Genomic DNA, 121,896 nt, shown 5'->3' on the forward strand with positions numbered 1-121,896 from the left:
AGAAGCTGGAAGAACTGCAGCACTGCCTCAGCCAAGCGGCAACAGGCTGTGCTGAAGCTAATCTGTGTAGGTGACAAACCGCACAATGCAGAAGAGTTGTGGACAGCGCTGAAAGAGCAGTCAGATGTTTGGATGACACCACTGAACCTACAGCCAGGCATGGTCGTGTGTGACAATGGCTGTAACCTGGTGGCGGCTCTGAGGCAAGGTGAGCTCACACACATACCTTGCTTGGCCCATGTGCTTAACCTCTTGGTTCAACGTTTTCTGAAAAGCTACCCGGAGCTGCCGGATCTGCTAGTGAAAGTACGCTGTCTGACCATTTTAGAAAGTCAGCTACAGCTTCAGCCGCCCTTGCCGTGCTTCAGCAGCGTTTTCAGATTCCATCTCACCGACTATTGTGTGATGTCCCCATCCCCACGCGCTGGAACTCTACGCTGCATATGTTGGAAAGGATTTGTGAGCAGAAGAGGGCCGTTGGTGACTACCAACATCAACAAGGCCGTCGAATTTCAGGTCAGACTCCACACATAAAACCTCAGGAGTGGACATGGATGTCAGACATATGTAACATCCTCCAAAACTTTGAGGACTGCACTAAGATGGCGAGTGCCGATGATGCCATAATTAGCATCACTATCCCGCTTCTCAGCATTCTGAAAAACTCCCTGCTCACAATCAAAGAGGATGCATTGCAGGCGGAGCACGAGGACATGGAGCAAGGAAACATACAGGGGGATTACACTCAGCCCAGCCTCATGTCTTCTCAACGTGGATTGGTAGGCAATGAGAAGGAGGAAGAACAGGAGCTACTTTCATGTGCTATAGATGGTATTACAAAGACATCTGTATTAGCTTCTGTTCAGCGGGGATGACCTGAGAACAGGGAGGAGGAGGGCAGCATCGTCAGTCTTCCTGTTGATGAGGACACGGAAGTCTTGCCTGTTAGCAGTCTGGCAAGCATGGCTGACTTTATGTTGTGCTGCATTTCATGTGACCCTCGGATTATCAAAATTTTGGGTGACACTCATTACTGGTTGGTGACACTTCTAGACCCACGCTACAAGGAGAACTTTCAATCTCTTCTGCCTGAGACAGAGAGGTGTACTAAAATTTTGCAGTACCACAGGGCCCTTGTAGCGGAATTACTTAGAAAATTCCCATGTGAGAACGCTGGCAGCAGACGTCAGAGATGTTGTACAACCAAGGACTCCAAGCGAGAGACAGAAGTACAATCCAGCTCAGGCAGGAGAACAATGGCCAAGTTCTGGGACAGTTTTCTCAGACACTCCCATCGTGGCGGCACAGAGGCAAGGGGTGCTGTCACAAGAAGTGTAATGTTTGGGAAGATGGTGAGGGAGTACCTTGCAGATCGTACAAACATCCTCCGTGATTCCTATGTGCCTTTGAATTATTGGGTATCCAAGCTGGACACGTGGCATGAACTGGCTCTCTACGCCTTGGAGGTCCTGGCCTGCCCTGCTGCTAGCGTTCTGTCAGAGAGGGTTTTTAGTGCCGCTGGTGGAATTATAACAGAAAAGCGCATCAGCCTGTCAACTGAAAATGCTGACAGGCTGACTCATAAAAATGAACAAGGCCTGGATTGGGAAAGACTTCTGTACACCACCAAGTGAAAACAGCGAAACATAACCTCAAATACATTATTTTTTGGGGAGGCGTATTCTTATGCACCTCTTCACAACCCCACGTGGGTATACGCTTACAGATTTGGTCTGTTTGTTCTTATCCTCCTCATCCAGAACCAATATATCACCAGGGTGAACATGGTCTGTACGGTGCATTTTGGCCAAGGATGCTGTGATGGCACTCTTATTTTTTTCAAAAAAGGACAACACATTGCGGAACTGGGCATGACATTACATTGGGCCTACTTCTTAACTCGGTCTCCTGCAAACTGTCCTGTACCTGCCAGTAGATCACCAGGGTGAACGTGCTCTGTACTGTTATAGGCCAGTGAATTTTGGGCAAAGGGGCTGTGATGGCACTATTTTTTTAAGTCCAAAAAGGACAACGCATTGGGGAATTGGGCATGACATTACATTGGGCCTACTTCTTAAATCGGTCGCCTGCAATCTGTCCTGTATCTGCCAGTAGATCACCAGGGTGAACGTGCTCTGTACGGTGCATTTTGGCCAAGGGGGCTGTGATGGCACTCTTATTTTTTTTTAAAAGTTACCCACATTGGGGAATTGGGCATGACATTCCATTGGGCCGACTTCTTAACTCGGTCTCCTGCAATCTAAAAGGTTCCTGCCACTAGATCACCTGGGTAAACGTGCTCAGTACTGTTATAGGCCGTTGATATTTGGGCTAGGGGCATGCGATGGCACTAGTGTACTTTTAAAAAACGTATCCCCATTGGGGAATTGTTTGGCAGATCATGCACTGCATTACAAGTCTCAGAGACACACACCACTACATTGGCCCTAATTCTTAACTCTGTCTCCTGCAATGTCTCTTCCTTATCTCCGACGACATGACCCGGGTGAACATGATTTGTATTGTTATAGGCCTGTAAAGTTTGGGCATGGGTGGCTGTGATGGCATTAGTATATTTTTAAAAAAGGTACCCCCCCATTGGTGAAACCACATCCTTGATGGCAAACACTTCACATTTGTGTACCTTAAAGAGCTCACTGGAAAAGCTCCTTTTTGTGTTGCCTGGTTGCGCAAATTGGACACAATACACTTCATATAAATTTGATAATGCAATGATGTTAGTTTGGCTCAGTAGTTTATTACAAATATTTCTTTGTCCACTATATTAGTTTCTCTCCTTGAGAGCCATATCTTTGTCTGCCTCAAATGTACAAATGGCGAATATACAAATGGCGATTTGTAAACAAGATTGAAATACTGTACACCGAATGCATTCAGACAATCACATAGCTGCATGTCTTGTAAAACATTTACAGATGTGACAGACAATGCTCATAGTGACACAATCTTGGTAAATATTTGTTTTCTCACTTCAGAAACAGTTCGAAGCCTCTATATAATATGTTTGCTGTTTGTCATTGTAAGGGTATGTGCACACGTCAGGATTTCTTGCAGAAATTTCCTGAAGAAAACCGGAAATTTTCTGCAAGAAATCCGCATTTTTTTTCCCCGGTTTTTTCGCATTTTGCAAGCGAAATTAGCTTGCAGAATGCTAAAGTTTTCCAAGCGATCTGTAGCATCGCTTGGAAAACTGACAGGTTGGTCACACTTGTCAAACATAGAGTTTGACAAGTGTGACCAACTTTTTACTATAGATGCTGCCTATGCAGCATCTACAGTAAAAGACAGAATGTTTAAAAATAATTAAAAAAAATAAAAAAAAATGGTTATACTCACCTGCAGACAGTGGATCTCCTCACTGGCGTCCGTTCCTATAGATGCTGTGTGTGTGCAGGACCTTCCATGACGTCACGGTCACGTGAGCGGTCACATGACCGGTCTCGCGACTAATCACAAGACCGTGACGTCATCGCAGGTCCTTCACCGCACACCAGCTATAGGAACCAAAGCGGCAGCATGCACCGGAGAGGCGGGAAGACTCCGGAGGCCATCGAAGGTGAGTATATGACTATTTTTTATTTTAATTCTTTTTTTTTTTTACCAATTATATGGTGCCCAGTCCGTGGAGGAGAGTCTCCTCTCCTCCACCCTGGGTACCAACCGCACATAATCTGCTTACTTCCCGCATGGTGTGCACAGCCCCGTGCGGGAAGTAAGCAGATCAATGCACTCCTAGGTGTGCGGAATCCCCGCAATTCCGCATTTTTAATGAACATGTTGCTTTTTTTTCCGCGATGCGTTTTGCGGAAAAAATGCAACATTTGCACAAAAAATGCGGAATACATTGTAAATAATAGGAGGCATATGTTAGCGTTTTTTTCTCGTTTTTATAGCGAAAAAAACGCAAAAAATACTGAACGTGTGCACATGGCCTAAAACATTAAGGTTTACTGAAACTCTGCCTGTGGTGGTTTGATCTAAATCCTTGTGGCGTTTATTTTCTAGTGGTTTATGGCTCCTTGTCTGATGACTCCACGATGTCCGTTTCATCCAACCTTGAAAGCTGGCCACTTGAATGTCTGGGTGAAACTAGAGTTACTACATAGTGTAAATCACTATATAAGACCAGAGAAACATGACTAAGACAGATGCCAAAACTGGGGTACCTGTACATGTACAGTGTGCTGATACCAGAATTGGGGACGCCCATGCAGTGTAGATAATCTCCCAGGGGTTCTCTGTCTTGGTGTTGCTTCTCGGATATTCCAGACGGATGATATTTAAAAGCCTCTTGGTGATGATCTAAGTAGACTGTATGAAGTTAATCTTCATATATACGTAATCAGTATATTTATGTAATCCTTACATATATAATCATTAACTTTTGTATGTTATTGGTAACATATACAAAAATGTACGCACTCACACTATTCAATCTTAATATTCCTTGAATTTTGTAGTTTGCAATGAAATTGCTTTGTATTGCAAGGATTAGACTTTTTTAAAGCCGTATCTGAACCTTAGTGTTAAAAACATGGCAAACACAATTGCCAAATTCTCCTGTAAATAATTCTGCAAAGAATTATACCAATTATACAATTATACCAAAAAATCATACCATAAAAAATACGAGTGGATTTTCATGGGCACATCCAGTATGTGGGTTCCAAGGCCTAATGGGGTGCATATGACTATGCAGCAGGGCTGGCCTTGCCGCCAATGTGTAAAACAAAGGAGTACAGAGTACAAAATGCATATTGTGAAGTGGATTTTCATGGGCCCATCCACTATGTGGGTTCAAAGGCTTACTGGGGTGCATATGAATTGGTAGCAGGGCAGGCCTTGAATTCAATGCAACACTTTTTCAGGAGTCCCCCCTGGACATCTTATGACAGGGGTACTGTGGTGCGTCATAATTCTTGGCAGCCCATCCACTCACAGCATAGGCTACAACAGCTTCGGAGACCCGCTGTTTAATAATGGCCCTTTAAGAAGATTAATGCGCCTGATGCACCAGTAAAAATAGGCTCTGTGACTTTAAGAGTCCCTCCTTTGTAAATGAAACAAGATGGGTCTGCTCATGTGTCACACACATGGCCAGCTAGGGGTGTTAAATGTTACAATGACATTTCCCAGTGAATGCATTTGTAGTGGTTGAAAGCAATGTTAAAGTTGAAAAACGCTTCCAAAACGCTGCGTCTGAACTAAGCCTAAGAGGGAGAGGAAATTTTCGGTCTGGGGTTAAATATTTGGCCTTACAGGCCAGTGATTAACCTACAAAGGATGTACCTTGACATATTTCCCAGCAAAACCCGTTTTGGTTTCGTTTTAATTAGTTTTTTGTGGCACCAGGGAAAATGGCATGAATCTCAGAAAAAAATGATTAAGGCTGTGAACTAGGAGTCAGGAATTCTTCCAGGGGCGATCCCCATGATGTTCCTGTGTCTTTTGAGCAGTGTTTCCATCATTTTCAGACATTTTTAGACCTTAAAAGGACCCCCGGGGGGGATCACAGTAAAAATACTCGGGTCTCCCATAGACTTATATTGGGTTCGCTGTTCTGGCCGAGTACCCGAGTATACCAATTTGCTCGACCCGAGCAACGAGCACCCGAGCATTTTAGTGCTCGCCCATCACTATTCAGAAATTAATATTTTGTGTAATAACCATAATTTTGAATCACAGCTTTCATGCGCCTTGGCATGCTTTACAGCAGTGTTTCACACTGCTTCTGGCACAAAAATGTAAGCAGTTCTTTGATGGCTTGTGACTATCCATCATCCTCTCGATTACATTCCAGAGGCTTCCAATGGGGTTCAGGTCTGGAGAATGGGCTGCCCATGGCAGGGTTTTGATGTGGTGGTTTCTTAATTTTGGCCAGAGCTGTATATATTACCCCAATTGCCACTGCACAAAAGCAATCAGGAAGAGCTGAGTCGATGCTCAAGAATTAGCGCTTCTAATAGATGCTCCATTTCTCGTGCGGCTGAGGACTAGTCATATTAGTGTTGGTAGGGGCCAATATCCATGGACCTTCACAGCTTTTTAATATCAGTCCTTAGCTGTCTGTTTTGCCGTAGCTGGTTATTAAAAATGGAGGGGGCCCCAATTAATTTTTTGGGTGAGTCCACCCATTTTTTAATAACCAGCAAAGAAAAAGCAGACAGCTGTTCACTGATTAATAAGCTGAAAAGGTAAATGTTTATTGGGCCCTTCCCAGCCTAATGAGACCACCTCGCAGCCAATATGGTCTCGAACTTTTGCGCGGTAAAATGGGGGTAGTAAGTGGTAAAGATGAAAAATAGAACAAAAAGGGGGTAAGCAGGACAATAGCCCTGAAAACAAATGTGGATAGTAAGATCACTTAAAATAACAGAGAATAAAAAGTAATAATAATAATCTTGAAAAAAGAGGCATAGGTCCAAATGTAGGAGGAGGTGTAGTAGGTGGATGAGCTTGAGGCGAATGTGGCGATGAAGGTGGAAGAGGCAGGGGATGAGGTATCCAACAGTTTTTTTTTTTTTTTTTTTTTTGGGGGGGGGGGGGTTCTTAATTTTTTTTTTTTAGGGACAGCATTTAAAAGAACATAGTATAAAATAAAAAAGAACAATGTAGATACAGTAGTCGGATGTCCTAGTGGAGGAGGAGGAGGAGGTGGTGTAGGTGGACTAGCAGTAGGTGGACATTGCAGTGTAGGTGGAAGAGGCAGGCTTGATGGTATCCAACATTATTTTTGTGGATTTTATTTCTCTTCCTTTTTGGTAAGATAAAACAAATGGCAAATAAAATATAACAATCTCTGGGTGCAGATGGTACATTTGTCTGGTCAGCCAAAGGTACAGAAAAGTCCTGTCCTAGTTTCTTTTAATGAATGCGAGAGTGCCCACGTTGGCTTTGGACAGGTGGATGCGCCTATGTGTGATTATATCCCCTGCTGTGATAAACACACGTTCCAACATTACACTTGCCACGGGGCATGCCAGCACTTCCAAGTCAAAAAGTACAAGCCTAGGCCATGTATCCAGTTTGGAAGCCAAGAAGTTAAATGGGCAGACCCATCACTTTGTACATGCAGACATAGACATGTACTGTTCCACCATGTTGTTATAACGCTGGCACCTGGTTGTATAGACCGTATCAGATGGTGATGCAGGATGCTGTGGCATGCTGATTAATTTTTTTAACATTTTAGCCATGCTAACCCTCCCTTCCGAGGTGGTGCCCCAGCTGCGTTGGTGACTTCCTCCTCCTCTGCCTTGTGTTTCTTCTGTCAGGTGGAAATGCCGTCAGTAGTGCCCCTACCAGCATGTGCTTGTATTCACACATTTTGCCATCCCACTCCAGTGACGGAAGTAATAGTGGTACTTTGTCTTCGCAGCAGGGATCCAGCAGGGTGGCCACCCAGTAATCAGTAGGGGTATGATCTGGGCAACTCTGCGGTCGTTGCGCAGGCACAGCAGACTGTAAAGGCTCATTGGCTCATCCCGCCCTCTCTTTGTTGGAGTCCCTCAAGGCTCTGTCCTGGGGCCCCTACTTTTTTCCACCTATACCCTTGGCCTAGGACAACTCAAAGTCCCATGGCTTCCAGTATCACCTGTATGCTGATGACACTCAGATCTACCTCTCTGGCCCAGATGTCACCTCTCTCCTGTCCAGAATCCTAAAGTGTCTATCAGACATATCCTCCTTCTTCACCTGTCGCTTCCTAAATCTCAATGTAGACAATACCAAAATCATCTTTCCTCCATCTCGCATATCCCCCCTACCTGATCTATCTATTATGGTAAGCGGCATCACGCTCTCTCCCACACCTGAAATCCGCTGCCTCACGGTACCTCTCGACTCTGCCCTGTCCATCAAACCGCACATCCAAACTATTGCCACCTCCAACTCAAACATATTGCCAGAATCTGTCCCTTCCTCTGCCCTCAATCTACTAAAACGCTTGTGCATGCCCTCATCATCTCTCGCCTCGACTACTGCAACATCCTCCTCTGTGGCCTCCCCGCTAACTCTCTTACACCACTCCAGTCTGTCAACTCTGCTGCCCGGCTAATCCACCTCTCTCCTCCCCTCTGCAAATCCCTCCACTGGCTCCCAATTCCCCAACGAATCCAGTTCAAACTACTAACACTGATCTACAAAGCCATCCACAACCTGTCCCCTCCCTATATCTCTGAACTAATCTCCCAATATCTTCCCTCACGTAATCTTCGATCCTCCCAAGACCTCCTTCTCTCCTCCACACTTATTCGCTCCTCAACCAACCACCTCCAAGATTTCTCCCCAAGATCCCCCATCCTCTCAAATTCCACGCCTCATCACATCCGATTATCCACCACCCTTGGATCTTTCAGACGGAACCTGAAAACCCATTTCTTAAGGAAAGCCTTCAGCCTGCAATAACCATTCTGCCACCTCACCACCACCAGAGCTGCTGCACCCCCGAACTTTTGTCTCTTCCCCATTATCCCATAGAATGTAAATCCGCAAGGAAATGAAATTTCAACTCATAGCTGTCAAACAAGTTTATTACAAGTCAGATAGTTAGAAATAAAAAAAGAGAAATATATAAGTATGCATACATACAAATCAATAATAAAGAGTTTTAGAAATCAAAGCAATGAATTAAACATCAAAGACAGATTAATGACAAAAAAGAAAAACACATTTTGTACTAAAGTCCCCTGTGCTTTAGCTGCAAAAATTGCATTGTGGTGCTTAAAGGCAACCTGTCACCCCCAAAATCGAGGGTGAGCCAAGCCCACCAGCATCAGGGGCTTATCTACAGCATTCTGTAATGCTGTAGAAAAGCCCCAGATGTATCCTAAAAAATGAGAAAAAGGTTATATTATACTCACCCAGGGACAGTCCCGGTCCTGTCCGATGGGCATCGCGGTCCGGCGCCTCCTATCTTCATCAGATGACGTCCTCTTCGTGTCTTCACGCTGCGGCACAAAGTACCGCAGTGTGCAGGCCCCAGGCCTCTCTGACCTTTCCCGGCGCCTGAGCACCGCAGCGTCAAGACAAGAAGAGGAAGTCATCCTATCAAGATGGGAGGCCCAGGACCGGACCGCCCGCGTGAGTATAATCTAAAGGCCCCGTCTCACATAGCGATTTACCAACGATCACGACCAGCGATACGACCTGGCCGTGATCGTTGGTAAGTCGCTGTGTGGTCGCTGGGGAGCTGTCACACAGACCGCTCTCCAGCGACCAACGATCAGGGGAACGACTTCGGCATCGTTGAAACTGTCTTCAACGATGCCGAAGTCCCCCTGCAGCACCCGGGTAACCAGGGTAAACATCGGGTTACTAAGCGCAGGGCCGCGCTTAGTAACCCGATGTTCACCCTGGTTACCAGCGTAAATGTAAAAAAAAAAAAACAAACAGTACATACTCGCCATCTGATGTCCGTCAGGTCCCTTGCCGTCTGCTTCCTGCTCTGACTGAGCAGCCGTACAGCGAGAGCGCAGCGGTGACGTCACTGCTGTGCTGCGCTCTCGCTGTACGGCCGGATCTCAGTCAGAGCAGGAAGCAGACGGCAAGGGACCTGACGGACATCAGATGGCGAGTATGTACTGTTTGTTTTTTTTTTTACATTTACGCTGGTAACCAGGGTGAACATCGGGTTACTAAGCGCGGCCCTGCGCTTAGTAACCCGATGTTTACCCTGGTTACCAGTGAAGACATCGCTGGATCGGTGTCACACACACCGATTCAGCGATGTCAGCGGGACCTCAGCGACCAAAAAAAGGTCCAGGCCATTCCGACATGACCAGCGATCTCACAGCAGGGGCCTGATCGCTGGTACGTGTCACACGTAGCGAGATCGCTACTGAGGTCGCTGTTGCGTCACAAAACTTGTGACTCAGCAGCGATCTCGCTAGCGATCTCGCTATGTGAGACGGGGGCTTAACCTCTTTTTCTCATCTTTTAGATTACATTGGAGGCTTATCTACAGCATTACAGAATGCTGTAGATAAGCCCCTGATGCTGGAGGGCTTAGGCCATGTGCACACGTTAAGTATTTTTCGCGTTTTTTCGCTATAAAAACGTGATAAAAACGCGAAAAAAACACTTACATATGCCTCCTATTATTTTAAGTGTATTCCGCATTTTTTGTGCAAATGTAGCCTTTTTTTCCGCGAAAAAAATCGCATCGCGGAAAAAAAAGCAACATGTTCATTAAAATGCGGAATTGCAGGGGATTCCGCACACCTAGGGGTCCATTGATCTGCTTACTTCCCGCACGGGGCTGTGCCCACGATGCGGGAAGTAAGCAGATTATGTGCGGTTGGTACCCAGGGTGGAGGAGAGGAGACTCTCCTCCACGCACTGGGCACCATATAATTGGTCAAAAAATAAGAATTAAAATAAAAAATAGTGATATACTCACCCTCGATGTCTTCTCGCCTCCACTGCATGCTGTCGCTTCGGTTCCTGTAGCTGGTGTGCGGTGAAAGACCTGCCGATGACGTCACTGTCCTGTGATTGGTCGTGAGCGGTCATGTGACCGCTCACGTGACCGTGACGTCACGGAAGGACCTGCGCGCACACACCAGCTATAGGAAGAGGAACGGACGCCGCTGAGGAGATGTCTGGGTGAGTATAAGCATTTTTTTATTATTTTTACACATTCTTTTACTATAGATGCTGCAAAAGCAGCATCTATAGTAAAAAGTTGGTCACACTTGTCAAAAGCTATGTTTGACAAGTGTGACCAACCTGTCAGTCACTTTTCCAAGCGATGCTACAGATCGCTTGGAAAACTTTAGCATTCTGCAAGCTAATTACGCTTGCAGAATGCTAAAAAAAAACGCGAAAAAAAACGGAAAAAAACCGCAAAAAAAAAATGCGGATTTCTTGCAGAAAATTTCCGGTTTTCTTCAGGAAATTTCTGCAAGAAATCCTGAACGTGTGCACATACCCTTAGGGTACCGTCACACAGTACCATTTTAATCGCTACGACGGCACGATCCGTGACGTCGCAGCGATCGTATGATTATCGCTCCAGCGTCGTAGACTGCGGTCACACGTTGCAATCACGGCTCTGGAGCGATGCCGAAGTCCCCGGTAACCAGGGTAAACATCGGGTAACTAAGCGCAGGGCCGCGCTTAGTAACCCGATGTTTACCCTGGTTACCAGCGTAAACGTAAAAAAAACAAACAGTACATACTTACATTCCGGTGTCTGTCCCCGGCGTTCTGCTTCTCTCCACTGTGTAAGCGCCATAGCCGGAAAGCACAGCGGTGACGTCAGACGTCACCGCTGTGCTCGCTTTCCGGCTGGCAGACGCTCACACAGTGCAGAGAAGCTGAGACGCCGGGGACAGACACCGGAATGTAAGTATGTACTGTTTGTTTTTTTTACGTTTACGCTGGTAACCACGGTAAACATCGGGTTACTAAGCGCGGCCCTGCGCTTAGTTACCCGATGTTTACAAGCGAACACATCGCTGGATCGCTGTCACACACAACGATCCAGCGATGTCAGCGGGTGATCAAGCGACGAAAGAAAGTTCCATACGATCTGCTACGACGTACGATTCTCAGCAGGATCCCTGATCGCTGCTGCGTGTCAGACACTGCGATATCGTAACGATATCGCTAGAACGTCACGAATCGTACCGTCGTAGCGATCAAAGTGTGACTGTGTGACGGTACCCTTAGCTCACCATTGATTTTGGGGGAGACAGGGGGAGAGCGGGGAGAGCAAATCGAGAAAAAAGGATTTTTTTTCTAGTAATTATACTCATCTATCTGACATTATCAGACGCCCACAGTGTCATCCCTTTGGGTCCTCACATGGATTGTGGGGGCACCGCCATTCCACTTGGTGAAAAGAAGTCCAGAGATGAAATAACATCTGCAGGGAGGTCACTGCTCTGGGGGGGGCACAGGATGGGGAAAAGTCACAATACCTAGAATAAAACAGAAAAAAAAATCATGCAGAAAACTGGATACAAGTAGTGGCTGACACGAGTGGCCACCGGGCTAATACTGACCAGCACAGCGTGCGAGGGGAGAATAAAGCCAGGGATCTGGAGACACTGTTGTAAAGCTGTTTCGCTCCCAGAGGTCATAGGTCAGTCATCAACCTGACAGCATGTGTCCCCAATAATATTAATGAGAAAACGTTTTATGTATTAAAAACAAAACAAAACCGGACCGACTCCTCACCATCAGGCAGAGATTCTCATGCTAAGTAATATCAATCCCTCAGATCTCCATCATTCATCCCCTCCCCTGTTCGCCCCCACACACGTAGCACTATACTTCCCTGCACCCCCCACCGCAAGTGACATCACACACACTGACCTGCACAGCACGTGACATCAGCCCCCCACACCACACAGACCCATGCGAGTAACATCAGCCCCATTCTGCAGGTAGACCCCCCTGCACGCAGATCCCCCATGCAGGCAACATGACCCCCTTCCCAACAGAGACTCCAGCACACAGCCTCTCTTCCCCAGAGACCTGCAGCCCCCCTTCCCAACAGACACCCAGCACCGCTAGCAAGGAACATGACCCCCTTCCCACTGAGACCCCCAGCATGCAGTCACCTTTCCCCAGGCAGGCCCCTCCAGCACACAGTCCCATGCAAACAACATCTCCTTCTCCCCAGGCAGCCCCATGCAAGCAACATCGCCCCATTCTCCCCAGGCAGCCCCATGCAAGCAACATCGCCCCATTCTCCCCAGGCAGCCCCATGCAAGCAACATCGCCCCATTCTCCCCAGGCAGCCCCATGCAAGCAACATCGCCCCATTCTCCCCAGGCAGCCCCATGCAAGCAACATCACCCCATTCTCCCCAGGCAGCCCCATGCAAGCAACATCACCCCATTCTCCCCAGGCAGACTCCCACTTACCTGATCTGTGACTTTGGAGAATGACCCCAAAATACCCCAAATCTTGCACAAAATCCTCAAAATCCCGCCATGACATCCACAGCCTCCTCCTGTCTGCTCTGCTCTATGGAGGAAGCGGCAGATCCTGCACAAAACACTCCAAAACCAAATCCTGCAAGAAATCCCGCCATGATATCAACAGCTTCCTCGTGTCTGCTCTGTCTGTTCTATGGAGGAAGAGGCGCCGCCCCTTCCGGTCACATGGGCATGACGTCAGCAGAGGTCCTTTAGCCGACTTGGATTTAGCCTCTACCTTCCCGTCACGTGACAGAACCAGCTGGGTGAGTTTAGAACCTCATGCGAGTCTGGTAGCGGAGTGTGTGGAGGCGGGAGAGGGTTAAACGAGTCGTGTGAGTGCGTCACGTCACCGGCCGCGTCTTGCGGACACGGTGTGCTCAGGTCACTGCTTGTGTCTGTGACTGTGTCACAAACACACCGTGCTCTGTAAAAGCGGCGCGCTTCTCAATGCATGTTATCTGCCAATCAGAATCCAGCTTTCATTTCAGTGCTGGTTACAGAATGACAGCAGCGATGTGATTGGTTACGTCTGCCTGCTACTGTGTTAGTTCTTACACTTGAGGCAAGTTGTGCCCAACTCCCAGGAGTCAAAGGGGCAATTACTGCATGAAGAGCCACGGTCACAGCCGGGGGGAGGGGGTTTATACATGTATATCTATATCTGGGGGGAGGGGTATATGTATAGCTATATCTGGGGGGAGGGGTATATATATGTATATCTATATCTGGGGGAGGGGTATATGTATATATATGGGGGAGGGGTGTATATATGTATATCTATATCTGGGGGGAGGGGTATATGTATCTGGGGGGAGGGGGTGTATACATGTATATCTATATCTGGGGGAGGGGGTGTATACATGTATATCTATATCTGGGGGGAGGGGTATATGTATATATATCTGGGGGGAGGGGGTACATACATGTATATCTATATCTGGGGGGAGGGGTATATATATATATCTGGGGGGAGGGGGTTTATACATATATATATATATATCTGGGGGAGGGGTATATGTATGTGTGTATATATATATATATATATATATATATATATATATATATATATATATATATATATATATATATCTGGGGGAGGGGGTATATACATGTATAGCTATATCTGGGGGAGGGTGTAAAATATATATATATAATCAGTCTCCATTTCTGTACATTGGGGCACGCTATTTAACACTTTAGGGTGCTCTCCTTTATGTGGGCAGTGAAGGGTTGTACTCCTCTAAGCACAGCCCTATTGCAACAATATAAAAGTGTCAGAAAACGTTCTCACCGTCTGTGTAGTGTGAAATAGTCATCACTAATGGGACCTATAGGGGGCGCTGTAATGTTTTCTATTCTTTTGCTTCAGATAAGGAATGGCCTTTTTTAAATCCATGCACCCAAGGAACCGCTACAAGGACAAACCTCCGGACTTTGCGTACTTGGCCTCCAAGTATCCGGAATTTAAGCAGCATGTCAATGTCAATCTGTCAGGAAAAGTTGGGTGAGTGTATTCATTGCTATGTCTGTCTGTTATACACGGTAACATTGCCCTCGTCAGTGATTGTGGCTGTAGAGGGGATGGAAGAGTCAATGATCCCATAATAGTGAAATGCAGGCACTGAACCCGCCGTATCCCTTTAAAGTCCGTGGTTCATACATTTTAAGAAAACCTGTTGGATTTCAACCCACCCGCAGCACAACCACGACCTGATTGTATTCTTCCTGCCCTTAGTTGCCCCAGGCCCTGAGTCATTTTGCCCACTTATCTTCAGGGACATCAAGACAAACATGGGGTGGACAGCTAGACCTGGCTCTGCAGCGTTTCCATCCCCCTTACGGGATAGACCTAAGACTCTGTCACCCCCAAACGTCAAATTCAGCTATTTAAACATTTATATAGTGGACTTAGCCCCTATATTAATCATACCAGTAACATATATTTTAGTGGTGCACCATATCTAGCACTGTCCCTGAGTTTGATAGGCAGCGCACGTCTGTGTTGCACATGGGTGTTCTTTCCTTTTTTTTTCATGTATAGACACTGCTGGAAGAGAAGTGTCAGGTAGTAGGGGTTGTACATTGTCACTGATCCTGTACCTGTGTTACCAGATTGTACAATACAATATATTGTAGGGAGCTATTATAGCTGGGGCACGAGCAGTCTCTCCGCCTTTGATTACTGGCTTTGAAAATAGGAATCAGAAGGATTGTCCCCCACTGACCAGCAGTTATCCCCGCCATACACTGTATAGACTGTTTGCAGCTCAGCACTGATTAATTTCAATAGGAGCTAAGCTGCAGCACCCGAGCGGCCACTGTTCTGGCTCCGGACACTGTTGACATCCTTTCAGTGTTGATGACAGCTGATCGGTCGGGCTGCCGGGTGTCTTACCCATGCTGATCTGATATTCATGACCTATTATAAGGATAGTTCATCAGCATCACAGTTTAAAGGGACTCTGTCTGCACAGAATGACTGATCAGACCAAGTAAGGGCGCTCACTTCACCCTTGGCGTGGCCAAACTTTTAGGGTACGCGCACATGTTGCGGATTCGCAGCAGTTTTCCATCCGGTGTACAGTCGGCACATACCCTAAGGGCTTTTTTTTTTTTCCTGCGAGGTGAGCTGATGTTTTTATTGATATCATTTTGGAGTACATACACTGTTTTGATCGCTTTTTAACCCCTTTACCCCCAAGGGTGGTTTGCACGTTAATGACCGGGCTAATTTTTACAATTCTGACCACTGTCCCTTTATGAGGTTATAACTCTGGAACGCTTCAACGGATCCTGATGATTCAGACATTTTCTCGTGACATATTGTACTTCATGATAGTGGTAAAAAAATGTTGGATATTACCTGCGTTTATTTGTGAAAAAAACGGAAATTTGGCGAAAATTTAGCAATTTTCCAACTTTTAATTTTTATGCCCTTAAATTACAGAAATATATCACACAAAATACTTAATAAGTAACATTTCCCACATGTCTACTTTACATCAGCACAATTTTGGAACCAGTTATAAGGGTTAAAAGTTGACCAGCAATTTCTCATTTTTTCTACACCATTTTTTTCAGGGACCACATCACATTTGAATTCACTTTGAGGGGTCTATATGATAGAAAATACCCAAGTGTGACACCATTCTAAAAACTGCACCCCTCAAGGTGCTCAAAACCACATTCAAGAAGTTTATTAACCCTTCAAGTGTTTCACAGGAATTTTTGGAATGTTTAACAAAAAATGAACATTTAACTTTCCTTCACAAAAAATTTACTTCAGCTCCAATTTGTTTTATTTTCCCAAGGTTAACAGGAGAAATTGGACCCCAAAAGTTGTTGTGCAATTTGTCCTGAGTACGCTGATACCCCATATGTGGGGGTAAACCACTGTTTGGGCGCATGGCAGAGCTCAGAAGGGAAAGAGCGCCATTTGACTTTTCAATGCAAAATTGACTGGAATTGCGATGGGACGCCATGTCGCGTTTGGAGAGCCCCTGATGTGCCTAAACATTGAAACCCCCACAAGTGACACAATTTTTGAAAGTAGACCCCCTAAGGAACTTATCTAGATGTGTGGAGAGAACTTTAACCCACCAAGTGCTTGACAGAAGTTTATAATGTAGAGCCTTAAAAATAAAAAATCATATTTTTTCACAAAAATTATCTTTTTGCCCCCAAAGTTTTATTTTCCCAAGGGTAACAGAAGAAATTGGACCCCAAAAGTTGTTGTGCAATTAGTCCTGAGTACGCTGATACCTCATATGTGGGGGTAAACCACTGTTTGGACGCATGGCAGAGCTCGGAAGGGAAGGAGCACCGTTTGACTTTTCAATGCAAAATTGGCTGGAATTGAGATCGGACGCCATGTCGCGTTTGGAGAGCCCCTGATGTGCCTAAACAGTGGAAACCCCTCAATTCTAAGTGAAACCCTAATCCAAACACACCCCTAACCCTAATCCCAACGGTAACCCTAACCACACCTCTAACCCAGACACACCCCTAATCCTAATCCCAACCCTAACCACACCCCTAACTCCAACACACCCCTAACCCTAATCCCAACCATAACTCTAACCACACCCCTAACCCTAATCCCAACCGTAAATGTAATCCAAACCCTATCCCTAACTTTAGCCCCATCCCTAATTTTAGCCCTAACCCTAATTGGAAAATGGAAATAAATACATTTATTTTATTTTATTATTTTTCCCTAACTAAGGGGGTGATGAAGGGGGGTTTGATTTACTTTTATAGCGGGTTTTTAACGGATTTTTATGATTGGCAGCCGTCACACACTAAAAGAAGCTTTTTATTGCAAAATTGTTTTTGCGTCTCCACATTTTGAGAGCTATAATTTTTCCATATTTTGGTCCACAGATTCATGTGAGGTCTTGTTTTTTGCGGGACGAGTTGACATTTTTATTGGTACCATTTTCGGGCAAGTGACATTTTTTGATCGCTTTTTATTCCGATTTTTGTGAGGCAGAATGACCAAAAACCAGCTATTCATAAATTTCTTTTGGGGGAGGGCGTTTATACCGTTCCACATTTGGTAAAATGGATAAAGTAGTTTTATTCTTCGGGTCAGTACGATTACAGCGATACCTCATTTATATCATTTTTTTATATTTTGGTGCTTTTATACGATAAAAACTATTTTATATAAAAAATAATTATTTTTGCATCGCTTTATTCTGAGGACTATAACTTTTTTTATTTTTTCGCTGATGACGCTGTATTCCGGCTCATTTTTTGCGGGACAAGATGACATTTTCAGCAGTGCCATTTTTTTTATATCCCTCTTTTTGATCGCGTGTTATTCCACATTTTGTTCGACGGTATGATAATAAAGCGTTGTTTTTTGCCTTTTTTTTTTTTACGGTGATCACTGCAGGGGTTAAGTAGTGGGACAGTTTTATAGGTCGGGTTGTTACGGACGCGGCGATACTAAATATGTGTACTTTTATTTTTTTTTATTTCGATAAAGAAATACATTTATTGGAACAATTTTTTTTTCTTCTTTATTTAGGATTTTTTTTTTTTTATATACATGTAAATATATATATTTTTTTTACTTGTTTACTTTGTCCCAGAGGGGGACATGACTATATAGTGTCAGATCGCTGATCTGACACTTTGCAGTGCACTGTGTCAGATCAGCTATCTGACAGGCCCTGCAGGAGGCTTGCAGGCGCCTGCTCCGAGCAGTCGCTTGCAAACCACCTCCCTGGAGAAGCCCTGCGGCCATTTTGGATCCGGGGCCTGCAGGGAGGAGGAGGTAGGAGACCCTCGGAGCAACGCAATCACATCGCATTGCTCCGAGGGTCTCAGGGAAGCACGCAGGGAGCCCCTTCCCTGCGCGATGCTTCCCTATGCCGCCGAAACGCTGCGATCATCTTTGATCGCAGTGTTCCAGGGGTTATTGTGCCAGGAGCGGTCTGGGACCGCTCCTGGCACATAATGCCGGATGTCAGCTGTGATAGTCATTTTACACCCAGCCCCGATCGACCGCGCTCATGGGGCTGATCGGTGATGACGTACTATCCCGTCGGTCATACGAGCCCATACCACCTCGAGGGGATAGTACGTCATATGTCAGAAAGGGGTTAGGCTATGTGCACACGCTGTGGATTTTGCTGCGGATACAGGCGGATTTGACGCTGCGGATCTGCAGCAGTTTTCCATGCGTTTACAGTACCATGTAAACCTATGGAAAACAAAATCCGCAGTGCACATGCTGCGAAAAAAAAACTTGCGGAAACGCTGCGTTGTTTGTTCCACAACATGTCAATTTTTTGTGCGGATTTCGCAGCGGTTTACACCTGCTCCATAATAGGAATCCGCAGGTGTAAAACTGCAGGTGGAATCCGCACAAAAACCACGGTAATTCCGCAGTAAATCCGCAGTGCGGTTTACCTGCGGATTTACAAAAACAGGTGCAGAAAAATCCGCAGAGATCCCACCTACGAGTGCACATAACCTTAATGTATTCTGTAGGGAGATGCAGCAAACAAAAAAAAGCAATTTTGGCTTTATTTTATGCATGCAAGTTACCGTATATACTCGAGTATAAGCCGAGATTTTCAGCCCAAATTTTTGGGCTGAAAGTGCCCCCTCGGCTTATACTCGAGTCACGGTCGGCGGGTGAGGGGGAGAGGGCGCTGAGGCATACTTACCTGCTTCTGCTCCTGGCGCTCCCCCTGCCCGTCCCACGGTCTTCGGTGCCGCAGCTCTTCCCCTGTTCAGCGGTCACATGGGACCGCTCATTAGAGAAATGAATAGGCTGCTCCACCTCCCATAGGGGCGGAGCCGCATAATTCATTTCTCTAATCAGCGGTGCCGGTGACCGCTGACAGAGGAAGATCTGCGGCACCGAAGACCAGCTGTCCGGGGGAAGGAGCGGGACGCCGGGAGCAGGTAAGTATTACATATTTACCTTCCCTCGTTCCACACGCCGGGCGCCGCTCAGTCTTCGCGTCCTCTTGTTCTGACTGTTCAGGTCAGAGGGCGCGATGACGCATATAGTGTGCGCGCCGCCCTCTGCCTGATCAGTCAGTGCAGAGAGACGCCGGGACGGGACGCTGGGGAGCTGCAAGCAAGAGAGGTGAGTATGTGTTTTGTTTTTTTTATTGCAGCAGCAGCAGCAATGGCACAGCTTTATGTGGAGCATCTATGGGGCAAATGTGCAGAGCACTATATATAAGGCACAGCTTTATGTGGAGCATCTATGGGGCAACGGTGCAGAGCACTTTATATAAGGCACAGCTTTATGTGGAGCATCTATGGGGCCATAATCAAAGGTCAAAGGTGCAGAGCATTATTTATGGCACAGCTATCTATGGGGCCATAATCAAAGGTCAAAGGTGCAGAGCATTATATATGGCACAGCTATCTATGGGGCCATAATCAAAGGTGCAGAGCATTATATATGGCACAGCTATCTATGGGGCCATAATCAAAGGTGCAGAGCATTATATATGGCACAGCTATCTATGGGCCCATAATCAAAGGTGCAGAGCATTATATATGGCACAGCTATCTATGGACCCATAATCAAAGGTGCAGAGCATTATATATAGCACAGCTATCTATGGGGCCATAATCAAAGGTGCAGAGCATTGTATATGGTACAGCTTTCTATGGAGCATCTATGGGGCCATAATGAACGGTGCAGAGCATTATATGTGGCACAGCTTTATGTCGAGCATCTATGGGGCCATAATGAACGGTGCAGAGCATTATATGTGGCACAGCTTTATGTCGAGCATCTATGGGGCCATAATGAACAGTATGGAGCATCTATTTTTAATTTTGAAATTCACCGGTAGCTGCTGCATTTTCCACCCTAGGCTTATACTCAAGTCAATAAGTTTTCCCAGTTTTTTGTGGCAAAATTAGGGGGGTCGGCTTATACTCGAGTATATACGGTACTTTAAAATTTAAAATTTACATTTTAAATAGACTTTTGTAGACACAGTGATACTAAATGCTTATTTCTTTATTTTTAACATGTTAAAAGAAGGGTTATATGAATTTTATTTATTTTTTAGTTATATTTTGGGTTTTTTTTTGTTTTTTTGGGGTTTTTTTTTCAGGTGACTTGAATCTGCTATGGCTGGTTTCACACTTGCGTTTTGATCTGCAGCGTTTTAAAAAAAAACGCATGTGAAAAAACGCATGTAAACGCGGCAAAACGCCGCGTTTTTTAGACGCATGCGTTTTTGCATGCAGAAAAAAAACGCGACGTTTACATGCGTTTTTTCCTGCGTTTGCGTTTTTTAAACGCATGCTGAGAAGTGTGTGACAGCTGCCAATCATCAAAAAATAGCTAGGGTTAGGCCGGGGACACACTTAACGTATAAAAAAAGGTCCGTTTTTCACGGCCGAGAATCGCACAAATGTTTCAAAAACAGTGATCCGTGTGCAGTGCGAGGATGCGATTTCCTCGCATCAAATGATCCGTGTGACATCCGTATGCCGAGATTTTCTCGCAAGCTTGCAAAACCAACATCTAATGGATTTATGTGCTCAAATGTTCGGGAAAACATATATACAGTATATATATATATATATATATATATATGTCATTGAGACACATATATATATATTCTGTATTTAGATTTCATTCAGCGCGATATCTGTGAAAAGCCGGTAATTCAATTGCCGGCTTCTCATTTCTCCTTCACAAACCCGACAGGATATGAGACATGGTTTACATACAGTAAACCATCTCATATCCCCTTTTTTTTTGCATATTCCACACTACTAATGTTAGTAGTGTGTATGTGCAAAATTTGGCCGCTGTAGCTGCTAAAATAAAGGGTTAAATGGCGGAAAAAATTGGCGTGGGCTCCCGCGCAATTTTCTCCGCCAGAATGGTAAAGCCAGTGACTGAGGGCAGATATTAATAGCCAGGAGAGGGTCCATGGTTATTGCCCCCCCCGTGGCTAAAAACATCTGCCCCCAGCCACCCCAGAAAAGGCACATCTGGAAGATGCGCCTATTCTGGCACTTGGCCACTCTCTTCCCACTCCCTGTAGCGGTGGGATATGGGGTAATGAAGGGTTAATGCCACCTTGCTATTGGAAGGTGACATTAAGCCAGATTAATAATGGAGAGGCGTCAATTATGTCACCTATCCATTATTAATCCAATTGTTTGAAAGGGTTAAAAAACACACACACACGATTTAAAAGTATTTTAATGAAATAAACACAGCGGTTGTTTTAATAATTTATTGCTCTCTCAATCCATTTTCAGACCCTCGCTTGGCAAAACAATAAATACACAAGATACATACCCTCAGCTGAACAGTCACGTCCCACGAGGTAATCCATCTGGAGGGGTTAACTAATATTACAGGCACGAGCTGCGATAATCCACTCGCTCGTACCTGTAATCCCCCGGGTGCTGAAAGGAAAGCAGTGATCTATACTTACATTGAGTCGCGGTGATGCGCCCCTGCTGGATGTTCTCATGAACTGCAGCCTGGGAACTTTTTCCCACGCTCCAGGTCATATGAGGACATCCACCAGGGGGCGCATCACCGCGACTGAATGTAAGTATAGATCACTGCTTTCCTTTCAGCACCCGGGGGATTACAGGCACGAGCGAGTGGTTTATCGCAGCTCGTGCCTGTAATATTAGTTAACCCCTTCAGATGGATTACCTCGTTGGACGTGATCTGACATCAGAAGGTATGTATCTTGTGCGTTTATTGTTTTGCCAAGCGAGGGCCTGCAAATGGATTGAGAGAGCAATAAATTATTACAACAAACGCTGTGTTTATTTCATTAAAATACTTTTAAATCATGTGTGGTTTTTTTTTTTAACCCTTTCAAACAATTGGATTAATAATGGATAGGTGTCATAATTGACGCCTCTCCATTATTAATCTGGCTTAATGTCACCTTCCAATAGCAAGGTGGCATTAACCCTTCATTACCCCATATCCAACCGCTACAGGGAGTGGGAAGAGAGTGGCCAAGTGCCAGAATAGGCGCATCTTCCAGATGTGCCTTTTCTGGGGTGGCTGGGGGCAGATGTTTTTAGCCACGGGGGGGCCAATAACCATGGACCCTCTCCTGGCTATTAATATCTGCCCTCAGTCACTGGCTTTACCACTCTGGCGGAGAAAATTGCGCGGGAGCCCACGCCAATTTTTTCCGCCATTTAACCCTTTATTTTAGCAGCTACAGCGGCCAAATTTTGCACATACACACTACAAACATTAGTAGTGTGGAATATGCAAAAAAAAGGGGGATATGAGATGGTTTACTGTATGTAAACCATGTCTCATATCCTGTCGGGTTTGTGAAGGAGAAATGCAAAGCCGGCAATTGAATTACCCGCTTTTCTATAGAACACTGGTGCGTATTTCTCGCAATGCACACGCATGGTCTGTGTGTAATCCGATTTTATTCTCGCACCCATAGACTTGCATTGGCGAGTCTCGGCCGAGATACGCTGACAATCGCAGCCTGCTGCGAGTTCCCTCGGATCCGAAATACGGTGGAGAAAATATCGGATGATGGGAGCTGAACCATAGATTAACATTGGGCCGAGTGCTATGCGATTTTTTTATCGCATAGCACTCGTCCGTATTACGGTCTAGTGTGACCCCGGCCTTAGGGTTAGGATCCCTAGTAACCCTAGGGATCCTAACCCTAACCCTAGGGATCCTAACCCTAACCCTAGGGATCCTAACCCTAACCCTAGGGATCCTAACCCTAACCCTAAGGGTTAGGATCGTAACCCTAACCCTAAGGGTTAGGGTTAGGATCTCTAGGGTTAGGGTTAGGATCCCTAGGGTTACTAGGGATCCTAACCTTAGGGTTAGGGTTAGGGTTAGGATCCCTAGTAACCCTAGGGTTAGGATTAGGGTTTTCTTGTTTTTTCTTGTGTTTAGGGTTAGGGTTTTCTTGTTTTTTCTTGTTTTTTCTTGTGTTTTTCTATAAAAACGCATGCGTTTTTAACGCAAGCAAACGCATGTGCTTAAAAACGCATGCGTTTACATAGACAGCAATGCATTTCTTTGCCGCGAATAAACGCATGCGTTTTTTTTGCGGCAAAAAAACGCCGCTAGAAATTACTACAGGTTGCATTTCTGCAAATGAACGCACGCTAAAAAACGCATGCGTTTTTTAATGTTAAGTATAGAAAAAAAAACGCATGCGTTTTTTAGCGCTAAAACGCTGCAGATCAAAACTCAAGTGTGAAACCAGCCTAATATATTGCAGTGTATGGTCTTTATAGACCTAACATGGCAGCCATAGGGACCTACTGCCATGACAACCCATCAACACTCCATTATCACATTAGGGGGAGTGAAGGGGAACAGAGCTGGTGCTTGAGTGACGGACAGTGACATTTAAATGGTTAAAGAGTATCGCTAAAAAGTAGCAATTAGAGGGATCTCCATTTGCTGCTTTGACAGGCAGTGTCACAGGGATACCGCAACAGAGAGGAGCCAGAAGATTGCGGCATCTGGTTTCACGAACTCCTGCACTGGTTAGAGGTTCCTCACCATCTTATTAAACAGTTCAGGTTTCTTCTTTACTGGCAGTGCAAGGGTTAATCTGTTTAGTTGAAGCTCCTGGAGCTTTCCAGCCTTGATGATCTCAGCTGTTCAGTGTCGGCCCCTCCACTCTTCTATATATGCTCGTCTCTGGCATTTAGGGATTGCCAGTGTTAGTTCTTACTGCATGGTTTGGAGTTGGATGTGTAGTTTGTGGTTGGAGTTGATGTTTTGCGTTAGTTTAGGAGATTGTTGCTTGGAGATTTGTCTGCGTGCACATCCTCTCCTATTTGGTTTCACCTTTCTAAACCTCCCCTGTGTTCCACTCTGTTTGGTGTGTGTATTTAGTACTATTGTTGTTTTCATTTATCCCTGTCCGTCTTGCCTTGTTTGTCTGGTTAGTATTAGGCCGGGGTCACACATGCGTGTTTTACGTACGTAAGAGCGCAAAAACTACGTACGTAAAACTCGCATTACATACGGCACAATGCTTCTCAATGGGGCTGCTCCTATTAGCCGTATATTACGGTTCAGTATTATACGGCTTTCTACGGCCGTACAAAATCGCAGCATGCTGCGTTTGTCAGCGTATTGCGCAAAAAAATCGCTAATGAAAGTCTATGGGGGCGAGAAAAATACGGATTCCACACGGACCTGCAGTGTGACTTGCGAGAAATACTCAGCGCTGTTAGTGAAAAGTCGGTAATTCAATTGCCGGCTTTTCATTTCTCCTGCACAAACCCGACAGGATATGAGACATGGTTTACATACAGTAAACCATCTCATATCCCCTTTTTTTTGCATATTCCACACTACTAATGTTAGTAGTGTGTATGTGCAAAATTTCAGCGCTGTAGCTGCTGAAATAAAGGGTTAAATGGCGGAAAAAATTGGCGTGGCCTCCCGCGCAATTTTCTCCGCCAGAATGGTAAAGCCAGTGACTGAGGGCAGATATTAATAGCCAGGAGAGGGTCCATGGTTATTGGCCCCCCCTGGCTACAAACATCTGCCCCCAGCCACCTCAGAAAAGGCACATCTGGAAGATGCGCCTATTCTGGCACTTGGCCACTCTCTTCCCACTCCCTGTAGCGGTGGGATATGGGGTAATGAAGGGTTAATGCCACCTTGCTATTGTAAGGTGACATTAAGCCAGATTAATAATGGAGAGGCGTCAATTATGACACCTATCCATTATTAATCCAATTGTTGGAAAGGGTTAAAAAACACACACACACACATGATTTAAAAGTAGTTTAATGAAATAAACACAGCGGTTGTTGTAATAATTTATTGCTCTCTCAATCCATCAGGAACACCCTCGCTTGGAAAAATAATAAACGCACAAGATACATACCTTCTGGTGAACCGTCTCGTCCCACGAAGTAATCCATCTGAAGGGGTTAACTAATATTACAGGCAGGAGCCCTGCTAAATGCAGCGGTGCTCGTGCTTGTAATCCCTGGCGAATGAATGAAATGTAGGTCATTGACCTACATTTCCTTCAGTCGCGGTGATGCGCCCGCCGGTGGATGTCCTCATATGACCTGGAGCGTGGGAAAAAGTTCCCAGGCTGCAGTTCATGAGAACATCCAGCAGGGGCGCATCACCGCAACTCAATGTAAGTATAGATCACTGCTTTCCTTTCAGCACCCGGGGATTACAGGCACGAGCGAGTGGTTTATCGCAGCTCGTGCCTGTAATATTAGTTAACCCCTTCAGATGGATTACTTCGTGGGACGAGACGGTTCACCAGAAGGTATGTATCTTGTGCGTTTATTATTTTTCCAAGCGAGGGTGTTCCTGATGGAGTGAGAGAACAATAAATTATTACAACAACCGCTGTGTTTATTTCATTAAACTACTTTTAAATCATGTGTGTGTGTGTGTGTGTTTTTTAACCCTTTCCAACAATTGGATTAATAATGGATAGGTGTCATAATTGACGCCTCTCCATTATTAATCTGGCTTAATGTCACCTTACAATAGCAAGGTGGCATTAACCCTTCATTACCCCATATCCCACCGCTACAGGGAGTGGGAAGAGAGTGGCCAAGTGCCAGAATAGGGGCATCTTCCTGATGTGCCTTTTCTGGGGTGGCTGGGGGCAGATGTTTTTACCCACGGGGGGGCCAATAACCATGGACCCTCTCCTGGCTATTAATATCTGCCCTCAGTCACTGGCTTTACCACTCTGGGGGAGAAAATTGCGCGGGAGCCCACGCCAATTTTTTCCGCCATTTAACCCTTTATTTCAGCAGCTACAGCGCTGAAATTTTGCACATACACACTACTAACATTAGTAGTGTGGAATATGCAAAAAAAAAGGGGATATGAGATGGTTTACTGTACGTAAACCATGTCTCATATCCTGTCGGGTTTGTGAGGGAGAAATGAAAAGCCGGCAATTGAATTACCGGCTGTTCACAGATATCGCGCTGAATGAAATCTAAATACAGAATATATATATATGTGTCTCAATGACATATATATATATATACTGTATATATGTTTTCCCGAACATTTGAGCACATAAATCCATTAGATGTCGGTTTTGCAAGCCTGCGCGAAAATCTCGCAGTACGGATGCCATACGGATTACATACGGAGGATGCCATGCGCAAAATACGCTGACACACCCTGACTACGGATCACTATTTTGGGAACATTTCTCCGTATTACGGACGTAGTACGGACGTATAATACGTGGCGTATTGTCTTACGCCAAGTGTGACTCCAGCCTTATCCTATACACTTCGGTTTCTCACCTCCCTGGATAGGGGAAGGGAACACATAAGTAAGGGTTGATAATAGAAGCATAGCAAGGCTTGTGACCCTGGCATCTCCACCTTCAGGAGTTATGCAGGGGACAGGGACAGATAGGGCACCCCTAGTTCTAGGGACCTGGTTAGCACCTACAGTCCCAAGGCACTGCGTGACAGACAGATGCCAACTGTGTATCACACAAGACATCTACAATGTGTGGTACGGGCTCATCTCCATAGCCAGCTTTATACACCGGTACCTGACATGTGACAAACTATGTTACATGTCTGGGAAGGAGCTAACTCATACAGATAATGCTCTCTCCTATACTTTTTTTTTTTTAGGCTTTGTACACACGTGCAGGATTTTTGCGCCAAGGCTTTCAATGCAAATTCCTTTAGATTCTGAAGAAAATTTTTTATGCTGTGGATTTACCCAAATTCATCAAGGGGGCCAAATTCACTGTGGAAATCTGCAACCTAATTAACTAGCTGTGTATTTGACAATTGCTTTTATTATCCTAATTGTATGTTTTAACCCCTTTTTTTTAAGCCCACAGTACTTTTTTCTTTGACTTATGCTGTCTATTTTTGTTTTTCTAGCTTGAACTTCAAAGACCCTGAAGCTGTCCGTGCGTTGACCTGTACGCTGCTGAAGGAAGATTTTGGCTTGACCATAGACATACCCTTAGAGAGGCTCATCCCCACTGTGCCACTAAGGCTAAACTATATTCACTGGGTGGAAGATCTGATCAACTTCCATGGTTCTGACAAAACAACAGCCCGACACGGGATTGACATAGGTAACATGGTGCTTAGATTCAAACTGGGATAACATTGTGTTTAACCTCTTAATGACCAGGCTACATTTTTGAAATCTGACCATTGTCACTTTATCTAGCAATAACTCTGGAATCTAGCCTAATGATTTGGAGATTGTTTTATCGTGACACATTATACTTTATGATAATAGTAAACTTAGATTGATATGTTTTGTGTTTATTTATAAAAAATATCAGCAGTTTGACAAATTTTAAAAAAATTAGCAATTTTGAAACTTTGAATGATTATCCCTTTAATCCAGATAGTCATACCACACAAAAACAATAGTCAATAACATTTTCCTCATGTCCGCTTTACATCAGCACCATTTGTAAAATGTTTTATTGTGTTAACATTTAAAAAGGTTTAAAAATGTACCAGTAATTCTTCATTTTTTTTTCGAGGGAATTTACAAAACTTTTTTTTTTTTTTAGCGACCAATTCAGTTTTGATGTGACTTTGGGGATCTTATATATTGGAATCCACCAAAAGTGATATCATTTTTATAACCACGCTCCTCAACGTATTCAAAATTGCTTTCGGGTACTTTATTAATCCTTCAAGTTCTTTTCAGGAATTAATACAAAGCAACAGGAATGAAAAAAGAATATTTTTACCACCTAAATGTTTCTAGCTTCTGAACAGGCCATTGTAGCTGGAAGACTTTAAGGTTATTTGGCCATGAATTGTCATCGCAAACCTCAGCACCACACGATCAAGATCTCTAGGTGCCGAACAGCAGTATTTAAGAGGTTAAACAACCATGGTTGATGCAGAAAGTTGTCTGTTATAGTGTACAGTTGATAATTGCTGGATTGTCACCTGTTGGCGCATGCTATTCTCTTATGTCGCAGGTCAGTTTTAAGTCGTATCGGTGATCATTAACGGGTTAAAATACTGGTCACCTCCAGAAAAAACACTTTATCTGCAGTTATAGTGGTAATGTGAAGGTTTATAGTGTTTAATGTAAGTCTTGTTGGCTAACTGAAGCAGCGGCTGCAGTGTGAATAAAACTTCATTTTCTCCCTGTAACCGCTGCTCCAGTAAGCCTGCCAGAAATTATTTAAACGCTGTTTACCTGCAGATTAACACTATATTTGCAGGTAAATAGCATTTTTTTTAGAGGTGATGAGTTTGATTCATTTGTTAACGAATAGGTCATTCTTTATTAGATCAGCATTGCTTGGGGATTTTCAAGTGTTGCAGTAATATTTGGGGTTTGCTCACCAATTCCCAGTATTTCAGGAAACGTCTGTTGTTGTTGTGCTCATTTGGCCTGTGTACCGCATCTCTCATTCATGTCCCTTCCTGCTGTGCTGTCTACACTTGCTGATGCTTCTTCTTGCTCACCATCTGCTGCATGAAGAGGAAACGGCAGATCTCTGTTGCTTTTGTGGGGTCGACAGTTGTTGCTGGAACTCTTCTAATTGATGATTAGCTGCACCCATGTGTTTGCTGGATCAGAGTATGCCCGCATGCAAATATTTGGATTGTTTTTATACATTAAGCTTTAATGTGCATTGATAGTTGTCAGATTTTCTTGTCTTGTTACCAGACCTGCTGTTTTGTGACATTGCTTTAAAACCACCCCACCCCTCCTAAAAAAAAAAAAAGTGATCTTTTTTTTTTCCAGTTTGTAAAGGCACCTCAGTGTGTATATACAAAGTTGCAATCTAGGATTGAAAATGGTCTACCCCAATGATATTATGTACTAGTATAGGTCATCAGTATCCGATAATAAGGTGTCCAACACTGATTTTAGCCGCTGAGTATAACCATTGAATGGTGCTGGACAGTGCGGCGCCAGCCACTATGTAGTGGCCATTGTCAAGAACTGCAGCTCAGCTCCATTGGATAGCAGCCAAGCTGCTGTTTCAGCCCCGCACACTGTTTACTGAAACTAATAGATGGGGGTGCGGATGTCAGAACCCACACCTATGTGATATTGATCTATGCGAAGGATAGACAGGGCAACCCCTTTAATAGTTGCTTCATTCAGGTGCAGTCTATTCATTCCTTTTCTGTGGGAATAGTTGAATTACAGGTGCCCTTTACTTCGACCCTGTTTATGCCAGCTAAAGGAGCAGAAATATGATGGCTAAGATAACTTGCTGTATCTTACCAATAAATGAAATGGATGTTAAATGGAATCTGTCAGAATTTTTTTCTTCTTTGCAATCTGAGAGCAGCATAATGTAGGGCCAGAGAGCTTGACTCCAGTGATGTCACTGGTCTGCTTTCTGCAGTTTTGATAAACCTATTGGTTCGTGAAATTCTTTAAGTCCAGCGGACTAAACAAATTGCTCCAAGCAAGCAGATGGAATGGGGAGAGGAAGGCCCTAACAGTAGGGATGGGGCACCTCCTGAACTCCAACCTGTGCCTGTCCCTAAACTCCCCTAAGGCCCTAAGTGGGTCCTACCCCCTCCCACCGGCATCTGATGCCTAAACCCTGTCTGTCTCCTCACTATTCCCTGGCTAGTGCCCTGGCTGGCAAGGACGCTAGCCTCAACAACAACAACAAAAAAGCAGAGAGGAAAAAGGAAAATGGAACTTAACACTGTCCCCACTGAGAAGCACCACACAGCTGAGGGTAGGCACCAGGACCACGAACTTCACGAACGCAGCAGAAGCACCACTGTAACCAGAGAGCTCTTAACTCCAGGCTGGGTCATCATAGAATACTCTCTCACCAGCAGTCAGCTGATGGGTCATGTGACTTTTTAAAGGATGGTGGAAGTGGTCACCACCCACATCAGCTGACTAGCAATCAAAGCAGCTGCCAGCAAGGAAACTGACATTTAACCCTTGCTGACCTCAAGGGAAAAAATCTACATTTAAATTATAGCGGAGCCAAAATGAATTGTGACAAAGTCCCTGTTTTCTCAGCTCTAAATGTATCAGTATTATGAATGCTGAGCTCTGCGTAACCCCGCCTACACCCCTGATTGGCAGCTTCCTGTGTACATTGTCAGCCAGCCACCAATCAGTGGTGGGGGCGGGGTTACAGAGATTAGCTGGACTGTCTGGCACATGAAACCTAGTCCTGCAGTGATAGGTTGGAGCAGAAATTGCAATGTAAGGCCGGGTTCACACTAGCGTTTGTGTACGCAGCATAGGGCTGCATACTTCTTACCTTCAGATCCGCATACATCCGCATCCGTCCTGCGTACCTAGCTTTTAACATCGTGTACGCAGGGACGTGCGTGGTCATGCTTTGTTTGCGGAGGTGTCCCCATGCAGCGTTTTGATGTGCCCGCCGAACGTGTAACCCAAATCTAGAAATATTGATAACAATATATATTTTTTCTCTATAGTATTTGATGCCTAATTTTAACCTACGGTATTTGTATTTTTTAGAACTTTATTTTTTATTTCAGCCTTACTAAGGGAAGAAAAAACACGAATTGGAAAATTGAGGTCTCAACTGCAAATAATAATGATCCCTTAAATACGGCTTAGTTTTACATGCCGCTCATGCAGACTACAAAATGAATTGTGCAATGAACAGGAATATAGGATTTCAGAGGACAGTCTAACTGGTAACTCATTATTTATAAATGCACTTAAATGGGACCTGACTTAATATTCACTGGTCCTTCAATTATCATTCTAAAGGTTCTGCTTAATTTAACACATTTTTCAAGTGGCAACAGGTAGGCATTGTCATAAAATAGGCACTGTCCTATTTACCTCTCCGGTGCTTCTGACGATCTTTGTTTATTTGATTGACTTTAGTATTGACATGTCACCTACTTTTGACTGCTGCAGCCAATCACAGGCCTCAGCAGTGTACAGCGCGAAACCATTGAGGCAAACGACTGGTTGCAGCAGACATATAGGTAGGCTGCTCATTAGCACTACAGCCATGTAAACAATGACCAGTGAGCAATTTAATCATTTAGTGCAGGATCTTTTGCTGTTTTATCAAAATAACTGTCACTGGTTTATCGCGACGGAGAGGCGCCGGAAAACTGCAGTGTATGATTTCTCCTACTCCTTCACGGATAGAAGCACTTCAGCTTCTTATTTAACGGTATCAATTTCTATAGGCAGTGCAGGGGTTAATCTTCTCTGAGATCTCCTGGAATGAAGGCTCTCAGCTGTGTGCACTGTTAGCAGCTCCCATCTCCTACATAAACTGTGCCCTGGCTAGCACTCATTGTCAGAGGTAGCTTTTGCTGCATGGCTGCGGGTTGTTGCTGGTAGTTATTGGAGAAGGCGTGTGGTGGATTCATCTGTGACTGTTGCTTGGTTTTGAGTGTATGATAATTCCCTTTCTTCTCCTACTTTACCTCATCCTCCTCTTCCCGGTACATACCTCTGTGATATGTGTGTATGTTTGGTATTTTTCATTACCCCTGTTCGTATTACCTTTTTAGTCTGTTGGTATATTACGGTACACTACTTCTCCCCTCTTCCCTGGGCAGAAGAAGGATACAGACCGAGGGCGGATTCAGGAGCTAAGGCAAGGTGCGTGGCCGCGGCATCTTCACCGTAAGAAGTAACTCAGGGAACAGGGCAAGCTAGAGCACCCCCTAGCGTTAGGGCCAGGGATAGAGCTTCTGCCCCTGGAACACCTGACAAGAGTCGTGACAATACCCTTTGCTAATGATTTTTAATCTTGGAAAACCCCTTTAATGGAAATCACTCCGTAAAGACAAACATATGACACCAGGAGAAACGCTTTTAAATAGCTATATATGTGTGTATATAATAGTATACTGCTCAAAAAATAAAGGGAACACTTAAACAACACGATGTAACTTGAAGTCAGTCACACTTCTGTGAAATCAACCTGTCCAGTTATGAAACACTGATTGTGAATCAATTTCTCCTGCTGTTGTGCAAATGGAACAGACAACAGGTAGAAATGAAAGGCAATTACCAAGATATCCCTTATAAAGGAGTGGTTTTGCAAGGGGTTACCACAGACCTTTTCTCTGTTCTTATCCTTTTTGACTGGTTTGGTCACTTTTGCAATTTGTCATAGCCCTCACCCCTAGAGGTACTGTTCAGTATCATGTGGCGGTGTCTACAACCCACAGAAGTTTCTCAGGTAGTGCAGCTTATCCAAGATGGCACATCAGTGCGAGCTGTCGCTAGAAGGGCAGCTGTGTCTGTTAGAACAGTGTTAAGAGTATGGAGGAGATACCTGGAGACAGGCCAGTACATCAGGAAAGTGGAGGGGGCCATAGGAGGGCAACAACCTAGCAGCAGGACCTCTTCCTTTGTGCAAGGAGGTGCAGTGCCAGAGCCTTGCAAAATTACCTCTAGCAGTTGATTAACATCCATGTGTATGCTCATACTGTCAGAAACAGACTCCATGAGGGTGGTATGAGGGCCTGACATTCACAAGTGGGTGTTGAGGTTACAGCCCAATACCTTGCAGTGCGATTGGCATTTGCCAGATGACACCAAGATTGGCAGATTCGACAATGGCACCCTATGGTCTTCACAAATGAGAGCAGGTTCACACTGAGCACATGTGACAGAGTCAGGAGATGCCGTGGCTGTGGGTCAGTAATAGTATGGGGAGGCATTTCTTTGGAGGACCTCACAGCCCTCCATGTCCTAGCCAGAGGTACCCTGATTGCCATTAGGTACTGGGATGAGGTCCTCAGACCGATAGTGTGACCATATGCAGGTGCAGTGGGCCCTGGGTTCCCTGACAATGCTAGGCCATATAAGGCTGAAGTGTGTCAGCAGTTCCTGCGTGGTGAAGGTATTGATGCTGTGCACTGGCCCGCCCATTCCCCAGACACGAATCCAATTTAGCACATCTGTTACATCATGTTTCATCCACCAACGCCACAATACACCACAGACTGTCCAGGGGTTGACTGATGCTGTAATTCAGGTCTGGGAGGAGATCCCTCTGGAGAACATCTGACACCTCATCAGGAGCATGCCCAGGCGTTGTAGGGAGGCCATACAGGCACGTGGAGGCCTCACACACTACTGAGCATCATTTCCTTGTCTTGAAGCATTTCCACTGAAGTTGGATCAGCCTGTAATTTGATTTTCCACTTTGATTTTGAGCACCATTCCAACTCCAGACCTCCCATGGGATGTTAATTTTGATTTACATTGATCATTTTTAGGTTTTATTGTTCTCAACACATTCCACTATGTAATGAATAAAGATTTACAACTGGAATATTTAATTCAGTGATATCTAGGATGTGGTATTTTAGTGTTCCCTTTATTTTTTCAGCAGTATACATGCACATATAGCTATTAAAGTGAACCTGTCACCCCGTTTTTTCCGTATGAGATAAAAATACTGTTAAATAGGGCCTGAGCTGTGCATTACAATAGTGTATTTTGTGGACCCCGATTCCCCACCTATGCTGCCGAAATACGTTACCAAAGTAGTCGTTTTCGCCTGTCAATCAGGCTGGTCTGTTCAGATGGGCGTGGTGTCTTCCCCCAGATCTTGCTTAGTTTTCCGTTGGTGGCGTAGTGGTTTGCGCATGCCCAAGTCCAGAATCCACTGCACAGGGGAGGGAAAAGAGCGCGATCTGCGCTATTCCCCTGGTGATCGGTGGGGGCGGCCATCTTCCTGTGGCCGCGCGTGCGCAGATTGAGCGCTCTGCTGCCCGGGGCTTCAGGAAAATGGCTGCGGGATGCCGCGCGTGCGCAGATGGAGATCGCGGCGGCCATTTTCCTGAAGCCGAGATGCGAACTCTGCTATTGAGGCTATTGAAGCATGGCAAAAGTAAAAAAAAAAAAAAAAGAAAAAAAAATGTGAAAAAAATATAAAAGTTTGAATCACCCCCCTTTCGCCCCAATCAAAATAAATAAAAAAAATAATCAAACCTACACATATTTGGTATCGCTGCGTTCAGAATCGCCCGATCTATCAATAAAAAAAAAAGAAGCATTAACCTGATCGCTAAACGGCGTAGCGAGAAAAAAATTAGAAACACCAGAATTATGTTTTTTTGGTTGCCGCGACATTGCATTAAAATGCAATAACGGGCAATCAAAAGAACGTATCTGCACCGTAATGGTATCATTAAAAACGCCAGCTCAGCACGCAAAATATAAGCCCTCAACCGACCCCAGATCATGAAAAATGGAGACGCTACGAGTATCGGAAAATGGCGCAATTTTATTTTTTTTTTTTTAGAAAAGTTTGAAAATGTTTGTCACCACTTAGATAAAAAATAACCTAGTCATGTTAGGTGTCTATGAATTCGTAGTGACCTGGAGAATCATATTGGCAGGTCAGTTTTAGCATTTAGTGAATCTACCAAAAAAGCCAAACAAAAAACAAGTGTGGGACTGCACTTTTTTTGCAATTTCACCGCACTTGGAATTTTTTTTCCCGTTTTCTAGTACACGACATGGTAAAACCAATGATGTCGTTCAAAAGTACAACTCATCCCGCAAAAAATAAGCTCTCACATGGCCAAATTGACGGAAAAATAAAAAAGTTATGGCGCTGGGAAGGAGGGGAGCGAATAACGAACACGGAAAAACGGAAAATCCCAAGGTCATGAAGGGGTTAAACATCGTTTGTCCTTGTATCATATGTTTGGTCTTTACTGAGCGATTTCCATTAAAGGGGTTTTTCCAAGATTAAAAAACGTTAGCAATAGGTATTTTGATATAACGGCAAAATATCCTACACTGAACCATTAAATTGCTCACTGGCCGTCATTGTTTGCATGTCTGCATTCCTAATGAGCTGTCTACATATACGTCTGCAGCCAATCGTTTGCCTCAGTAGTCTCATGCTGTACACTACTGAGGCCTGTGATTGGCTGCAGCAGTAGACTAGGTGACATATCATTATATGTGTGTGTATATATATAATATATATACGGTGAGCCTGTCTGAAATAACCCCCAAGCATTGCAATGAGTAGTCTCTGGGGGGTGGAATAGAGAATCTTGTCAGGATGGGTGATGGTGTTCTCATTAGTTTTTGAGGCTGCATCCTGTAGGCAATGTGCTGTGCCTTGTGTTCGCTGCTTCCACTGATCCAGCATTATTCTGGAGCATATGGACCGAGAGGAGCACGTAGAGCTGTGTGTTCATTACCATAATCCTGCCGCCTTCCCTGCTGTACAGAGGGTTAGATGTCGCATTTGGCTTCCAAACCTCCTAAATCACAGTTCACTGCATGTGCCGAGGCAATGAAATCAGCCATGGAAGGGGCAGCCTTCCCCTTTAGCACAAGCAGCCATGTGTGACAATCATCCAGGTTGTGCGTGCCTGGTGTATGTGACTCCCATGTCTCATCCCACTTGTCAGGACTGCTGTGTCACCACATCCACTGTGTCTGTGCATAAATTAACGAATCCCTGTCCACAAAAGGAGCTGACTGCACAATTAACAATTCTGATACCATTGATCTTTTTTTTTGAGATGAGAAGTTCTTCAGACAAGGTCATTGTGAGAATATACCCACTTTATTTTTTGTACAGTTAGGCTATGTGCACACGTTGCGGATTAGGCTTAGGAATTTCTGGTGCGGATTCTGTCTCTCCTGGCAGAAAACGCACCTGCGGATTTGTCGCAGTTTTTGTGCGGTTCCGCAGCGTTTTTTGCTGCGGTTTTCTTGCGGATTTGCTGCGGTTTTTACCCCTGCGGTTTTCTGTAATGGAGTGGGTACAAAAACGCTGCGGATTCACAAAAAAGCAGTGACATGCTACTTCTTTTAATCCGCAGCGTTTCCGCAAAGTGTGCACATTATTTTATTTTTCTCATTGATTTACATTGCACTGTAAATCAATTGCGGATCTGCAGTGTTTCTGCACCTCAAAAAACGCTGCGGATCCGCAGCAAATCCGCAACGTGTGCACATAGCCTAACAAAAAAATCAGCTTTTCCTGTTTTTTTTTTTTTTTTAAACGGCTTTCCATTATTTTTGTAATGAATATGAATAATATATACAATATTCATTACAAAAAAGGTAGAAAATGTATTAATTTTTTTTGATACTGTGCAAAATGTTTTTTTTTGTTTTCTTTTTTACGTTTTATTCACTTTTCTTTCACTTTTTTTGTAGTCTATCTTCTCAGTAATGGGCAAAAAATAGCTTTCTCAAAATAATTTTCCCTTTTGAGGTCTGTGCAAAGAGATTATCTGCTGAGTTTTTGGAAAAATGTTTTTGAGGAGTTTTGCGATTTGGAGGAGGATTTTGAGAGTTTGCTCTCAGTTTCTGCTCTATAAACTCAACGTGCACACATGTATCATGTGTATCATGACATTCATGTAAAGGCCCCGTCTCACATAGCGAGATCGCTAGCGAGATCGCTGCTGAGTCACAAGTTTTGTGACGCAACAGCGACCTCCATAGCGATCTCGCTATGTGTGACACGTACCAGCGATCAGGCCCCTGCTGCGAGATCGCTGGTCGTGTCGGAATGGCCTGGACCTTTTTTTGGTCGTTGAGGCCCCGCTGACATCGCTGAATCGGTGTGTGTGACACCGATCCAGCGATGTCTTCACTGGTAACCAGGGTAAACATCGGGTTACTAAGCGCAGGGCCGCGCTTAGTAACCCGATGTTTACCCTGGTTACCAGCGTAAATGTAAAAAAAAACAAACAGTACATCCTCACATTCCGGTGTCCAGGTCCCTTGCCGTCTGCTTCCTGCTCTCACTGACTGCCGGCCGTACAGTGAGAAGTGAGAGCACAGCAGTGACGTCACCGCTGCGCTCTCGCTGTACGGCGGCTCAGTCAGAGCAGGAAGCAGACGGCAAGGGACCTGGACACCGAAAGGCGAGTATGTACTGTTTGTTTTTTTGGTAACCAGGGTAAACATCGGGTTACTAAGCGCGGCCCTGCGCTTAGTAACCCGATGTTTACCCTGGTTACCCGGGTGCTGCAGGGGGACTTCGGCATCGTTGAAGACAGTTTCAACGATGCCGAAGTCGTTCCCCTGATCGTTGGTCGCTGGAGAGAGCTGTCTGTGTGACAGCTCCCCAGCGACCACACAGCGACTTACCAACGATCACGGCCAGGTCGTATCGCTGGTCGTGATCGTTGGTAAATCGCTTAGTGAGACGGGGCCTTTACTACCAAGATCAATTCACTGTGTCTATTCTTGTTCACAGTACCTATCTTATATGCCAGTGATAGAGATAGTAGTGAAGAAGGACATTATATCCCAGTGTGGAGATAAGGAAAAGCATCCAAGTCATGAGGGAGGGCAGAGCACACAGGCTGTTCTGTGCTTACTGTAGATAGGGAGATAAGTATATACTGAATAGTCAGAAAAGGGGTTGTGGAGTCTTGTATCCTGTGTATGAGTGTGAAGAAGAAGAATAGAAGAGGAGGGGGAATCACAACCTAAAACATCAGAGTCTGTCAGTACATGGCAAAAGAGAGCCCTCACGAACTGTAGAAGTGGAAATTACTCCAGAAGTGACGTTGCGCTAATACATTCTCTGTAGTGGAGACTGTGGCACCTTGGACGCACTTCCTGGATGTATTACTGGGTAGGAAAAAGACCACAAATATAAAAGTAGGAACAGTTTGAAAATTTAATGTCAGGGGTCCTGAGGATGAATGGTGACGGCAGCGTGACACTTTGTGCAACTCAGCTACTAACCTACCGTATATACTCGAGTACAAGCCGACCCGAGTATAAGCCGACCCCCCTAATTTTGCAACAAAAAACTGGGAAAACTCATTGACTCGAGTATAAGCCTAGGGTGGAAATGCAGCAGCTACCGGTAAATTTAAAAAATAAAATATATACCAATAGGAGTAAAATTAATTGAGACATCAGTAGGTTAAGTGTTTTTGAATATCCATATTGAATCAGGAGCCCTATATAATGCTCCATACAGTTCTTTATATCCCCATAGATGCCCCATATAATGCTCCATGCAGTTCGGGCCCCATAGATGCCCCATATAATGCTCCATGCAGTTATGGCTCCATAGATGCCCCATATAATGCTCCATGCAGTTATGGCCCCATAGATGCCCCATATAATGCTCCATGCAGTTATGGCCCCATAGATGCCCCATATAATGCTCCATGCAGTTATGGCCCCATAGATGCTCCAAGCTTGTTGTTATTTATTTTTAGAGCACCATTGATTCCATTGTGCTGTACATGAGAAGGGGTTACGTACAAAATACAAATATAAAATGCAGTGAACTAACAATGACAGACAGGTACAGAGGGGAGAGGCCCCTTCCCTAGCGGGCTTACAGTCTACCAAGGTTAACGCTATGTCTGATCCCAAACCATCACAGCTCATTACCCCAAGAACACCATCACTACAGTAAAACATGGTGGTTGCAGCTGTCGGGATGTTTTTCAGCAGCAGGGATAGGAAAAATGATATGAGTCAAGGGGAGGATAGATGGTGCAAAATACAGATATATTCTTCAGCAAAACCTGTTTGTCTGTCAGTAATTTGAGACTGGGGCGGAGGTTCACCTTCCATCAAAACAATGACCCAAAGCGTACTGCTAAAGCAGCACTTAAGTGGTTTAAGCTGAAACGTGTAAATGTTTTGGAATGGCCTAGTCAATGTCCAAACCTTAACCAATTGAGAATCTATGTTCACCAGAGTAAACCATTAGTGATGAGCGAGTGTACTCGTTGCTCGGGTGGTCTCCGAGTATTTGTAACTGCTCTGAGATTTAGTTTTTGTTGACGCATCTGTATGATTTACGGCTGCTAGGCAGGCGGAATACCTGTGAGGAATGCCTGGTTGCTAGGGAATTCCCACATGTATTCAAGCTGTTTACAGCTGTAAATCATTCAGCTATGGCAAGGAAAACTAAATCTCCGAGCAGTCACAAATACTCGGAGGACACCCAAGCGTGCTCGGGAAAACCTGAGCAACGAGTACACTCATTAATCACTAGAAACCATCTAACTTGAAGGAACTGGAGCAGTTTTGCCTTGAGGAATGAGCAAAAATCCCAGTGGAAAGCTCATAGATATTTATCCAAAACTACTTGCAGCTGTAAATGCCAAAAATGGAGGCTCTACAAAGTACTGACTTTAATGGGGTGAATAGTTATGCACGCTGAAGTTTTCTGTTATTTTGTCCTATTTGTTGTTTGTTTCACAAAAAAACAAATGTTCACAGTTGTAGGTATGTTCTTCACACGAACTGATGGAAACCCTGAAAACAAGAGTGAAATTCCAAATTTTGTGGTAGCAAAGTACAAAAAATTCCAAGGGCAGTGACTACTTTTTCAAGCCATGGTATACCGTATATACTCGAGTATAAGCCAAGATTTTCAGCCCACTTTTTTTGGGCTGAAATTGCCCCTCTCGGCTTATACTCGAGTCATACCCAGGGGTCGGCAGGGGGGGGGGGAGCGGGGGCTGTCTAAAAATACTCACCTAGTCCAGGCGCGGTCCCTGCAGGTCCCTGTCTTCACCGGCGCCGGCAGCAGCTTCAGCTTCTTACTGTACTCAGCGGTCACATGGTCCCACTCATTACAGTAAATGAATATTCGGCTCCACCTCCCATAGGGGTGGAGCTGCATAGTCATTACTGTAATCAGCGGGACCATGTGACCGCTGAGTACAGGATGAAGCGCTGCGGCGTCGGGGAAGCGGGATCTACACAGCGGCAGGACCAGGTGAGTATACGGGGAGGGGAGCGCAGCGCTGCGCGATAGTCACCTGCTCCTCGTTCCGGGCGCCAATCTGTCTCCAGCAGTGACGCTGAGGTCAGAGGGCGCGGTGACGTGGTCAGTGCACGCCCTCTGCTGAACGTCAGTGCTGGAGACAGATCGGCGCCCGGAACGAGGAGCAGGTGACTATTGAAAGTGCCGGGGGCCTAGGCGACGGAGAGGTGAGTATGTGATTTTTTTTTTTATCGCAGCAAATGGGGCAAGTGTCTGTATGGAGCATCTATGGGGCCATAACGTTCCTGCAGCACTATATGGGGCCATAACATTCCTGGAGCACTATATGGGGCCATAACATTCCTGGAGCACTATATGGGGCCATAACATTCCTGGAGCACTATATGGGGCCATAACATTCCTGCAGCACTATATGGGGCCATAACATTCCTGGAGCACTATATGGGGCCATAACATTCCTGCAGCACTATATGGGGCCATAACATTCCTGCGGCACTATATGGGGGCCATAACATTCCTGCAGCACTATATGGGGCCATAACATTCCTGTGGCACTATATGGGGGCCATAACATTCCTGCAGCACTATATGGGGCCATAACGTTCCTGCAGCACTATATGGGGGCCATAACATTCCTGCAGCACTATATGGGGCCATAACATTCCTGAAGCACTATATGGGGGCCATAACATTCCTGCAGCACTATATGGGGCCATAACATTCCTGCAGCACTATATGGGGGCCATAACATTCCTGCAGCACTATATGGGGCTATAACATTCCTGCAGCACTATATGGGGGCCTGTTATGATCCTTAGTGGTTGAGGATCACAAAATACTCCAGCTAAGTAACAAAACATAGGACAAGCTTTAGGGAGGTGGTAAACTGGACTGACCGCAAATCTGAACCTATCCAACACACTAGAGGTAGCCGGTGAACGTTACTAAAATCCTAGACGTCTCGAGCCAGCCTGAGGAACTAACTACCCCTAGAGAGAAAGAAAGACCTCACTTGCCTCCAGAGAAATAATCCCCAAAGATATAGAAGCCCCCAACAAATAATAACTGTGAGGTAAGAGGAAGGCACATACACAGGGGTGAAAGCAGATTCAGCAAATGAGGCCCACTAATACTAGATAGCAGAAAATAGAAAAGGGGTCTGTGCGGTCAGTAAAAAACCCTTACAAAATATCCACACTGAGATTTCAAGAACCCCCGCACCAACTAACGGTGTGGGGGGAGAAACTCAGTCCCCTAGAGCAACCAGCAAGCGAGGAAATCACATTTTAGCAAGCTGGACAAGAAACATGATGAATGCTGATAATCAAAAAATAAACAAACAAAAACTTAGCTTGTCTTGGAGAGACTGGGAGCAAGGTAGTCACAAGGAATCAGAAGAGCACTGAATACATTGAGAACAGGCAAGGAACTGAGTATCCAGGTGAGCTAAATAGGAAACCAACCAAGGATAACGAACCAGCTGATGCTGCCAACCTGCAGAAAGACAACACTACACAGTACCGCTTGTGACCACTAGAGGGAGCCCAAAAATAGAGTTCACAACAGGGGCCATAACATTCCTGCAGCACTATATGGGGGCCATAACATTCCTGCAGCACTATATGGGGGCCATAACATTCCTGCAGCACTATATGGGGGCCATAACGTTCCTGCAGCACTATATGGGGCCATAACATTCCTGCAGCACTATATGGGGGCCATAACGTTCCTGCAGCACTATATGGGGCCATAACATTCCTGCAGCACTATATGGGGCCATAACATTCCTGCGGCACTATATGGGGGCCATAACATTCCTGCAGCACTGTATGGGGCCATAACATTCCTGCGGCACTATATGGGGGCCATAACATTCCTGCGGCACTATATGGGGGCCATAACATTCCTGCGGCACTATATGGGGCCATAACATTCCTGCAGCACTATATGGGGGCCATAACATTCCTGCAGCACTATATGGGGGCCATAACATTCCTGCAGCACTATATGGGGCCATAACATTCCTGCAGCACTATATGGGGGCCATAACATTCCTGCAGCACTATATGGGGGCCATAACATTCCTGCAGCACTATATGGGGGCCATAACGTTCCTGCAGCACTATATGGGGCCATAACGTTCCTGCAGCACTATATGGGGGCCATAACGTTCCTGCAGCACTATATGGGGCCATAACGTTCCTGCAGCACTATATGGGGCCATAACATTCCTGCAGCACTATATGGGGCCATAACATTCCTGCGGCACTATATGGGGGCCATAACATTCCTGCGGCACTATATGGGGCCATAACATTCCTGCGGCACTATATGGGGCCATAATGTTTCTGCAGCACTATATGGGGCCATAACGTTTCTGCAGCACTATATGGGGCCATAATGTTTGTGCAGCACTATATGGGGCAAGTGTCTGTATGGGGCCATAAATAACGTTTGTAGGGCACTACGGCATATGGGGCAAGTGTCTGTATGGAGCATCTTATAGGGCCATAACGTTTGTGCAGCACTATATAGGGGCATAATGTTTGTGCAGCACTATATGGGGCAAGTGTCTGTATGGGGCCATAAATAACGTTTGTAGGGCACTACGGCATATGGGGCAAGTGTCTGTATGGAGCATCTTATAGGGCCATAACGTTTGTGCAGCACTATAAGGGGCAAATATCTTTATAGAGCATCTTATGGGGCCATAATCAGCATTTGTGCAGCATTATATTGCGCAAATGTGTCTATGGAGCATCTTATGGGGCCTTTATTAACCTTTATGCAGCACTATATGGGGCATATTTTAATATGGAACATCTTATGGGGCCATAATGAACAGTATGGAGCATTATATGGGGCTCCTGATTCAATATGGATATTCAAAGACACTTAACCTACTGATGTCTCAATTAATTTTACTTTTATTGGTATCTATTATTACTTTTGACATTTACCGGTAGCTGCTGCATTTTCCCCCCTAGGCTTATACTCGAGACAATAAGTTTTCCCAGTTTTTTGTGGCAAAATTAGGGGGGTCGGCTTATACTCGGGTCGGCTTATACCCGAGTATATACGGTACTTGCATTTATGTGGTGCTATTTTATGAATTAGTTTCCTATGTTATTGGGTATATGTAACTATTACTATGACTAATAAAGAACCCCTTTTACACCACAGTAGTATCTTAATGAGATTTATTGCGCAGTAGATGAGCTCCATGTTACCACTTCTATAAGAATATCTGAAACCACAGAAAGTCTTAATAATTTGGCTCCGGCAGTGCACTCCTATGAATCAGAGATGTAGTTATGTATCCTTTTGTGTGGTTCATACTTTTACATCTAAAATGTTTGTTCCTGCTTATTAACTTAGGTCAATTTATTCCTCTTTCCTAGGAATTTGATGTGTTAGAGTCCCCGTGGTACTTTTTATTTTTCTTTCATGGCCGAGGTCTCCACATAATCCATCTGGCATCGGATTCCTCCCTTCTCCTGCTTGTCTACCTCATTTGGCTCCCTGCCCGCTGCGTCCCACAGCTATTCCTTGCAGGGTAGAAATTAAACTGAATGTCAGTGTGTGATGACTTGATGGGGGAACCACAGCTTACAGACGGCTGCTCCCCCACCCCTCCGCCCTCTCCTCTCTAGACCACATCACACATGTAACCCGGGCGGCACATATTTCCCCTTATTCACCATCATGCGTTAGGAAAAAAATGTGGTTAATATTTCATAACAGTATTTTACGCTTGAGGGATGTGTAAGGGTATGTTTCCACGTTCAGGAAATGCTGCGTGTTTGACGCTGCGCAGAGCCGCAGCGTCAAACACGCAGCGTCCAGATGTTACAGCATAGTGGAGGGGATTTTATCAAATCCCGTCTCCACAATGCGTGGTAACACGCACCCGGCGGCCCTGCGATTCCGGACATGCTGCGCGTCTTTTAAGATCGCAGCATGTCCGTGTACCTTGAGGCGCCGCTGCGCCGCCACAAGGTAAAACACAGGGCCCTATGTGTGGGGTGTGATGATTCCAGATGTGTGCAATGAACACATCCGGAATCATCACGTCACAGAAGGGGTCGGAGCGGGTTTGCCGCTCCGTCCAAACCGCCGGCCATCCTGAAGGTGGACATATACCCTTATAGTATTGCTATGTGTAGATTTGTTACATTGTCGTTCTGTGCAGCACTGTCGTTACCTGCAACATCATGCAATCTATTCCAAGTGCGATGTTACTAGACTATAAAGTTGCACATGCATGTGCTAAACCAAGGCATAAGTCCTAGTGCAATCGAAAAGTAGAGCAGTTACCGTCCAATCCCATTTATATTCTAGATCCTTTTTTTATGCGGACCCTATACCAAAAGAGGACAGCAAAATAATTGCTGTCTTAAAGAATTTCTATAAAAGTCTCCCACTGTGAAGTGGTCGGGTTTGTAGAAATACTGCACCGTTTAACAGCACAATAGCCATAACTATGGTGCTAGTTCAAAGAAATGAACTACCTCTATGGGAAACCTCATTTCAGTCGTTGATGTTTAACTCTGATTTTACATATCAATTGTATCATCTGTATTTTGGAATCAGTGTGGAATATACAACCTGGCAGTTAAAGAGATTTTTGGGTGCTGAAACGCTTTAATATCTTATACTTGTACACTTTCTTTCGATTTCCCCATAAATTTTTAAGCCGTCTACGTTTAAGGAATGGAGGCATTCATTGTTCATTTGACCTAGGGGTAAATTCAACAAACAAGTCTTCATAAAAATCTTGTGACCTCTGGTAATGTTATGCCAGCTCCACCAATAATACTTAGCACGAAGGCACATATCTAATCGCGACCTGATAAATTCATCATAATTTACGCCTCAAAAATGGCGCAAATATCAGAAGTGTTATCCAGTTATGGACTCTAGACCATGACTGGATGGAGTACGGTACATTTCTGATGGAAGCTGAAAGTTACACCAAATTTGCCTATATTTGAGAACAGGCCTATGCACCACAAGGAGAACTCCATGCAAACTTGACTTGGTCTTCCACCCAGCCAAAGAAACCAGAAGAGAAAAAAAAGTTGGTGTTGGGCACCACTATTACAATAGATCAGGAGTGCTACAATATGTCTTTTACTATACAAAAGAAAAAGATTCACATAAAAATAAACCTGTGCATACCTGCAAAAATAATGAAAATATATATATATACAACAAATTTATTTAATATAAAAATACAAAACGGGACATACAGAAATGAAACTCTCTTTGTAGCTAAAAGAGGTAACTCATTTCAATTGCACGTAAAATAAAACTAACACCTCAAAGGCCAAATTAATAAAGGTAAAAAAATAGCACAATAGGGAAACAGTAACAAAAACTAAAATAAAAAAATGAATGCATAAATATTACATTTTGGCACAATGGAAATCAAAAACCAACAATGACTATCCAAATACCATAAATAATAGTCATAAACTGATATTGTCAAGAGGGAAGAAGGAAAGGCAGGGAAAGAAAGCCCATGTGTTACTCTACTTCCAGGAACCTCAGGATTATGCAATTTCCTACTTTATTAACTTGGCATTTAAGGTGTTTTAGTTGAGAGTCTCGCCCTGTATTTTATAGGTAACTCCCTTTAAAGTGAACCAGTCCGCTGATATATACCGCCCAATCCACAGGCAGCATGTATCAGATACTGGGTGTAGAATCTTAAGCAGGTATGTCTGACTCTGAAACGCTGCAGGGTTTCAGAGAAAGACATACTTTACAAACCGCCGGTGACTGAGACTGTGCTGTAGACTCGTTGGACAGGCCAATGGCAGCTTTCCCCCACCGCCCTGCATTGACAGGTCTCTGCCTATACGCGCACGTAGAGGAAACCTAAAGAATTGGACAAAGAGTGCACAATAGTGGTAATCATCTAAGGAGGGAGAGTCGGTTATTGCTTGGTAGCGCTCACCTTGTGGAGTTGTGACAGTCACAACTCCTACAAGGACATGAAGAAACAGATGCCGATAGACCTGTGGCTGGCGGAAGAGATTCTCCAGGAGATATTGGATCCAAATAGATAAAACACATTTAAATGACTGCACTGCTGAACAAAGGAAATTTTCAACAGTAGAAGTTTAAACTTTTTATTTATTCACAACCTGTTTCCATGCCAAACCGGTGTCTTTTTCAAGTGTCAAAAAACAAATATGTAGAACACAATAAGAAGTTTACCCTATTGTGTGCGGTTTCGTCAACATGCGCGTATAGGAAGAGACCTGTTAATCCAGTGCAGCGGGTGGGGAGAAGCCGCCAGGGCCCACCTGTCTGACTAGTCTACAGCGCGGCTTGGTCTTGGCGGCTCTTAAAGTATGTTTTTCTCTGACACGCCACAACCTTTCAGAGTTAAACCTACCAGGCTGAGATAATACAGTCACTGCCTGATACATGTTGCATGTGTGCATTTATCAGCTGTCAGGTTCATATGAGGGGGTTTTGATGTGTGTTTTGCTAGTGCTTATAAAGAAGATTTTTCACCAAAGAAACAGTTTACAGTTTCATGCTTATGATTGGTTGGTATCATACAGGGAGAAAAACTACATTCCCCCTTTGAAAACTGTCTAACACCCTCTAGTACTTTTTAACCTTTTTTTCTATTTTTTTTTAAACTCCCTAGGTGGCTAATACTTTGATTGCTAATATCTCCACAACGGAGAGGCAAAATTAACAAAAAAGTTATAGTCCGCTTTGCACCCATATCAACATGAACAATTTTTCTTTATCCTATCTCTGAGTTGCGCAAAAATGTTGTGACTTTTCAAAGCAATTTACTCCAGAATATTGGGGAAATTAGTTTGATGAATCAGGGCCGTATTTTTGAGGAAAAAAGGATGTGGCTATAAGTTGTAAAATGTGTCATATTTATTACCAACATCTGCCTTTTCGGCAAATCATATTGGTGTATGTATGCTCAAGACATAAGGTGGTGTAAGGGAAGGAAGTTTTAACATGCCCTACCGACTTGCAACAGCTTTTTGTGTCTGTGCACCATTTTGATATATTCTTTAACCTCTTCCCGACATTGGACGGATCCATACATCATGGTCAGCTGGTACTTATCCACCTATGAAATATGGATGCGTCATGGAACAGAGGCTGTGCGCATGCGATCGGCGCCGAGAGACCACTGATTCTCACAGCTAACACTCGGTGAGGCCCTTTAAAACCCTAAGTACTGCGATCGATGACGATCTCCGTATTTAGCAGGCAAGCAGAGGGAGGGAGCCCCCTCTGCTTTCCAATCAGTGCCCCAGTGATGTCATCGCAAGGGGCCAATCGTTGCCATGGCGACCCGGTCATCATGACAATATCTGGGTCACCAGGGCTGGCAAACTTGCTAGATCATGCTCAGAGCATGATGTAGCAAGTTTGTCTGTTTGTACATAGAAATGCCTCCTGCATTACCAGCGATCAGCCTGCAAAAAGTTAAAGTTCCATAGTGGGACAAAGTAAAAAAGTAGGGGAAAAAATATCACAAATACATATTGTTCCCATAAATAAATATTTGTCAGAAAAAACCAGAACACATATTTGGCATCGCCGCGTCCACAACGACCCGATATAAAAACTGTCCCACTAGTTAACCCCTTAACTGAACACCACAAAAAAAAAATAAACTAGGCAAAAAGCCGTTTTATCATCATACCGCAAACTTCATCTAGTCCCGCTAAAAATAAGCCACCATACAGCAGCTCCATCCGGGAAAAATAAAAATAAGTTACAGCTCTCAGAATAAAGCGATGCAAAAATTAATTATTTTTTCCATAAAATTTTTGTTGTTTAAAATCGCCAACACAAAAAAAAACCTATATAAATGTGGTATTGCTGTAATTGTACTGACCTGAAGAATAAAGCTGCCCTATCAATTTTACCAGACGCAGAACGACATACAAAAAGAAATCCCTTAATTCTGCCTCCCAAATATCAGAATAAAAAGCGATCAAAAAATGTCATGTGCCCGAAAATGGTCCTGCAAAAAACACGCTGTCACATGACTCTGTCGGCAGAAATATGGAAACATTACAGCTCTCAAAATAGATCTGGTGATCTGCCAATGTGACATGCACCCACTGAACTCCAATATGACGCTTCTTCCCTTCTGAACTTTGCACTGTGCCTTAAAAGTAGCTTTCGACCTCATATGGGGTAACTGCGTACTCGGGAGAAATTGAACAACACATTTTTGGGTCCATTTTTTCCTGTTACCCTTGTGAAAATAAAAAATAATGGTGTCTTAAGTAAAGTTTTTGTGACAAAAAGTTAAATGTTCATTTTTTTTCCTTCCACATTCTAAAAATTCATATGAAGGGTTAATAAGCTTCTTGAATGTGGTTTTGAGCACCTTGAGGGGTGCAGTTTTTATAATGGTGTTACTTTAGTGTATTTCCTGTCATATAAACCACTTCAAATGTGAGGTGGTCCCTAAAAGAAAAATCATTTTGTAAATTTTGTTGAAAACAAAAAATGAGAAATTGCTGGTTAATTTTTAACCCTTATAACTTAAAGGGAACCTGTCACCCCCAAAATCGAAGATGAGCTAAGCCCACCGGCACCAGGGGCTTATCTACAGCATTCTGTAATGCTGTAGATAAGCCCCCGATGTATCCTGAAAGATGAGAAAAAGAGGTTAGATTATACTCACCCAGGGGCGGTCCCGGTACTATGGGCATCGCAGTCCGGCGCCTCCTTTCTTCATATGATGACGTCCTCTTTTTGTAGTCACGCTGAGGCTCCGGCTCCGCCGTACTTTGTCTGTCCTGTTGAGGGCAGAGCACAGTACTGCCGTGCGCAGGCGCCGGGCCTCTCTGACCTTTCCCAGCGCCTGCGCACTACAGTACTTGCTCTGCCCTCAACAGGACAGACAAAGTATGCCTGTGCCGGAGCCGCAGCGTGAAGACAAGAAGAGGACATCATCGTAAGAAGATGGGAGGCCGCAGGCCAGACCGCGACACCCATCGTACCGGACCGCCCCTGTGTGAGTATAATCAAACCTCTTTTTCTCATCTTTCAGGATACATTACAGAATGCTGTAGATAAGCCCCTGATGCCGGTGGGCTTAGCTCACCTTTGATTTTGGGGGTGACAGGTTCCCTTTAACAAATAAAATTGTTTAAAAAATTGTGCTGATGTAAAGTAGACGTTTGGGAAATGTTATTTATTCATTATTTTGTGTGACATAACTCTGGTTTAAGGGCATAAAAATTAAAAGTTTGAAAATTGCAAAATTGTCCCCAAATTTTCATTATTTTTTCACACAAAAAAACGCAAGTCATATCGAAGAGATTTTATGACTATCATATATCATGAAAGAGTAATCTCCGAATCAGTGGGATCCTTAAAAGCATTCCAGAGTTATTACCTCATAAAGTGACAGTGGTCCGAATTGTAGAATTTGGCCTGGTCATGAAGGTGAAAACAGGCTTGGGGGGTGAAGGTGTTAATATAGTTTCCCCCATTTTTGCTGATTTATATATGCATGTTGCATTTAGCACTATTGTTAAAGTCCCCATGTTTTTTTTAGTTCATGTCGCTAAATACAGGATATTTGTATTAAGAGCATGCTTTCTGCCTCTTGAAATCATTTGCCTATTGTTATAGGTTCTGCAAATGCGGTAAGTGCTCGAGCGATGGAGATTAACTTTTAATTCAGCTGCTGTGATTAGTGATTCAGCAGGTGACTAGCCAAGTAGGGATATCCTGAGCCGCAGACACCGCTCCGTGGAGGATTAATCTATAGAAACACTCCGTTCTGTGCAATGTATGGGCTGCTGGATCCATCAGTCTGTCAATCCCATGTGTAATTACACCTCAAATTGTTCAATTAGAAACCTCTTGAATACAAGTGGGTTGATAATTGATTTTATTTTATATGCATGCCTTGAGCAGGCTAATAATTGATTGTACCCGGCAACAGTACACATGCATTTACTCTTTGCACAAGAACTACGGTAGTATGATCTGAATATTTTATCATATATAAATTCTTTTTCTGGGATTTTTACAGATGGTTAGACATCTCATATACTCTAATATGCCACGTTCTACCATCTTCTGATTTTCCTATATTTTACCTATTATTATTTAGTTAAATGTCATAATGGATATATACTAGCTAGAAAACTAGAGGGACATTCACTGAACCAAGAAAAAAAATCAGATTGCTGCAATGTTTGGATCACTGGCGGGTCTCTTGACCTGAACTCAACAGCGTCGTATGAATATAAGAGCATGTTGACTTCGGGTTGAGAGATCTGTAGCTGGTCTAGACATTGTTTTGTACGTAGACTGAGTGTCGGAATCCGACCCAATATTAAAAAAAAGCAATAATTCGGCTAATGCATTGAAATTGTGTAAAAAATATATATCCCGTATATACTCGAGTATAAGCCGACCCGAGTATAAGCCGACCCCCATAATTTTGCCACAAAAAACTGGGAAAACTTATTGACTCGAGTATAAGCCTAGGTTGGGAAATGCAGCCGCTACTGGTAAATTTCAAAAATAAAACTAGGTACCAATAACAGTAAAATTAATTGAGACATCAGTAGGTTAAGTGTTTTTGAATATCCATATTGAATCAGGAGCCCCATATAATGCTCCATACAGTTCATGATGGGCCACGTAAGATGCTCCATATTAAAATGCGCCTCATATAATGCTGCACAAAGGTTATTGGTGGCCCCTTAAGATGCTCAATGGAATATTATGCCCCATATCATGCTCCATAAAGGTTGATGACCCCATAAGATGCTCCATAGAATAATGGTGGCGGTGTCCTGAGCAGGCGGGGACACCGGTGCGCTATGGTGGCCAGGTGCGGGAGTCGCCATTGGCTCAGGCCCCCGGCACTTGCGATGTTCACCTGTCCCCGTTGCACCGCCAAGGCGGTGGAACGGGGACAGGTGAATATCGCATGGCTCACCCTCCCCCCGTCATACTAACCCCCTCCTGGCGTGGTCTCTGGTGCCTGCAGCTCTTCCTGTGTTCAGCGGTCACTGGTACCGCTTATTAAAGTAATGAATATGCGCTCCACGCCTATGGGAGTGGAGTCGCGTCCATATTCATTACTTTAATGAGCGGTACCATGTGACCGCTGAACACAGGAAGAGCTGCAGTCACCAGAGACCATCTGAGAAGCAGGGAAGTGCAGAGACCGCACCGGGAGGAGGTGAGTATGATGTGACACCTGCCGCTCCCCCTACCCCGCCGATCCCCTGGGACAATGACTCAAGTATAAGCCGAGAGGGGCACTTTTAGCCTTAAAAAAATGGGCTGAAAATCTCTGCTTCTACTCGAGTATATACGGTACATATTGTTACTCTCAAATTGAATCCCTCTTTATCCTAGTGGTTTCATCTGGCAAATTCCACTTTACTACCCCACTCTAAAAGTCGGTTTACATTAGACGATGTGCCTTTTTGTATTTATAAATTGCTTGCTGATCGGCCTTTGTTTAACAGCCTGTTTACGCAGGCAGGGCACGCTTCAAATAATAATCTGTAACAGATCGTGCAGGACACATAAGGTACAATTGTTCTCGGCAGCACATGCCCTGGTTATACAGGACAATGCACTGCCAAGAACTTTTTTTTGTGTGTAGTGCAAAACATAGTTTCACCCAACGAGCAATCGTTTTGCCCAATTGTCAGGTGTGATAGGCAGCCTATTACATCATTACAGTATTTGTGAGGCGCTGATCCTGGATTCAGAGGGCTTGGCCCACAATCTTCCTTTTAGTTAATTTCTAAGGTGTTTCATGTTTTGTGGGTTTCTTTTTAACCCCTTCATGACCTTTGAAATACCTATACATTATGGTTCGGTAGGGGTTCCGACCTTTGAAGTATGACTACGTCATGATGATCACATGCGGCACAGGAGGTCTACCCTCACTATTGCCACCGGGAATTCAGCTTATGTGACAGCTGCGACCCGGCTGTCACTGCTAGGAGCGGTGCCCGCACCACCCCAGGCTGGTAACTCTCTAAATGCCACGATCGATATCGATCGCAGCATTTGGGAGGCCGGGAAAGGGAGGGGGCTCTCTGTTTCAACTGATTGGCGCCCCCACAACATAATCGTGATGTCCTGATCGTTGACATGGCAACCCAAGGTCGTCATGACGACCTCCGAGTCAGCCAGCTACGGCACGCATGTTAGACCATGCCAGGAACATGGTCTAACAGGTGTTCTGACAGTGCAGCACTGACAGGTATAATGCATTGAGCGTCCACATGTTTGGCATTTCTGTAGCGATGAGAACCCCCTTAATTTATGGGTAAATGTCTCCAGAAGCACGAGCTGAGCACTACATTGATTGGGTACTACAATGCAGGGCTGTGGAGTTGGTGTCCATTTTGGTGGAGTCTGAGTTGAAGTCGGTATAAAGTGGCACAGTAGTTCAGTGCGAGATATGCTGTAAATTTTTTCATTAGAATTTGTGAAAGTTATGACATGACTTATAAATGTCTGTTCTTTTCCAGACCTAAGGATTTAAGCTTTTAGGTGTGATGAATCTGTGCTGCACTTTATCAACATGCTCAGTAGTGACCAGTGCTGTGGAGTTGGAGCTTTGGCTTAGCGCTACACCACTACAAGGGGTACTGGGTACTACAATGTACGGGCCTTACACTGGCAGATCCACAATTTTCACTTAACAACATCCTCTGCTGCTTGTTTCTGGAAAACACCCATGGAGTCAAAATAGTCAATACACCAGTAAATAAATTCCCAGTGGGGTGTAATTTCCAAAATGGGGTCACTTGAGGAGGGATTCTGCTCTTCTAGCACTTAGGGGCTCTGTGTATAATGTCCACAAACTATTCTACGATAAATATTATGTATCCCAAAATGGTACCACAAAAAAAATAAGCCCCCTGACAGCTCTGTTTGCCAAATAATAAAAAAGCTACAGCTCTCAGAATATGGCGATGAAAAAACTACTTTTTATGAACAAGAATTTTTGCTGTGTGATAAAAAGATGACATAAATCTATATTGTATTGTATATTGTATTGCTGTAGTCACACTGACCCGAATCACACACTGACACCTTATCACTTATACCGCACAATGAACTGCGCAAAAATGAAAATAAGAACTATTCTTGTAATGCTATTTGTTCATTCTACCTCCCAAAAGTGGAACCAGGCTCCGCTCACATTTATCCTGCGCTCTCTTCTGAGCGCTTTTGTTTTGGTTTCTGTGTAAATTCCCCAAAATTGCGATTCAGACAAAACCCCGGATGGAACCACTCACTTATGAGGCAGACGGCGTCACTTTGGACTGGTCTCTGTTCCGGCGGTGTCCCATCATTTTAGGAGTCATTTTAGCACACAAGTTTGAGTGACCACAGATCTGTGCATGCCTAATCAGATGGATACCTCCAGAGCAGACACTAAACAGAGTCAACGTGCCTCCATCTGCCTCATGGTGGTTCTGTTGGGGTTTTGTCTGAATCGCATTTTTGCGGAATTTACTCGGAAACCCAGACAAGAATGTGCTCCAGCCTTTGTCTGGAAGCTATCAAAAAATATTATTTACCTCAAGATGTTACCAATAAAAACCCTAATTTATCCAGCCCCCACTCAGGTCCATCATCTGTCACTGGAACTATAGGGGGTTCCCACGTTACTGGCAGATCAAAGACTGTGGACTCCTGCTCCCTCAAATAAAATCAAGTGAATTCTGCTCTCCCAAATCCAAATGCCCCCTCCTGAGCCCCACTGTGCCCAAAGCACAGTAGGCAGCCACACAATTGGCATTATTGTAGTGGGGACAGAGCACTTGCAGTGTGCTTATCCCTTTAACCCCTTAACGACCGCCGATACGCCTTTTAACGGCGGCAGTTAAGGGTACTTAAACCAGTGAATAGCGCCCCCCAGAGTCGGATTTTCTCTGGGGTCTCGGTTACCGGCAGTAGCCGAGACCCGAGAGAACATGATTCGGGGGTTCTTTCCCGACCCCCGGGTTGCGATCGCCGGTAATTAACCCTTTACCGGCGGTCGCAAAAAAAACCCCGCGATTTCCCATTTAATTTCTCTGTCCTCCAATGTGATCGCACATCAGAGGACAGAGAAATGGGGTCCCCGATTGCCCCCCGATACTCACCTGTCTCCCCCGGTGCTCCTCGTGGCTCCCGATGGGCGCCGCCATCTTGTTCCGGCCAAAAAATGGCGGGCGCATGCGCAGTGCGCCGGCCGGCACCCGGAAGATCTTTGGGGTCTCGGCTGCCGGGGGTAGCCGAGACCCCAAAGAACATGATCAGGGTCGGTTTTTACCGACCCCTGTTTTGCGATCGCCGATAATTAACTGTTTACCGGCGACCGCAAAAAAAAAAAAGCGATGTGTAATTCTCTGTCCTCTGATGTGATCGCACATCAGAGGACAGAGAAATAGGGGGATTTGGGGACCTGTTGTGAATTCCGTTCTTGGGCTCCATCCTGTGGTTGCGAATGGTATTTTTGGGAGTTCTGCTCTTGGGCTCCCTCTGGTGGTTTCAAGTGGAACTTAGCAGCTGCGTTCACTAATCGGTTCCCTGGCCTTTGTTATTTAACTGGGCTTTTGGCTGTAGTGGATGCCAGCTGTCAATGTATTTCCTGTGGATTCAGTTCTTTCCTGGAAGTTCTCTGTTGGCCAGTCCATTTTCAGCTTAAGATAAGTCTGCTAGTTTTTGGGTGTTTCCCTGCTTATGACCTTCTGTTCAGTTTAATTTTGTCTCTTTTGTCCAGCTTGTCATTATGAAATATTCCGGCTAGTTGGAAGCTCTGGGGTCGCAGATTTGCCCCTCCACACCGTGAGTCGGTGTGGTGGTTATTTTTTGTAAACTCTGCGTGGACTTTTTAGTTTTTATACTGACCGCACAGTAGCCTTTCCTATCTCTGTCTATTTAGATAGTATTGGCCTCCTTTGCTAAAAAATCTAGTTTCATTTCTGAGTTTGTCATTTCCCTCTCCACTCACCATCAATATTTGTGGGGGGCTGTCTTCCTTTGGGGGTTTCTCTGAGGCGAGATAGTTTTCCGTTTCCATCTTCAAGGGTAGCTAGTTCTTAAGCTGTGCAGAGGCGTCTAGGCAGAGTTAGGTACGCTCCACGGCTATTTCTAGTGTTGGTGTTAGGAGTAGGGATTGCGGTCAGTAGAGTTACCACCTCCTCAGAGCTAGTACATTATTTGTTTTACCCACCAGGTCATTTCAGTGCTGCTCCGTAACCACCAGGTCATAACAGGGACCCTGCTATACTTACCGGTGTCCCTGGGTTCTCCTGTGTCCCCTCCTGGCCGCCGGCTTCTTCCTCCGGTAAGAAAATGGCGGGCGCATGCGCAGTGCACCCGCCATGATCTGACGGCCGGCAGCTAGAGGACTTGGGGCTAAAATTAGGGTTAGGGTTGGGGCTAAATTTAGGGTTAGGGTTGGGGCTAAATTTAGGGTTAGGGTTGGGGCTAAATTTAGGGTTAGGGTTGGGGCTAAATTTAGGGTTAGGGTTGGGGCTAAATCTAGGGTTAGGGTTGGGGCTAAACTTAGGGTTAGGGTTGGGGCTAAAGTTAGGGCTAGGGTTAGGGTTGGGGCTAAAGTTAGGGCTAGGGTTGGGGCTAAAGTTAGGATTAGGGTTAGGGTTGGGGCTAAAGTTAGGGCTAGGGTTGGGGCTAAATTTAGGACTAGGGTTGCGGCTAAAGTTAGGGTTAGAGTTTGGATTAGGGTTAGGGTTTGGATTAGGGTTGGCATTAGGGTTACGTTTGGGATTAGGGTTAGGTTTGGGATTAGGGTTAAGGTTAGGGGTGTATTGGGATTAGGGTTAGGTTTGAGGTTAGGGTTGAGATTAGGATTAGGGGTGTGTTGGATTTAGAGTTCTGATTAGGGTTATGGTTGTTTTGGAGTTAGGGTTGTGATTAGGATTATGGATCGGGTTGGGATTAGGGTTAGGGTTGGAGTTAGAATTTGGGGGTTTCCACTGTTTAGGTACATCAGGGGGTCTCTAAACTCCACAGCCAATTTTGCGCTCAAAAAGTCAAATGGTGCTCCCTCCCTTCTGAGGTCTGCCGTGCGCCCAAACAGTGGTTTACCCCCACATATGGGGCATCAGCATATTCGGGATAAATTGGACAACAACTTTTGGGGTCCAATTTCTCCTGTTACCCTTGTGAAAATAAAAACTTGGGGGCTAAAAAATCTTTTTTTGTGGAAAAAAAAATTGTATTTTATTTTCACGACTCTGCATTATAAACTTCTGTGAAGCACTTGGGCATTCAAAGTCCTCACAACACATCTAGATAAGTTCCTTGGGGGGTCTAGTTTCCAAAATGGGGTCACTTGTGGTTTGTTTCTACTGTTTAGGTACATCAGGGGCTCTGCAAACGCAACATAACACCCGCAGACCATTCTATCAAAGTCTGCATTCCAAAACGGCGCTCCTTCCCTTCCGAGCTCTGCCGTGCACCCAAACAGTGGTCCCCCCCACACATGGGGTATCAGTGTACTCAGGACAAATTGGACAACAACTTTTGGGGTCCAATTTCTCTTCTTACCCTTGTGAAAATAAAACTTGGGGGCTAAAAAACTTTTTTGTGGAAAAATTTTTTTTTTTTTATTTTCACGCCTCTGCATTATAAACTTCTGTGAAGCACTTGGGCATTCAAAGTTCTCACCAGACATCTAGATAAGTTCCTTGGGGGGTCTAGTTTCCAAAATGGTGTCACTTGTGGGTTGTTTCTACTGTTTAGGTACATTAGGGGCTCTGCAAACGCAACATAACACCCGCAGACCATTGTATCAAAGTCTGCATTCCAAAAACGGCACTCCTTCCCTTCCGAGCTCTGCCATGCGCCCAAACAGTGGTTTACCCCCACATATGGGGTATCAGTCTACTCAGCATAAATTGCTCAATAAATTTTGTGGTCCAATTTCTCCTGTTACCCTTGTGAAAGTAAAAATTTGGGGGTGAAAAGATCATTTTTGTGGAAAAAATATGATTTTTTTTTATTTTCATGGCTCTACATTATAAACTTCTGTGAAGCAGTTGGGGGTTCATAGTGCTCACCACACATCTAGATAAGCTCTTTGGGGGGTCTAGTTTCCAAAATGGGGTCACTTGTGGGGGGTTTCTACTGTTTAGGTACATCAGGAGCTCTGCAAATGCAACATGACGCCCGCAGACCATCCCATCAAAGTCTGCATTCCAAGCGGCGCTCCTTCCCTTCCGAGCCACGATGGGTGCCCAAACAGTGCCCCCCCACACACACATATGGGGTATCAGCATACTCAGGACAAACTGGTCAACAGATTTTGGGGTCCAATGTCTCCTGTTACCCTTGAGAAAATAAAAAATTGCAGGCTAAAAAATCATTTTTGAGGGGAAAAAAAAGGATTTTTTATTTTCACGGCTCTACGTTATAAATTTCTGTGAAGCACTTGGGGGTTTAAAGTGCTCACCACACATCTAGATAAGTTCCTTAAGGGGTCTAGTTTCCAAAATGGGGTCACTTGTGGGGGGTTTCTATTGTTTAGGCGCATCAGGGGCTCTCCAAACGCGACATGGTGTCCGATCTCAATTCTAGCCAATTCTACATTGAAAAAGTAAAACGGCACTCCTTCTCTTCCAAGCTCTGCGGTGCGCCTAAACAGTGGTTTACCTCCACATATGGGGTATCGACATACTCAGGAGAAATTGCACAACAACTTTTTTGGTCTAATTTCTCCTGTTACCCTTGTCAAAATAAAAATTTTGGGGCAAAAAGATCATTTTTGTAGAAAAAATGCGATTTTTTATTTCACGGCTCTACGTTATAAACTTCTGTGAAGTACCTGGGGGTTTAAAGTGCTCACCACACATCTAGATAAGTTCCTTAAGGGGTCTAGTTTCCAAAATGGTGTCACTTGTGGCGCGTTTCCACTGTTTAGGCACATCAGGGGCTCTCCAAACGCGACATGGCGTCCGATCTCAATTCCGGCCAATTCTGCATTGAAAAAGTCAAACGGCACTCCTTCTCTTCCAAGCTCTGCGGTGCGCCCAAACAGTGTTTTACCCCCACATATGGGGTATCGGCGTATTCAGGAGAAATTGCACAACAAAATTTATGGTTAAATTTCTGTTTTTACACTTGTGAAAATAAAAAAAAATGGTTCTGAAGTAAAATGTTTGCAAAAAAAGTTAAATATTCATTTTTTCCTTCCACATTGTTTCAGTTCCTGTGAAGCACGTAAAGGGTTAATAAACTTCTTGAATGTGGTTTTGAGCACCTTGAGGGGTGCAGTTTTTAGAATGGTGTCACATTTGGTTATTTTCTATCATATAGACCCCTCAAAATGAATTCAAATGTGATGTGGTCCCTAAAAAAAATGGTGTTGTAAAAATGAGAAATTGCTGGTCAACTTTTAACCCTTATAACTCCATAACAAAAAAAAATTGTTTCCAAAATTGTGCTGATGTAAAGTAGACATGTGGGAAATGTTATTTATTAACTATTTTTTGTGACATATCTCTCTGATTTAAGTAAATAAAAATACAAAGTTTGAAAATTGCTAAATTTTAAAAATTTCCGCCATATTTCCGTTTTTTTCATAAATAATCGCAAGTAATATCGAAGAAATGTTACCACTAACATGAAGTACAACATGTCACGAAAAAACAGCCTCAGAATCAGCAGAATCTGTTAAAGCGTTCCAGAGTTATAACCTCATAAAGTGACAGTGGTCAGAATTGTAAAAATTGGCTCTGTCACTAAGGGGTTAAATAGATTGTGCAGCTCAATATAAATAAAAATAAATCATTGTAACTGATTCAGCAGGGAAATTCTTCCTTTTTGTGTTATGTGTTCCTGAAGTCATGGAGCTGCACCGTAGGCGATGTTAAGCTTTGTGTTGTTATGCTTTTCCTATAAATAAGAAATTGAAATATTGGACATTACTTCATCTTTCTAAAGGAGCCGCCCCAATCATCCAGAGCGGTATTAACTAATGAGATATCTTCCCGGGCCTTTCAAGGACAAATCTGCGGCTGCTTTTTGCTTCCCATATACTTGGTTATTAGGACTTTCAGCCCACACTCCCTGCTGTCTATTGATTTAGCTCATTAAGTGTGGGAACATAATTTCATTTTCTAAGATTTAATACAAAACCTGAATGTAATATTATTGTTTTTTTCCTTTTTGGGCAAAAAGCTAAGGAAATTACTAATAATCAGGTATTAAATTACTAAATCTGTTGATTAAGATAACGTTAAAAGAGCTTGTCTTGTCTGTAGCTCTGGCAGCGTGGAGTCAGATAAATGTACCGTATTGAGCAGGTCTTCCCCATGCTGTTTCCTTCCTGGAAGAGCGGCCGTTCATACCGTGGAAATCAGGGGACCACGTTCTCCTTTGTCTGCGTGTGTTCTAAAAAAAAACAGACACCTATGGGTCCGTAGGCTAATGAAAACTTCCAGTTTAGATGGTATTTTCTAATTAAGGTTTTAGTTACCCCTGCAGGTGAATGTTATAAAAGTATACATGTTATTAACAAATTTGCTGAATATATTATTTTCAAGATTCTGTAGGTTATATTCAAAAGAAATAATACATTAATCATCATGTGTGCATCAAGATGATGAGAAAATAGCGTTATGATATTGGGTGGTTGTTTTTGTTTGTTTTTTTACATTTGTGGAGATTAGTCCTTATTCTTTTGTCATTAGACATTGAAACAATGTTTTGGGTTTTTTTTGTTTGTTTGGTTTTTTTTTTACATTTTTTGTTTCATTGAGTAAAAGAACCCAAGTAGCACATTAAATATTCTACTGTTCCTTTGTGCCCAGGTACCGGTGCATCCTGCATATATCCATTACTGGGGACCACGCTGAATGGCTGGTATTTCCTTGCAACTGAAGTGGATGACATCTGTTATAATTACGCCAAGAAAAATGTTGAGCAGAATCATTTGGCAGATCTCATTAAAGGTATGTATTCAAGACGATGAAGGTCTAACGTGAGTGATAGAGTACAGTATTTTATCACTGACATAAAGGAGTTGTGTATTGACCCTATGGCCACCGCAAATACTGTTCATACAAAGTGACGGACATCATAGTTTGTCATTATTTTATTATAATTTTTAAAGGTTACATTTCTGTGTCTGACTTGTACTGGTCCTCCCAGATGCATACGTAACTTTTTGCATTTATCTTTTGTCTAACTCCATTTCTATAGAGACCTACAGATGGGTCCAGAAATATTTAGATAGTGATACAAGTTTTGGCATTTTAGCTGTTTACCAAAACAAATTCAAGATAGTTATATAATCGATCTGGGCTTAAAGGGAACTTGTCAGCAGTTATGGCCGCTATAAGATACGGCCACTGCCTCTTCATCGCTCCCCGGCATCGCGTTCCGGCACAGGCGTACTTCTCTGTCTTGTTGAGGGCAGAGCAAAGTACTGCAGTGCGCAGGCGCCGGGAAAGGTCAGAGAGGCCCTGCGTTCTGCAGTACTTTGCTCTGCCCTCAACAAGACAGCTAAGAACACCTGCACAGGAGCGTGATGCCGGGGAGCGATGAAGCAACAGGAGGGCAGGATCACAAGAAGATGGGAGATACCCGGACCTGCAACACCCATCGGACCAGATCTTCCCCCAGGTGAGTATAATATAACTTATTATTCTTCACTTGCAGGTCGGATCAGGGGCTTGCCTACAGCATTATAGAATGCTGTATATAAGCCCTGAAATGCGGTGGCCCCATCTTATATCGGCCAAAACTGCTGACAGGTTCCCTTTTAATGTGCCGACTGTCTACTTTAATTTGAGGGTATTCACATCTTAATTGGAGTAAGGGTTTACGAATGACATCTCTTAACCCCCGGACCATTTTCCGTTTTTGCGTTTTCGTTCTTTGCTCCCCTTCTTCCCAGAGCTATAACTTTTTTTTATTTTTCTGTCAATATGGCCAGGTGAGGGCTTGTTTTTTGAGGGACAAGTTGTACTTTCCTCACCTACTGTATTCTCACCCATCCCTTGTAGATTGTGAGCCTTCGCGGGCAGGGTCCTCACTCCTCCTGTACCAGTTATGACTTGTATTGTTTAAGATTATTGTACTTGTTTTTATTATGTATACCCCTCCTCACATGTAAAGCGCCATGGAATAAATGGCGCTATAACAATAAATAATAATAATAATACTTTTGAACAACACCATTGGTTTTAACATATCATGTACTGGAAAACAGGAAAAATAATTCCAAGTGTGGTGAAATTGCAAAAAAAAAAGTGCAATTCCACAGTTGTTGTTTGTTTGTTTGTTTTTTTTTTTTTGTTTTTTTAATACCATGCTCACTAAATGCTAAAACTGACCTGCCATTATGATTCTGCATGTAATTACGATTTCACAGACACCAAACATGTCTAGGTTCTTTTTTTTATTTAAGTGGTGAAAAAAAAAATCCAAAATGTGTTTTTAAAAAAATGGCACCATTTTCCGAGACCTGTAGCATCCTCATTTTTCAGGAACCGAGGCCAGATGGAGTCCAGAGTAACTCTGCTGCCACATTATAGTGAATGGATCCCTCGGGGGTCTCGCCTGAAACGCGTCACTAGGAGATTTAGAAGTAAACCCTGATGTGAGTGCTCAGCGTTGAACACCGGATAAATGTGGTCCCAAATGTTATGTAAAATGTTCCCTACACAAGCTTCAAATCAATCCAGAAAAAAGCAAGTCCCCGCTCAGCTCCATAATCTGTAAATGGAATTATAAGGGGCTTCCACGTTACTGGAAGTACAAAGGCTCTGGAAAAGTGCTATAGCTCCTCGCTCGCAAAGGAAATTCAGCAAATTCTGCACTCCCAAATCCAAATGCCTCCTCCCTTCTGAGCACCACAGTGCACCTAAACCACATTTAGCGTCCACACGTTTGGCATTTCTGTAGCGATGCCAGCCCACCAAATTTACAGGTGCATGTCTCCAGAAGCATGAGCTGGGCACTACCATGTAATGGTCACTACAACAGACGGGCACTACAATGGCAGTTTGCAATTTTCACTCAGCAGCATCCACTGCTGCTTGTTTCTGGAAAACGCCCATGGAGTCAAAACAGTCACTACACCTGTAGACAATTTCCAAAATCAGGTCACTTAAGGTGGGATTCTGCTCTTCTAGCACTTAGGGGCTATGTATATGGAGTACGCAAATTATTCTACCAAAATTTTGGCTCCAGGAGGAAAATAGCGCTCCTTCCCTCCTGAGTCTCGCCATTAGGCTAAGCAGTACTGTACAGCCACATATGGAGTATTTCCACATTCCGTAGACATTGTGAGACACATTTTGGTGCCACTTTTACCCATTTCCCTGTGTCAATATGTAAAATCTGGGGCTAGAACAAAATTTTGGTGGTAAAAATGTAATTATTTTTTCTCACCCAATGGTATAAAATTCTTAGACACACCTATGGTGTCAATATGATCTCTGTACCCGTAGATTAATTCATTGATAGGTGTTGTTCGTAAAATAGGGTCACTTATGGGGGGTTCTGCTATTTGTGCTTTACCAATGTGACATGGCACCCTCAAACCTGTCCAGGAAATCTGAACTCCAGTATGGCACTTCTTCCCTTCTGAGCTTTGCACTGTGCCTCAAAAGTAGTTTTCGGCCACATATGGGGTATTGGTGTACTCAGGAGAAATTGCACAATAAATTTTGTGGTCCATTTTTTCCTGTTATTAGGTTAAAAAACATTCTTGTGGGAATGTGATTTTTGTTTTTTTTTTTATTTCCACCACTCAAACTTACAAACTTCTGTGAAACACCTTGGGGGTTCAAGGTACTCTCCACACATCTAGACAAGTTCCTTGAGGGGTCTAGTTTCCAAAATGGTGTCACTTGTGGGGGGTTTCCACTGTTTAGGGGCTCCCCAAATGCGACATGGCGTCCGATCTCAATTCCAGCCAATTCTGCATTGAAAAAGTTAAATGGCGCTCCTTACATTCCGAGCCCTGCCGTGCACACAAACAGTAGTTTTCCTCCACGTTCTGGGTATCTGTGTATTCATGAGAAATTGCACAACAAATTTTATGGTGCATTTTCACCTGTTACCCTTGTGAAAATTTTTTAAAAAATTTGGGCTAAAAAACATTTGTGTGAAAACTTTTATTTTTATGGCTCAACATTATAAACTTCTATGAGGCACCTGTGAGTTTAAGGTAGTCTCCACACATCTCGATAAGTTCCCTGAGGGGTCTGGTTTCCTCAATGGGGTCACTTGTGAGTGGTTTTCACTGTTTAGGCACATCAGGGGCTCTCCTAACGTGACATGGCGTCCTCTAATTATTCCAGCAAATTTTACATACAAAAGGTCAAATGGCTCTCTTTCCCTTCCGAGCTCTGCCGTATGCCTAAACAGTAGTTTTCCCCCACATTTGGGGTCTATTTTTTCCTGTTTTTACAAAAATAAAAAACTGTGAGTCTAAAGTAAAATTTTTGTGGAAATAACCTGAATGTTAATTTTTTTCCTTCCACATTCCATTAATTCGTGAAGCACCTGAAAGGTTAATAAACTTCTTGAATGTGGTTTTGAACACCTTAGGCTGCCGTCACACTATCAGTATTTGGTCAGTATTTTACATCAGTATTTGTAAGCCAAAACCAGGAGTGGGTGATAAATACAGAAGTGGTGCATATGTTTCTATTATACTCTTCCTCTAATTGTTCCACTCCTGGTTTTGGCTTACAAATACTGATGTAAAATACTGACCAAATACTGCTAGTGTGACGGCAGCCTAAGGGGTGCAATTTTTAGAATGGTGTCAGTTTTTAGTATTTTCGGTCATATAGGCCCCTCAAAGCCACTTTAAATGTAATGTGGTCCCTAAAAAAAAAAAAAAAAAAAAAAAAGAGAAATCGCTGGTCAAGTTTTAACCCTTATAACTTCCTAACAAAAAAAATTATGTTTCAAAAATTGTGCTCATGCAAAGTAGGCATGTGAGAAATGTTATTTGTTAACTTTTTTTTTTCTTTTTTTTTTAAATAACTGGCAGGGCGTAAAAATTAAAAGTTAGAAAATTGCAAAATTTTCACCAAATTTCCAATATTTTCACAAATATCATGAAGTACAATATGTCACGAAAAACAGTTTCAGAATCAGTGGGATACGTTGAAGCGTTCCAGAGTTATAGCCACATTAAGTGACATTGGTCAGAATTGTAAAATTTGACCGGTCATGAAGGTGACAACAGGGTGAAGGGGTTAATAAAGATGTCTAAATCTACCATCAAAGGCAGAATGGCATTGTGGGCTTGTTGTGCACGTTGGCTTTACATGTACAAAGCTACAAATGTTTCTTTTTTTTCCTTTTTATTTTGTTAGTAAAAGACTCCTAATTAAAGTAGAAATATACCCGTGTCCCTGGATGTAGCCATAGAAACCAGATTGAAAACCTCCATTGTTTACATCGGTACCTGCATTCAGAGATCTGCAAAATGCTTCACAATAGAATAAAAGGTTTAGATGACAAACTCCTCTCTGCTTGTTATACTTATTAATGGCAGAATTGCTTATTAAAATTAAAAAAGCCCTTTAAAGTTCTTTATCTGGTCCAATCCGACAAGCTGGTGATTTTCCACAGGTATGTTTTTTGCTTTTCCATGTGAAAAGAAGCCGCTATTTACATGGGTAACATCGGGCAAATAACGGGGGCGACAGATACTTTCAGTGTAGCATTTCCATGGGGCACCACTTTCCCAAGGTAGATTTCCAGACGTTTGACCTGTTAGTTCCGGGAAAGCAGCTTAGCCTGAAATGTTTGGCCCCATATAACCCCCCGAATTTTAAAATTCGCTTTCCTCCATTGGTAAATTCACCATTAGCAATGTGTTGGCAGTAGGGGTGAATAAGTCGGCACTGTTGGACACTGAAATAATGGGACACCTACTCCATTCTTATCCCCTGAGAGTTCCCCTTGCCCACATTCATGCTGCCATCCATAAAGACTGTTAAGGAGGATTAATAATCTGTTTTTTGGTTTGTTTGTTTGTTTTTTTTCATGTTTGGGTCCGTTAGATCCATAGAAAGGAAATGTTAATGTTACAACATGCAGGAAATTCTAGATAATAATTGGTGAACGTTTCATGTTTTGCTATTATTACAGTGAATTGTGGTTAAATTGTCTCACTTTAACATTATTTTTTTGTCCTTTAGTTGTTAAAGTCCCTCAGAAAACACTTCTGATGGATGCGTTAAAAGAGGAGTCTGGCATCATCTATGATTTTTGCATGTGCAATCCTCCTTTTTTCGCCAATCAAATGGAAGCTCAGGTACCGTAGGTCCCACCGCGTTCATCACTAGTGATTGACTGTATGATCTCAGTATAGAGTGACATGTTAGCACCTGTCTGTCTCACTAATGTTTCAGGCCTGGATCATAGCAGTCTGTTTGTGCCTTAAAGGGGTGGTCCGTTACCTATAATGCTATTTATAAATATCTATATTTAAGCCCCAACTGCTTAATTAGAATAATTAGCTTTATTATACATTTTCCTAGTAGGCTACCTATTCTCACCCCCTCCCACCATCAGGAGATGGCAGTGACAGATCTGTGGTAAGTGGCCACAACGCTGCCCCCTGATGATGGCCTAATTCAGGAGGGGTGATGGAAGCTGTGGGGAACTGACTGCAGGGCCATCCTCCTGTGTTGTCCTACTTGAGACTGCCCTCAAACGAAACATCACAGGAAATATAGGGATGTGCTGTATAGGGAGAACACTGGCAACATTTATAATTAAGCAAATGACAAAGGTAGTTAGGGCTAAAACATATAATGCCCTTTATAAATATGTATCGGACCACCCCTTTTAATTTCCGAGCTACATATGTCTTTTGTGGCTGCAGTTTTTTGGCACAAGGTTTGAGGAGGCTGGGTTTTTAAATAATTTAATAATAATAATTTAAGTAATTTAAATAATTGTTATTGTGAACAGTTAAGCAAGTTGAAGATGAAATGATCTCTAAAGTTAAAGACACATTTCCTTTGTATGTTAGGCAAAAAAAATATTATATATATGTATATATGTTGTCATTTTTTACATTTTAAAAGTTATAAAAGTGGAAATGGGCTGATGCAAAAGTTTGAGCACCCTTGGAGATTTGTGTGCTCAGATAACTGTGCCCAAAGTTTCAGGCCTTAATTAGCCTGTTAGACCTACACACTATTAGAAAGGTGCTTGTAATGTTGTGGTTTATTGAAGTATATGGTTACAAGGCAAATACATGGAAGTTTTTGACCATTTTAGCTTTGGAAAGAATTAATGCTTTGTCTTCCTGATGTGTCCCATTTTTTTATCTTTTGCATAAACCATATCTCCTATGCAAGCAGCGAAGTGTTGTGATTGTGCTGCACAGGATGCTCCCCGCTGACTCCTTCTTCCTGAGGTTTCCAAGGCAGCTCTTATTAAAGGAAATTATTTTGTACTTTGAGCTGCTCTAGAATAGTCTTCATGGCTAAAACTGTCATTGATTTTTACATGGTGGTACATTCATCAAAGGAAATGCACCAGAAAAGTGACATAATGTCCTTTTGATAAAATCGTACGACTGGTTTGTGTAATATTAACAGTCCGTGTATTTTTATTGGGTTTTTTTTATGACAAGCATGACAAGTTTGCCCCCCCCAAAAAAAATTAAAGAGACACAGATTATTTACAAATACATTCAGCTCTCAAATACCACTATAAGCACAGATTAAAGGGGTTGTCCACTTGTACACTACTCAGATAACTACTTATCAATCACGATATTTCCCCAATGTAAAATAATCACAGCCTATACTCCCCTATTGTGCCAGCATCGGCTCTCCCGGGGCTTGCGTGACGTTGTTGCGTCATGTGAGCCCAGGAGCCAATCGGCAGCCGCTTCCCTCTCACTTCCTTCGGTTGTAGCTGACATTCAGAGGAAGTCGGAGAGCAGCAGTCGCACTCTCTTCCTCCAGGAGTCAGTTCTGTCTGAAGGAAGTGAGAGTGAAGCAGCTGCTGATTGGCTGCTGGGCTCACATGACGCAACAACGTCACACAAGCCCCGAGGGGGGCGGCGCTGACATTGCTGGAACAGCGCCGGCACAATAGGGGAGTATAGGCTGTTATTTTACATGAGAGTGATATAGTGATTGATTGAGAAGGGGTTGTCCAAGTATTGGACAATCCCTTTAACAGAGGGATGTCTGCTCTAATTGACCCCATGTACCTGTGCCCTGTTAGAACCTGTTTACTAGTCAGGGGAGAATGAGCAAAGAAACTGATCCGATCAGCTATCAATACAGTTAGAAGGGAAATCAAAATGGAACTGTTTAATTGCATGAAGAACTAAACACCAGCAAGATTTACAATTAATCATTAATATTCTAACCCTTCATCAGAGGAGAAGGGGTCACTGTTTCTCATTGTTCAGATTGACGGCTGGTAGCGGGAGACTTACAGGCCAGGCATTGGTCTCTTGGGAAAATTTATGCAAATTAGCTCTCCTCCAGAAGGATGATAACTGCCTCTGTAGCGCCAGTATACTCCCTCACAAAGCCATCCAGTACCTTGTTCTGCAGTGACAAGGAGCAAGACGCTTGTAACGGCTGTCTGCAGATGGCTGTCCTTTTCTTTTAAAGCACCACTCCAGCGTTTTCTGTTGGTTTTTTTGCAGCATTAGAGTGGTGCCACTAATCTACGTTCCCTGCTCCAGCACTATACTTCCCAGCCTCCGTCCTCATCTGTTATCGATGCTGCTCCCGTCATCTTCTCCAGCTTGTGACCTGTCAGATTACTCCAGTGTTTGCTTGCGATCCAGAAGTCACAGCTTAATGTAAGTCTGTAAGAGGCAGAGCGAGGCTCTCCTAGACTGCCATTTAGAGCTTGCGGCTTTCGGTCAGCCAGAAATTGCGTTCACAAGATGGCAGCTTGAGACCAGAGCGGCATCAGAAGCAGCTGAAGACGGTGGCTGGTGAGTATAATACTAGAACCAGGGCCGACTTAATTTAGTGGCACCACTCCAGCACTGAAATGTCAAAACAAAACGCTGGAGTGGTGCTCTAAGAGACACCATAATTTTGGCTATCATACATAAAGTCCCTGTGCATAATGGGTGAAAGTCCAAAGATCAAATGTGTAAGGGGGCCTCTGCTTGATGACTTGTATCAGGGGATAGAAGGAGAGAAGATGCTGCCACAAGATTCTGGCAGCGGCTCTGTCATAGAAGTTGAGAGAGTCATGTAGGGAGTTGGAAGAGATAGATGGCAACCAAGCAATCATTTGGCCGATGGCGGTCTGATGTGTATGGTCCGCTTTAGTCATGTTGCAAGACTTGTTAAAGGATTGGTCACAGTCTTCTAGGCGAATGTGTGCCCCACTAGGAGGCACTGGAGGGCGAGCTTTCTTACCGTTGTCATTGTGTGGCCATTGTCCTTCGTCGTGTTGCAGGGCTCCTAACCTCCGCTGGGGTTGTGTTAGACTGCCAGCCTACGTCTGCTTTGGTCGCCCTGTGGTGATGGACAATTTGCTTGTTCTCACTTTTGTCGTTTGAAAACTTTGCTATTAAATCCACTGATCTACTGTCCTGGATCGGTGTAGAGGATTTTCTACATTAGAATTCTCTGAGATATAATTCTTATTTCACAGCGTCTTCCATATAAATGTCTTCTAACTATACTATTAGTTTTTTCCTTAGTAAAATTGAAACCATCCTCTGCCCTCACAGGGAGTGAACTCTAGAAACCCTCGCCGGCCGCCCCCCAGCTCTGTGAATACCGGGGGCATTACCGAGATCATGGCCGAAGGGGGAGAGTTGGAGTTTGTAAAAAGAATCATTCATGACAGTCTGCAGCTGAAGAAAAGGTTAAGGTGAGACGTTTCTGTCCTGGCGGAAAAGAATAGCGAGTCAGTCCTTGTATAATGTCCGAGTGCTTGAGATTGCCCCATGGAATGTAATAGTCTGCAGCTAGCACTGTCCACTTCCTCGCATGTTATTCTTCTCACTCACATTGCCAGAGCAGCTTCTGACCATCAGAATAATACTGATGTACGTTATGGACGGTGATTTACACTTTTACGCTTTTTGGTATTGCATAGAAAGATGTACAAGTTATGCCTGAAGCTTTATTTGCCGTTCCCTGATGGAGAGAATTAAAAAGAAACAATAAATTTGTGGAAAAATTAGTTTTCACAATAAAAAATGCCCTATAAACATGTAAAAAAAAACATTTACAAAGCACTGCTAGAGATGACATAATACTGTTTTTTCCATGCTGTAAAAATTGCATAGAAAATAAAAGCCATGTACACTGTATGCACAGTTTCACATTGAAATAAATAGAAAAGGAATCTGTCTGTAAGATCATCCGTTACCCCACCCCTCTCCCCCATCACATATGTGGGCGTGCAGGTCTTTGAAATGTAATTAATTTGGCGTTTTTTTCCTTCCACATGCAAATAAATTAAGTGCTCTGGGCGTGACAGAGCACTTAAGATGCCCTTACCTCCTGAGGTTGTTTCTCCATCCTGCACCAGAATATTTAGCTTCATTCATAGCTCACTGTCTGATTTCCATGCCTGTTGCCTGATGTCACCCAGGCAGTGAGCTATCACTCAAGCTAAAGAGGTTGATACTGAACTGGAGGCGGAGGCTTGTTAAGTGCTCTGTTATGTCCAGAGCACTTCACGTCTCATGTACATATTAATTAAACACTAATTACTCAGGAATGCAGCAACAGATAGAAGATATAAAGGTGTTGATGGATTTACACTTCAAAGACCTGCATGCCCATATGTGCAGTTAGGGGCGAGTTGATCTTACTGTTAAATTCCTTTTAACCCGTTTTCAATGTCTTTTTTCCATGCAGGTTTTGGAACTGAGTGCTAAAGTTTACATTACAAAACCCTTATGTACATATCCTTCCTAAAAAAAAAAAAAAAAAAATGTATCTAGCTGTGGCCAACTCTTCCCAGCGGGACAATGACCACACGATTTTGTTTGATAATTGTGTGGCCCCTGCAGTTGGGCGGATGTTCAGTCTTGATGTTTGGCCTCTCCCGTCCTGCTAGGTGAACAAGCACCTCTACCATACGCTGCATTATGATCATTACGACACCGCTGCCATGTTACCGGGAAGTGCCTTCTGCTTGGCGGCCCATGTATAGTGTGTTGTGTCAGCCTCGCGGTGGGTCAGTGGGTGCTATTTTGCTTAATTACTAATAAAATCTCTGCGTTTGACAGCTGATCTGGCCGAACCACTGCGACAATTCACTCTGCTTACTGCTAAACCGAGGCTCTGTGTGATCCCGCACTCGTATCGCCCTCTGTAACGGTCAGGTGTGGTATTAAGCATGATTGGTGAAGACTGTCTCGTTCCTGACATGACAGCGAGCACAAGTGACTGCGATGCTTTGTGATTAGTAAACAGATGGGCTCCCCGACTTAAATCCTGAGCATGGCTGCTCTGAGCGCGCGATAAATCCTCCAGCGGGCTGCATTTACAGGAACGGCCCCAAACATGTTACCCGGGGCTGCTGCATTGAGCTGTCAAGAGCTCGCTCAGGGGAACCGGATATAGTGAATCCTTTCCTGAGTAAGGTGTGATGGAGATCTGCTTTTGAAGCCTAATTACGGTAGTATTTAGCTGGAAGTAGAAGTCATAAAGCAAAACACACCAGCAGCAGAGCTTTGTGTCGAAATGAAAAATTACAAAAACAGCAAAAAACAATTATTCAAGAAAGTAGTCACATGCTAAGATTGAGAATTGTAGAAAAGAATTGAAATTTTGGGTTAACTTCATGATGCAAAAAAAGGTGATAAAAATGGATGATTTCATTCAAGGCTCGTGCACACGACCACATTTTTAGTCTACCATTAAAAACAACGAACAGCACTCAGACCTATATTAATCAATGGGACCGTGCTGATGAGTGATTTATTTTTTTTATTTTATATATTTTTTTATTTTATATTTTTCCCACTGACCGAATCTGTGTATGATAAAAATGGCAGCATGCACTATCTTCTTCCGTAAATCGGCTGAGACGCTCCCATTCAAGTCTACGGCTGTGTAAAAAATCCCACACACACATGCCATATGGAGACGCAGTATAGCATCCAGTTATTACGGATACATTGCTATTTTGTAACATAAGAAATTATTGTAAATGTTCTTGTAAATGATTAATAGCTGCTGCGAAAAAATGGAAAAAAAAAAAACAGACCACACGAAAAGTGAGAAAAAAATTGTCAGATTTTTATGGATGAAACTAATTTTTCAAACGCTCGTGTGAACATGTACTCAAAATGTGAGCACTGATGATCATTTGGAAAGAAGTCAGTTTACAGTTTTTGACAGATAATTGCGAGTTCGCCAAAGATCTGTCAATGTTAGAACGTTCCCAGAAAGATCATCGACCACAAACATGTGACCAGTCTGAACGCTTGTCAATTCTTTCAGCGTTTTTTTTTGCTGCGTTTTTGGTGAATAAAACTAAATGTATTAAATATGTACTGTGTACAGATCCGACATGTAATACGCAGCAAATAGCTGTGCTTTATATTTAGCGTTTTTACTGCTAAGAGGGATGGTTTCGGCTGCAGAAAATAAACATTGCATGTAAACGAGGCCGTACCCTGCACAGTGGTGGTCCTGGCAACCCACTGTACAGGGAACTGCAACACCGCTTTAGGCACATGTTTCAATTTTCAGAAGCTCGATCAACTTTCAGCCAATGGATTACTTGAATCAGGCTCCCCTGCAATACCAGACTCAACCCATGGAAAAGAGTGGTGCTGTTTCTTGAACAAAAATCAAAACTTTTTTTTTTAAAGATCTATCAACTCCTTTGGTTCGTAGGAAAATAAACTCTTATTCCACATTCTTATAATTTTTTTATTCTGTTTTTAAACAAAGGCAAATGTTCAAACAAAAAAAAATTAACCAAAAAGCCGGGCCCACTAATAAGATCTGCAGTGTGGTCTTTTACCTGGATTGTAATGCTTTGATTGCACCTAAATGTTTGACACTGCAGTGTACCGTCCTGGTTATTTAGATATTGGCTTTTGCTCCTGAGGTCTTTGTCTCCTAAAATGTGCAGTCAATTATCTCCCTATGCGACATTTCCACAGTGTCACATTAGAATGTTTTAATATTGATTAATTAATGCAAATCAGAAATTGTGTTGCCTATATTCATGCTGTTGCAGGGAGAGATGTCTGAATCACTACCTAATCATTTATTCATAATACGGGGGCTGCCCTTGGCACATGGGTTTTCCTGCAGTGATTTAAAGCTCCCCAATTATGTACCCTGTTGGCTCTTTCTTTGTAGATGGTACAGCTGCATGCTGGGGAAGAAGTGCAGTTTGGCTCCATTAAAGGAAGAGCTACGAATACAAGGGGTAGGTTTATTCTTATACCCATTATTCCATCATTGCAATTTTTGCCCTTGAATTAGAAGCTGATGGGAGATTTCAAGTGAGTCAGCAGCCGGTATAGATTTTATTGCACCGCATCTGTCAAAGTATAAAGAACTATATCTAAAATAGACGTTGCATGGAATTTAGCACATAAGGTATCCACTTCAAAATCCGTAAAATCCATCTAATAGTCCAGTAGTTAAAAATCAATAATTGGGAATCCCCTGGAGCTCAGGGCATCTCTGCATACTGTAATAGACAGCGGTTAGTAAATGGCATCCAAAGTTCTAATGTAAAAATGCTGTATAAAGACATAGGACCGCACATCCAAAAATCTCACATTGATCTATTGCAGCCAAACAAAAATTTCCAAAACTGAACAAGAGCTTCTTGGTTTCCCATTCTGATCTGATTGTATGTAGCCCATTGACACGTCACGGTGAACTTTTTCTGACCTAAAGGGTACAGCGTCATGAGCTGACTATTGCTGAGGCCACAGCGCACCAGCAGGAGGAACGACCTGGTGCCTTAAAGCAACGATGCTGCAAGGCAAAGCCTCCATGGCTCCAGGCCTCACCGCCCCACAGTCACAGCACCGCAGCAACAATGGCCGCCAAGCACCACTAATACCGAGTGAAAGAAGCTAAAAACTCACATTCCCCTTGTATATGAGGTAGATTTTATTGTACCTGATCTAATGAAAAGTAAAAGGAACTACATCAGGTGTATGATTATACTCTAAATGGCATCCAAAGTTATAGAGTAAAAAGCCTACATGTTACTTGCATGGCGGAGCAGCGTGCAGAGAGCTTCCTAGGACTCTCAGAAGCATTAGCGGGGCTCACATGATGCTATATGTTTCTGCAGCAAGGCATGTATCTCCATCTTTGCAAGGATGGTCTGACAAGACGAAGGGTCTATTTACACGGACGGACTGGCAGCACGATACAACCGTCGATCGGTAAACTTTTACTGATCGGCGGTCATTTGCTTGATTATACAGACAGACTAAAGTAAACTTTGCACACTGAGTGATTTATCTCAGAACGCTCAGTGCACACAGGCTGCCATAGTTCTCAGCAGTGCGAGTCCTGTTTGCACAAGCCGATGCACCACCAAGAGCTATGATTTTTTATTAAATAAAAGATCATTTCACCTGATGAACAATTGTTTCACTCATTCATCAGGTGATCCGTCAGCCTGCTTACACAGGAAAATAATCATTTAACGAGCGATTGTTCTTGATTATCTTGCAGGGTAAATGCCCCTTATATGTCTTCCCCTTAACTAAGCCCCATTCCCTTCTAATGGTCCTTTTGCTATCAAAGCCCTGCAGAAGTTGACAAATAAATACTTTTTTTCTTCTTAGAGCATTGTGGGAATAACTAAAGAACAGTTTTTGGTCTGATCCTTTGGATCAGGACAGGATTTCACGCCCCAAACTATACTAAAGTTTAGGGGGTGAAATCCTGTCCTGATCCAAAGGATCAGTGTGCGCATATGGCTCTTTGAAAGACATGTCCAGCAATCAGTGTTTGAATTGACATGCTAAAGATTGTTTTGTAGATCTAAAACCTCTGTCACTCCAGCTCCCTTCCAGTGCCGCTTCCTGCTTGACTTTGCATGAACTCACAGCACAGAGGTTGTCAGTCAAGCAGGAGGCGGTGGCGCAGGGAGGGGAATAGAGCTGAAGTGACAGAGGCTTCAGACCTACAAATAGCTCTTGGCCTAATTTTCATGTAATTTCAAACTCAGTAACAGAGGGATGAACTGTTCATGTAAAGGTATTGCTGGACTTGTCTTTGAGAGGTCTACATACTCTTTTTACAGTCCCGCTGACAGGTTTATTTTTAAAGTTTTTTTTCTAGATAGAGACTAGCTGTAATGTGTGCACAGATCAATAGTGTAACTGTTTCCTCATACAGTGCCTTGCGAAAGTATTCGGCCCCCTTGAATTTTTCAACCTTTTCCCACATATCATGCTTCAAACATAAAGATACCAAATGTAAATTTTTGGTGAAGAATCAACAACAAGTGGAACACAATTGTGAAGTTGAACGAAATTTATTGGTTATTTAAAATTTTTGTGGAAAATCAAAAACTGAAAAGTGGGGCGTGCAATATTATTCGGCCCCTTTACTTTCAGTGCAGCAAACTCATTCCAGAAGTTCATTGTGGATCTCTGAATGATCCAATGTTGTCCTAAATGCCTAATGATGATAAATATAATCCACCTGTGTGTAATCAAGTCTCCGTATAAATGCACCTGCTCTGTGATAGTCTCAGGGTTCTGTTTGAAGCACAGAGAGCATCATGAAGACCAAGGAACGCAACAGGCAGGTCCGTGATACTGCTGTGGAGAAGTTTAAAGCCGGATTTGGATAATAAATGATTTCCAAAATTTAAACATCCCAAGGAGCACTGTGCAAGCGATAATATTGAAATGGAAGGAGTATCATACCACTGCAAATCTACCGAGACCAGGCCATCCCTCTAAACTTTCATCTCAAACAAGGAGAAGACTGATCAGAGATGCAGCCAAGAGGCCCATGATCACTCTGGATGAACTGCAGAGATCTACAGCTGAGGTGGGACAGTCTGTCCATAGGACTACAATCAGTCGTACACTACACAAATCTAGTGTAAAATCTAGATACCCATAAAAAGTATTGCTTAAAGTTTGCAACAAGCCACCTGGGAGACACACCAAACATGTGGAAGAAGGTGCACTGGTCAGATGAAACCCAAAATCGAACTTTTTGGTAACAATGTCAAACGATATGTTTGGCATAAAGGCAACATAGCTCATCACCCTGAACACACCATCCCCACTGTCAAACATGGTGGTGGCAGCATCGTGGTTTGGGCCTGCTTTTCTTCTTCAGTTAATATTGATGGGAAGATGGATGGAGCCAAATACAGGACCAATCTTGAAGAAAACCTGTTGGAGTCTGCAAAAGACCTGAGACTGGGACGGAGATTCGTCTTCCAACAAGACAATGATCCCAAACATAAAGCAAAATCTACAATGGAATGGTTCAGAAATAAAAGTATCCAGGTGTTAGAATGGCCAAGTCAAAGTCCAGACCTCAATCCAATCGAGAATCTGTGGAAAGAGCTGAAAACTGCTGTTCACAAACGATCTCCATCAAACCTCACTGAGCTCGAGCTGTTTGCCAAGGAAGAATGGGCAAGAATTTCAGTCTCTCGACGTACAAAACTGATAGAGGCATACGCCGAGCGACTTGCAGCTGTAATCGCAGCAAAAGTATTAAGTTAAAGGGGCCGAATAATATTGCACGCCCCACTTTTCAGTTTTTGAATTTCCACAAAAATTTAAAATAACCAATAAATTTCATTCAACTTCACAATTGTGTTCCACTTGTTGATTCTTCACCAAAAATTTACATTTGGTATCTTTATGTTTGAAGCATGATATGTGGGAAAAGGTTGAAAAGTTCCAGGGGGCCGAATACTTTTGCAAGGGACTGTATGAGCCAGGGTTTTCTGAATGTGAGAGTGATTCAGAGGCTTAGAGGTTTACTATGCATTGGGGTTTGCATTAAAATCTCACACATGAGATACATTCTTTATTACTGGTAGATTATTCCTATCAGCTGTCCCATCATGCGTGTTATAGTAAATGTGTATACTCCATGAAAAAGCTGTGCTTTAGCTATTTTTTTTTTTTTATATATAGAATTTTCTGCACTATTCCTAAATTTCTCTTGGGATATATGGTTTATTAAACAGATGGGAATTCTCTTCCTCTTGTCAATAGTATGTATCTGTACAGTCTCATATAGTGCTGTAGGCTGCATTCACACATCGGCGTGACACATCCGTTTGCTGGTCTTGTTTTTTTCTCCCCCCAGACAGCACACTGAGCCATGGAGTTTAATGGATCCATTCACACATCACTTTTAAAAACGGATCCGTGATTCCGGTCCAAGAGACTCAGAGCTTGTATTTTTCTCATTCGTTTTTTGCGAATCAGACTCTGCCATTAAAGTCTTTGCGGATCCATTAAGACCAGATGAAAAAAAGACGACAGACTTTGTACTTCTGATTTCCATCCAAGTTTCATCCGTTTTTAACCGATTAATTGCGAAGTCAATAAATAAATAAACAGCAGATTGCAGAATTCGAGAAATGCTAAAACACTGCTATTTCATGAGGAGTAAAAGTGTTTACTAAAACAAAAATGTTAGGAAAGATGACGCTCCTGTTTAGTGGGAACCTTGGAGACAACGAATGTGTTATCTGTGCCAATCTAGGCCACAAAGCCAGAGGAGGGCACCAGGTGGTATTTATTACTCCTTGTAGCCGTCACTTGTTAAATTTGATGGACGGACCAGAGGGACACTTCTTCCTTACCTGGTTTTTACGGCCTGGTTAATTATGTTCCAAAGACATACTGATAGGGAATATAGATTGTGAGCCCCATCGGGGGCAGCGATGATAATGTGTGCAAACTGTAGAGCGCTGTGGAATATGTTGGCACTATATAAAAATAAAGATTATTATTATGTGGTTTATATATTGGTTTAGGGATAGGGAGAGACACTGCATTTTCCCTGACATGTTTTATATGCTCCAAATATACATTGAAATTGGCCTGGTATTTTGGGGAACATTGTTGATATTTTTTTTATTTATGTTAATCAGACGGTTGTCTTTGTCCCTTTATTGCATGTTAGGTTCCTAAAGTAGCACACACGGAATTTTACCAGGGTCGTACAATGCGGTGGGCACTGGCATGGAGTTTTTATGACGATGTGGTCATCCCCGTAAGTATAAAACCTTATATACTCTTCTGACACTCACAGTTTTTTTAATCAAGTAAATAAGGCAGCACACTGCAGCGCTGAAACATGCAAACATGAAAACTGAACTGCAATACTGCACTAGAAATATGAAAAATGAGAGCATTTAGCGCATAATAATGGCCAATTTTATGTGTACCTGGTAGCCACTTTAGGGCATCTCTCGTATACCAGGTCCTACGCTTTCCTTTCCTCGCTGAGAATAAACGTCTCCATCTGAATGGGTAACTGTGAAACCTCTTCTTAGACTAACATTCTCTCTCTCTGTGGAGGGGTAATGGACCTGTTGCGATTAAAACACCTGTGGCTAGGAGGCGGAGTGCTCAGTCAGAAGGCTAAAGAGTACATTTCAAAAAACTGACCGTTACATCCAAACATAGACTAAGTGTGAACAGGTGCTGAACCTAGAGTCACCAACTTATATACAGTCAAGTAAATAAGGCAGCACACTGCAGCGCTGAAACATGCAAACATGAAACATGAAAACTGAACTGCATTACTGCACTAGAAATATGCTAAACGCTCTCATTTTTCGTATTTCTAGTGCAGTAATGCAGTTCAGTTTTCATGTTTCATGTTTGCATGTTTCAGCGCTGCAGTGTGCTGCCTTATTTACTTGACTGCATATGAGTTGGTGACTCTAGGTTCAGCACCTGTTCACACTTAGGCTAGGTTCACATTGCGTTAGGGCAATCCGTTTAGCGCTAGCGGATTGCGCTAACGCAATGTTTTTGTAGGGGCCGCGTTTAGGGGTCGCGCTAACGTCCCCGCTCTCGCAGATCCCCGATCTGCGAGAGCGGGGAACGGACCTCGGGCGCGCCGCGGACGCTGCAAGCAGCGTCCGAGGCGCGCTACAAAAGAACGGTACATCGCTAGCGCGAGCCGAAAAAGGCACGCGCTAGCGATGCGCTACAGGCGAAATTTACATTGCTGTCAATGGGTGCGCTAACGGACCCGTTGCACGGCGTTAATTGCGACATTTTCCCCGTGCAACGCTGTTCGTTAGCGACCACCCACTAACGCAATGTGAACCTAGCCTAAGGCTACTTTCACACTAGCGTCGGGCTCGGCCCGTCGCGGTGCGTCGGGCCGAGGTTCCCGACGCTAGCGTTGTCTCCGTCGCACAACGGGGGCAGCGGATGCATTTTTCCAGCGCATCCGCTGCCCCATTGTGAGGTGCGGGGGCGGAGTTCCGGCCGCGCATGTGCGGTCGGAAAAAGCGGACCGTCGTGAGCAAAAAACGTTACATGTACACGACGGTTGCGACGTGTGTCAATCCGTCGCAATACGTCGCTTAATGTAAGTCTATGGGGAAAAAACGCATCCTGCAAGCACTTTTGCAGGATGCGTTTTTTCGGCAAAACGACGCATTGTAGCGGATTGCAGTTAACGCTAGTGTGAAAGTAGCCTAAGTCTATGTTTGGATATGACTAACAGTTTTTTTGTGACCCAGGTAAACTTCATTTTCTGGCTGACACAACATATGTTTCAAACCTGATATTGGCAGTGATATGTCAGGTCTTCACCATAAAACTAAAATTTTGTGAAATGTTGCAGATCTGAGAGCACGTTTTCGATACATCTGACATGTTGAGATTACATTTTTTGCATACAGTTGAGTGAAAGTGTTTGCCCCTTTCCTGATTTACTATTTGCATTTTTATGACACTTAAATGTTTCAGATCACCAAACAAATTTAAATATTAGTCAAAGATAACACAAGTAAACACAAAATCCAGTTTTTAAATGAAGGTCTTTATTAAGGGAGAAATAAATCCAAACCTACAGGGCTCTGTATGAAAAAGTGATTGCCCTCCCCCCACCCTTTAAAACATAAATTACCTGTGGTTTATCACATATTTGGGATGCGGAGTTCAAATTCCATAGTCACACGCAGGCATGATTACTGCCACACCTGTTCTCAATCAAGAAATCACTTAAATAGGACCTGTCTGACAAAGTGAAGTAGACCAAGTGATCCTCTAAAGCTAGACATCATGCCGCCTTCCAAAAATAGTCTGGAACAAATGAGAAACAAAGTAATTGAGATCTATAGGTCTGGAAAAGGTTATTAAGCCATTTCTCCAGCTTTGGGACTTCTGCAAACCACAGTGAGAGCCATTATCCACATATGATGAAAACATGGAACAGTGGCAAACCTTCCCAGGAGTAGTCGGTGGACCAAGATTAACCCAAGAGTGCAGTGACTACTCGTCCAAGAGGTCACAAAAGACCCCACAATAGCATCCAAAGGACTGCAGTCATCACTTGCCTCAGTTAAGGTCAGTGTTCGTCACTCCAACATATGAAATAGACTGGGCAAAAATGTCCTGCATGGCAGAGTTCCAGGATGAAAACCACTGAAGAGCAATAAGAACATAAAAGCTCTTCTCTGTTTTGCCCGAAAACATCTTGATGACCCCTAGGACTTTTGGGAGAATACTGTGTGGACTGCTGAGACAAAAGTTGAACTTTTTGGAAGGTTTATGTCCCATTGCAACTGGCATAGAAGAAACACAGCATTTCAGAAAAGGAACATCATACCAACAGTAAAATGTGGTGGTAGCGTGATGGTCTGGGGCTGTTTTGCTGCTTCAGGACCTGGAAGACTTGCTGTGGTAAATGGAACCATGAATTCTGCTGTCTACCAAAAAATCGTGGATTTGTGACTTCACGCTGAAGCGCACTGGGGTTATGCAGCAGGACAATGATCCAAAACATACAAGCAAGTCCACCTCTGAATGGCTTAAGAAAAACAAAATAAAGACCTTGGAGTGGCCTAGTCAAAGTCCTGACCTTAATCTGATTGAGATGCTGTGGCATGAAGTTAAAAAGGTGGTGCATGCTCGGGAACCCTCCATTGTGGCTGAATTACAACAGTTCTGGAAAGATGAGTGGACCAAAATTACTTAGGGGAGCATAGTAAAAGACTCATTACCAGTTATCGCAAACCTTTGATTGCAGTTGTTGCTGATAAGGGGTGGCCCAACCAGTTATTAGGTTTAGGGATCAATCACTGTTTCACACAGGGCCCTGTAGGTTTGGATTTGTTTTTCCATTACGTCCCTCAGGACAGCACCATGGAGGACTTCCTTCCTTGACCTATAGCGGGACAGGATCATAGAGAGGTTAAAAGGACCCTCCCACCTCCACCCTCCAGTGTTTTTCCTGTCCCTACAGGGACGGATGTATGAGAGGTTGCTCCTAGAGCGAAGATAGCCTGTGGATTCTCTTCCCCCTGTCAAGTGGTCCGTAGCCGACACCTAAGGCTGCGTTCACATTTGCGTTGTTGGGCTGTCATGTCAGACGCTGTTCAGACCAGGTCGTTCGACAGACAGCGGTAATTCCGCTTTTGACCACTATTTGCTCATTGGCGTCGGCTAGTTTTTATCTAGCTGTTCCGGGGTTAATTTACCTTATCCTCGAATTGAAAGCTGGGCCATGCCCATTGCTTTTAAATAGTTCTCCTGATCATTGGGCGTCGCCGATTATAGCTTCTGTCTTGTGCGTTGTTATCTCGGTCTGGAGTGGAGAGCTGGTTGTTGGAGATTCGTTGCTGGTGGTGTATTTTCCTTAGTCTTATTTACTCCTTCCTATATTTGTATTTATTTTGCCCTGCACATTTATAGTGTATTCCTGAGTGACTGCGGCGTGGTGTATATTTTCCTTTATCCTTGTCTGTGCTAACTGTGGGTATTGGTGTATTACCTCTTCACTGGGTGGTGTGCGGAGGTTTCAGCCTAGGGTTGAAACAGGAGACAGGGTGAGGTTCGAGGCCTGGACATGCACACCATCAGTGTAAACTCCAGGTAGAGGGTCAGTCAGGATTTCCCTAGTCTGAGAGAAATTGCAGGGGCCCGGGTTATTAGCTCTCGCTCACCTAGTCTCCCCGTGACATGGGCGCAGCGTCGGCGACGCAACCAACAACGCATGTACGCAAGGCAGCGTTTTGCGACGCATGCGTTGTCATAAGATCCTACAGATCGGGACTTTCGGCCCAGGGAAAACGCTACAAGTAGCGTCCCCTGCGCCCTGTCTTGTGCGTCTATATGACGCAGGCGTCATAAAACGCAGTACAACGCATACTGGCAAATGTCCAAGCGCCCCCCATGTTAAAGATAGGGGCGCATGACGCATGCGTCGGTATGCGTCGACGACGCTGCGCCCAACAACACAAATGTGAACGTAGCCTAACTGGGTAGAGGTCCCTCAGCTATCAGTGCTGTACCAGATGGACTCAGAGTTTGGGGGTCTCAACCTTCCCTTTTCCTGGTCAGACGGACCGTGGCTGACTCCTCTTTGAGAGGTTCCTCAGCCAACAGTCAGCCTGTGCAATGTGCTTAGGGGGATCGTGCGGCAGGTCCAATCCTTCCCCCTGTCAAGTAGCCCAGGGTGGAAACTCCCCAGTGGGGAGTCCCTCAGCCCCAGAGACCAGTCGAGCGGACAGGCTGCTGGGTAGAGCCGCTTCCTCCCGGTGGGGGCTCTCGGCTCAGACGCCGACCGGCAAAACACCGCTACTCCCGAAAGTTGTGTGGTGGAGAAAGGCCATTGTGCTTCCGGTGACGTCAGAAAGGGGCGCCGGCACATAGGATCGGCGTGCGTTCCACGATGGAACACGGAAAGGGGCACAGGCAGTAATGCAGCATTCCTGACGGGACGCCGCTTCCTTCCACGGTAGGCTCTCGGCGTTACCAGCTCCCCCTGTCTTCTAGCAGGTATGGAGCCAGCACAGGTGAATGCATGGTTTAATGTTGCATTGATGGCCTGGGCCTCTGGGCTGACTCTAGTCTCATGCCTTTGTGCCAAAGCTGTACCTGGAACCCATTTGCAGCTAGGCCTTGGACCTCTAGGCTATGGTAGGGCCATATGTCCAGGCTACATCTCATGACTGGACTTCAGTTAGTTGCAGGTCTTGTCTGCACAGAGCCTTATGATTGGGCTTCAGAGTGACTTTTTGGAAGCATGCTTTCCATTTTCTGGTTCAATAAGCAAGTGTTTCACTTTTCTTTGCAACTTAACTACTCCATCCAGAGGAGGACACAAGGTGTTAATTCAGCACATTGTCTCCATGAAGACTGCCCTCCAGCTGCTGCTCATTAATTAGCCCCTTCGGGTGGAGTCAGTCTGACAAATGAGATGTACTGTTAAGAGTGGAGATTTATCTGGAGCTCTGATAGATGGCTCTTTTGCTTAAAAGTGTAAGTCATACTGCTTCTAAGCATCAGATTGAGTGCCTCCGTGCATAATACTGCATCATAGTGCCTCTATGCATCATATTGAGTGCCTCCGTGCATAATACTGCATCATAGTGCCTCTATGCATCATATTGAGTGCTTCTGCATAATACTGCATCATAGCGCCTCTATGCATTATATTGAGTGCCTCCGTGCATAATACTGCATCATAGTGCCTCTATGCATCATATTGAGTGCCTCCATGCATAATACTGCATCATACTGCTTTATGCATCATATTGAGTGCCTCTGTGCATGATACTGCATCATAGTGCCTCTATACATCATATTGAGTGCCTCTGTGGCATCATACTGCATCATACGGTTTCATATTGCCTTTGTGCATCATATTGCTTCATAGTTCCTATATGCATTATAGCGCTTCATAAGTTGCTTCATGTATCATATTGCATCGTATTGCTTCATGGTTCCTATATGCATCATAGTGCTTCATTGTTCCTATATGCATCATAGTGCTTCATATTGACTTTGTGCATCATATTGCATCATATTGCTTCATGGTTCCTTTATGCATCAGAGTGCTTCATATTGCCTTTATGCGTCATATTGCTTCAAGGTTCCTATATGCATCATAGTGCTTCATATTGCCTTTGTGCATTATATTACAGCATATTGCTTCATAGCTCCTATATGCACCATAGCGCTTCATAGTTACTTCATGCATCATATTGCATCGTATTGCTTTATAGTCTCTATATCATCATATTGCTTCATTGTTCCTATATGCACCATAGCGCTTCATAGTTACTTCATGCATCATATTGCATCATACTACTTCATTATTCCTATGTGCATCGTATTGAATCAGATTAATTAATAGTGCCTTTGGACATCATATTGCATTATATTGCTTCATAGTTCCTATATGCATCATATTGCATCATAGGGTTTCGGTGCCCTTTGCCTCAGGGGGTATTATTGGTGTCGGGCTTGGTGCCTTTTTCACCTCTGGCTGTGAGCCACTGGGTCAGACCTTCTGTCTGGTGCCTTGTTGTGTGGCTGCACATTGTATCATGGGCCTATCACTTCACATTTCTGTCTTGGGCCTCAACTCTGGATATGGAGTCCTTGTGTTTTGGACCCAGATCCAGCTTCTGCTACTTCATTCTTTACAACAGGGCTTAGTCAAGCAAACAGGCTTGAATTGGCTTAGTAAAATTTGCATTTCTTCTGTTTGGAACAGATTTCTCAGGTAGGTTCTACTTTGAGTGCTAAAGGCAAGTCTATTACATAATTGGCTTTAAAAGATGACATACGTCATTTTGGTACATCCTATAAAAGGACATACTACTGTCCGGGGAGCAGAAAATCCCACGAGTTGAAAGAAAGGATTCCTTCAGCCTCGGAATGCTTTGCCCTAAGATATTAGGACCATATACAATTTGCATAGTTTTAGGGGCACCCTCAAAACACATTTGTTCAGTGCGGCCTATCAAGTTCCCTAATCAGTCATTTTATGATTTTATGTTTGTGTGTGTGTGTGTGTAGCCCATTCACTATCTCCATCTATCCCCACCCCCTGAAGATGGCTGTGCCATCATTGTAAATAAAACATTGTTGATACACACCTGTACTTTTGTATCTTCCCTGCCTCATTGTAGATTGTAAGCTCTCAGGAGCAGGGTGGTTTTTATTTATTTTAATTATTATATGGTTGTTACTTATGACTGTTGTGTTTGAGACTGTCAAACTGTAAAGCGCTGCGGAATATGTGGACACTATATAAATAAAAGTTTATTATTGTTGTTATTATTATTAATCCTTACCAAACTCCACATTCGGCAATCAGACAGATTCTTGTCCCATAAGTCTGTTGCGTTATGTTTTCCAGGGACATCAGCGCTGCCTTTTGTACCTTGTGGTGAAGCAGCAGCACTGTGTCGTGTGGCAGAGGATCCCATACTCGCGGCTCTTACAGCAGTCACGGCTCCTAAGATAAACGAAACTGTATCCAGGGCTCTTACTGTTAAGACCCCATAGTCTCACTGCCTCACAGTAGATAATCTCCCTCCGTAATGAGGAAGAAACATACTTTTTCTCTAGCCATGGAATATGGTTACTCCCACAATGGCAGTCTGGGTTTATAAAGATCCCTGAGAAGATTGCCTCTTGGGATATGTATGTGCGTAATATGCATATATGGACAAATAAGTTGACATACCGTATTTTTCGGACTATAAGACGCACCGGACTATAAGGCGCACCCAGGTTTTAGAGGTGGAAAATAGGGAAAAAAAATATTTGAAGCAAAAAAAGTGGTAAAATATTTAATAACATACTATTATTTCTGGTGTTATTACATATAATAGTATGTTATTATGTTGGAAGCTGCGGGACCAGTGTGGTGTCTGTGAAGTACTATATGAAGATGCTGGAGGGTGAGTATAAGAATGGGGGCACAGGGCTTATATTGAAAGCACCACTCCAGCACTGCAAAATAACACTGGAGTGCTGCTTTAAAAGCCCATGGGAGAACTATAACTCCCAGCATGTCCTGCTGATCCTATGACATGCTGGGAGTTATAGTTCACTAAAGGAGTGGCATAATGCTTTATTGTGTTTTGGAAAGACTAACCTCTTAATTGTGGCAGCCAGCCAGCTGTGGTGAGGTAAAAGTATCCCATGACTGCACACACAGAGCCCTCCTTCTTGTTGCCTCTCCACAGCACAGGTAATGGAAGCCAGTAGATTCTAGTGTTGGAGTCTGAAGGACCTGTGATGATGTCAAAAAGAGGGAGGGCTCTGTGCTGCCATGTGATGCTCCAGCCCGCCCACTTCTGACATCACAGGTCCTCCTTGTGCACACTGCACAGCACTCAGCTCCAGCCCAGGAAGGTAAGCAGCGATCTCCTCTCCCCCGGACCCTGCTGCTGCCTCCTCCCCCGGACACACGGATCTCCCCAGCTGCTGCAGGAATCAGCGCTGAGGAAACCATGTGTGTCCCTGCTTAAGTGCAGTATTCATTTGCTGCTCCCGGCTCACCGCTCAGCTGATAGGTGGGCGGGGAGTAGCTAATGAATATTCACTGCACTTAATCATCAGGACCACGTGCTTTCCCCAGCGCTGATTCCCGGCAGTGGGGACATTTTTCTGCCTCCTGAAGTGGGATAACAGTGCGATCCCACTCGCTGCTGCCCCCCTCCCCACATGCTACATCCCTACCATAAGACGCACCCACACTTTCCTCCCAAATTTGGAGGAAAAAAAGTGCGTCTTATGGTCAGAAAAATACGGCTTATAATGTCTGGACTAATGACTCGTATAAATGCAGTTCCGAATAATTTCAAGTGTCGGAAGATTTTCACTAGCACTACCACCACCACCTTCATTGATTCAGAGTCCAGTCACCCTGTATCTAACATCAAGTAAAACAGGAGTGATGATCCACGTTTCTCTTTCAGCGCTTCTAATGAGAAGCCCGACGTTGGTAATATAGTAACATAGTTAGTAAGGCCGAAGAAAGACATTTGTCCATCCAGTTCAGCCTATATTCCATCATAATAAATCCCCAGATCTACGTCCTTCTACAGAACCTAATAATTGTATGATACAATATTGTTCTGCTCCAGGAAGACATCCAGGCCTCTCTTGAACCCCTCGACTGAGTTCGCCATCACCACCTCCTCAGGCAAGCAATTCCAGATTCTCACTGCCCTAACAGTAAAGAATCCTCTTCTATGTTGGTGGAAAAACCTTCTCTCCTCCAGACGCAAAGAGTGCCCCCTTGTGCCCGTCACCTTCCTTGGTATAAACAGAGATCCTCAGCGAGATATTTGTATTGTCCCCTTATATACTTATACATGGTTATTAGATCGCCCCTCAGTCGTCTTTTTTCTAGGCTAAATAATCCTAATTTCGCTAATCTATCTGGGTATTGTAGTTCTCCCATCCCCTTTATTAATTTTGTTGCCCTCCTTTGTACTCTCTCTAGTTCCATTATATCCTTCCTGAGCACCAGTGCCCAAAACCGGACACAGTACTCCATGTGCGGTCTAACTAGGGATTTGTACAGAGGCAGTATAATGCTCTCATCATGTGTATCCAGACCTCTTTTAATGCACCCCATGATCCTGTTTGCCTTGGCAGCTGCTGCCTGGCACTGGCTGCTCCAGGTAAGTTTATCATTAACTAGGATCCCCAAGTCCTTCTCCCTGTTAGATTTACCCAGTGGTTTCCCGTTCAGTGTGTAATGGTGATATTGATTCCTTCTTCCCATGTGTATAACCTTACATTTATCATTGTTAAACCTCATCTGCCACCTTTCAGCGCAAGTTTCCAACTTATCCAGATCCATCTGTAGCAGAATACTATCTTCTCTTGTATTAACTGCTTTACATAGTTTTGTATCATCTGCAAATATCAATATTTTACTGTGTAAACCTTCTACCAGATCATTAATGAATATGTTGAAGAGAACAGGCCCCAATACCGACCCCTGCGGTACCCCACTGGTCACAGCGACCCAGTTGGAGACTATACCATTTATAACCACCCTCTGCTTTCTATCACTAAGCCAGTTACTAACCCATTTACACACATTTTCCCCCAGACCAAGCATTCTCATTTTGTGTACCAACCTCTTGTGCGGCACGGTATCAAACGCTTTGGAAAAATCGAGATATACCACGTCCAATGACTCACCGTGGTCCAGTCTATAGCTTACCTCTTCATAAAAACTGATTAGATTGGTTTGACAGGAGCGATTTCTCATAAACCCATGCTGATATGGAGTTAAACAGTTATTCTCATTGAGATAATCCAGAATAACATCCTTCAGAAACCCTTCAAATATTTTACCAACAGTAGAGGTTAGACTTACTGGCCTAGAATTTCCAGGTTCACTTTTAGAGCCCTTTTTGAATATTGGCACCACATTTGCTATGCGCCAGTCCTGCGGAACAGACCCCGTCGCTATAGAGTCCCTAAAAATAAGAAATAATGGTTTATCTATTACATTACTTAGTTCTCTTAGTACTCGTGGGTGTATGCCATCCGGACCCGGAGATTTATCTATTTTAATCTTATTTAGCCGGTTTCGCACCTCTTCTTGGGTTAGATTGGTGACCCTTAATATAGGGTTTTCATTGTTTCTTGGGATTTCACCTAGCATTTCATTTTCCACCGTGAATACCGTGGAGAAGAAGGTGTTTAATATGTTAGCCTTTTCCTCGTCATCTACAACCATTCTTTCCTCACTATTTTTTAAGGGGCCTACATTTTCAGTTTTTATTCTTTTACTATTGATATAGTTGAAGAACAGTTTGGGATTAGTTTTACTCTCCTTAGCAATGTGCTTCTCTGTTTCCTTTTTGGCAGCTTTAATTAGTTTTTTAAATAAAGTATTTTTCTCCCTATAGTTTTTTAGAGCTTCAATGGTGCCATCCTGCTTTAGTAGTGCAAATGCTTTCTTTTTACTGTTAATTGCCTGTCTTACTTCTTTGTTTAGCCACATTGGGTTTTTCCTATTTCTAGTCCTTTTATTCCCACAAGGTATAAACCGCTTACAGTGCTTATTTAGGATGTTCTTAAACATTTTCCATTTTTTATCTGTATTCTTATTTCTGAGGATATTGTCCCAGTCTACCAGATTAAGGGCATCTCTAAGCTGGTCAAACTTTGCCTTCCTAAAGTTCAGTGTTTTTGTGACTCCCTGACAAGTCCCCCTAGTGAAAGACCGGTGAAACTGTACAATATTGTGGTCGCTATTTCCTAGATGCCCGACCACCTGCAGATTTGTTATTCTGTCAGGTCTATTAGATAGTATTAGGTCTAAAAGTGCTGCTCCTCTGGTTGGATTCTGCACCAATTGTGAAAGATAATTTTTCTTGGTTATTAGCAGAAACCTGTTGCCTTTATGGGTTTCATAGGTTTCTGTTTCCCAGTTAATATCCGGGTAGTTAAAGTCCCCCATAACCAGGACCTCATTATGGGTTGCAGCTTCATCTCTCTGCTTTAGAAGTAGACTTTCCATGATTTCTGTTATATTTGGGGGTTTGTAACAGACCCCAATGAGAATTTTGTTACCATTTTTCCCTCCATGAATTTCGACCCATATGGATTCGACATCCTCATTCCCTTCGCTAATATCCTCCCTTAAAGTGGACTTTAGACAAGACTTTACATAGAGACAAACCCCTCCTCCTCTCCGATTTTTACGATCCTTTCTAAACAGACTGTAACCCTGTAAGTTAACTGCCCAGTCATAGCTTTCATCTAACCATGTCTCGGTTATTCCCACTATGTCAAAGTTACCTGTAGATATTTCTGCTTCTAGTTCTTCCATCTTGTTTGTCAGGCTTCTGGCGTTTGCGATCATGCAGTTTAGAGGATTTTGTTTTGTTCCAATCTCCTCGCTGTGGATTGTTTTAGAAATGTTCTTACCTCCCTTCTGAGTATGTTTTCCTGGGTCTTCTTTGTTCAAGTCTAATGTTTTTCTTCACGTCCCCTCTTCTTCTAGTTTAACGCCCTCCTGATGAGTGTAGCGAGTCTTCTGGCGAATGTGTGTTTCCCAGGTTTGTTGAGGTGTAGTCCGTCTCTGGCGAGGACTCCATCGTACAAGTAATTCACACCGTGGTCCAGGAATCCGAATCCTTGTTGTCTGCACCATCGTCTTAGCCAGTTGTTCGCATCAAGGATCCTGTTCCATCTCCTGGTGCCATGCCCATCTACTGGAAGGATAGAAGAAAAAACTACCTGTGCATCCAGTTCCTTTACTTTCTTCCCCAACTCTTCAAAGTCCTTGCAGATTGTCGGTAGGTCCTTCCTTGCCGTGTCATTGGTGACAACATGTATCAGAAGAAATGGGTGGACGTCCTTGGAGCTGAAGAGCTTTGGTATCCTATCGGTCACATCCTTGATCATCGCACCTGGAAGGCAGCATACTTCTCTTGCGGTTATGTTCGGTCTGCAGATGGCTGCTTCTGTGCCTCTCAGTAGTGAGTCTCCCACCACCACCACTCTTCGTTGCTTCTTGGCTGTACTTTTTGCTGTCACTTGTTGCTGTGTACCCTTTTCTTTTTTGCTTGCTGGCAGTGCTTCATCCTTAGGTGTGCCATCTTCATCCTCTACAAAGATTTGATATCGGTTCTTTTGGTCACATGCTTCCACTCATCTGCTTTTGGAGGTTCTCTGACACTTTTTTCACCTTCTGTGACCAGTAGAGATGCTTCTGTTCTGTCTAGGAAGTCTTCATTCTCTTTGATGAGTTTCAAAGTTGCTATTCTTTCTTCCAGACCCCGCACCTTTTCTTCTAAAAGGGCCACTAGTCTACACTTCTGACAGGTGAAATTGGATTCTTCGTCTGGTCGATCTGTGAACATGTAGCACATGCTGCAGCTCACCATGTAGGTTGTCACATCTGCCATGTTGCTCCTAGATCCTGCTGACTTGCTGTGTGTTTTCCTTCTTGTGTAATCTACTCAGCCAAGCTTTCTTGCAATAATGTCCTACAGGCAAAAATTCGCGCGCAGTAAGGCGCGTGGTTTGGTGATGCTTTCCAAGCAGCTGGTCCCGGCTGTACCCAAAGATCTTCTTGCTGAGGGAGACTCTTCGCTTTTCCCAGAAGGCACCTGGAATATGCAAATTATCCTCCTCAAGCTTGAATCCCTGGTTTGGTGATGCTTTCCAAGCAGCTGGTCCCGGCTGTACCCAACGATCTTGCTGAGGGAGACTCTTCGCTTTTCCCAGAAGGCACCTGGAATATGCAAATTATCCTCCTCAAGCTTGAATCCCTAATGACAGGAGATATTACCTGCCGGATGGTGTATTCCTTAGTTTTAATAATATATAACCCTTACTTGGGGTTGGACATCTAAGGATTTGGAATAGACGTGATCTCTTGGATGAGTAATGTGCGTACATCCCAATGCTCTGCCATTATCCATGTACTAACTGTTATTGGTTTGAACTTTCCGCAGTCCAGGGCCTCTGTCCTGCAGGTCTCCTTGTAGTACGGTAAGCTGGTCTGTAACCAAGGCTTAACCTGAGCCCAGAAGGTCCGATGAAGGAACAATCCTGGGTTATAAGCACATGCAGCTTATTATGGGTTGATACAGTCCTCATTTTGTGGTGGCTGTGACTTTCACCATAAGGTTCTCTAACCCTATTCTGGGGCTACGATGTCTATAAGTATCTATCACAATAAATAACTTGCTGTGGTTCATTATTGGTATTGGAGTACAATGGGTGTATCTCACTCTCTGCTCCTGATGTTTATTTCATTTACCACATACATACTGAAATCGGCCATTATAGATATACTAGACTGTGGCCCGATTCTAAAGCATCGGGTATTCTAGAATATGCATGTCCCCGTAGTATGTGATTCGCGGCAGACTGTGCCCGTCGCTGATTGGTCGAGGCAACCTTTATGACATCATCGTCGCCATGGCAACCATTATGACATCTACGTTGATACTGTGCCCGTCGCTGATTGGTCGAGGCCGCCAGGCCTCGACCAATCAGAGACGCGGGATTTCCAGGAAAGACAGACAGACGGAAAAACTCTTAGACAATTATATATATAGATATCAGGCACTCACTACGGTGATTTTCTTTGCGGATCTCTTTAGATATCTATGGTTTTTCTGATCTTTCAGATCCTTTATATATTTAGTCTGGTTTTTGTCTGGGGCTTTGATTCCTGGGCTTCTGTACCCACCCTCGGAGAGTTGCTTTGGTATTCTCCATGGTGCTGTCCTGAGGGACGTAATGGAAAAAGGGAAATTAGACCTACTGGTAATTCGGTTTCCAGGTAGTCCCTCAGGACAGCACCCATAGTTCCCTCCCTTATGTTTCTGTTTTTAGGATTGCTCGGGATTAATCTACTGGCAGATCGTTCGTCCTTCGTGTCACCATGGCTCGAAATTAAGATGAAGCCGTTTAATGGTTATTACAGACATGTTTGTAAGGGCACGTTTAGACCATTTATTTCCATCCTTCGGTGGTACTTTGAAAGAACACTGGAGGGTGGAGGTGGGAGGGTCCTTTTAACCTCTCTATGATCCTGTCCCGCTATAGGTCAAGGAAGGACGTCCCCCATGGTGCTGTCCTCAGGAACTACCTGGAAACCGAATTACCGGTAGGTCTAATTTCCCTTTTTCCCTTAATAATAAAGAACTTCAATTAAAAACTGCATTTTGTCATTATTTGTGTTTTCCCTATCTAGTATTTAAATTTGTTTGTTGATCTGAAACATTTAACATGCACAAACATGCAGAAGAAGAGGAAGTCAGGAAGGGCACAAACACTTTTTCACACAACTGTATATCCCATTCACAGATAGGTGAAGTGAGCAAACCAATGTCCTAAGTATTTAAACATCTGTCTTAGGGCTGCGAAGTTGGTAAACCAAGGTCAGGCTCCTCTATTTTTTATACTCCACAACTTCTTCATAAATGGGCTATAATTAGTAAAAATAATCCAGCTCAAAGGTAATGGAGGCCATGCCATTATTTGGTGCAAAAACCTGAAGAAATAAACTGGTATATAAGTTGGGATACGTGCAATGTGTAGGTGCATGTTCACACTGGCCACTAAACAGACAAAACCTAAGATAAAAACAAATTGCAGCTATATTTCCTTTTTAAAAAGTATGGAGAATGTGTCCGCCAGTAATTGCGAACAAGGGCCAAGTATTATTTGGTAGTAATTTTTTCTACTGCTGTAGATTGGGCTCTGCAGTCAATATTGCACCTTAGTGTCTGATATCATATAACAATTGTGATTGCGCTGTGTCTCTATTATTCCTCCTGAAAACTTGTAATAACTTGGACATGACCATTCCCCTTTTTCTATAGTGTCTTCCTATACTCTGACACTGTCAAGTCAGTGCTGACGGAAAACACTTGCCAATTTATCAGCCATTTGCCAGTATATTCTTTAATTTCCTGAATCAATAAAGGTTGTGCCCATGAGCTTCAGATGGCGATGTGGACGATATTTTGCTTCACAATCAAGTGACCATTGGCCCACAGTAGGTGGGGGGTTGGCCGCATCGCGATCTGTAGCGCGTGGATGCCCCCAGCGTGGGTATTTATCTAGGCGGTTTGTAGAGGGTTCACTTTGAAAGCTGCCTGAAAAAGCGCTAACAAAACTCTGAAAAGAATGAAGATTTGAAGATCTATGTAAAATCGTCTCGCTGTTCATATGTTCTGGTTTTCAAGCGTCTTTTATCAGGTTCAGGTTTCCAAAGATGCCAAGTGGTTAAAAGAAGTGATCTGGCCAGTCTTTTTACACTCTGAAGACGATCGATGCTTACAAGTCAATGGGAAATCTCAAATGACTCCTGGATGTCTATTTGAGCATTTTGTCACTGCTTTTACTTGAAAAACCCGCCAGTGATTTCTTCATTGTTGAATACAGTAAGAAAAAAAAAGTTTGGAAAACGCCAGTATAAAATATGCTACACGAGCTCTGGAAAAAGGCTAAAATAACACACAGGCAGTCAAAAATGGTGAAAAGGTGCTGAGGAAATGTGAAAAAAAGACAAGTTTTTTTGATACACCAGGAAAAAGGATAGATGTGTTTGGCTGCCTGAACATGACGTTATGTACACATACTCTAAGGGTAAGATCACACTAGGCGGTTTTTTTTTTGTGCAGGAACACCTGATCTCTTGGCAGGAAAAAGCTACAGAAATAAGCATGTTTTGCTTGTTTTTTCTTCCGTTTTTTGCTGCGGTTTTTGCATGCTGATAAACTTTAGTGTTGAAAAAAAAGTCCAATTCTATAGAATCAGCTTTTGGCACAAAAAACGCAGCAAAACCAGATATCTGCATTTTGGTGCGTTTTTTTGATACACCAGGAAAAAGGATAGATGTGTTTGGCTGCCTGAACATGACGTTATGTACACATACTCTAAGGGTAAGATCACACTAGGCGGTTTTTTTTTTGTGCAGGAACACCTGATCTCTTGGCAGGAAAAAGCTGCAGAAATAAGCATGTTTTGCTTGTTTTTTCTTCCGTTTTTTGCTGCGGTTTTTGCATGCTGATAAACTTTAGTGTTGAAAAAAAAGTCCAATTCTATAGAATCAGCTTTTGGCACAAAAAACGCAGCAAAACCAGATATCTGCATTTTGGTGCGTTTTTTCATCACCCATTCATTTCAATGGGTGAAAGAAGTGACATGTTTCATTGTTAAAAAAAAATCCACAATCCTTATGACCTAGTGTGAACTTAGCCTAAAAGGGAATAAATGTAGTTTCTAAATTAGACCCGACAGGGACTTTGTAAGGTGGGGTTCCAGAAAAGTGTTGGCTACAGGGAACACACTAATCCTGAGATCCTGGCAGTGCCCTTTTCTATCTTTGGTACAGAGGTGGCTGTGTTTGTGTTGCCCCTTTCCTTTAAGTGATTATCAGTATGAAAAGCCCTTACGTAAATGGAAGAATGTTCATATACCTGTCAGTGTCTTTAGAAAGCTGGGTGACCTCCCTTCTGGGTACGATCAGCTGATTAGAAATGATGTGATCTGGTAGTAAATCGCATCGATCCTGACATTGCACTGCTGGCGCCTATAGATCTCTGCTTCCTTGTCGGGGTCAGTATTGCATCGCGGAGTTCGTTCCCTGGTGTGACCGGCCTAACCTGCACTCCCGTGGGGATATGGCGGCTGCGTTCCACACTTAGGGGTTTCTCCAATCCTTGCACATCGCCTCTGGGTGAACATGCTCTCTGCCCCGCGTCTGATAACCACCTATTGTACCGCCGTCTTGTGACAGACCGCCCTGCTAATGCCCATTTGTCTGGAGGATTAGACATGCACACTGATTTTTCCAGGCTTAACAAATTAAAAAGGCATTAGCTGACAGCTTCTATCACACTATCGGCATAATCACGGGCTGGTGTGAAACAATGAAAGTACCATGGTGTCTTGGGCGACCTGTCAGACCTCCTTTTATAGTCCAGGCTAGCGAGTAGGTGGTTTATCGATTTCAAGACTTTTTTTTTTTTGTCTTTCTTCACGTGGGTTGGGGGTTAACTGCAGATGTCTAGCCTGGCAATTACAATTCAGAGGGTTGGCATTAAATTGGTATGATTGTAAGCAGCCTGTGAAAGGCCTGAAAGGATGACTAACTGTGATTTCATGCCGAGCGTGGCTTGATAAAATTGATTGTTTGTGCAGCCCGTCTCGCCATTTAAAGCTGTCGTGCTACATTTTATTCCCCTTTTTTTCCTCTTTGTTTAATGTGTAATCTTAAGCATGTCTATTCTGAACATGTTCAGCTTGTAGCTTTAAAGGGAAAACACTTAAATCTTAAAATACCCTAGATTTGTACCCCCAGCTCGTCAATGACAGACGCCGGCTGCCCTCTAAGATGCACCCCTGCGGCTCTCAGCGAGGGGAATAAGGCATTACTGGAGATTTGCAGCATAATTTAGATGTTAAAAGGTGACCTTAAATCTGCACCTGCTAATGCTCCTTATTATCAAGGGTTAAGGAGCTCTTACAGATTTATACCAAAGATTCCACATCTCTAGTACCTAAAACACGAATATAGTAGAGTAGTGATTTTGTGTCTGACATGCTTTTCGTGAATCATTGCTATATCATTAGAATTATTTTTCAGATATTGTTCACTATATCCAGTAATGAGGATTAATAGAATAAGTCACGCACACTATCACTACCTGCTCCCATGAGATTCCATATAGAGCTTAAAAATTTACCAGTTTTTTTTTTTTTTTTTTTTGCTACCCCGTCTGAGAGCAGCATGATATAAGGGCAGAGACCCTGATTCCAGGGATGTATCACTTACTGAGCAGCCTGCTGCAGTTATGATAAAAATCAGTGTTTTATTTGCTGCAGATCTAGCAGAACTCAGAATGCTGAGCTCTGTATAACCCCATCCACTTCACTGATTGACAGATTTCTGTGTACACTCTGCATAGGCCATTAGCAAATGCTCCCTCCACCATCATTCCTCCTCGGCGTCTGATGTCTCTGCACAGCGGAGGCGATGACATCACTACAAAGCGACCCTACGCAGAGATGTGCGACACTTCAGAATGCTTGTTGCAGAGACCGGTGCAGGAGGAAGCAAGGATGATAGGTGAGGTATTTATAGATAGATAGGTATTTATTTTGCCATAATACTGTATGGAGGACTATAGGGTGAATTATGATATATGGATTACTATGAGAGAAGTGCATTATACTATATGGAGGACTATGGGGAGTGCAATGTACTATATCGAGAATTATGGGGAGTGCATTATACTATACGGAGGACTGTTGTGAGTGCGTTATGCTATACGGGACTTTGGGGGGTGTATTATATTCCATGGAGGACTATGCAGAGTGCATTATACTCTATAGAGGACTATGGGGAGACCATTATACTATATGAAGGGCTATGTGGGGTTTCATTATACTATATGGAGTGCAATTATAGTGCCCTCCATATAGTGTAATGGGCCCCACATAGCCCTCCATATAGAATAATGGGCCCCACATAACCCTCCATATATTATATGAAGGGCTATGTGGGGTTATTTATACTATATGGAGTGCAATGAGGGGCCCATTATAGTGCCCTCCATATAGTGTAATGGACCCCACATAGCCCTCCATATAGAATAATGGGCCCCACATATCCCTCCATATATTATATGAAGGGCTATGTGGGGTCCATTGTACTATATGGTGGGCGGCTATGTGGGGCCAATTATACTATATGGAAGACGGGGGGCTTTTAGTTTATTTGTAAAGCTATTATAATTTTTTGGATGGCTATGCGGAGGCTTTTATACTGTATGCAAGCAATTATACAGTGTGAAGGTTTGTGTGAGGTCCATCATACTGTGTGGGGATCATTATACTGTTCGGAGGGCATTGAAATATGCTGCATCAAACACTCATTGTGGGAACTTAACCTGTGATATAAAGTCTGAAGTTACTCTGTCTGCAGCCAGCATGTGACCGTAAGTATGCACACACAGGAATCGTGACAGTGTCTACGTTGCACACTGAAATGATTTGGCGGTGTGAAATTTCATGAACAATAGAGATTCAGGAAACAGTTGAGATACAGGAGTGAATCCGGCCTCAGAGAGGCGTGCTTGTACAGAGGATCGCTGCCCTTCCAGCACACAGATGAGGACGTTTTTCCTTCACATTTGGAATTGCTTTGCTCCAGCCATAGACGCTTCTCCGCACATGGCAGGCTACCAAATGGAAAGTTTGTGTATAAATTCAGATCGTCCAGGAGCTGGAAACTTTGACTGTGTGTATACTCGCATAAACCTCCATAATTACGCATACTAATAGGGAATTTAAAATGTACAGTCATTTTTTTTTAATTACGAGTATTTTAAATGGGCATCATCTGTAGCAGAACTGTATGTCATTGCATTCTCATAAATGGCTAATTTCTGTATATTAATTAAAGGGAACCCTTCACCATGAAGTTGCAGGGGGAGCTGAGCACACTGATATACAGCTTTGTGAGGAAAGATTCAGTATAACTTTTGTTTTCATCATTTAATTCTCTGCTATTCTAGGATTTTCAGTCCAGTGGGTGATCCTATCAGTGACTGACAGCTAGGTTTGTATACATTATTATACAAAAAGGCTGTCAGTCACTGATAGGATCGCCCATTTCGCCGTTGGCTTCTTCTTCACACTCGCAATTTTACTGAGTACTAGTTCCATTGATATTGTTATAGGTAACTGCATAGTTGTCCATGTAGCTGATGTATGTTTTTTGACGCCTTAGTAATTTATATGAACCTCCAGGACGGGTCACCGGTACATACACTTATATTGCATTGTTGCCAATTTCTGTATTTCTATTGGTAGATGACCATTGTTTTCACTATTGAGTGCTGTATATTTTCATTAGCCTTTGTCTTTTATACTACTTTATAATCAGGATTATGTAATATCTCCTCCATGAGGCACTCTGCTTTTTTATTTCTTTGTATTTTGTATTTTATAATAATTAATAAAAACATGATTTTATTATAATGGATCTTTTCATTGCTGTGGAAGAAATTTTGTACCAGGGTTTGGGTTTAATATTTATGTGAAGTGCCACTGATTTTCGTAATGTGGTCATTTTTTCCTAATTATTTATGGAGAAAGGACTACATCTAGGACCGAAATATCGCCATATGGGCCAATAAAGGGCACCTTACAACTGCATTATGGAGTGCTGCTTCAAATATATATATATATATATATATATATATATATATATATATATATATATATATATATATATATATATATATATATATATATATATATATATATATATATATATACTAGCTGTACTACCCGGCTTCGCCCGGGTTAATGACTGCTGTTAGCAAAATAGAATGCGTTAACAAAAATGTATTCTGCACACAAAAACCACAAAACAAATAGATAGAAATGTAATTATTAAAAGGCAAAAACTAAGCTAATAGAAGAATTTCACAACATATATTAGCTTTGTTATACTGAGAATGTCTTTGTTGCCTATATTAACCAATCAGAGCTCAGGTTAATTAACTGTAGCAAAATAGAAGCTGAGCTGTGATTGGTTGCTATTGGCAGCCTGATAAATCCCCAGCCAACAGGAAGCCCTCCCCCCTGGCAGTATATATTAGCTCACACATACACATAATAGACAGGTCATGTGACTGACAGCTGCCGGATTCCTATATGGTACATTTGTTGCTCTTGTAGTTTGTCTGCTTATTAATCAGATTTTTATTTGTGAAGGACAATACCAGACTTGTGTGTGTTTTAGGGCGAGTTTCATGTGTCAGGTTGTGTGTGTTGAGTTGCGTGTGGCGACATGCATGTAGCGACTTTTGTGAGATGAGTTTTGTGTGGTGACATGCGTGTAGCAACATTTTGTGTGTCGAGTTGCATGTGACAGGTTAGTGTAGCAAGTTGTGTGAAAACAAGTACCACTGATACATCACCTAAAGATAAGTACCAGGATATAATATCCTATACATCTGGACAAATTCCCTATCACAAGGACACTCCGCAATAATCCAATCCTACAGCAAAAAAATGGAGTAAAATAGTCCCATACAAACGTATAAAAATAGTAACAATAAATTTTATTATAAATACTTAGATAAATACAGACTAACAGAACAAAGTCCAGAATGGTGCACATACAGGAAAACACAGGCTGTAGTCACAGAATGGGCAAGAAAAACAGCTCACATAATATAATGCATGTAATATAACTGCACTCATAGAAAGTGCCTAGTGCAGTGTAAAGTGCCTCAATACTTGCAACTATATCCCCATCTCAAGCAGAGTTCCTATGCAAATCATGTCATACATGTAACTATAGGGGATATAGAAAACAAAACAAAAGTGAACCGCACATCTTACCCATAAATCTAAGCCAGTCTGTGTCAATAGCAGCCCCGACGCGCGTTTCGCGTTGGGCTTCCTCGGGGGGCTGTGTGTGTTGAGTTGCGTGTGGCGACATGCATGTAGCGACTTTTGTGAGATGACTTTTGTGTGGTGACATGCGTGTAGCAACATTTTGTGTGTCGAGTTGCATGTGACAGGTTAGTGTAGCAAGTTGTGTGCAGCAAGATTTGTGCATGGCGAGTTTTGCGCGTGGCGAGTTTTATGTGTGGTGCGTTTTGAGTATGTGCAAGTTTTGTGTGAGGCAACTTTTGCATGTGGTGCAACTTTTGTGCATGTGGCAATTTTTCTGCGTGTGCAAGTTTTGCGTGTGGCGAGTTTTCCATGAGGTGAGTTTTGCACGTGTGGCGAGTTTTGCATGTGGAGATTTTTGCGCGTGGCGAGTTTTGAGCGGCGACTTTTGTGTTTCTCCTTTTATGTGGCGAGGTTGGTGTATGTGTGGTGAAATGTGCGCTGAGGGTGGTATATGTGTTCGAGCACGTGGTAGTGTGTGGCGCATTTTGTGTGTGCGTTCATATCCCCGTGGTGGTGTGGTGATTATCCTATGTCGGGGCCCCACCTTAGCAACTGTACAGTATATACTCTTTGGCGCCATCGCTGTCATTCTTTAAGTCCCCCTTGTTCACATCTGGCAGCTGTTAATTTGCCTCCAACACTTTTCCTTTCACTTTTTCCCCATTATGTAGATAGGGGCAAAATTGTTTGGTGAATTGGAAAGCGCGGGGTTAAAATTTCACCTCACAACATAGCCTATGACGCTCTCGGGGTCCAGACGTGTGACCGTGCAAAATTTTGTGGCTGTAGCTGCGACGGTTCAGATGCCAATCCCGGACATACATACACACATACACACATTCAGCTTTATATATTATATATATATATATATATATATATATATATATATATATATATATATATATATTTGCAGATTATGTTCCCATTGGTGTCTTGATCCAGGTGGAATCTAGTTCAGAGCCCTTTCCAGCGTGCACAATGAGGTGTCGGAGCATGGTGCCATGTGCACATTTTCGGTGAAGGCTCTGGGGATCAGTACCTGTGTAATATGCCCCAATGCCAGCTGTGCTACAATGTGCTATAGCAGCACATAACTCAAAGTGCTGAGTGCGGAGTCCAGATCTAAGGTTTCGTTCATGCCACAACACCACAAAGTGAAATTCTACCACATATCAGCAAAACCATCAGAAAATAAACCCTCTGTCTTCCTTATGTTTGCACAGTGAAGGGGAGCCAGAAGTATGCCGTTATGTTCTGCTGGATGTGTTTCTTCCAGACATTCCAATTCTTATTTTTGTAAGAATACATGCATTTTCAGTGCAGTAATTGCCATGTTTGAGAACTATTGTAATGGGCCAGGATGTACGGTAACTGGTATCATTCGGTCTAATTAATTGTGTGGCCCACTGCAAGCTTATCGACACTTGTGCTTTTTGCGTGATGATGAATGATGCACGTGGGCTGCTGTGGTTCTGCCTTACCACGGTGTTAGCGATCAATCCCTGCATGGTAACCGCGTCCATTCACATGCTGCACACTCCGTGGACACGGTGTCCTATCTAAGGTGTCACGCATAGGAACAATCAGGACTCAGCTGTGCGCTGGGTCGTATTTGCAGACATTACGGAGTTATTTTTGTAGATCTCTGTATTATGCGTGAACAAGGATGGGCGGATGCTGCAATTATTGTAGCTGTGTGGATCCATCTAGTGGTCAATTTTGGGAACAGATATTATGTAGTGCTTTTGCTAAGCGCAGTGTAAAAATGTTGTAATTTTCCTGTAACCATTTACTGAAAAAATGTTGAGTTCGGTGGAAAGTTAAGGAGAACTATTAGGGTTCATTGACAGGTACAGAATTTATTTCCCAGGCTGGAAAATCTGCCGCGTATTACAGCAACATTGTGGATAAAGTTTTCTGAAATTTCCTGCACATGTTGCATTTAAAAAAAAAAGAAAAAAAAAAGCAACTAAGGAATTGACCAGAAGTTAAACTTTATTTTATTCTGCAGATTTTTAGCTTTATGAAAACCGCGATGTAGTGCATTGGGTCTCTATAGCATAAGAATAGTAGTATGACAGTAATGGCATGGAAGAAATGCTCTTCAGACCAACTCCTTTCTGTTCCGCGGATCTTCCGTAGCGGTGACGTTCATTCACAAGGCTGAGTGCAGCGATACCGGCCGGCGCGCTGCAGGGAGACTGGGACTCGCCGATCATTCACCGGCAGAGACGTTCCATAACTCGGCAGTGACGGATGATCTACAGTCACTTCTTATCCGGGACCCCTGAACACTTTTATGTTTGGATACATTACTTTGAGTTTTGGATTACCATTCTAATAGGAATAGCATTTCTTGTAGGCTATTACTGCCGTACTGCAATTGTCATGCTACAGAGACCTTGTGCACTACAGCGCAGTTGTCCGTTTTCTTTAGGCCATGTTCACACAGTGCGTTTTTTACCGCGGAACCGCAGCGGTTTTGCCGCTGCGGTTCCGCAGCTTTTTTCCATGCAGGGTACAGTACAATGTACCCTATGGAAAACAGGAACCACTGTGCACATGATCCTGAATTTAAAAAGCCGCGCTGAATAGCTGCGGGAAAAAAGAAGGAGCATGTCACTTCTTTGTCCGAAACAGCAGCGGTTCTGCACCCATAGACCTCCATTGTGAGGTCAAACCCGCAGTAAAACCTGCAGATCAAAAATATATCTGCGGGTTTTATTGCGGTTTGTGGTGCAGAACCGCTGCAGCAGGAAGTGCGGGGAAGCGGCCGGAAGTGCGTGGGCGGAAGTGCTTGGGCGGAGAGACATGGAGGCATACCGTCGCATCGGGATCGTGTCGGCCGTTTGATTGATTTGGTGTGTGTGTGTGTGTGTGTGTGTGTGTATGTCCCCATGCGACGCTAGGGCCACCATTGTGCTAAGTCGCCGTATGGGACTACTACTCCCATCCGGTATTAGGATGGGAGAGTTGTCCCTGTGTCCGGCGACTTAGCACAGTTGTAAAGTTACACAAAACACACACAATACACATACATGACACACAGTACAGTACATACAACATATAACACAGAGTATATACTCACCAACAGCACACTTGTAGGCGAAGCCCTCGATCCTCCAGGAAAAAATCACAAAATAAAAAAATCAAATCCATACTCCCTGTCCGCAGAATCCATAAAACGAGTGTCCCACGCCGATCGGCTGCTCTCCGGCGATACACTGCCAGGAGCGAAGCTCCTAGCTGTGTATCGCGTACTGTTCCGGAGTTCAATAGCTCCGGCGTCTCGGTTAACGGCAGTACAGCTGCGTTGAACTTTCCCACGCAGCACTGCCGTTAAGCGAGAGTGCGGGGGTCAATGACCGCCGGTAAACTCGCTCGCGCATGCGCAGTGACACACCGACAGGAACTATGGCTCCTGTCAGTGTGTTGCTGCAGCCGTGGAGAGCAGACATATCTCTGGATGTGTCTGTTCTCCATGGAAGATCTTCGTGGGACCCTCGATGGATTTCTGCGGACAGGGCCAGGGAGTATGAATGTTTTTTTATTTTGCCTCTTTTTCAGGTCGAGGGTCTTCTTGACGGATTGAGCGTTTAATAAAATTTGGTCAAAAAGTGTGTGTCTTTATTTCATTAAAATATTTTTTTCTAGTCTTTGTGGGGTTTTTTAACCCTTTCATTGGCTTAATAATGGATAGGCGTCTTATTGACGCCTCTCCATTATTGACCGGGATTAATGCCACCTTACAATAGCAAAAATACGTGATACGTGGCACTTAAATACGTGGCACTTAAATACGTGATACGTGGCACTTAAATACGTGATACGTGGCACTTAAATACGTGATACGTGGCACTTAAATATGTGGCACTTAAATACGTGATACGTGGCACTGAAATACGTGGCAATTAAATATGTGATACGTGGCACTTAAATACGTGGCACTTAAATACGTGATACGTGGCACTTAAATACGTGGCACTGAAATACGTGGCACTGAAATACGTGGCACTGAAATACGTGGCACTGAAATACGTGGCACTGAAATATGTGGCACTGAAATACGTGGCACTTAAATACGTGATATGTGGCACTTAAATACGTGGCACTGAAATACGTGGCACTGAAATACGTGGCACTGAAATACGTGGCACTTAGGCTATGGTCACATTTGCGTTGTGCGCCGCAGCGTCGGCGCCGCAACACACAACGCAAACAAAAACGCAGCAAAACGCATGCACAACGCTGCGTTTTGCGCCGCATGCGTCCTTTTTTTGATTGATTTTGGACGCAGCAAAAATGCAACTTGCTGCGTCCTCTGCGCCCGGATGCGTGCGCTGCAGTGACGCATGCGGCGCAAAACGCAAGTGCGACGCATGTCAATGCGCCCCCATGTTAAATATAGGGGCGCATGACGCATGCGGCGACGCTGCGGCGCCCGACGCTGCGGCGCCCGACGCTGCGGCGCAGACCGCATATGTGAACGTAGACTTAAATAGCTAGAATGGATAGAGCTGGATCCGCGGGCTGTGATCTGGCCTACGCTCAGCACTCTGCGGAGCGCTGTCATTCAAAACACGTCCACTCATTTTGGTGTTTAGTCCCAAAATGGAGGATGGAAGAAGAAAAGGGTTGGACAAGGAAATTACATAATTTCTTTTTTTTTTTTCCCCCACTGCAGTTAAAGCTTTATTTGTGTCAAACACAGACAATCTGCAGAGAAAACTGCATAAAAAACCGCACTAAAAACCGCATCAAAAAACGCACCAAAACGCACCAAAAACCGCACCTGCGTTTTCTGCCAAGAGCTGCGGTTTTTAGTCCTGAAAAAAAGGAGGGAAATCAGGAACGTGTGAACATACCCTTACAGTTTTTCTACAACACAATCGGGCCGGGGTACAGCAGGTAACCTGCCGCTCAGTGCAGCAGCAGTGCACGCATAATGATGTGAGCGATGATATATTTATTAGATAGAATTTTAATATCAGGAAAAATCCACATGCAAACTAAATCTGCATAAAAAATTTGCACAAAAATCTGCACGTTTCACAATTTGGAGCAGGTTTTGACCATGGATTTCATTGTTTTCTTAGCAATGAATTACATCAGCAGTGAAAATCCATGTTTCTGCAATAGAGGGGATATTCTACAGATCTAATCATCAGCTGCTGTTTTTTATTATTATTATTATTATTATTATTATTTTTTACACTGTGTTGTAGGATAACCATTCCAATATTTTTATTTTTTTTTTAACCTTTTTCCTCTAGTATGTATCTTTTTGTCTGTGTATATTTCAGGATTTCTTTAGCTGCATACTTAATATGTGTGACGGCTAACTCAGGTTTTGGTAAACCTACGTGGGCTAAGCAAAAGCACATTTCCCACTCTGGTCACCAGGTTGCCTACAGTGAGGATACAACATACGTATGTGCTGCTGATGTCATTGGGGCACAATACATTGCCTTCATACAAACCCCCATTTCCGGGCGATTCTAGGTTTGAATGGGTTTTCAGGTCTTCGTTTTCAGGTTTTTCGATTAACAGCAAGTCTCCTGATGGTAAAGGGTCATCTTGGACTCTACATACGATGATCCTTCATTATGATGTTTGGAAACTCTGTTGTGCAGAATAATAAGTGCATTTTGAGAGGTTTTTTTAGTTTTGAAAATATTACTGTTATCATTGGAAAGTTTGTCCGGTACAATTTTATTTATCTTTTTTAATTTCTAACGGTTGAGGATAACATTACACTGACTCATGTGCATCACTCATTTAGGAAAATCGGAGAAAAATAGCATTTGCATAATTTGCAAGGCGGTGTAGAAGAATTGACGCTGCTTTTACAGCAATGGGCGGTCACTCAAAATAATCGATTAAGATTTCTCTTTTGTTCACTCACCGTACATTTTGTGAACTGATAGAAATGAACTAATATCAATTCTATGTTTGATACCATTCTAATCTTTGTAGCTTTTTTTTTAACATATGCCTAAAACTTTTGCACAGTAATGTAGCTGGATCGTTTCCATCTTCAGATATATTTTATTCTGGTTTACTAAATTTTGATTATTTTATTCTTTTTATCATTTAGGACCGGCCTTCTAAAAAAAGGAAATTGGAAAAATCACGTAAGCCTATGATAATCTATATGTTGGAGGCAACTGTTAACATGCTTAAGAACAAGGCTGACTGCTCCGATAAGTCAGATGTTTCTGTAGTCACAGACTTCTTAAAGAAGACACTTAGTGATCTAAAGGTAGGTGCCCAGAGCGTTGTAACCAAAAGCTTTATAAATAGTATAATTTATTGTTTTCAGGCTTACAATTTTATTTAACTTGATCAAATTAGCTAGGAAATATCATCGATAACTCTAATGGAGAAACCCATTTAACAACAGTAACATAGTCGGCAAAAACTCAAAACAACTCATTTAAATCAAGCAAAACCAGAGTATATTTAGCCCATAAAAAGTATTTGTATTTATATAATATTAAAACCGAGCATTAATCATAATCAGTTTGATGGAAAAACAATAAAGCAGATGATGCTGTCCTTAGGCAGAGACCTTTAAACACATACACATTGTTGGTAGCAATTCACAGAAATTCCTAGTGTTGGTTAGAGTACCGTAATCTAAAACATTTAATCCTTCCATATCTTCAGTTAACTTGTTAATGCATGGTAGGTACATATAATAGAAAATAGACTTACATGAAACATACCACTTCTGTGTGTGTTGTCTCCACCGCTCTAACACCGTGTATTCTTCGTCAGGAGGCATGTGTTGGGGTGGGGTGGACATAGGCTACTCTTTTCTGTTTAACTATCAGTGTGGCTAACCAAGGGGGCGTTCATCACACACCTCACAGTGTGTATGTTTCCTAGCCTGTCTAGTTAATTTGAATAATTAGTAAGTTTGGGGCAGAGAATCATTTCCCGTCTAATGGCGAGTAAACCGCCAGGGAAATCCACATAAGAGGGACAAGCCCACTTCCGGCCGTGGAATGCATGCAATGCGGTTTCCTAGAGGTCGCGCATATGCAGATGGACCCAAGCGGTTGCTCACATAGATGGCAGCGAGCCACACGCATCGGGGCAGAATGAGGCCAAGATCAAAGGTGCCGGATTACGGTGGGGAATCATTCTCGATCTATCGGCCCGTGATTCACTCACATCATCCACATATTGAGGCATGTCAGTTTGCGGCCATGGAACGCAAGCATTGAGAGGCCGTCAGGGTATCGGTGCGTGCGCGAGCAGATCCAATTGGCCACTTGCAGAGATGCCAGTGAGTGAGTAACAAGTCATGCGCACTGATGCAGAATGATTATACCGCTAGGGATGAGGGACCAAATACATTAGTTACATAAAGGGATAAATGTTGGCCTTCATTATTCTATGATTATAAGTATGAGAGGAAATGCTAAAGTGCATGTTTTAATTGATAAGCGTAAATCTATTGTGATATAAATATTAATTTAAAATCTGTAATACTACGGTCAATGTGCAAATAATGTGAAGCATTGAAAGTACATGCTAAATGTAAAAGCTCACAGACGCACAAAGAGGACTTAAAAATCCTCCAGAAAATTGACAAAAAACTGTAGGCCTCTATTCACACAGCATGCATTTTGTAGCACTGGGCAGCCCGCCTGTATGTGCGTTAGTAATAGGCTGTAGACCAAATGCTCTGCATTGTTTGTGTGAACAATGCCACATACAAACTATTATCGCTTATCTTTTTGTGCACTAATGCCAAACAACCAATACTGGATTGAAAGTGGTTGTTTCATTGGTATTTTTTGCACCTGTGTTGTTGCCATCATTAATCGGGCCCGATGCGCCCTGCTGGTGCATTTGTTTGGAGGCTTCAGCAGGTAACCATCTCTGCTTTTTTCTCTGTGATTTTTTTACATGCTAAATGTATATAAATTGTTAAGTTTTGCAATGTGCATAGAATATATACAGATGGTGAATTAAAGTGCAAGTACATTTTATATAAATTGAACCAATTAAAAATAATGCAAACAAAATTATAAATGAAAAAAGAAATAAAAATGATAAATAATTAAACTCAAATATAAAAATAAAAGATAATTAAAAAATAGAAGAATAATAAGATAATTAACATAATAATGAACAAGCTATCCCAATAGATGGATATTTTTTTTTTTTTTTTTCATTTTACATTTATCCTTTTGGTTTTTTCCCTTCTTTTCTTCCCTTGTATTTTGGATTCATCATACAGTTATCTAAAAACAAATCCACCGCTCAGAGAATGAGTTCATCAAGACTGTTTTAATATTATTAAAATAAAAAATATTTTTTATGGGTTAAATATACTCTGGTATTGCTTGATTTAAGTTAGAAAATATCATTGTAAAATCTGATCAGACTAATAATATTCATTCGTCCAATGTAATAATAAACTGTGCTGCAGGTAATAGGGCTAGGTCCTCTTTTTATTTATTTTAACATGGAAGGCAAGGTGTGTAGGTACAGAGGCCTAAATATCCAGGTCCTGATTGATTCTTTGCTGACAGGACAGTTATCACACTGTTGACAAGAATAAAACCCAAATCCTATCACACTCCCTTACTCATATTTTTTAAATGCAGACATACTGTTAATATGCCATCCAGTACCTGATAATTGTCCGCATTCATGCAGTTATGCACTAAAGTGTATCTTTTTGCATAGAAATTCAAGTTTGTCAGTTTTATATGTGTAATATATATTTATGTGTGTGTATGTGTATATTTATATATATATATACACACACACACACACACACACACACACACACACACACACACTCACTCTATATCTATATATATATATGTATATTTATATACACTCACCGGCCACTTTATTAGGTACACCTGTCCAACTTCTTGTTAACACTTAATTTCTAATCAGCCAATCACATGGCGGCAACTCAGTGCATTTAGGCATGTAGACATGGTCAAGACAATCTCCTGCAGTTCAAACCGAGCATCAGTATGGGGAAGAAAGGTGATTTGAGTGCCTTTGAACGTGGCATGGTTGTTGGTGCCAGAAGGGCTGGTCTGAGTATTTCAGAAACTGCTGATCTACTGGGATTTTCACGCACAACCATCTCTAGGGTTTACAGAGAATGGTCCGAAAAAGAAAAAAAATCCAGTGAGCGGCAGTTCTGTGGGCGGAAATGCCTTGTTGATGCCAGAGGTCAGAGGAGAATGGGCAGACTGGTTCGAGCTGATAGAAAGGCAACAGTGACTCAAATCGCCACCCGTTACAACCAAGGTAGGCCTAAGAGCATCTCTGAACGCACAGTGCGTCGAACTTTGAGGCAGATGGGCTACAGCAGCAGAAGACCACACCGGGTACCACTCCTTTCAGCTAAGAACAGGAAACTGAGGCTACAATTTGTACAAGCTCATCGAAATTGGACAGTAGAAGATTGGAAAAACGTTGCTTGGTCTGATGAGTCTCGATTTCTGCTGCGACATTCGGATGGTAGGGTCAGAATTTGGCGTAAACAACATGAAAGCATGGATCCATCCTGCCTTGTATGGAGCATCTTTGGGATGTGCAGCCGACAAATCTGCGGCAACTGTGTGATGCCATCATGTCAATATGGACCAAAATCTCTGAGGAATGCTTCCAGCACCTTGTTGAATCTATGCCACGAAGAATTGAGGCAGTTCTGAAGGCAAAAGGGGGTCCAACCCGTTACTAGCATGGTGTACCTAATAAAGTGGCCGGTGAGTGTGTGTATATATATATATATATATATATATATATATATATATATATATATATATATATATATATATATATATATATATATATATATATATATATATATATATATATATACATACACACACACACACACACGCACGCACGCACGCACACACACACACACACACACTCTATATCTATATATGTATATTTATATATATATATATACACACACACACACACACACACACACACACACACACACACACACACACACACACACTCTATATCTATATATATATATATATATATGTATATTTATATATATATATATATATACACAGACACACACACACACACACACACACCACACCGTATATACTCGAGTATACCTAATTTTTACCATAAAAAATCCCTACCCTGTTAAGCTTGACCCCCTCATCCCTACCCTGGTATGCATGGCTCCCTCATCCCTATCTTGGTATGCATGGCCCCCTCATCCCTATCCTGGTATGCATGGCCCCCTCATCCCTATCCTGGTATGTATGGCCTCCTCATCTCTAGCCTGGTAGGCATGGCTTCCTCATCCCTATTCTGTCAGGAATGGTCGCCCTCATCCCAATCCTGGTATGCAGGGCCCCATCCTTATCCTGGTATGATTGCCCCCCACCCCCATACTGGTATGCATGGCCCCATCCGAAAACATAAAAAAACCCAAACACATTACCCTTACCTTCCCGGCGCTCCCTCGCAGCATCTTGTTCCGATGCCAGCAGCTACTTTATGCTTGTGACCAGCGCAAGGCAGGGACATCATGCGCTGCTTGCAAGCCGGAATACTCACTGCTCTGCACGCCGGGACTGTGTGCGTGGAGAGCAGTGAGTATTCATTTCTCTTTAATAGCGAGCACAGTGTCAGCTGCAGCCTTCCTGCAGATGCTGGTGGTCACGTGTGCCGCTACCTAAGAGAAATGAATGTTCACCTGATTCCACTCCCATGGGTGTGGAATGCAGTGAATATTTATTTCTTTTTAGCAGCGGGCACAGGAGCACCCAAAATTTTCCTCCACATTTTTGTGTGTCTTATGGTCCGAAAAATACAGTGTGTGTGTGTGTATATGTTTATGTACTACATGCACATATCCTCACATTTTACCAGAACTGATGGGATCAAAATCTCATAACCATTTGCCCCAAATAAACAAAAAAAAGTTGCACTCTGTAGTGTTAAAGCATGTCAATATGAATAGCTATACTGCTTCTGGATACTAGGATAAAAATGAGACGCTTAGCACGTAATTTGGCCAGTTCCTGCATGCCCAGCAGCCAACAAAAAGGCTTTCTCTAATTTGCTGGGTAATGTTTGTCTAGTGTGAATACCTCTCTAAATTTGAAGTCTGAATTCCTGGGTAGATGTGAATACCTCTCTTCAAAGGCTGATTTTATGGGTAGGCAGGTCGCTGTTGCAATTAAAGTCCACCACATGCCGGAGGGTGGAGTGCTCGATCAGAGAGCTAATATACAACTGACAAAAGACTGACTGGCACTATGGACATGGCCGCTCCTAGTATGCACCTGTTCACACTAGCTTGGAAGAATCAGTCAGTCTTTTGTCAGTTGTCACAATTGCCCTAATTAGGCTTAGAGGCTGAGATGCCTCTAAACTTATCACTCATTTAGTAGGAACAATGCCCTGAATAAGACAATCCCAGTGCACATATCCTCTTTAATTGGTAAGGGAGGTGATACCATGAAGAAAAGTTTCCTCTGTATCTTACTCCCTGACATACTCACACATCCAATCAAAAAGTAAAACTTTTCATACTGCCCTCCGAAGTAAAGTGAAAGCAGTGCCTAAAAATCCAGGCTCATTGATTGAAGCAGATGGTTTTTATTATGCTTCTCACTACCAGTAATGTATACATTTCTGCGTCTTTCCCTTTTATATGAGCTGTTTCTCAGTGCATGTGACAGTTTGCTTCTCTATCATTAGTTAATAGCAGGTTTATTAGCTGGGGGATTGTCTTATGAGTAATAATGGAGCATAAAGAAATGTTCTGGGAGGAAGAAATACAGAATGATTTGTAGAGTTCTTGGGACAGTATTGGCTGGGGTAGTAACAATGGGTTCTCTTACGAAACCCACTCTAATAAGCTGGTTGTCAATGTTACGCTTACCGGCACACTACCCAATGATAAAGACGTATTCCAGTGCCCACAAAAAAACAAGATGTCACACAGCAGGGATGAGAAATAAAAAACAGATGGCTCTCATAATATGGTGATATGAAAGAAAATCATTTGTGCAAACATTTCCTGTACGGTGAACATAAAACAAAACTGAAAAGAAATGCGGAATTGCTTCCCCTGCCCAACTCCCTTAAAAAAAAGTGATAGTTTTTCAATACAATATATGAATATGTAATTCTAGATGGTACCTATTAAAATAAAACACAACTTGTTTCTTAAACATGTCCTCATATCGCTGAAATATTAAATGGCAGTGGCTCTTACAACACAGTAATTTAAAAAAAAAATCAGTAAATTTTAAAAAAGCGCTGTGTCTTTAAGGCCCCAAAAAGTATCCTTATGGGATTATTCCCAAAGTAGTAAGTGTAGGGGGATAAAAGATCACATAGTGTCCTCTGAGGGTCTGGGATCCGGGAACAAGGCTCTTTAGATGGCCTCCACACCATTCATTGCACATGGGACAAGTCTCTTTGTAGCACCATCTTGCACGCAGCGGTTACACATGTGCAGTATTGACACATCTATGCAGACTCTTTAATGATGGAGAACTTTTGACTTTTTGCTATTGCTGTCCCTTTCATCCTTTTCCTGTTTAGTATGTGATCCAAGCGACAATCCAAGTGTGCGTGTTTTTACATATGAAAATGCAAAATGACAGATGGACGAACAGATGAATTTGTGAAATATTATAGCAAGTTTATCCAATTTGTAAAAAGTTAATTAACAGTAAACAGCCAATCATCCTTAGTGTTCACAGAGAGTTGCCAGCAATGCTTAATTAGTGCAGAATAACTAGGAGATGGCGGAAAGCACCATTTGTGGAAGAACCCCTAGCACTGTCATTAATTAAGACAACAGATACTTAGTCCCTTTATTGAAATATACAAACAGCATTTTAGAACGTGTGTACATAGATACGCGGATGGATAAGCGCTCCACCCATCAGTTTCACGATGTCTTTAATTAATGCTGGATCCAAATTATTATTTATTATTATAGGGCCATTTATTCCATGGCGCTTTACATGTGAGGAGGGGTATACATAACTAGATGGGTATTTCCTGAAGGAACTACAGATAGTGCTTTGGAATGGTGCCCGAGCTGCCCCTGCAAGACTTTCACACTTGGGTGCCCCTCAGGCGCTGGTTTGGTAGTTGTAGCCCCTCAGGGTTGAGGATTTGGTGGGCGGGGCCCCTCGGGGTCCGATTTGGTGGGCTTGACCCCTCGGGGTCCGATTTGGTGGGCGGGGCCCCTCGGGGTCCGATTTGGTGGGCGGGGCCCACACGGGACGAGAGGGTGTCATAGTCACTTTATTCTGATGTTTGACTTTGACATATGATCATGTCCTAAAATGGACACCGTATATTTGCATAGCTGCCATCTTTGGAAGGTCAAGTTGGGGGTAATGGAAAGTTTGCCATTATTTCCTATGTGAAATTTTTTTTTTTAAAATGCAGTTTTTAAAAAAACCTACAAAACGGATCAACTCGAAAAATACTTAGCACACCTCTCGTGGACGCTGGCTTCGAAATGATGCCTCACTGGAGTCTGTGCGTGCAGCGGTTCGGGCCGCATTAATTGCGGAAAAAAGCCTAATAAGAATAAGAAGAAGAAGTTAACCACGTTCGGATTACAATATAGTGCTTTGTTCCAAAGCACTATAATAAAAAACAAGTACAATAATCGTAAGCTATACAAGTCATGACTGGTGCAGGAGGAGAGAAGACCCTGCCCGCGAGGGCTCACAATCTACAAGGGAAGGGTGAGGATACCATAGGCGAGGGCAGAACAGGTCATGCAGCGGTTTGGTGAATCGATGGTTACTGTAGGTTGTAGGATCTAAATCTCTTCACATACCCTGCCGTACATGTGCATCACGGTTAGAGAGTGTGTCTATGGAAAAGGCTCAAGAGCTGTGTCTGCTCCATCCATGGCTGATGCCAGCTGTAATCTGCCTAAAACATCAGCAATTGGCGCTAGCCACGATCACTGCTAATATGTCGCTGTCAATTTCCGGTGGGCGTACTGACTGGCGCCCAACACTATAGCAGGGGACCTGTGGGTTATCATTAGTGATGAGCAAACATGCTCAGATGAGGAGTTATCCAAGCATGATTGGGCGCTAACAGAGTGTCTTTGGCATGCTCAAAAAATATGTTGCGGCTGTTGAACATGCAGGCTCGTAGACTTCAACATCTTTTCTGAGCACGCCAAAGACACTTGGTTAGCGCCCGAGCCTGGTCGGTTAACACCTTATCTAAGCACGTTCACTCTTCACTAGTTACCATGACAGTAGGGGCCTGCTTACCGTCCTTGTAGCAGCCATCTTGATACTGTGGTATTGCACTATATAGTATAAGTGATCCAACGATTGGAGACTACTGTAATCCCTTAGAAGTCTAAAAAATAAAGTAATTTAAAAAAAGCGTTTTAAAAAGCATAAAAAAATAAAAACCATAAGTCTAAGTCACCACTCTTTTTCCAGTTTTAAAATAAAGAAATTATTTTTTTGTTGTTGGCGTGTCCATAAAAGTTCAATATATCAAACTATTTAAAACATATGTTGAACTCCGAAAAAAATAAAAAAACCCAGATTTGCAGTTTTTCAATGACTGGTTTACACACACACACACACACACACACACGTATTGCCATTACACAGGTTTTGCTATACACATTTATTTCCTTTGTATAGCAACAACACAAAAAAACTGAGGAGAAAAAAGGCAAATTGGACCTAATCTCACACTAAACCCTAAAAATGGGTCTGATAAAATATGGAAAAAAAACAGTAATTGCGATAATTTTCTGGGAGGGATAATTTTTTTTAATGTGGTTTTGAGCATTTTGAGGGGTGCAGTTTTTAAAATAGCTGATTAAACTTTTAACCTTTTTAACTTCCTAACAAAAAAAAATGTTTAAAAAATGACACTGATGTAGACGTGATAAATATTATTTATTAAATATTTAATATGACATAGCTGGTTTAAGGGCATAAAATAAAGAGTTTTAAAATTGTGAAATGTTCACCTAATTTGATATTTTTACAATTAAATGCAACAAATATTGTCCTAAATTTACCATTACCACAAAGTACAAAGTGTCACGAAAGAAAACAATCTCAGAATCACCATGCTATATTGAAGCGTTCAGAGTCATTACCTCAAAGTGACATTGGTCAGAATTGTAAAAATTTGGCCTTGTCAGGAAGATGAAAACTGGCTCCGAGTGAAGAGGTTAAAATGTATGTTTTGTAATTTAAGGTGCTTTTCTATCTGAATTGGAATAATATAGTCCTATTAAATATATTTTGTTTGCAGAGTGCTGAAAGTCTTTGGTGGTTTAATTGATGCAGCTGTTTTTGTACCATTGCATTATGGTAGTCTCACTCATGGAAATGGCAATATCAGGTATAGGTAGGTTAGTAGAGGGAAAGGAACACATGACATTCAGTTTGGGAAAGATTCAGTTTCAGATACAGTGACTGATGACATGATGTTAGAGATAACGGACAGACAGCCACTGGTATTTTGCAGCAATCTGGGAGTTAAATCAGGAGAGGATGTGCATAATGGGTGTCACCAGCATAAAGATGGTACTAGAAACCAAATCAGCTGATCATGTGTCCAATACAGGCAGTGTAAAGAGAACAGTGGAGGGGGCCTAGATTGGAACCCTGACTGTAACGGGGAGAACAAATGAAGAATAGCAGCAAAAAACACTAAAAAGGAGCTGTCAGGTAAGGTAAATGGAGAGCCAAGAGAGAGCGATATCGTAGAGGTCGGTAGAGATGAAGCATAGTGAAGAGGAGCTGTTGATCCATGGTGTCTGTGATCAAAGTTTGAGCAGCGTGGGATATGATTTTCTTGAATAAGGAGAAGATGGGGAAAAAAAAAATATGTATAACCATTTTTTTCTAATTTGCACATGTTTATGTGGGAGTAGTGTGTGTAAATGTAATAGCGTCACTTCTGCCTTCCCGCTCACGCCTCATATGCGACGTACCAACAAGATGCAACTCCACCTCGCATATGCTGGAGAGACTGCGAGCAGCAGCAGGCAATAGTGGAGTTTCATCTGAAGCACCCATGGCTGAGTCGCTCTGTGGAACTTCACCACCGATGTTATTTTAAGTAATTTCCCTATCCACATTTGTTTGAAGGTCGATTGTCCTGCTCTTACCCCCAGAGACCTCGGGTTGTCATGCCAATACACCGGTGACCCGCGATCACGTGACGGGGGTCACCGGTTTGCGTATTTCCGGCGCGATTGCCGGAAGCACGATTTAAATGCTGCTGTCCGAGTTTGACAGCGGCATTTAACTGGTTAATAGCCACATGGGGAATTGCAATCCGCATGCGTCGTTTTGACGATGCGGAGAAAAAAAGAAATTGCTACAAGCTGCGTCCTACGCTGGTCGCCACATCGTCAAAACGACGCATGCGGAAGCATCCGCATACAGCCGCACGACCTGCGTACCTAATGTTAAAGATAGATATGCAGGCCGCATGCAGAAGTAGGCGGAGCTAGAGGCGGCGGTGCGGCCGAGGGTGGGGCTTCACGGAGGAAGTCCGCAGCTCCTCAAAACGCTAATGTGAAACCAGCCTAACATAGGCAGCCTTAGGATTAATCACAATATTTTATGTACAGTATTTGTTCATGCAATTAAGTCTTTTTTTTTTTTTTTTACAGGTACAACATAAACCTGTTCCCTGTGGAAATGGAGAAGAAAGCTTATTTTTGACCGCAATTGAAAACTCGTGGGTGCACAACCGTAAAAAGAGGAGGGATCGAATGAGACAACTGAGAGAGGTACCTCGAGCTCCTGAAGAAAATTTCCTGCCAGTTAGGAAGGATGAAAGCCAGCCTGAAGATGGCGAGACCTCAGTAAAACCAGCATCCTTTGATGAAAAAAATCTTTCTACTTCCGGCATAGTTGATGCTGCAGCTTTGCCTGACGACACTGCTCCCGAATCTATGGAGGAGGACTCCAGACCATTGCCAGAACAGGTGGAGGTGTCCTCTACCATAGATCAGGTCACGGAAGTTGATGAGCATGATTCTTCTGAAGTCAGCCAAGTCGGCCCAGGATCGTCACAGCCCGTCTGTAGCAGTAACGCCCCCTTTCTTTTTAAATGTGTAATGAACATTAAGAAGGAGGCCACCACGGTATTGGTAGAGTTGCACTGGGTGGAAGGACACAACAGGGACTTGTTGAGCCAACTGTGCACACACTTGAGGAACCTGATTTGTAGACTTGCCATGAGTTAGTTCCCGTGTAACCATTTGATGTTTATGTTCTGGTTTCTAATGTTTTTACAATTTTTTTTTTTAACTCCTATAACAATTATGACCTTTCTCTGTGCCAGTATAACCAGGGTTTTATTCTTTACACACTGCTCCATCAATGTGAATCTGTCACTGCATTATCTACTGGAATAGCCAGTGTCATTTAAATAAAACCAAAGATTTGCTAAGGAGTGTGGTACACGATGATTTGTACTAGGGTGTGAGTTAATATTTTAACTTTTCATTATTGAAAACTGCTGTTACTTTAAGCATATAAAGCCTGTACAAAGGTGACAACAGAAAAAATACACATTCTTCCTGCTCTGGTGTTTTAATATTGTAAGACACAATCTATTCTGAAACTAATTTTAAAGAGGTCGGTGCGTTATAACAACTATTCACGGGAAGTCAGTGAGGACATCATATATTTATGTCCAGAAATATGAGTAGGAAGTCCATGTCTGAATCTCACAGCCCTTTTCCATAAATAATCTGCCTTCCTTGTGTGACCTTCCTATTTGCTCTTTTTGTTTGCTGCTCACACAATCTTCTGCATGTATTCACTATTCTCTGCAACTCACTACCCCAACACTTCAAATTTTCCTCCCACCGTAAAGAGAAGCTGCCCCCAAGGTCAAAAGTGGCCAGGTTTTGTTCTCATTTTATTTATGGTTTTCCCCTGATTATTCAATATATATATATTTTGAAATCCTCCATACCTTTCTAGAGATATGGGACATTTTTATTAATGCTCATTTTTATGGTCTGTAACAAGGGGATGCTCACAGGATTATCTGGAGGGGTGTCTTTAGGCAGCAATGCATAATGAGCTACGCTCTTTTGGTAAAGACCATCAAAGTTAGCATTAAATAAAAAGGCCCATATCTCTGGGCACATATAGCGGATAAAAAAAAGTAAAAAAACGGGAGCAGAAGATGTAAAATATGACAAAAACTGCCCACTAGTGATGAGCACACGTGCTCTGATAAGGAGTTTTCTGAGCATCCTTGGATGCTAACCAAGTGTATTCGGTGTGCTTGAAAAATATGTTCAGGTCCCTGCCCCTGCATCTCTCGCGGCAGTTCGACACCCACAGCACATGCAAGGATGGCCTGTTTGTTAGGCAATCTCTACATGTTTTGCGGCTGTCGAACAGCTGAGCCGTGGGGACGCAAACATGTTTTACGAGCACGCCAAAGACACTCAGCACCTGAGTATGCTTGGGTAACACCTTATCTGAGCACATTCGCTCATCGCTACTGCCCATCTTTGACCTAGTGACAAGTCTTCTTTAAAACCCTCAAAAGCAACCTGAAAACTCACCTCTTCAAAAAAGATTACAACCTAAAATGCCCTCACCTGCTCGCTCTTTTTTTTCTTCTTCCCCTTGTAGATGTTAATCCCAGTCTTTCCCTCCTCCCGTGGAGACAATTTCCATATATATGGACTAATGTTCTTATAATACAGTAAGAAATAATAGAAAACTAGTATCTTAAGTGGCATAATTATTGATGAAGTTGTTGGTCGGGTGTTGCCACGCTGCATCCTGCCCATGCTTTGCCCACATAAGCAGAACTGACCGGGACTGGCGTGAAAATGCCAAAAGCCTCAATTTTTGTGCAGCTTCCCATTGCACAAAAATGTAAAAATTTTGTAAAGTGTTTTACACTTCAAACTTGCATATACACTTTGATGAATTGGCCCCTAAGAATTTAATCAATGCTTGTTTTACTTTGGCAAGAATGTCGCTAGGGCATTAATAAATGGGAACAGAATCAATGTAGGAGCACAGGTGGAGAAAATTGAGTGGTGTAACAGACTACATAAATGTGCAGGCTCAAAAATGCAATGAGATAAAATGGTTTTAGGGTAGACTACATACAAGCCACAAGATAAGAAGTTGCTAAAACAGGTCAAAAATCAACACATTTTGGGGTCCACCATTTCCCTTCCTGAAGAGTAGGAAGGAGAAATAGTGAAATGCGTTGTGGTTTACAATGGAACCTTTCCATTCTATTACATTATTGAGCCTACACATTTATGAGAAGTCTGAAGCTACCTGTGGTGCTCCAGGATAAGGAGGGGTTGGTGAGGTCAGTCCCATTCCCTTACCATTATTTTCGCTCATATTGATACTACAACGTTATTATTAGTCTCTTTTCTTCAGCTGAGTTTCCCAGTCACTGTATTTTGTTTTCCTTTCTCATTTATGTTTGCTGTCAACATTGTTTTAGTTTCTCTTGAAGGAAGGTGACTCATAAGAATTAGGATCTGAATTTCTACCCTAGGGATGGAGTGATATACTCTATCCATTTATACTCTATCCATTGTGCCCGGCGATATCTCAGAGATGAACTAAGGATTGGTGTGCGGTCTACTGAAAGGACACATTCAGGGGGTTGTATACCTGATCTGTTATTTTTCTTACTTCTTGTCACCATATCCCATTGGCACTGTTACATACATTTTTTTATATATATTTTTGTTTAGCTAAGGCATAAAGATGATGAGATTGGTGTATAATATAATCTAAATATAACAATTGGAAGATGGCATCCATATGCAATTATGGAGAATGGTCAAGTAGCTAATAGTCCCATTATTTGCAAGAATTACACAGAATTATTTGCTTTAGAAGCATTTGCTTTGAGGTTATACAAAGAGCACCAGGGAAGAAAGGCATATTATTGCTTAGGTACAGTAGTGTTCAAAATGATAAGGGTGTTCAAAAACATATGAGTTGATCACACAATCTTTATGCTAGTTTTTATTTCCATGCATTGGGAACATTGCACTCCGTTTTCTAATTCAAAACATGAAGAGAAATGTATATAATTTTTAACTACTTTAAAAAAAATGAACATTGGACTTTAAAAAAAAATAAATAAATAGCAGTGTCTGCAGTTTTCTTTACAAACTCACAATATGTACTTTTTTTATGGATTTAGCATTCCTGTGAGTCACTAACCAAATATTTAGTTGTTATCCACAGTATTTTAGAACTACTTCACATCTACACTGTGTTCCAAATTATTATGCAAATTGGATTTAAGTGTCATAAAGATTTAATTGTTTGTTTTTCAAATAAACTTGTGGATGGTATTGTGTCTCAGGGCTCAATGGATCACTGAAATCAATCTTAAACACAAGATAATTAGTTTTCCAGGTGATTCTAATTAAAGGAAAACTACTTAAAAATGATGTTCCACATTATTAAAGGGAACCTGTCATCTGAATTTGGCGGGACCGGTTTTGGGTCATATGGGCGGGGTTTTCGGGTGTTTGATTCACCCTTTCCTTACCCGCTGGCTGCAATATTGGATTGAAGTTCATTCTCTGTCCTCCGTAGTACTTGCCTGCACAAGGCAATCTTGCCTAGCGCAGGCGTGTACTCCGGAGGACAGAGAATGAACTTCAATCCAATATTGCGGCCAGCATGCAGCCAGCGGGTAAGGAAAGGGTGAATCAAACACCCGAAAACCCCGCCCATATGACCCAAACCCGGTCCCGCCAAATTCAGGTGACAGGTTCCCTTTAAGCGGGCCACAGGTTTCAAGCTATATGGGAACTAAAAAGGATCTCTCCGCTGCTGAAAAGCGTTATAGTGCAATGCTTTGGACAAGGTATGAAAAAATTAGATATTTCACGTAATCTTAAGAGTGATCATCACACTGTGAAGAGATTTGTGACTGAAACAGAGCACAGACAGAGTTCATGCAGATAAAGGCATAATGAGGAAGGTTTCTGCCAGACAAATTCATTGGATTAAGAGAGTAGCTGCCAAAATACCATTACAAAGCAGCAATCAGTTATTTGAAGCTGCTGGTGCCTCTGGAGTCCCTCGAACCTCAAGGTGTAGGATCCTTCAAAGGTTTGCTGTGGTGCATAAACCTACTATTATGCCACCCCTAAACAGTGTTCACAGGCAGAAACGGTTGCAGTGGGCCCAGACTTAACTTTCAAACAGTCTTGTTTACTGATGAGTGTTGAGCTGCCCTGGATGGTCCAAATGCATGGAGTAGTGGATGGCCACCATGTCCCAACAAGGCTGCAACGTCAGCAAGGAGGTGGAGGAGTCATGTTTTGGGCCGGAATCATGAGGAAACAGCTGGTAGGGCCCTTTAAGGTTCCTGAAGGTGCTCACATCAAAACAGCAGCTCTGGGAGGCTATTCTGACTTCATGCAAAGAAATACAAGCAGAAACTCTCCAAAAACTCACAAGTTCAATGGATGCAAGAATTGTGAAGGTGATATCAAAGAAGGGTTCCTACAGTTGTGGCCAAAAGTATTGACACCCCTGCAATTCTGTCAGGTAATACTCAGTTTCTTCCTGAAAATGATTGCAAACACAAATTCTTTGTTATTATTTTCATTTAATTTGTCTTAAATGAAAAAACACAAAAAGAATTGTCCTAAAGCCAAATTGGATATAATTCCACACCAAACATAAAAACGGGATGGACAAAAGTATTGGCACTGTTCGAAAAATCATGTGATGCTTCTCTAATTTGTGTAATTAACAGCACCTGTAACTTACCTGTGGCACCTAACAGGTGTTGGCAATAACTAAATCACACTTGCAGCCAGTTGACATGGATTAAAGTTGACTCAACCTCTGTCCTGTGTCCTTGTGTGTACCACATTGAGCATGGAGAAAAGAAAGACGACCAAAGAACTGTCTGAGGACTTGAGAAACCAAATTGTGAGGAAGCATGAGCAATCTCAAGGCTACAAGTCCATCTCCAAAGACCTGAATGTTCCTGTGTCTACCGTGCGCAGTGTCATCAAGAAGTTTAAAGCCCATGGCACTGTGGCTAACCTCCCTAGATGTGGACGGAAAAGAAAAATTGACAAGAGATTTCAACGCAAGATTGTGCGGATGTTGGATAAAGAACCTCGACTAACATCCAAACAAGTTCAAGCTGCCCTGCAGTCCGAGGGTACAACAGTGTCAACCCGTACTATCCGTTGGCGTCTGATTGAAAAGGGACTGTATGGTAGGAGACCCAGGAAGACCCCACTTCTTACCCCGAGACATAAAAAAGCCAGGCTGGAGTTTGCCAAAACTTACCTGAAAAAGCCTAAAACGTTTTGGAAGAATGTTCTCTGGTCAGATGAGACAAAAGTAGAGCTTTTTGGGCAAAGACATCAACATAGAGTTTAGAGGAGAAAAAAAGAGGCATTCAAAGAAAAGAACACGGTCCCTACCGACAAACATGGCGGAGGTACCCTGATGTTTTGGGGTTGCTTTGCTGCCTCTGGCACTGGACTGCTTGACCATGTGCATGGCATAATGAAGTCTGAAGACTACCAACAAATTTTGCAGCATAATGTAGGGCCCAGTGTGAGAAAGCTGGGTCTCCCTCAGAGGTCATGGGTCTTCCAGCAGGACAATGACCCAAAACACACTTCAAAAAGCTCTAGAAAATGGTTTGAGAGAAAGCACTGGAGACCTCTAAGGTGGCCAGCAATGAGTCCAGACCTGAATCCCATAGAACACCTGTGGAGAGATCTAAAAATGGCAGTTTGGAGAAGGCACCCTTCAAATATCAGGGACCTGGAGCAGTTTGCCAAAGAAGAATGGTC

At 43.1% G+C, this 121,896-nt stretch overlaps 1 protein-coding gene and 1 long non-coding RNA gene across 2 annotated transcripts; one reads left to right on the top strand and one right to left on the bottom strand.

Moving 5' to 3' along the window:
- Nucleotides 1-11,688: 11,688 nt before the first annotated feature.
- On the bottom strand, nt 11,689-13,110 carry LOC143815317 (uncharacterized). The gene is made up of 3 exons (XR_013223720.1): nt 12,897-13,110; nt 12,030-12,122; nt 11,689-11,945 (listed from the first exon to the last, which is right to left on the bottom strand). It is a non-coding gene; the product is annotated as an uncharacterized LOC143815317 (long non-coding RNA).
- A 5-nt stretch (nt 13,111-13,115) lies between these two features.
- METTL16 (methyltransferase 16, RNA N6-adenosine) lies at nt 13,116-119,417 on the top strand. The gene is made up of 10 exons (XM_077294411.1): nt 13,116-13,216; nt 14,323-14,457; nt 27,342-27,541; nt 59,974-60,114; nt 65,335-65,450; nt 68,868-69,010; nt 72,475-72,544; nt 77,263-77,352; nt 105,139-105,303; nt 115,714-119,417. Exons 2-10 carry the CDS (start codon nt 14,330-14,332, stop codon nt 116,290-116,292), a joined length of 1,632 nt encoding a protein of 543 aa, XP_077150526.1. The 5' UTR covers nt 13,116-13,216; nt 14,323-14,329; the 3' UTR covers nt 116,293-119,417.
- Nucleotides 119,418-121,896: the final 2,479 nt, after the last annotated feature.

The sequence above is a fragment of the Ranitomeya variabilis genome, chromosome 3 (assembly GCF_051348905.1).
Source record: "Ranitomeya variabilis isolate aRanVar5 chromosome 3, aRanVar5.hap1, whole genome shotgun sequence".
NCBI lineage: Eukaryota > Metazoa > Chordata > Amphibia > Anura > Dendrobatidae > Ranitomeya > Ranitomeya variabilis.

Bases quoted from the DNA above. Each gene is read 5' to 3' on its own strand.
- METTL16 (XM_077294411.1), top strand. From the start codon at position 14,330: ATGGCCTTTTTTAAATCCATGCACCCAAGGAACCGCTACAAGGACAAA. The intron at 77,353-105,138 runs GTAAGTATAAAA...TTTATCATTTAG, and splicing joins ATGACGATGTGGTCATCCCC to GACCGGCCTTCTAAAAAAAG. The intron at 105,304-115,713 runs GTAGGTGCCCAG...TTTTTTTTACAG, and splicing joins AGACACTTAGTGATCTAAAG to GTACAACATAAACCTGTTCC.